Source organism: Oncorhynchus clarkii, chromosome 14 (assembly GCF_045791955.1).
Source record: "Oncorhynchus clarkii lewisi isolate Uvic-CL-2024 chromosome 14, UVic_Ocla_1.0, whole genome shotgun sequence".
In the NCBI taxonomy this organism is placed as follows: Eukaryota; Metazoa; Chordata; class Actinopteri; order Salmoniformes; family Salmonidae; genus Oncorhynchus; species Oncorhynchus clarkii.
Window position 1 is genome coordinate 344,461 of NC_092160.1, and position 139,487 is coordinate 483,947.

The 139,487-nt window shown below is 42.7% G+C and overlaps 4 protein-coding genes and 1 pseudogene across 9 annotated transcripts; 3 read left to right on the plus strand and 2 right to left on the minus strand.

Annotated features, from left to right (window-relative positions):
- Nucleotides 1-19,557: 19,557 nt before the first annotated feature.
- Nucleotides 19,558-22,372, plus strand: LOC139365777 (spondin-2-like; annotated as a pseudogene).
- Nucleotides 22,373-23,969: 1,597 nt separating this feature from the next.
- Nucleotides 23,970-26,693, plus strand: LOC139365900 (transmembrane emp24 domain-containing protein 11). The gene is made up of 5 exons (XM_071102959.1): nt 23,970-24,141; nt 24,440-24,531; nt 24,670-24,795; nt 26,042-26,188; nt 26,432-26,693. Exons 1-5 carry the CDS (start codon nt 24,012-24,014, stop codon nt 26,579-26,581), a joined length of 645 nt encoding a protein of 214 aa, XP_070959060.1. The 5' UTR covers nt 23,970-24,011; the 3' UTR covers nt 26,582-26,693.
- Nucleotides 26,694-29,354: 2,661 nt separating this feature from the next.
- LOC139365778 (probable E3 SUMO-protein ligase RNF212) lies at nt 29,355-42,761 on the plus strand. Its single transcript, XM_071102858.1, has 7 exons — nt 29,355-29,463; nt 29,787-29,848; nt 29,988-30,062; nt 30,184-30,240; nt 30,369-30,418; nt 34,393-34,452; nt 42,563-42,761. The coding sequence occupies exons 1-7, from the start codon at nt 29,355-29,357 to the stop codon at nt 42,759-42,761; spliced, it is 612 nt and encodes a 203-aa protein (XP_070958959.1).
- Nucleotides 42,762-49,057: 6,296 nt separating this feature from the next.
- Nucleotides 49,058-112,676, minus strand: LOC139366114 (fibroblast growth factor receptor like 1a). Of its 3 annotated transcripts, XM_071103221.1 has the most exons (8): nt 112,583-112,632; nt 112,109-112,152; nt 109,905-110,001; nt 91,513-91,785; nt 55,297-55,374; nt 54,147-54,431; nt 53,257-53,610; nt 49,058-52,785 (listed from the first exon to the last, which is right to left on the minus strand). In XM_071103221.1, exons 3-8 carry the CDS (start codon nt 109,966-109,968, stop codon nt 52,373-52,375), a joined length of 1,467 nt encoding a protein of 488 aa, XP_070959322.1. In that variant the 5' UTR covers nt 109,969-110,001; nt 112,109-112,152; nt 112,583-112,632; the 3' UTR covers nt 49,058-52,372. The 3 variants fall into 3 exon arrangements, with proteins under 3 accessions (XP_070959322.1, XP_070959321.1, XP_070959320.1); XM_071103220.1 differs by lacking the exon at nt 112,109-112,152 and having other exon boundaries at nt 112,583-112,676; XM_071103219.1 differs by lacking the exon at nt 112,583-112,632 and having other exon boundaries at nt 49,061-52,785; nt 112,109-112,303.
- Nucleotides 112,677-112,785: 109 nt separating this feature from the next.
- On the minus strand, nt 112,786-116,330 carry LOC139366115 (E3 ubiquitin-protein ligase RNF4-like). 4 transcript variants are annotated; one of them, XM_071103223.1, is made up of 8 exons: nt 116,306-116,330; nt 115,394-115,528; nt 115,127-115,274; nt 114,970-115,049; nt 114,802-114,814; nt 114,550-114,673; nt 114,288-114,339; nt 112,786-114,162 (listed from the first exon to the last, which is right to left on the minus strand). In XM_071103223.1, the coding sequence occupies exons 2-8, from the start codon at nt 115,403-115,405 to the stop codon at nt 114,013-114,015; spliced, it is 579 nt and encodes a 192-aa protein (XP_070959324.1). In that variant the 5' UTR covers nt 115,406-115,528; nt 116,306-116,330; the 3' UTR covers nt 112,786-114,012. The 4 variants fall into 4 exon arrangements, with proteins under 4 accessions (XP_070959324.1, XP_070959323.1, XP_070959326.1 ...); XM_071103222.1 differs by having other exon boundaries at nt 116,302-116,330; XM_071103225.1 differs by lacking the exon at nt 116,306-116,330 and adding an exon at nt 115,613-116,257.
- Between the last annotated feature and the right edge of the window lie 23,157 nt (nt 116,331-139,487).

The window sequence follows — 139,487 nt, forward strand, 5'->3', positions numbered from 1 at the left end:
AGGACAATAGTTTTCAGCTGAGCTAATATAATTTCAAAAGGGTTTTCTGATGATCAATTAGCATGTTAAAATGATCAACTTTGATTAGCTAAAACAACGTGCCATTGGAACACAGGAGTGATGGCTGCTGATAATGGGCCTCTGTACGCCTATGTAGATTTTCCATAAAAATATCAGCCGTTTCCAGCTACAATAGTAATTTACAGCATGAACAATGTCTACACTGTATTTCTGATCAATTTTATGTTATTTTAGGAGACAAAAAAATGTACTTTTCTTTCAAATACAAGGCCATTTCTAAGTGACCCCAAACTTTTGAACAGTGTATGTTTAAAAAAATCCTGTTTATCTTATTTTCCATAATTAGCTAGTAATATTTGTAGTAATGTAGGCAATTTAGGCGAAGGATTTTTAACCTCTCGTCGGTCTCGCCATTACCAAAATTACATTATGGCAAGCAATTATTATATTAGCAAACAGTTATTGTGAATCATCCTATATTGTCCCTAACATCTTTTACTCCCTTGCAACAGTTGTGAGATACACACACACACACCCACACACTCATACACACTCAACCCCTTTCCTCCACAGCAACCATAGACTCAGATTCTCAACCGTTGCACCATCCCAGAGCCCAACTCAAGAAAGGTCTTGATTTACGAATGCATATACAGTTGCAGCTGTATGAGAAGGCCTGCAAAACTACGCAAAAAAATGGGCAGAAATGCAGAGATTTGATTAATTAACTGTCACATCCTAATTGATGGAGGTCAAGTATAACCCCTTTCCCCTGAAACACCCTCAACACGGTCCCCCGTAGTGACCATATTCCCAAGCATCTCCATGCAGTCAGACTGCATGTGTGTGAGTCTGACTGCATGGAGTGTGACCCCTTCCCCATGGGTTACTGCAGCTAGTGTTGCAAGCCCTGCCACTGCCTGGGTGGGGGCACCCCACCGGAATCCCCACCGGATAGGTACAAGGTCGTCAGGGTTGTCATTCGCAGCTTTGAGAATTTCCTTGTATATTATTCATTCCTAATCAGGGGGCTTTGGCTTTGCAGTACCAACCCTGCCAAGCAGGCTCAGAATCTTGATGGGGCGGTGCTGCTCTAGAAGGTCTCTGACTGTATTTTGGCTGCATACAGGCCGCTTACAGCAGGCTCATAAAACAGATAGGGACTTCTCCTTAGTATCTGGGTCGTTCAGGTGGGTATCTAGGGTATAGGGTTGTGGATCACTCCATCAATATAGGACCATAAATAAATAAAATAGATGTACAATTTATTTCAAAAATGTAGTTCCCCATGATAGGACAATAAATAAATAAGATGTATAATTGATTATAAAATGTATATTATTTTATTCTTCACAACTGAGCCAATCAGTTGTGTTGTGACAAGGAGGGGTGGAGTGGGGGGGGGGGGGGGGGTATACAGAAGTCCATATCATGGAAAGAACAGCTCAAATAACCAAAGAGAAACGACAGTCCATCATTACTTTAAGACATGAATGTCAGTCAATACGGAACATTTCAAGAACTTTGAAAGTTTCTTCGGGTACAGTCGCAAAAACCATCAAACACCATAATGAAACTGGCACTCATGAGGACCGCCACAGGTATTGAAGACCCAGAGTTACCTCTGCTGCAGAAGAAAAGTTAATTAGAGTTACCAGCCTCAGAAATTGCAGCCCAAATAAATGCTTCACAGAGTTCAAGTAACAGACACATCTCAACATCAACTATTTAGAGGAGACTGTGTGAATCAGGCCTTCATAGTGTAATTGCTGCAAAGGGCTAAGAAACACGAGCAATGGACATTAGAGCTGGCCGCCCGGCCGCCCGGCCGCCCGGCCCAACTGAGCAATCGGGGAAGAAGGGCCATAGTCAGGGAGGTGCCAAGAACCCGATGGTCACTCTGAAGGAGCTCCAGAGTTTCTCTGTGGAGATGGAAGAATCTTCCAGAAGGACAACCAGCTCTGCAGCACTCCACCAATCAGGCCTTTATGGTAGAGTGGCCTGACAGAAGTCATTCTTCAGTAAAATGCACATGACAGCCCGTTTGGAGTTTGCCAAAAGGCATCTAAAGAATCTCACACCATGAGAAACTATATTCTCTGGTCTGATGAAACCAAGATTGAACTCTTTGGCCTGAATGCCAAGTGTCTCATCTGGAGGAAACCTGGCAACATCTCTACGGTGAAGCATGGTGGTGGCACCATCATGCTGTGGGGATGTTTTTCAGCAGCAGGGACTGGGAGACTAGTGAGGATCGAGGATCCAGAGCGCTCAGGACCTCAGACTGCTGCGAAGGTTCACCTTTCAACAGGACAAGGATCCTGCAAAGACAATGCAGGAGTGACTTCGGAACAAGGATCCTGCAAAGACAATACAGGAGTGACTTCGGGACAAGTCTCTAAATGTTCTTGAGTGGCCAAACCAGAACCCGGACTTGAACCCAAATTGAACATCTCTGGCGAAACCTGAAAATAGCTGTGCAGCGACGCTCCCCATCCAACCTGACAGAGTTTGAGAGGATCTACAGAGAAGAATGGGAGAAACTCCCCAAATACACGGAACGTTGAGTCAAATATAACTTATTTTTATAATCTCTTATGAAGATGGTTTTGTAGAATAAAATGGAAATTTTCTATTTTTGACTGATATGATTGTCTGTTTGATTCACATCTGCAAATTAGTTAAAACGCTGTCAGTTCCACTTTAATCTTTAGGTCACCGGTTACTTTGTGTGCTAAACGTGACATATTTTTGCAATGGGAAGCAATAGTTGTACATTCGATTGGGAAATGCTTAATGGTTGTGTTTTTGTATTCTTATGATTGTGACCTACTGGCTTATTATGTCCGAGTTCATGGACTGCTTATGCTTTAACATCATGCTATGTGTGACTGCTGTCTTTCCAACAGCCCTATGCAGTGGTGCAGTGGTGCAGTGGTGCCTTGAGAAGTGGGTACACTCAAATTTTTCCTAAAATGTTTCCAAACGGCCTGCCCAGTGAAGAAAGGGAACCTTGTGTGAAATATCCTGTTTTTCAAGTTGTTATAATTTTTTTTGATTTTCACTCTCAACTCGCACTTTTTGTTTTTGAAAAAATACAAACATTTGATAGTGTCCACAATGCTTAAACCACATCAATCTGATTGGCTGGGCCTGTCAGGGCCTGGCTCCCCAGTGGGTGGGCCTCTCTCCACCCATGCCCATCCATGTCTACGCCCTGACAAATAGCCTACTAACCAACACTTCGGACGAAACCTTTTCAATACCTGGTTTGCATACCCATTGTTGCCTTAGTTATCATTTATTTGCAGATATTATAAATTGAAACGTCTTTCTTACCCTACCCGCTACTGATGAGCTGCTTCATGCTAATACCAGTTGAGAGCTGCACACTCTTGCTGCCTGCAGTTGATATTCCACTAAACGAGTACTTCAACACTTGAATAAGGTCTAACGAACCTACTGGTTCAAAGGGGAAAAAGCATCTGCTTTATTTCTAACCGATATAAATAACACCATGCACTGCAATTTACAACTTGATAAGAGCTATTGATAAGAGTTAAGTAAATGAGTAATTAATGTGGATACGTGAATTGTAAATATAAACCTATTTTTACCTTATAATCACTGGAGGCAAATGTGAACCAGTCATATGGCAGCAAAGGATGCATATTAACATATCAACATTCCAATAGTAAAGTTTATGAAATGCTGTGCCATTACACAGAATTTAAATAGTACTGCCTTTTAACTTGCAGGGATGGGCCCTATTGAATGTCCTAATTATAGGCTAGCCCGACTTCCTCTGTTTCCTGTTTCTATCATGTTAAATATTATCCACTATCAGTATCAACCATCCGTAAGCCTTATAACCACACATATTCAACTGCCAATTTACTGTTAGTTCCCTTCAGTTGGTATAGCCTACATTATCATTCCATTTAATTACATTGTTTTGTTACCTTTATTTGCTTCCTCTGTAAATGCCGTCACGGCCGTGTGGTTGTTGCTGAGGATCTTTAGTAACAGTTGATAATACACTACATGGCCAAAAGTATGTGGACTATCTCATTCCAAAATAATGCCCATTAAAATAGAGTTGCCCCCCCCTTTGCCACTATAACAGCCTCCACTCTTCTGGGAAGGCTTTCCAATAGATGTGTCACACCCTGACCATAGTTTGCTTTGTATGTTCTATGTTTTGTTTGGTCAGGTTGTGATCTGAGTGGGCATTCTATGTTGGATGTCTTGTTTGTCTGTTTCTGTGTTTGGGCCTGATATGGTTCTCAATCAGAGGCAGGTGTTAGTCATTGTCTCTGATTGGGAGCCATATTTAGGTAGCCTGTTTTGTGTTGGGTTTTGTGGGTGATTGTTCCTGTCTTTGTGTTTGTTACACCAGTTAGGGCTGTTTTTGGTTTTTCACGGTTCTTGTTTTTGTATATTGTTCTAGTTTCGTCTTTATTAAAGATGTATAAAAAATAACCACGCTGCATTTTGGTCCGCCTCTCCTTCATCAGAAGAAAGCCGTGACAAGATGTTGGAACATTGCTGTGGGGACTTGCTTCCATTCAGCCACGAGCATAAGTGAGATCGGGCACTGTGTTCCAATTCATCCAAAAGGTGTTCAATGGGGTTTAGGTCAGTCAAGTCCACAGGGCTCTGTGCAGGCCAGTCAAGTTCTTCCACACTGATCTCGACAAACCATTTCTGTATGGACCGTGCACAGGGGCATTGTCATGCTGAAACAGGAAAGGGCCTTCCCCAAACTGTTGCCACAAAGTTGGAAGCAAAGAATCGTCTAGAATGTCATTCCTGTAGCGTTAAGATTTCCCTTCACTGAAATTAAGGGGCCTAGCCCGAACCATTAAAAACAGCCCCAGACCATTATTCCTCCTCCACCAAACTTTACCGTTGGCACTGTGCATTGGGGCATGTAGGGTTCTCCTGGCATCCGCCAAGCCCAGATTCGTCCGACAGACTGCCAGACGTTGAAGCGTGATTCATCACTCCTGAGATCGCATTTCCACTGCTCCAAAGTCCAATGGCGGTGACCTTTACACCACTCATGGTGATCTTAGGCTTGTGTGCGGCTGCTCAGCCATGGAAACCCATTTCATGAAGCTCCCGACGAACAGTTCTTGTGCTGACGTTGCTTCCAGAGGCAGTTTGGAACTCAGTAGTGAGTGTTGCAACCGAGGAAAGACGATTTTTACACACTACGTGCTTCAGCACTTGGCGGTCAAATCAAATTGAATGTACAGTGGGGCAAGAAAGTATTTAGTCAGCCACCAATTGTGCAAGTTCTCCCACATAAAAATATGAGAGAGGCCTGTAATTTTCATCATAGGTACACTTCAAATATGACAGACAAAATGAGAAAACATTGTAGGATTTTTAATGAATGTATTTGCAAATTATGGTGGAAAATAAGTATAAGGAAAGGCACTGGAAAGTCTGAATCGGTCCCCTTGTGGCTGAGTATGAAATCTGTCTCTGCTATAACTCAAACACAGTTCAAGTCATGATCGCTAAGCTGTTATTTGCACCATAACACAATGGATAATTGTTTGTTTGATTGTGAGGAAGGGAATTTATTATCATGGCATTATTTTACACACAGACAGCTCGTAGAGAACAGTTTAAAATTAAGGTTGTAAATCCTTTGCAATACTTTTAATAACGTCTTATATATTATGTATTTTGTGGACTAACAGTTGATTGGCCCCAATGGGGGAAGGCATGGAAACTTTCTCTTTGGTAACCTTTCCATCTGCTCTTAAACATTCAGACCGTTCTCGGAGAGTGCCAGCGACTGCACTGACAGAAGACACCAAGAGATCATCCTCAACCATCTCAGGCCCTTCGACTGTCAAGAAATGTGAGAAACTGTTACTATTGTAATACATTTGTATTAAATATGAACCTGTGAGAAAAGAAGGCATTGTAGTCCATTGAGTGTCTTGTTGTAAAATGCGTGCACCTATCAAAACAAAGTGAACTGAGTTACACCTTTTAGAGTTACCCTCTAAAAACAGAGTGTTTTAAAGATCAATGGTGAGAGCCAGGTTTGCATTTTGAGCCATAGTAAAATGGTGCAATGAACTTTAATCCTCGGCAGACATAAAATCTCAAACAGGGCTGATGGAATTGCACACATAAATAGGAAAAGCAGTAGGGCACTTCAAACCAGCAATGGCAAGAGGTGAAGAGAGAGAAGTGAATGCAAAGCAATAGATGTATAAAGCACTTCAAGACTCGACAGAATTGTGTTTCAGTGAGTGCACCACTCTGAAAGCTGGATGTGTTTAACTAGTGTACTGTATGCTTGTGAACCAGGCCAACTGGGTGACCTTTCTCTTAATGACAGCATAATTTGCGAGACATAATATTGGGAAAATATACATCTCTGTAATTCTTAAAAAGGTCAGTTAGGGTCTCAGTTAGAGTCTTCTTCCTGTCATACACCCCACCAAACTCCACCACCACAATGTCTTTTGGCACCCTTTTGAACACTGGAATATAGATACCACTGATTCCATCATCTCCAAATCCTGTTATCTAATAGATTTGGAAGGAAGGACAGGTGGAAACGCAGCCTATCACAATTCCAACTTGGCACCCTGCTGAAAACAATGATATAGACTCCATAATCTGCTATAGGAAAATCCTGTTATCTTATCATTCTTAAAAGGAAGAAGTTTGGAACGACCAAGAATTTTCTTAGAGCTGGCCGCCCGGCCAAATCGGGGGAGAAGGGCCTTGGTCAGGGAGTTGACTAGAACCCAATGGTCACTCTGACAGAGCTCTAGAGTTCCTCTGTGGAGATGAGTAAAAGGCACATGACAGTCCGCTTGGAGTTTGCCAAAAGGCACATAAAGACACTCAAACCATGAGAAAGAATATTCTCTGGTCTGATGAAACTGAATTCGAAGTGTCACGTCTGGAAGAAAACTGTCACCATCCCTACGGTGAAGCACGGTGGTCACAGCATCATGCTGTGCGGATGTTTTTCAGCAGCAGGGACTGGGAGACTCGTCTGGATCAAGGCAAAGATCAACAGAGAAAAGTACAGAGAGATCCTTGATGAAAACCTTCTCCATAGCTCTGGACCTCAGAGCCGGACAACGACCCTAAGCACACAGCCAAGACAACACTGGAGTGGCTTCAGGACAAGTCTCTGAATGTCCTTGAGTGGCCCAGCCAGAACCCAACAGTTTGGGGAAGGCTCTTTCCTGTTTCAGCATGACAATGCCCCTGTGCACAAAGCGAGGTCCATACAGAAATGGTTTGTCGAGATCGGTGTGGAAGAACATGACTGGCCTGCAGAGCCCTGACCTCAACCCCATTGAAAACCTTTGGGATGAATTGGAATTCCAACTGCAAGCCAGGCCTAATTGTCCAACCTCTTGTGGCTGAATGGAAGCAAGTCCCCGCAGCAATGTTCCATCATCAGGTGGAAAGCCTTCCCAGAAGAGTGGATGCTGTTATAGCAGCAAAGGGGGGACCAACTCCATATTAATGCCCTTGATTTTGGAATGAGATGTTCAACAAGCAGGTGTCCACATACTTTGGTCATGTAGTGTAGCTAGGTCAGTACCAAAACAACAGGTTAATACAATCTTTCACATTGGCTCAATCAATGCAAAAAGGTTGAAGGAACTTAACCACATAAACTCTCATTTCTCTGTCTCATAACTGCTATTCTGAATACATAGAACATCACTTCAACAGAGACTTATTCAAACATAGATTGAAAAGAACATGAGTAGGCAGAGAAAAAGAGCTTACAGAGAAGTTGAGATTCTTATTAAGCAAGTTGTATAGGATTTTACAACTTTGGCAGACGATTAAAAATAAAAAAGGGCCAACATGTATATCCCACCTGCTGCCTGTCTGTAGCTTCCATTACCGTCAAGATGGCTGAGGCTTGATATTTTGATGGAAGTAACATAACAAGGAAATTACACTCGGAAATTGGAGGTGATTATTGCCTAACGAGTTCTAAGGGAGAGGTTTGGTACTGTAGGGAGAAAGAGAAACGTGTCAAAGGGATGTCAATGTTATTTTGTCAAGGTGTTGGTGGTGTGTGGTTGTGGGGAGACCCCTCTTAAGGTCTCTCAACCACTTTCACAGCCAGAGGGCCAGGGCGCTGTGACCTCATATGACACTTTGTCACAACTTGCAGACTTGTTTACGTGCTGCTGTGCGTTTTGTTGCTAACCTTACTTTGCTACCTGACAACTTTACGGTTTTTACTTTTTAATTACCGTTTATATTTTTAGTTTTTCCCTGACTCAACTTTTTTCATTCAACTTTTTTTACTCCAGATGCCTTCTAATTGCAGTCGCTGTACTCATAATATACAGGTTAGCTGTGCTGCAGGCCCAGCTTTAGACACAATCGTTAGGCAAGGGTAATTTCAGTGTAGGAAAGGATGAAACAGCGTCTGTGCCACCAGTAAGTACAGATAGTAGTATAAATCCCCTCGCACGGTCCCCGCAGCCGGACAACTTTCTCATGGCTTCTGGAGGGAAATGCTGTAGGAATGCTCAACCAGTGTCGCACATTCAGCCAACAGAAACTTTCAACCGGTTTTCCCCATTAAGCTGCTAGTTGGAGTCAGAAGCCAAGCCTTCTCTGGTCTCTACACCTCCCGTTATGGGGTCTGAGATGCCGAAGCCTCCCACCATTAGCTCTGACAAATTGAAAACCCTAGTCATTGGCAACTCTATTACCAACAGTATTAGACTTAAAACGAATCATCCAGCGATCATACACTGTTCACCAGGGAGCAGGGCAACAGACGTTAAGGCTAATCTGAAGAGGGTGCTGGATAAAGCTAAAACTAGCGAGTATAGGGATATTGTTATCCACGTCGGCACCAACCACGTTAGGATGAAACAGTCAGAGGTCACCAAGCGCAACATAGCTTCAGCGTGTAAATCAGCTAGAAAGATGTGTCGGCATCGAGTAATTGTCTCTGGCTCCCTCCCAGTTAGGGGGAGTGATGAGCTCTACAGCAGAGTCTCATAACTCAATTGCTGGTTGAAAACTGTTTTCTGCCCCTCCCAAAAGATAGAAATTGTAGATAATTGGCCCTTTTTCTGGGACTCACCCACAAACAGGACTAAGTCTGGCCTGTTGAGGAGTGACGGACTCCATCCTAATTGGAGGCGTGCTCTCATCTTATCTACGAACATAGACAGGGCTCTAACTCCCCCTAGCTCCACAATAAAATAGGGTGCAGGCCAGTCAGCAGGCTGTAAGCCAGCCTGCCAGCTTAGTGGAGTCTGCCACTAGCACAGTCAGCTCAGCTATCCCCATTGAGACCGTGTCTGTGTCTCAACCTAGTGTCATGACGTTGCCCTCTTTGGGTACAGCAAGCCCATCCCCCTCTCCCTGCCTCTCCCTGCCTCCCCCTGCCTCCTTCAACTAGGTGGTCAGAGAGAGGTCGTAAATTCCTGAGAAGACCCTGCCTCATGGCCAAACAGTATAAGAGAGAACAAAGGAATTTCTTCCACCTCACAGAACTTGAGGTCCGAACAAATTTCAGGTTCAGGAGGAAGTATAAAAGAAGGGTGAAGAATCCAGCTACGAAGTGGTCCATTTGTTACAACTTGGGGAAGCTCATGGGAGACGGTGTAGCCACATTAGCATAACGCTGTTTATATAATAGCCTCAGATATGAAGTTTACATACATCTAATTGTTGTATAAGATGAATGAGTGAGTATGATACTTTTTGTAAAATTGTGTGATGTTATTTTGGACTGTTTAATGAAGGAAACTCCAATTCCCTTTTGAGTTTAACTAAATCAGAGGACCACCCCTGAGCCCAGTTAGGGTCAGGCATCCTAGGACAGCCTTTTTCTGCAATTGCGAATAAAACCCAACTTTGAGAAATTATCACCAGACCATATTTTCCTCCATTACGAAGGTACAAAGGTTGTAGACCATTGCTGAATTTTTTACCCATACGACGTGGTTAAACTCTTAGACTATCAATACCGACAGAATAAGAAGAAGTCTTTGATATTAATTACTAGTCTACAGCTAGGAATTCGGTATCATTGAACGCGAAGAACGACAACCGCTGAAAAATCCATTCTATAACAAATTAATACATGTCACTCTGAACAATCCACTCTAACCACAACAGAGAGAGAGAGAGAGAGAGAGGGAGAGAGACGGACAATTCTACAAAATAAACAACTTTTCACCAGCGATCAAGACGACACACTGAGCGTAAATATACTGATTGATTGCAATTGTTCCCGAATGAGTGAGCGTTCATGTGTAAAGGATTAGCATTTCGATTGTTATAATTATTAACTCTGTAGTGACTTCTTAGTCGACCCCCACTTCCCCTTTTGTCTAACAAGCCGCCATGTCGGTTTAGCCCACTAGGGCACATTCTCCTATCATTTCTTGTAAGCATATTTACTTTGTTTGTTTGTTTGTTTATGCATTTCTGTGAATTACTTAGTTAGTAATAAATAAATTATTTAAGACAATTGATGTATGGATGACTCATAATGAAGACTGGGTTTGTGCAGATAACCAACAATTTACACGTTTGGAATGAGACTGACGTGAGGTAAAGTGAACGATTCATTAATCAGAAGACTATTGATCAAATATGAAAATATCTGAAAGGTTATATTAGGAAATTATAACCTTGTAATCTGAATATTTTCCTTGGTGCCCCGACATCCTAGTTAATTACGGTTACATGATTAATCAGTCTAATCGCATAATACTAATTACAGAGAATCTTTGATAAAACTAAGTCTTCAATTTAATGATAGTAAAGACACAACACTAGGTTGGGCAAAACTAAACATGGCAGTGTTCGCCTTAGCAATCTCACTAGAATAAAGACCTCCTCCATTCCTGTCATTATTGAAAGATGTTGTGATACCTCACATCTCAAAATAGGGCTACTTAATGTTAGATCCCTCACTTCCAAGGCAGTTATAGTCAATGAACTAATCACTGATCATAATCTTGATATGATTGGCCTGACTGAAACATGGCTTAAGCCTGATGAATTTACTGTGTTAAATGAGGCCTCACCTCCTGGTTACACTGGTGACCATATCCCCCGTGCATCCCGCAAAGGCGGAGGTGTTGCTAACATTTACGATAGCAAATTTCAATTTACAAAAAAAAAATATGTTTTTGTCTTTTGAGCTTCTAGTCATGAAATCTATGCAGCCTTCTCAATCACTTTTTTTTATAGCTACAGGCCTGGGCCATATACAGCGTTCCTCACTGATTTCCCTGAATTCCTATCGGACCTTGTAGTCATAGCAGATAATATTCAAATTTTTGGTGACTTTAATATTGTTAGATTAATTTAGTTCTTATGTGTTCATTAACCAATTAAATTTAAAACACTGTCCGTTTCTAAGAATTTGTAAGATTCTTATTTGCATGAAATAGACAGAGACCAGTCAACCAAAATTAGCCAATAGTGTTTATCCTCGAGAGCGCTCTGAACATAATCACAATGTACATTAGTTTATATATCACACATAACGTCATAGCGTCTTAAAATGTCCCTCCTCCTCTCCGACAAGGACAAAGCTGCTTCAAAAGTCCATTCCAACCCACTAACGCACATACATTACACACTATATCTGGATTATCTCCTGAAGTCTCACCACAGTTTATTACCACTTAGCTGACAGTTCCAGTCCCCCCCAGATACGGAAAACCCGGAGGGGCACTCGCTGTCTTATTTTATATCCACAGAGTTATAGCCGGGTCGGTTCAAACATAGGTTAAGGATTCTCTTTGCTTACTTTAGGCACACACACATACATTCCTTCTTCCACAATGGTTATCATTTCCAATTACCCCTTGTCCATGCTAACATGATAACCTCTTTCTTATGAACTAACATTGTTAATCAGACATAATAAAACAGGGTAGAATTCAATTAGTTCTAGTTCTAGTTAAATGTATACATTGTTTAGTCATTATTCATAAAGTCCATAACAAATATTCACATGGAAAAGTCCACAGACCCACTCCAAAAGGCTTTTGGAGCCATCATCGACTCTGTGGGGTTTGTCCAACATGTCTCCGGACCTACTCACTGCCACAGTCATACTCTGGACCTAGTTTGGTCCCATGGAATAAATGCTGTGGATTTTAATGTTTTTCCTCATAATCCTGGCCTATCAGACCACCATTTTATTATGTTTGCAATTGCAACAAATAATCTGCTCAGACCCCAACCAAGGAGCATCAAAAGTCGTGCTATAAATTTGCAGACAACCCAAAGATTCCTTGATGCCCTTCGACTCCCTCTGCCTACCCAAGAATGTCAGAGGACAAAAATCAGTTAACCACCTAACTGAAAAACTCAATTTAACCTTGCGCAATACCCTAGATGCAGTTGCACCCCTAAAAACAAAAAACATTTGTCAAAAGAAACTAGCTCGCTGGTATACAGAAAATACCCGAGCTCTGAAGCAAGCTTACAGAAAATTGGAACGGAAATGGCACCACACCAAACTGGAAGTCTTCCGACTAGCTTGGAAAGACAGTACCGTGCAGTATCGAAGAGCCCTCACTGCTGCTCAATCATCCTATTTTTCCAACTTAATTGAGGAAACTAAGAACAACCCCACATTTATTTTTGATACTGTCGCAAAGCTAAATAAAAGGCAGCATTCCCCAAGAGAGGATTGCTTTCACTCACTTTAGCAGTAATAAATTCATGAACTTCTTTGAGGAAAAGATCCTGAACATTAGAAAGCAAATTATGGACTCCTCTTTAAATCTGCGCATTCCTCCAAAGCTCAGTTGTCCTGAGTCTGCACAACTCTGCCAGGCCCTAGGATTAAGGGAGACACTCAAGTGTTTTAGTACTATATCTCTTGACAAAATGAAGAAAATAATCATGGCCTCTAAACCTTCAAGCTGCATACTGGACCCTATTCCAACTAAACTACTGAAAGAGCTGCTTCCTGTGCTTGGCCCTCCGATGTTGGACATAATAAACGTCTCTCTATCCACCGGATGTGTACCAAACTCATTAAAAGGACAGTAATAAAGCCTCTCTTGAAAAAGCCAAACCTTGACCCAGAAAATATAAAAAACTAATCGGCCTATATCGAATCTCCCATTACTCTCAAATTTTTGGGAAAAAGCTGTTGCGCACCAACTCACTGCCTTCCTGAAGACAAACAATGTATACAAAATGCTTCAGTCTGGTTTTAGACCCCATCAGACTGCACTTGTGAAGGTGGTAAATTACCTTTTAATGGCGTCAGACCGAGGCTCTGCATCTGACCTCGCGCCCCTAGACCGTAGTGCTGCTTTTGACACCATCGATCAACACGTTCTTTTGGAGAGATTGGAAACCCAAATTGGTCTACACGGACAAGTTCTGGCCTGGTTTAGATCTTATCTGTCAGAAAGATATCAGTTTGTCTCTGTGAATGGTTTGTCATCTGACAAATCAACTGTACATTTCGGTGTCCCTCAAGGTTCCGTTTTAGGACCACTTTTGTTTTCACTATATATTTGACCTCTTCGGGATGTCATTCGAAAACATAATGTTAACTTTCACTGCTATGTGGATGACACACAGCTGTACATTTCAATGAAACATGGTGAAGTCCCAAATTTGCCCTCGCTGGAAGTCTGTGTTTCAGACATAAGGATGTGGATGGCTGCAAATGTTCTACTTTTAAACAGAGATGCTTGTTCTAGGTCCCAAGAAACAAAGAAATCTTCTGTTGAATCTGAAAATTAATCTTGATGGCTGTACAGTCGTCTCAAATAAAACTGTGAAGGGCCTCGGCGTTACTCTGGACCCTGATCTCTCTTTTGACGAACATATCAATACTATTTCAAGGACAGCTTTTTTCCAGTTACGTAACATTGCAAAAATCAGACATTTTCAGTCCAAAAATGATGCAGAAAAATTAATCCATGCTTTTGTTACTTCTAGGTTAGACTACTGCAATGCTCTACTTTCCGGCTACCCGGCTAACGTGCTAAATAAAATTCAGTTATTGCTAAATATGGCTGCTAGAATCCTGACTAGAACCCCAAAATTTGATCATATTACTCCAGTGCTAGCCTCCCTACACTGGCTTCCTGTTAAGGCTAGGGCTGATTTCAAGGTTTTACTGCTAACCTACAAAGCATTACATGGTATTGCTCCTACCTATCTTTCCGATTTGGTCCTGCCGTACATACCTACACGTACGTTACGGTCACAAGAGGCAGGCCTCCTAATTATCCCTAGAATTTCTAAGCAAACAGCTATAGGCAGGGATTTCTCCTATAGAGCTACATTTTTATGGAATGGCCTGCCTACCCATGTGAGAGACGCAGAATCGGTCTCAACCTTTAAGTCTTTATTAAAGACTCATCTCTTCAGTAGGTGCTATGATTGAGTGCAGTCTGGCGCAGGAGTGTGAAGGTGAACGGAAAGACACTGGAGCAACGAACCGCCCTTGCTATCTCTGCCTGGCCGGTTCCCCTCTTTCCACTGGAATTCTCTGCCTCTAACCCTATTACAGGGGCTGAGTCACTGGCTTCCTGGTGCTCTTCCATGCTGTCCCTAGGAGGGGTGCGTCACTTGAGTGGGTTGAGTCACTGACGTTGTTTTCCTGTCTGGGTTGACGCCCCCCTTGGGTTGTGCCGTGGCGGAGATCTTTGTTATGGGCTATACTCAGCCTTTTCTCAGGATGGTAAGTTGGTGGTTGAAGATATCCCTCTAGTGGTGTGGGGGCTGTGCTTTGGCAAAGTGGGTGCGGTTATATCCTGACTGTTTGGCCCTGTCCGGGGGTATCATCGGATGGGGCCACAATGTCTCCTGACCCCTCCTGTCTCAGCCTCCAGTATTTATGCGGCAGTAGTTTGTCTGGGGGCTAGGGTCAACCTGTTATATCTGGAGTATTTCTCCTGTCTTATCCGGTGTCCTGTGTGAATTTAAGTATGCTCTCTCTAATTCTCTCTTTCTTTATCTCTCGGAGGACCTGAGCCCTAGGACCATGCCTCAGAACTACCTGGCATGATGACTCCTTGTTGTCCCCAGTCCACCTGGCAGTGCTGCTGCTCTAGTTTCAACTGTTCTACCTGAGGCTATGGAACCCTGACATGTTCACTCTGATGATTACTATCATTTGACCATGCTTGTCATTTATGAACATTTGAACATCTTGACCATGTTCTGTTATCATCTCCACCCGGCACAGCCAAAAGAGGACTGGCCACCCCTCATAGCCTGGTTCCTCTCTAGGTTTCTTCCGAGGTTTTGGCCTTTCTTCTACACCTGCATTGCTTGCTGTTTGGTGTTTTAGGCTGGGTTTATGTATAGCACTTTGATATATCAGCTGATGTAAGAACAGCTATATAAATAATTTGGATTTGATTTGTATGCTCTCCTTTCTTTCGGTAGACATTTTGGCAAACTGGCCTCTGCCACTTCTGACCTACATCTGCAGTCTCACCATGTTTGACTTCGGTATTTACTAGTTCCTGTAAAACTTAAAGCTACATATGTTTCACCATGTTTCACCACTCTGTGTTACAGAGTCTTAGCAGACAATGCACACTACTTTAGACCTTGGCATAATTAAAATACAGTATGGATATGGTACAATTGGATATATTGATAATCAGTTAACTTACCTCACTCACAATGATGTGACATAAATTGGTTGCTTGCAAAATTTCATAACAGAATATATACTGAACTTCTGGAACTTAATCAACAGAATCTCACAAACAACCCTTGTATCAGAGTTATAGAGCAGACGAGTGGGAGTGGGAGGAGAACGGCGGCAGCAGTAGGAGCTGTGGAGGTGAAACATGAGCATGTGGAGCAATTACAGCAGCAGGCTGGAGCTCTTAGCTTGAATGTGGGCTAGAAGGGCTGCCGGCCCAGGCTGCCTCCCCTTCCCTATCCCTTTGCCAAGCTGTCTACTGGCCAACCCACTTCCCCCACCACTCTGCTTTCCTAAGAAACCAAGAGGTCCTTCACAGGCAGCCATGGTCCCTGCTCCAGCTCCTTGCACACTGTAGAGTAGACCCTTGTATAAAAAACGATCACCCCGTTTCTAACTATGATCTATTAACTCACACCCTGGGAGGAGGGCGGAAGGGAGAGCTAATATGGAGCATGCTGCATGCATCAGTGGTGCTGGGAGGGGTCAGGGGCTGTTTATATTGTTTGACTGAGGGAACCTCTGGAAGGCATAAATAGCTGAGGGAAGCATTCAGGTCTCGCAGTCCCTTCTCACGACAGCCCAGGCACAGTTGGTGTCCTCCAGTCCTCTGCAGCTCTCCTCTCCTCTACACTTCACTCCTCAACTTCAAAGGGAAACTCATCTGTGTCTGCAAACTCAGTAAGTACTCCTCTCTCTCTCTTCTCAATCACTGCCTTACTGAATGTGAAATTGATGTTTGTGTAGTGAGGATCTGAGAAGCATGCATCTACAGTTGAAGTCGGAAGTTTACATACACTTAGGTTGGAGTCATTAAAACTTGTTTTTCAACCACTCCACAAAATGTATTGTTAGAAAACTATAGTTTTGGCAAGACATCTACTTTTCTACTTTTTTTACCAACAATTGTTTACAGATAGATTATTTCACTTATAATTCACTTTTTCACAATTCCAGTGGGTCAGAAGTTTACAAACACTAAGTTGACAGTGCCTTTAAACAGCTTGGAAAATTCCCGAAAATGATGTCATGGCTTTAGAAGCTTCTAATAGGCTAATTGACATAATTTGAGTCAATTGTGTAACTGTAGATGTATTTCAAGGCCTACCTTCAAACTCAGTGCCTCTTTACTTGACATGAGAAAATCAAAAGAAGTCAGACAAGACCTCAGAAAAAAAATTGTAGACCTCCACAAGTCTGGTTCATCCTTGGGAGCAATTTCCAAACGCCTGAAGGTACCACGTTCATCTGTACTAACAATAGTACGCAAGTATAAACACCATGGGACCACGCAGCCGTCATACCGCTCAGGAAGGAGGTGTGTTTTGTCTCCTAGAGATGAACGTACTTTGGTGCGAAAAGTGCAAATCAATCCCAGAACAACAGCAAAGGACCTTGTGAAGATGCTGGAGGAAACGGGTACAAAAGTATCTGTATCCACAGTAAAAGGAGTCCTATATCAAGGAAGAAGCCACTGCTCCAAAACCGCCATAAAAAAAGACAGACTATGGTTTGCAACTGCACATGGGGACAAATATCGTACTTTTTGGAGAAATGTCCTCTGGTCTGATGAAACAAAAATAGAACTGTTTGGCCATAATGACCATCATTATGTTTGGAGGAAAAAGGGGGAGGCTTGCAAACCAAAGAACACCATCCCAACCGTGAAGCACGGGGGTGGCAGCATCATATTGTGTTGGGTGTGCTTTGCTTCAGGAGGGACTGGTGCACTTCACAAAATAGATGGTATCATGAGGAAGTAAAATTATATGGATATATTAAAGCAACATCTCAAGACATCAGTCAGGAAGTTAAAAGCTTGGTCGCAAATGGGTCTTCCAAATGGCTAATGAACCCAAGCATACTTCCAAACGTGTGGCAAAATGGCTTAGGGACAACAAAGTCAAGGTATTGGAATGGGCATGACCTCAATGCTATAGCAATTTGTGGGCAGAACTGAAAAAGCATGTGCGAGCAAGGAGGCCTACAAACCTGACTCAGTTCTGCCAGCTCTGTCAGGAGGAATGGGCCAAAATTCACCCAGCTTATTGTGGGAAGCTTGTGGAAGGCTACCCGAAACATTTGACCCAAGTTAAACAATTTAAAGGCAATGCTACCAAATACTAATTGAGTGTATGTAAACTTCTGACCCACTGGGAATGTGATGAAATAAATAAAAGCTGAAATACATCATTCTCTTTACTATTATTCTGACATTTCACATTCTTAAAATAAAGTGGTGATCCTAACTGACCTAAGTCAGGGAATTACTAATAGGATTAAATGTTAAGAATTGTGAAAAACTGAGTTTAAATGTATTTGGCTAAGGTGTATGTAAACTTCTGACTTCAACTTTATATAATATGCCTTTCTCAATGTCTATCTTAATGCAGTGAAGTGTTCTATGATCTTCCTAATCGCATTAGCTTATTTATATTAATGAATGTAAAAACATGTGAATTGTCACAGACTTGATAATGCCTACTGTATATATTACTAGACTTTGATTGATCAAAAGTATATGGACACCTGCTGGTCCAACATCTCATTCCAAAATCATGGGCATTAATATGGAGTTGGTCCACCCTTTGGTGCTATAACAGCCTCCACTCTTCTGGGAAGGCTTTCCACTTGACAATTTAAAGTACAATAATAATGAATGAAGACAAATGACCGTAAAAAGAATGCAGATCATAGATAGACTGCAAACACCTTAGGATTCTAAGTTGATTTCAAGTCTGAATCGGACCTACTTCCCATTTAACTCTGTCTGTCATTGTTGCACTGGGTTTAGGCTACATGTGAGTTTCAGTCCGGTGCTGTGTAAAAGTTTAGGCAAAAATGATTTCCTGCTTAATCATATGGCCCACTTACTTTAAACCAACACAGAGAGAGTGTGGTTGGTTGCCCATTCAAGTGGTGCAGATCAGAACCTGAAATTCCCCCTCTCTTTTCCAGCCTCAGTAACAAGCATGGAAAGAGTGAAAAATATGTGCAGTACTAGCAGTGTTGTATTGTACACTGGCTAGCCAGCCTGACCCTGACCTTGACCCTGGTAGGCAGTGTCCACCCCATGCCTGTGACCGTAGACCCGGTGTGCACGGCGGACGCCACTGCCAAGTACAGCCAGACATTTTCAGGAAAGTGGAGCCAGAACGCCTTCCCCAAGCCGTACCCCATCTATCGCCCCCCTGCCCAGTGGTCCCCACTCATTGGTAAGTCAAATACTCTTATTAGCTTGTGCTCCTCCAGAGGTGATGTGACTCTCCTTACATTCCTATACTGTAATAGATTCCTATATTCATGAGTAAAACATGGTATGACAAAAAAAATGACACTCGTAGAAAAAAGGGTTCCCATAGAAGAACCCTTTTTGCTTCCAGTTAGAACCCAGAAGGGTTCCATGTAGAAGGGTTCTACATGGAACCCAAAAGGGTTCTGCCTGCAACCAAAAAGTGTTCTTCAAAGGGTTCTCCTATGGGGACAGCTGAAGAACCCTTTAATTAAGGTTCTAGATAGCACCTTTTTTTCTGAATGTGTAGACATCTGGTAATCCAAGAGGTAGGCATATCTGTGTCAAAGTCAATAGTCAAGAGAAGAATTCACCAGAGTAAATACAGAGGGTTTACCACAAGATGTAAAACATTGGTAAGCCTCAAAACCAGGAAGACCAGAATAGAGTTTGTCAAAAAAACATGTAAAAAAGCCTGTACAGTTCTGGAACAGCATCCTATGGACAGATGAGACAAAGATCAACTTGTACCAGAATGATGGGAAGAGAAGAGTATGGAGAAGGGAAGGAACTGCTCATGATCTGAAGCATACAACCTCATCTGTGAAGCATGGTGGAGGTAGTGTTATGATGTGGGCATGTATGGCTGTCAATGGAACTGGTTCCCTTTTATTTATTGATGATGTGACTGACTGTTGACAAAAGTAGCAGGATTAATTCTGAAGTGTTTAGGGATATATTATCTGCTCAGATTCAACCAAATGCTTCAAAACTCATTGGATGGTGCTTCACAGTGCAGATGGACAATGACCCAAAGCATACTGTGAAACTAACCCAATACTTTTTCAAGGCAAAGAAGTGGAATGAATGTTCTGCATTGGCCAAAGTCAATCACCTGACTTGAATCCAATTGAGCATGCATTTCACTTGCTGAAGGCAAAACACCCCAAGAACAAGCAGGAACTGAAGACGGCTCACAATTCAATTTATGATTATGTTAATTTGTTGAATTACTTTTGAGCCCCGAAAATTGGGCGGTTATGTATACAAATGGTTGTAATTCCTACACGGTTCATACAATAATTTTCACAAAACCCTTAAATTAAAGATGACAGTCTACATTTAAAGCACTTCTTGACTGTTTCCTTTCAAATCCAATGTGGTGGAGTACAGAGCCAACATGATGCAAATTGTGTCACTGTCCAAATACTTATGGACCTGACTGTATCTAAAGTACATCTCATAATATCTATCTATCTAATATAATTTCTCAATGCGCACCTGTTTACTTGGAAGAACCTTTCTCAAGGTTAGTCTTTTTTAGATTATGCCAGAAATGAAGTTTACTGATGACTCTTACATCTCTTATATAGAGAGATGTTAAGCCTACACAAAATATTCTAAATGTTGTGTCAACTTTTAATTTAAAAGGTTTTTAAGAGTGTCCAAGTAGTTATAATACCTAAGATTCGCTGTTTATTTGCAATATGTCCCAAAGCTAACAACCATAAAAAACAGCATTCAGTCTGCATTTGGGACCAGTTAAAGTTGTCAGGAAAGAAAACTCTTACTGTTGGAACCCTCTGTTAGAACTTTAGTTGAGGAAAGCTCTGGAAAGACATGAGAGAAAGGATTGCTGATCTTTCAACTTTCTCACCAAATTTGAGTTTACTGTTAGGTGGACTACTAGAAACGTCCACATAACCCACACTACTCCTTTCTCTCTCCCCAGCTGTCCTTCGTAGTGCGGATAGTTCCCAGCCCCGACTGGTTTCTGGGAGTAGACGGCTTTAACCTTCGTGAAGGAGAGCATTACACTGGAGCTGTACCCCCTACGATGCAGGCACTCACAGCGGCTTCACCTTTTCCTCTCCCAACTTTGAGACCATTCCTCAGGACAAAGTCACACAGGTAAATCTAAAAGAGCCCATGGTTCATCATCATGTTGGTACTGTATGATAGTGATACTATCAGCTTCTGTAATCAATACCAGTACAACTTGATTTTGTCCTTTCCAGATAACGTCATGTTCTCCAAACCATCCTGCCAACTCCTGCTATTACCCCCGTCTGAAGAATCTGACCCCCATGGGCAAGGTCACCCTTACAAAGATCAACAGCAACCAGATCTTCAGCATACTCATGGAGCCCACCCAGTTCAACCAGACTGCAATGAGATTGAGGACTCTTTCATAAGTAATCAAGACACATGTAAGAAACAAATACAGTGAAAATGCGTAACTAATATCTATTGGATATCTTCCAATCCTACCCCTCTGATCGAAAAAAAACCCATAAATATTATGATCCAAATTTCTCAAATTTAGCACTGTTAAAATGAAAGGAGAGAGCAAAGAATTGGTGCTGGCCATCTGGCAAAACGAAAATAAGAAATCTGTAGTAAATCGGATCCATTGTGCAACAGCATTGAGATGGAGTCAGCAAGTGCTGGTCCTCTGAACCCATGGCAACCAGGCAACAAACAGGAGAAAGGAGGCCAAAGGCATTGGAAGTTTCCTGCCACTCAGCACGTTCGGAGTGTTTGTAATGGAACCAAAATAAGATGTCAGCTCGAGCTTTGCTTTTATTTCCATGTTCCATCCTTCTGCTTTTCTAATTATTCAAAAAGCCTCAATCTATGAAAAATATCAACATCTTACAAGGTCATAACTTTGTAGGGGAGCTTGGCAAATCACATGATTTAAAAAACAAAGTAAAGTTATTCTAATTGAATTATTCAATAAAAGTCCATCTAGACTTAAACTGCAGAATAGCCACATTAGCCAGGAATGTACAGCCACATAAGAGCTTTCAATACACAAAAGCATACACTGAGTATACCAAACAGGAGTTCCTAATGTATATCAAACATGTCATGTTTTAGCCAGTATTACAGCTATATTTTACATAGCACTTGGAAATATGATGTAAATATTTGATCTGTTTTTCAGAAAATGTACTTCAAGTTTAGTACCAGCCAATAAATCAAGTCTTCCCCTTTTATATGAAATGGTGTTGGGTGGTTTAGCTGAATCAGTGCTTTTAACCTATGCCTGAGGGCATATCCATGTGTGGCATGCTATAACTCTAACAGACCCCCCCCCCCCCCCCCCCACACACACACACACACACACACACAGAGGGGCCCTAGAGCTTGTCTGGAAGAAGGCTCACTGAATTCATATCACCCCTTACTGCTTGCTGCATGTTCAAGTGTTCCAGTTCTCTTGTATCTGGGCTCTTGCAATTCAAGTGTTTGCTAAAATAATGTCTTTGTGGATATTGCTAACAGTGTCTCTGGTGTCCTTCCCACTAGATTCCACCCCTCTGGAATGCGAGGTGGTCACCCTGGGGCCTGTGCAAAGGCAAAAGCGGAGACTCAAGTGTGCGCAACAGAACACGCTACATCCACCTACAACCAGCTAACAATTGGGTAGTCTGCCCCCCACTGGAAGAGGAGATGAAATACATCTCTAACAACTGCTTATGTCTGGCCGGCAGAGTCAGAAACAGAAAAGAAGAGGCCATGCAAGACGACAAAGACGATGAAAGATACATCCGTCATCTCCACTGGAGAAGCCCAAGCTGTAAAGATAGACCCTTTTCTCTCTCTAGTGTATTCGCTGGGAACAGCGGAGGGTGGTGAAGGGAGGAATGCTCATAGTAATGGCTGGAATGGAATAAATGGAACGGTATCAAGCACTTGGACACCATGTGTTTGATGCCGTTCCATTAACTCCATTCCAGGCATTACTATGAGCATGTCCTTCAATTTCAAGTGGCACCAGCCACTTTAAATTGGGAAAGATGGGAAAGCCACTGGGAAAGATTTATAAATGGGTCACAGACAGGCAATTATTGGGAAGCCAGAGAAATGAAGAGGTTGTCTTGAAACTTTCCCCATAGGGCCTAGTTTCTCCTTGTGATTGATGTTCCCCTACGTCATTGGCCTAATAGTTGCCAAAACCTCAGAGAACAGGGAAATCATGGTGCTTCAATGGATCCAGTACTTGCAATAGACCAGATTGGAGTTCAGAATTGCATTGTAAGATGCAGTTCAATTACAACTATTGTCTTAAACATTGTGCAGTGTGCATTGAAGTGTTTACAAATAAAGCATTGTTTTCCATGATGATCTCTACTACAGAGAGTATATTTATTTACAGAATTTTGACCTGTACAGTATCAAGCAGTAGAAATAACATACTCGATCGTGCCATTGAGGTAATCGGAGAGAAATTGCTAAATTAATTTGTGTCTGTATGTAAGTCCAAAAAAAACTGTAAATACATGTAAGCCGATTGTAATTTTATTTTTGATTGAAGTAAAGCCAAAATATAACATACAATTAACAAACTACATCATACACCACAGCATAAAATAGGGCTATGAAACACACCGATCTCAAAGGAGTGTCCCTTTCATCAAAAGCTTTGTCACTCATTGACGTCATTTGCTATATATGCCAAAGCTTTCATAAGTCATACCTGACATAGTGTATGTCAAGACATGTCCCATGATAAGATAATGACAAAGTGTCAATCACAATGTAGCACAAATGAGCTATTTCCTAGAAAACCCCTAAGCTACAGAAAACCAGAGAAATAAACAGACTCCAGAAATTGTAAGCAATAGCAATCATAACCTACATCTTGGCCATTGGTGGCTTTCGCTTCATATATATTCCTGGTTGTTTCTCAGGTTGGTCTTAATTCAAACCATTGACAACTGATGGAAAATTACTGGGAAAAGTAACAGGAAAAAGAGAAAGACAGGTTCTTGGCTTTTGATGAATGACAGTCTTTGCGAGTAGGTTTCACGATGGTACAGTGAACATGAGTTAATAAGTGAACTATTTCATGTTTCTTTATCAATACATGTAGGCTTCTACTACTGGCCAGGCCTATCAGTTTCTCTGTTGTCCTTGGGTACACCCTCAAACTCACAGTTTGGGTGGTCAGTCACAGCAACAGCAGGTGTAAGTTTTCACACCAGAGTCACCTGCACACGAGCAACCATAAGGCTCATTATATTCATTTAAGTTAGTCACATCTTGTAAATCCAAATGAATGTGAGGGGCATTGGGCTGTGGATGCTGTGTTACCTAGTGCTGACGGCTGCTATGTACTTTGATCTGGGTGAGCAGGAGGAGAAATGCCTCATCGAGGAGATTCCAGGCGACATGCTGGTCACAGGTGAGTTCTGTGGGCAGTTGGAAAAGAGGACACTGTTCTGCATGGTTGAATTTCACTGTGCTGTATCTCACACAAAAAAAGTTAAATGGATTAGCAGAGATCATGATGACATCATCCAGGAGGCATATGAAATTTTATATTCTAATAGTATTTACATCTGGAGAGGGACAGGCTTACTTTGCAACATCCTCTACTGTTTATGTAATAATGGTTCAACCCCAAGCAATCTAAAGCACACTGAGTTGTAATAAAACACTTAGAATATTGCCTCATACTGTCTGTGTTGTGTTTTTCGCAGGTTATTTTCTTTTGGAGAATTGGGATGCAAAAAATAACCTTAACTCCCCTCATCTTGGCCTCACTATCACTGTGCGAGATCCAAACCATGACGTACGTAGGTTTACAGAGCAGTTTACGACCCAGCCCACTCCCTAAACAAAAACATATGTTTGCTTGTACTGATTACATAAAACCATTCCTTAAACAAAGAGAACATACTCTTCATCTTTTTCTCCTCTTTGGTTCCAGATACTGATGAAAAAAAGATATGGCAGATTTGGAAAATTCACATTCACATCCCACGCTTCTGGCCCACATTGGTTGTGCATGCAGTCCAACTCAACAAGGTTTTCAGTTTTTGCCGGTGAAAGGCTGGTGAGTTCATCCACACTTATACTTTGAATGCACTGAGTCTGCTGGACTGTGTTTGTATTTATTATAGAACCCATTAACTGCTGTCAAGGCAGAATTAAGGCAGTTCCTACCATTTTAAAAACATTACAATACATTCACAGATTTTAGAACACACAGTGTGCCTTCAGGCCCCTACTCCACCACATATCTACAGTTCTAAATCCATGTGTGTGTGTGTATAGTGCGTATGTTATCGTGTGTGTGTGTATGCATGTGTCTGTGCCTATATATTTTTTTGCTTCACAGTCCCAGCTGTTCCATAAGGTGGTTTTTATCTGTTTTTTTAAATCAAATTTTACTGCTTGCATCAGTTACTTGATGTGGAATAGAGTTCCATGTAGTCATAGCTCTATGTAGTACAGTGTGCCTCCCATAGTCTGTTCTGGACTTGGGGACTGTGAAGAGACCTCTTGTGGATTGTCTTGTAGGGTATGCATGGGTGTCCGAGCTGTGTGCCAGTAGTTCAAACAGACAGCTCGGTGCATTCAACATGTCAATACCTCTCATAAATACAAGTAGTGATGAAGTCAATCTCTCCTCCACTTTGAGCCAGGAGAGATTGATATGTATATTATTAATATAAGCTCCCTGTGTACATCCAAGGGCCAGACGTGCTGCCCTGTTCTGAGCCAATTGCAATTTTCCTAAATCATTTTTGTGGCACCTGACCACATGACTGAACAGTAGTCAAGGTGCGACAAAACTAGGGCCTATAGGACCTGCCTTGTTGATCGTGTTGTTAAGAAGGCAGAGCAGCACTTTATTATGGACAGACTTTTCACCATCTTAGCTATTGTTATATAAATATGCTTTGACCATGACAGTTTACAATCCAGGGTTACTCCAAGCAGTGTTGTCATCTCAACTTGCTCAATAGACACTGGTTTTACTCAAAGTCAGTGGCATATCGTTAGTAAAGATTTTTAAAAAGCAAGGGGCCTATACAGCTACCCTGGGGAATTCCTGATTCTACCTGGATTATGTTTGAGAGGCTTCCATTAAAGAACACCCTCCTGTGTTCTGTTAGACAAGTAACTCTTTATCCACATTATAGCAGGGGGTGTAAAGCCATAACATACGTTTTTCCAGCAGCAGACTATGATCGATAATGTCAAAAGCTGCACTGAAGTCTAACAAGACTTTTATTTTATCATCAATTTCTCTCAGCCAACCATTACTGAACAATGTTCTGATATCTCCATCGCAGAGGATTCATTTTGATGTTCAGATGGGAGAGCACTCCATTGACCCCAGTGTTGAGAGACGCAAAGACACAGTCCAGACCATGGAGTACAGCCTGGAGCACCTGAGGGACCAGATCCTATACATCACCAGGCAGCAAGACTTCCAGAGGGTAAACCCTACAGACTTGTCAAAAATGCAAAGTATCACACACATAGGAAATAATCACAAACAAACAAACACATGAAAGAGTCATTTTCAAAAATTCTGAACAAAGCAGACTAGTATTTTGATCAGAACTACAGATGTATTGTTTGATGAAGACAACACATATTGCATTAAGCTACTATGCCTGCCCTATTCAACTAAGAACGGTCCAAAATGAACTATGCACCACTACTTTTTTAATTCACAGGAAAGAGAGGAGACTTTCCGTCAGATCAGTGAAGAAACCAATGGGAAGGTTTTGTGGTGGGCTGTTGTGCAGACTTCCGTTCTACTATCAGTTGGATTTTGGCAAATCAAAAGACTGAAAGACTTCTTGATTGCAAAGAAGTTGGTTTGATATGCTTGGCTTTAGAGCTGGATTTATATCTTGCAGTACAATGCAAAGGGGCTACTAGAGTGAACAGCTATTCCAAAACTAGACTTACATCAGGGCTGATGCATCTGTGTTACTGTACATTCTTGAGACAATGTATGGATTAATAAAAATGTGCTTTGTTTAATGTTACACACCTATGCTATTTTGTATTATTATTACTTGACTGTAATTTCTATGAATTATAACACACATTATTTTTTATGAACTCTATCAACATTTTGTGAATATATAAATTGTGAGTCACAAACAAAAAAGATGTTGTGCAAATACAGAATTAAACTTTCAAATACAAATCAGTTTGTAATTACGCCCATATAATTTCACAAACTTACACTACCGTTCAAAAGTTTGCAGTCATTTATAAATGTCCTTCTTTTAAAAAAAGAAAACATTTTTTTTGTCCATTAAAATATCATCAAATTGATCAGAAATACAGTGTAGACATTGTTAATGTTGTAAATGACTATTGTAGCTGATTTTTTAAATGGAATATCTACATAGGCGTACAGAGGCCCATTATCAGCAACCATCACTCCTGTGTTCCAATGGCATGTTGTGTTAGCTAATCCAAGTTTATCATTTTAAAAGTCTAATTTATCATTAGAAAACCCATTTGCAACTGTGCAAACAGTCTCCACGTCAACAGTGAAGAGGCGACTCTGGGATGCTGGCCTTCTAGGCAATGTTCCTCTGTCCAGTGTCTGTGCTATTTTGCCCATTGCCTATTTTTATTGGACAGTCTGAGAAATTGAATTTTCTTTGCAACTGCCTAGAAGGCCAGCATCCCGGAGTCACCTCTTCACTGTTGACGTTGAGACGGATGTTTTGCGGGTACTATTTAATGAAGCTGCCAGTTGAGGACTTGTGAGGCGTCTGTTTCTCAAACTAGACATTAAACTAGACAAAAACTAGACACTAAAGTACTTGTCCTCTTGCTCAGTTGTGTACCGGGGCCTCCCACTCCTCTTTCTATTTTGGTTAGAGCCAGTTTGCACTGTTCTGAGAAGGGAGTAGTACACAGCATTGTACAAGATCTTCAGTTTCTTGGCAATTTCTCACATGGAATAACCTTCATTTCTCAGAACAAGAATAGACTGATGACTTTCAGAAGAAAGTTCTTTGTTTCTAGCCATTTTGAGCCTGTAATTGAACCCACAAATGCTGATGCTCCAGATACTCAACTAGTCTAAAGAAGGCCAGTTTTATTGCATCTTTAATCAGAACAACAGTTTCCAGCTGTGGTAACATAATTGCAAAAGGCTTTTCTAATGATCAATTAGCCTTTTAAAATAATAAACTTGGCTTAGCAAACACAATGTGCCATTGGAACACAGGAGTGATGATTGCTGATAATGGGCCTCTGTACGCCTATGTAGATTTTCCATTGAAAATCAGCCATTTCCAGCTGCATTAGTCATTCACAACATGAACAATGTCTACACTGTTTTTGTGATCAATTTGATGTGATTTTAATGGACCAAAAAATTGCTTTTCTTTCAAAAACAAGGACATTTCTAAGTGACCCCAAACTTTTGAATGGTAGTGTATGTAATGATCCAAAAGCAAATTAGTCATCATTAACAAAAACAAATTATGATTAGCAAGTAAATGCAAATACATTTTTTTCTGGTTAACACAACATAATTTAGAAACGTATTTCTTAATTTGCAAACACAACAGGGATCAAAAATATGTTTTCATGAATGTCAACATTTGTGACTCCACAGATTTAATTTGTGACCCGCATCTTACTTATTTGTAACTTACTTGCATTACATTTGTGAGGTGTGAGAAAGCAAAGGAGGAAAGGAAAGGGAACTAGGAAATGAGGAGAATATGCCAGGGAAGGAAAGAGAGCAAGGAAAGGAGGAGAGAAATGGAAGTTAGGGAAGGAAAGGGAGAAAGAAATGGAGGAAAGGAAGCTAAGGTCAGAGGAAAGAAAAAAGTTAGAAAGGATAGGAGGAAAGAAAGCTAGGAAAGCAAAGGATTGGAGGAACGGAAGGAAAGGGATCAATGTAAGCAAGCTAGGAAAGGAGGAAATTAATATAGGAAAGGAGGAAAGGGTAATTGTGATATATGTATTTTTATTTGAACTGAGGATGTCCTACTCTGGATTCCTTATCTTTATCTGCATAAACTGATCTGTAAAATTTCACAAATGGGTGAAGCAACTCACAAATGGGAGTCAACTCACAAATGTAATGCAAGTCACAAATATGTAAAATGTAGGTCACAAATGTTATCTGTGGAGTCACACATCTTGTCATATTCACAAAAACATATTTGACCACTGTTGTGTTGAATTTGCTTTTGTTAATGATGCCTAATTTGCTTTTGGATATTGACATATGTTTGTTGAACTATATGGCATATTTACTGACTGAATTGTATTTAAAAGTTGCATTCTATATTTGCACAACATTTTTTGTTTGTGACTCACTACTTATATATTTTAAACATTTTGATAGAAATCTATCTCCATATTTTTATCCAAAACGTCAATAATGACGTGGCCGGCCAATCAGAAAGCGATCCAAAATCAAAACAAACCGAAAATCTGAAACTAGCTAATAAGCTAGCTAAAAGCCAGTAAAACGACACGGAAAGTCTTTTGAAAGCTTGCTAATTCAACAGAGAAACAAAGAAACCGTTATGTAAGTCAGATGTTGATCCGTCTTCAATAAAATATCCGTTACTTTGAACATTTTGCTAATAGCTTAGCTAGCTGTAGAAAATGCCTTACTGGATCTGCTGTAACTCCTGCTTCAACCTCCCTGGTCCTGACTGCCAACTAGCTGTTGCCAGCTGTGGTCATGTCATCTGCAGCGTGTGTTTTCAGAAAGGTAGCAAGTTCAGTCTCTATTTGATTGTGCTAATGCACCCTGTTATGTCTCTTGTGAAATTAAGTTCAACATATCATTGCCTAACTACTGATGATATAACGTCATATGAACCAAAAAATGTATTACTTTGTCAGTTTGCTGCAGTTCTGTCTTTTTCAAAACAGTTACAGGCTAAACTTGAAAACACTGTCCTCTGCTGGTCTTTGTCTGATGTTACAGAAAAAATGCTCCATGCAGTTTGAGGGCCTCCTAGTAGTGTAATACTCTGCTATTCTATTGTATATGGTATTGTTCCAATAAACACATTTTCATTTTTCTTTCAGGCAAACAAGGGGAATACATGATATGTAAAGCAAAATGTCAAGTTACTCCTCTCTCAGACAAAGTAAGCAGCGATATCTTATATATCTGTCTATTTTTATTGAACCTTTATTTAACTGGCAAGGCTCATAAACAAATCAATTTGATGGCATACATAAGTCTATTTGATGGTAGCCATAACTTCACAATCTTGACTTTCACAGAGTAGTGCAGAAGTGAAGGCCCTCTTCTCTGACATCAATTCTGTTGCAACCAAACACTTCACAGAGATAAGCAAGGTATTGCTCATGATGCTCATAGGCAAATAAGTAATTATTGATAGCAATCATTTTCAAACACATTTTCAAACACTGTACTGCATGTTTAAAAACAACATATATATCTACCCTATTACTGTAGGTGTTACTATTCCAGGCAAGGCACCAAAAGAGGCTCATGGTGCATTACCAGAAGAGGGTAAGAGGAACATTTAGTCGTACCTCTTATTATTATTATTATTAAACCACTAATAGTTTAATGGTAGCCTATATCTTGTGGTGTTACAATCTCAAACATCTGTGCAAATTTTTTCACAACCCATTTATAATGAAAAGTTAGAACTCAAGATGAAGCAAGAAATTCAGCAAATGTCCAAGTTAGAATGCAAATCATTGACATAATTCAGTACCACATACAGTGCCTTTGTCCCACATTTTGTTGTGTTACAGCCTGAATTTAAAATGTATTCAATTGAGCTTTTTTTGTAGTGATGCACTGATACTACATGTTTGGCCGATATCGATATCCAATATTTTCCTTGCCATAAAAAAACAATACCGATAACCAATGTTTATAATTTTAGAGGCCTTTTAAGCATTCTAGTATAGTTAAATAGTTAACACACACACATGGACACAGCAGTCTAAGGCACTGCATCTCAGTGCAAGAGGCGTCACTACAGTACCTGGTTTGAATCCAGGCTGTATCACATCCGTTTGTAATTGGGAGTCTCATAGGGCAGCTCACAATTGGCCCAGCGTAGTCCGGGTTTGGCTGGGGTAGGCCGTCATTGTAAATAATAATTTGTTCTTAACTGACTTGCCTAGTTAAATAAAGATTACACACACACACATTTTGTTGGCATTTACGTATGTCCCCATTACCAGTAAAACATTTCTTTCACTTACTTGCTGTGCTGTTTCGTTGTTCATTTGTTAAGTCGTTTCATTCTCAACCAAGATTGCATCATACATGTCAAGAAGTGAAGTTTCAGCTCTGTCTGTCTGTGGCTTCTTCCTCGGTGCGCACTGTCATCGCAACGTTTCCATCTTGTCCAGCTGTGTATGTAACATTTCACGTAAACCCTGTTTCTTTTCTGCATCAAAGTAATGGTCCTTGTACATTGAGCATGGTGGCGACACAGTAAAGAGAGAATGTCACCAAATCGCTTGTTCACAGCCTGTGTGGGCAGTTTTGTTGCCGGGCAAACTGTTGTCAAGGGCAACTGTTTCATTTGCCAATGTGGGCCAGTAAAAACATCCATCTCGTCGGGAAAAGGGGCCGTCTTCACTCCATAGAAACTAGTCAGCACTAACATTGCACACTAGCTGCTTAGCATTGACAAAGTCAGAATGGGCATGTTCACTCCACTGTTATGTGACAGAATCGGTGGCGTTTTTTATTTATTTTTTTATTTTACCTTTATTTAACCAGGCAAGTCAGTTAAGAACAAATTCTTATTTTCAATGACGGCCTGGGAACAGTGGGTTAACTGCCTGTTCAGGGGCAGAACGACAGATTTGTACCTTGTCAGCTCGGGGGTTTGAACTCGCAACCTTCCGGTTACTAGTCCAAAGCTCTAACCACTAGGCTACCCTGCCGCCCCGTTAGAATTAGGAATTAGAATACGAATACTACACTGAACAATAATAGAAAGGCAACATGTAAAGTGTTTGTCCCATGTTTCAAGAGCTGAAAAAAAAGTTCCCGAAACTTTCCATACGCACATAAAGCATATCTCAAATTTTGTGCACATTTGTTTACATCCCTGCCAGTTTTGTTGAGTAGGCGTTTCAATGCCAATGACAGAGGGTATCACGTCTGATGCAGGCGCAGTTGATTAGCTTATTTCTCGAGTCAGTTGTTCGAATGGAGCTAGCTAGTGTGTTCATGTTTCAAACATGTTCTCAAATGCCATTGAAATGGCAGCAGTGGTATGACAACCAGCATATTCATGAGCATGCAATACGACTTTCCTCAGTACGAAATCCTCGATGACCCACTGTGCTGTCAGACTCAACATGCTCATGGAGCTGATATCACTGGTCCAAATGTCAGTTGTGAAGCTAAAAGCAGTGACGTTATTGCTGTGTAACTCAGGTAGGGCAGCATCTGAAAAATAGTACAACAAAAAAATATGTGTACCGGTGCTCGACCAGTCGGCGAAAGCCAACATCACCCACGACAGAGAACGGTTGATTGTCATGTGCAATGAATTCCATAATCTTGGCGTTAATGTATTTCGCCTTTGAGTTGTCTCGCTTAAATGTCCTTACTCTTTGAAATGACTACTCGACTTGTTGACTGATCGATCCACACAACAGACATCGTGGGCTAGATTAAGAATGCTGTGTTGCACGTGTAGCGCAAAATTTTACGTGGTGTCATTACATCATGAACCTACGTTATATACGAACAAGTTCTCATGTTATATCGGTTTTGCACATCGGCGCTAAACTAGACATTGGGCCGATACCGATGTTGGCATTTTTAGCTAATGTCGTCCGATTCCGATATGTTCACCAATATATCATGCATCCCTAATTTTTGGTCAATAGCATACACACAATACCCCATAATGTCAAAGTGAAATTATGTTTTTCGAAATGTTAAAACATTTATTAAAGCTGAAATGTCTTTAGTCAATAAGTATTCAACCCCTTTGTTATGGCAAGCCTAAATAAGTTCAGGAGTAGAAATGTGCTTAACAAGTCCCATAATAAGTTGCATGGACTCACTCTGTGTGCAATAATAGTGTTTAACATTATTTATGAATGACTACCTCATCTCTTTACCCCACACATACAATTATCTGTAAGGTTCCTTAATCAAGCAGTGCATTTAAAAGATTCAACCACAAAGCAGACATTGAGCATGGTGATGTTATTAATTACGCTATGGGTGGTGCCTCTATACGCCCAGTTACTACAAAGATACAGGTGTCCTTCCTAACTCAGTTGCTGGAGAGGAAGGAAACCACTCAGGGATTTCACCATGAGCAACAGTTAGAGTTTAATGGCTGTGACAAGAGAATTATAAGGATGGATCAACAACATTGTAGTTACGACAATACTAACCTAATTGACAGAGTGAAATTAAGGAAACCTGTACAGAATAAAAATATTCCAAAACATGCATCCTGTTTCCAACAGGCTAACTAATACTGCAAAAAAATGTGTCAAAGCAATTCACTTTTATTCCTGAATACAAAGTGATGTGTTGTATTTGAATTGACCCAAACATATTACTGAGTATCAATCTCTATTTTTTCAAGCATAGTGGTGGCTGCATCATGTTATGGGTATGCTTGTAATCGTTGAGGACTGGGGAGTTTCAGGAATACAAAGAAACTGTCACGGCTTTCTTCCTGGGAAGGAGAGGCGGACCAAAACGCAGCATGGTTATAGTTCATGGTTCTTTAATCAGAAAACTCAAACATGAACAAACTACAAAACAATAAACGTGAAAACCGTAACAGTCCTAACTGGTGCATAAAACACAAAGACAGGAAACAATCACCCACCAAATACCCAAAGAATATGGCTGCCTAAATACGGTTCCCAATCAGAGACAACGATAAACACCTGCCTCTGATTGAGAACCACTCTAGGCAACCATAGACTTACCTAGACAACTAAACTGAACGCAACCCCATTAATTTAATAAACCCCTAGACAAGACGAACACAATAAATCACCCATGTCACACCCTGGCCTAAACCAAAATAATAAAGAAAACAAAGATAACTAAGGCCAGGGCGTGACAGAAACGGAATGGAGCTAAGCACAGGCACAATCCTAGAAGAAAACCTGGTTCAGTCTGCTTTACACCAGACACTGGGAGATAAATTCACCTTTCAGAAGGACAATAACCTAAATCACAAAGCCAAATCTACATGAGATTCCCAAAAAGACAGTGAATGTTCGTGAGTGGCCGGAAATCTATGGCAAGACCTGAAAATGGTTGCCCAGCAATGATCAACAACCAATTTTACAGAGCTTGAATAATTTTTAAGGAATAATGTGCAGATGTTCCACAATCCACATGTGGAAAGATCTTAGAGACTTACCCAGAAAGACTCACAGCTGTAATCGCTGCCAAAGGTGCTTCTACAAAGTATTAACTCAGGGGTGGGAATACTGAAGTAAATTTGATATTTAATTTTCAATAAATTTACAAACACATTGTCACTTTGTCATTATGGGGTATTGCGTGTATGCTATTGAAAGGATGGGTAAATTCAGGCTGTAACACAACAAAATGTGGAATATGTTGAGGGGTATTAATACTTTCTGAAACTGTACTGTATAAATGACTGCTTAGTACAATTTAAAAACTTTTATTTTCCAGAAAAATTACAGCGCAGAATGCATATATTGCCAAGCTGGAGAGCACTCTTCAGCATCAAAGGTGTTACTGCTTTCTACTCACAAGGTGTCACTATTGTCAGCTTTGTTTCTCAAACATGAGACCATGGAGGGGACTAATTTGTTATCAACATATTGTTTATTCAGATTAACCCGTTAGTATTAATGGCACCTTGTGACTCTCTGCTGCTCTCTCCCTCCCTCTGCTGACACCAATGTCGTGTTCAAAACAACTGGGAAATCGGAAATCTCTGACTTCCGACGTCAGTGCGTTCAAGACAACTGGGAAATTAGAAAAAAACTAGATCCGACTCGGAAAGTCAATAAAATAACTTTGATACCTTGAATTCTTTCCTCCCAGCCATCTGGCAGAGATGCAAATTACCCCTAACCTGCCTTATCGTAGGGACACAGGGTAGGAGACGCCCATGTTCAAGCCCCCCTCGGCCTACGGACACCCCTTCATGTCCTCTCTGGGGGCCACCTGCCCTCCACCATAACACCGCCAAGCGCCAGCCATCATGATGGCACATGGAGACATCTCTGATCCACTTCAATGCTCTGCACGAGTGACTTAGCTGTAGATGAGCTGTGGAATAGGAAGTATTGGTCTGAAATTGAATCCACTACACAGGGTTAAGAAGAGGTTTGAAGCTGTTGGGTGTGTTTGTACTGTTGTGTGTACATTGTCATTTTAATGGCTACATACAGTATTATTTAATTGGTTCAATGAAGTTTGTCACAATAACAAGTACTTTTTTTTAAACAAAACAATCAAATGGATCTCTCAATAATGAATTGGCCAGTAAGACACTGAAATCACAAAATCTGTACTGTAACTACTGTACCCGAGTCATCAATCATTAACAAACTACTCATCTGATTGGCATGTTTAGAGGTTGTGATTTGCAGTATAATTAGCTGACAAAAAGTTATGCTCCCTATACTTTCAATGCATTTGTCCACAAAAGGTAGGTAAACTGGCAAGCAAAAAAAATTACGGGGTAAAATGTGTTTACCCTACACTACTGTTCAGGCTCACAGTTGCCTTACTGACGCCAGCTACCTGTGATGTGAACCAGTGGCCAGTGGGTGACACTATAATCCACTATGCTACCATGGACTCAGCCTCTGATTTCAACACTTTTCTTCAGGGGAGAATTTGAATACAACTTTTGGGGATACGGATCTACATTGTGGATTTGTTGTATTTGGAAGAATATATATTGCCTCTAGGGTGGTCTATGAGTAAAAAGAGGAGCAGGTAAAGGGCAGGGTGGTTGTGGCGGGCCCACTCATGTTCTGTTAGTCACACACTCACACAGATGTCCCGCATGTGAAGGGCCTTTGAAGGCCCTGACTCCATCCCATGCTTGAGTGATGTCAGCGGGGCTGTGGAAAGATTCCTTTCCTGTCAGACAGCTTGGCAGGATGTGTGAAGAAAGGCCGAAAGACAACACCGAGATTAGGCCGCTTTTGTCACGGCTCCGTGGCAGACTTTAAAGGCCTTGGCTACTTTCCCATCACACAGATTTCTTTTCTCACTCTGCATCCCTCTCTTTTCACCAGCAAGGTAAACAATTGGGTAAACCACGACCTCTTTAGCTTTTTTGTGTGTTTTTATTTTCCCGGTTTTAAATGATAGCTTTGTTGATGTGTAGGCCATTCTGAATGTCATTGTGAAAAGAGGGAGGTATGCAAACAGAGGGGTTTATTCTGTGCCAGGTATTCACAGGTGTGTCCTTCATGGACGCCGACTTCATTCACCTGATGCTTCCTTTCAGTGAGGACCAGTAAAGACCTCTGGACACTTTTTCATCACCACAATACAATTGGTAAGTGCACAGGAATCTGGTACATGGGTTCACACGCTTTCTTCAGCACATTTGTTTGTTAAACATTTGAATCAAAGCATGTCCACCATCAGTATCAAAATATATTAGTGATTTGGTTTTAAAAAGACATAATGTCACTGATTGTTCTAGAATGAGACAATTCTCATTGATGCCTCCTCTTCACTCTGTCGTCCTCATTGACCAGCTGTGAACTCGACACCAATGTCTTTCAACAGCACAGGTCTGCCTGAATCATCCTGCTTCTCAAATCTGAGTCCGCACGTAAGACTTGTTCATCTATCATCTAGAACAAAAATACTGACAGACAGCTAGATTACCAGTTGCTCTGACTACCCCATCTTTTAACAGCAAAAATGCATTTTAAATAGTACATTCAAGTTTTCAATGATCTCTGTTTCCATGTTTAAATTTTGTTTAGAACATTTTGGAAATACTTATTTATTTTCAGAAGTTTGAAGTAACGAATTAGAACTGCTCTTGTTCCTGTAATTGAGTAGCTTTTAAGAGTATTTTTCAAAGTCAGTAATTGTACTTCTACTTGAGGAAAAAATATTTAAAATGACAGTATTTAAAGGTCCCCCAAGAGGAAGTTGCCGGCACTATTACAACGTAATTTCATGTACTAGAGAGGAAATACACGTTTAGGTTCCACCTCCGAAGAGTGACGAAGGCTACTTATACATATTCACAAATTGGGTGTGGGGATTTCCGCATGGAGTTGATAAACATAAACAAATAGGGCACTGACAGCTGCCAGTATAGCGAGCATAACCTTACCTAGCTAGCTAGCTATCTTGCTAACCTTATCTAGTTAGCTAATGTTATGTTGTTGCTGCTTTTTTTTCTTATTCAAAAGATTAGCCAGCTGGCTCTATGGCTGTTTCTGAAGCTGCTTCAAGGCAAAGGGTGGCTACTTTGAAGAATCTCAAATATAAAATATATTTGGATTTTTTTGAACACTTTTTTGGTTACTACATGATTCCATGTGTGTTATTTCATAGTTTTGATGTCTACACTATTATTCTACAACGTTGAAAATAGTAAAAATAAAGAAAAACAATGGAATGAGTAGGTGTGTCCAAATTTTTGATTGGTACTGTATATACACTACCATTCAAAAGTTTGGGGTCACTTAGAAATGTCCTTGTTTTTGTAAGAAAAACAAAAAAACTGTCCATTAAAATAACATCAAATTGATCAGAAATACAGTGTAGACATTGTTACTGTCGTAAATTACTATTGTAACTATTGTATTTTATGGAATACCTACGTAGGCGTACAGAGGCCCATTATCAGCAACCCTCACTCCTATGTTGCAATGTCAAGTTGTGTTAGCTAATCCAAGTTCATAATTTTAAAAGGCTAATTGACCATTAGAAAACCCTTTGGCAATTATATTAGCACAGCTGAAAACTGTTGTCCTGATAAAAGTAGCAATAAAACTGGCCTTCTTTAGACTAGTTGAGTATCTGAAGCATCAGCATTTGTGGGTTCAATTACAGGCTCAAAATGGACAGAAACAAAGCACTTTCTTCTGAAAGTTGTCAGTCTATTCTTGTTCTGAAAAATGAAGGCTTTTGCATGCGAGAAATTACCAAGAAACTGAAGATCTCGTACAAGACTGTGTACTACTCCCTTCACAGAACAGCGCAAACTGTCTCTAACCAGAATAGAAAGAGGAGTGGGAGGCCCCGGAGCACAACTGAGCAAGAGGACAAGTACATTAGTGTCTAGTTTGAGAAGCAGACGCCTCACAAGTCCTCAACTGGCAGCTTCATTAAATAGTACCCGCAAAACACCAGTCTCAACGTCAATAGTGAAGAGGCGACTCCAGTATGCTGGCCTTCTAGGCAAATTTCCTCTGTCCAGTGTCTGTTATTTTGCTTATCTTAATATTTAATTTTTATTGGCCAGTCTGGGATATGGTTTTTTCTTTGCACCTCTGCTTAGAAGGCCAGCATCCTGGAGTCGCCTCTTCACTGTTGACGTTGAGACTGGTATTTTGCGGGTCCTTTTAAGGAAGCAACATCATGGGTAAGCTTTGGCCATCGTCTTTCAGCTTGAAAAAAGTGGATTTCTACTAGTGTGGGCGTACTTGAGTAGTACTCAGTAATCTTTCCACCACTGATTTTAATTGCTTTGAATGTTTAATTTAATATATGTATTTATAGCACATTCTTATATATATCCTTAATGTTTTCTACATACAGATGTGCCTTGTTGCAACTCATAAAATAAATGAACTTAGTTCCTACTGTACATTCATTTCCTCTCTTCCTTTTTCGATGTAATGCATGGAGAAGATCATGTCTAACAACGTTCAAGTAACCTTAGCGACATTAGCTAATTATCAAGGTCAATGTTTTTATTTTAAAAGAAAATCAATTTACTTTTCAATTTACTTTTAACCCAAGTACTTTTTAAATTATCTATTGTTTTTTTTACACCAGTCATTTTACTTCTACTTGAGTGAAATGTAATTGAAGTAACAGTCCTTCTACTTTAGTAGGATATGTCAGAACTCTTTCCACCGGTTTGTTTCTAATCTCTTAATGTGTTTTGTCCCCTAATTTCTATGGCTCTGTGACATTTCCCTCATGGAAGAGGTGAAAAAAGTGTTGTAAAATAAGGACTTACCACCTGGTACTGACAACCTGGATGGTAATTGCTGAGGTTGGTAACAGAATACATTGTGACTCCTGTTTGCCACATCTTCAATTCAAAGCCTAGAAGATGGTGTATGCCCTCAGACACGGAAGGAGGCAAAGGTCATTCTGCTACCCAGGAATAGCAGAGCACCCTTTAATGGTTCAAACAGCCGACCAATCAGCCTGTTACAAGTGCTCAGCAAACGTTTGGAAAAAATTGTGTTTGAATAGGTCTTAGGAAACGTTGCAGTATTTCGTTTTTTAAGTACTATTTTTTACATTATTAGCTCAGGAAATGTTTTGTGTCATTACAGACACCCGGGAAGAACTATTGGATATTAGAGCGACGGTAACTCACCAGAACTACCAGCATTACAACCAGGAATACGACTTCCCTGGAGCAGATCCTTTGTTCACTCTCCCCAGAGCAATTTAACTTATTCCAGAGGCCAATCCAAAACATCACCGGCAGAGTAGAGGCACTCGAGGCGGGCTGCTGGTTCGACTTAAGAGGCACGTACACCACCCACCACTTCCAAGTATATTGCTTGCTAATGTTCAGTCTTTGGGAAACAACGTTGATGAGCTTAGAGCAAGGATTTCTTTCCAGAGAGACATCGAGGCCTATAATGTACTTTGTTTCACGGAAACATGGCTCTCTCTGGATATTCTGTCAGAGACGGTAAAGCCAGCAGGATTCTCAGTACATTGCGCAGACAGGAATAAATATCTCTCCGGGAAGCAGAAGGGCGGAGGGGTGTGTTTCATGATTAACGACTGATGGTGTAATTATAGGAATATACAGGAACTCAAGTCCTTTTGTTCACGCAACCTAGAATACCTCACAATTAAATGCCGACCATATTATCTCCCAAGAGAATTCTCCTCCGTCATCGCCACGGCCGTTTACATCTCACCTCAAGTCAAAACCTTGATGGCCCTCAAACAACTTCAATGGACTTTATGCAAACTGGAAACCACATATCCTGAGGCTGCATTTATTGTAGCTGGGGTTTTAACAAAGCTGAGGACTAGGCTGCCGAAGTTCTATCAACATAACATACTGTCCTACTCGCGCTACAAAGACTCTCGACATTTGCTCTTCAAACTTCCGGAATGCTTACCAGGCCCTCCCCCACCCTCCTTTCGGCAAATCTGACTGCTCCCGTCCTATAGGCAGAAACTCAAACAGGAAGTACCCGTGCTTCGTACTATTCAACGCTGGTCTGACCAATCGGAATCCACACTTCAGGATTGTTTTGATCATGTGGGCTGGGATATGTTCCGGGTAGCTTGCGAAAATAATCTAGACGCATACGCGGATACCGGGACTGAGTTTATAAAGAAGTGTATAGGAGATGTAGTACCCACTGTGACTATTAAAACCTACCCTAACCAGAAACCGTGGATAGATGGTAGCATTCGCGCGAAACTGAAAGAGCGAACCACCGCATTTAACCATGGCAAGGTGACAGGTAATATGGCGAAACATAAACAGTGTAGTTATTCACTCCGCAAGGCAATTAACTTCTTGCGTCGAGCAATCCCGTATCCAGGAGCGTAATCATAGCCTCAAGCTCATTACCATAACGCAACGTTAACTATTTATGAAAATCGCAAATTAAACGAAATAAATATATTCACTCACAAGCTTAGCCTTTTGTTAACAACACTGTCATCTCAGATTTTCTAAATATGCTTTTCAACCACAGATACACAAGCATTTGTGTAAGAGTATTGATAGCTAGCATAGCATTAAGCCTAGCATTCAGCAGGCAACATTTTCACAAAAACAAGAAAAGCATTCAAATAAAATCATTTACCTTTGAAGAACTTTGGATGTTTTCAATGAGGAGACTCTCAGTTAGATAGCAAATGTTCATTTTTTCCAAAAATATTATTTGTGTAGGAGAAATAGCTCCGTTTTGTTCATCACATTTGGCTAAGAAAAAACGAAAATTCAGTCATTACAACGCCAAACTTTTTCCCAAATTAACTCCATAATATCGACAGAAACATGGCAAACGTTGTTTAGAATCAATCCTCAAGGTGTTTTTCACATATCTATTTGATGATAAATCATTCGTGGCAGTTGGGTTTCTCCTTGGAAGCAAACTGAAAAATACACGCAGCTGGAGATTACGCAATAATTGCGACGGAGGACACCAAGCGAGCACCTGGTAGATGTAGTGTAAAATGGTCAATCTTCCAATGATATGCCTACAAATACGTCACAATGCTGCAGACACCTTGGGGATATGACAGAAAGTGTAAGCTCATTCCTGTTCCTGCGCCTTCAAAATCTGGGGCACTTCCTGTTTGAAATGTCATATTGGTTTCGCCTGTAGCATCAGTTCTGTGGCACTCGCAGACAATATATTTGCAGTTTTGGAAACGTCAGAGTGTTTTCTTTCCAAAGCTGTCAATTATATGCATAGTCGAGTATCTTTTCATGACAAAATATCTTATTTAAAACGGGAACGTTTTTCATCCAAAAATTAAAAGAGCGCCCCCTATATCGAAGAAGTTAAACTAGCTAAACATTAGTATAGAGATAAAGTGGAGTCGCAATTCACCGGCTCAGACATGAGACAGGCACGCTTGAAGATAACACAGTGCCACCGACGAGGCCTGCTACTAAGGACTGTGGGCTCTCCTTCTCCGTGGCCGACATGAGTAAAACATTTAAGCGTGTGAACCCTCGCAAGGCTGCCGGCCCAGACGGCAATCCTAGCCACGTCCTCAGAGCATGCGCAGACCAGCTGGCTGACTGGTGTTTATGGGCATATTCAATCTCTTCCTTTCTCAGTCTGCTGTCCCCACATGCTTCGAGATGGCCACCATTGATCCTGTAGCCGAGAAGGTAAAGGTAACTGAACTTAATGACTATAACCCCGTAGCAATCACTTCTGTCATCAGGACGTGCTTTGAGAGACTAGATCCACAGACAATGCAATCGCCATCGCACTGCACACTGTCCTATCCCATCTGGACAAGAGGAATATCTATTTAAGAATGCTGTTTATTGACTATAGCTCAGCATTAAACACCATACTATCCTCCAAACTCATCATTAAGCTCGAGGCCCTGGGTCTGAACCCCGCCCTGAGCAACTGGGTCCTAGACTTCCTGACGGGCCGCCCCCAGGTGGTGAAGGTAGAAAACATCACCTCCACTACACTGATCCTCAACACTAGGGCCCCACAAGGGTGCGTGCTCAGCCCCCTCCTGTTCTCCCTGTTCACCCATGACTGCGTGGCCAAGCACACCTCCAACTCAATCATCAAGTTTGCACATGACACAACAGTAGTAGGCTTGATTACCAACGATGACGAGACAGCCTACAGGGAGGAGGTGAGGGCTCTGAGAGTGTGGTGCCTGGATAACAACCTCTCACTCAACGTCAACAAAACAAAGGAGATGATTGTGGACTTCAGGAAACAGCAGAGGGTGCACCCCCTATCTACATCGACGGGGCCGCAGTGGAGAAGGTGGAAAGTTTCAAGTTCCTTGGCGTACACATCACCGACAAACTGAAATGTACCACCCACACAGACAGTGTGGTGAAGAAGGCTCAACAGAGCCTCTTCAACCTCAGGAGGCTAAAGAAATTAGGCTTGTCACCTAAAACCTTCACAAACCTTTACAGATGCACAATTGAAAGCATCCTGTCAGACTATATAACCACCTGGTACGGCAACTGCACCGCCCACAACCGCAAGGCTCTCCAGAGGGTGGTGCGGTCTGCCCAACGTATTACTGGGGGCAATCTACCCACCCTCCAGGACACCTACAGCACTGGATGTCACAGGAAGGCCAAAATATCATCAAGGACAACAACCACCTGAGCCACTGCCTGTTCACCCAGCTATCATCCAGAAGGTGAGGTCAGTACAGGTGCATCAAAACTGGGCCCAAGAGACGGAAAAACAGCTTCTATCTCAAGGCCATCAGACTGTTAAACAGCCATCACGAGCACATTAGAGGCTGCTTCCTATAGGCATAGACTAGAAATCACTGGCCACTTTAAGGAATGGAACACTAGTCACTTTAATAATGTTTACATATCTGGCATTACTCATCTCATATGTATATACAGTTTTCTATACTATTCTACAGTATCTCATTCACCTAATGTTTACATGTCTTGCATTACTCATCTCATATGTATATATTGTTTTCTACACTGTTCTACTGTATCTTTGTCCGTTCCGTTCTGACATCGCTCGTTCATATGTATATAGTTTTAATTCATCCCTACTTAGATTTGTGTGTATTGGGTATATGTTGTGTAATTTGTTAGATATTACTTGTTAGATATTACTGCACTGACGGAGCTAGAAGCACAAGCATTTCGCTACACCCGCACTAACATCTGCTCATCACATGTACGGTGGGGAGAACAAGTATTTGATACACTGCAGATTTTGCAGTTTTTCCTACTTACAAAGCATGTAGAGGTCTGTAATTTTTTATCATAGGTACACTTCAACTGTGAGAGACGGAATCTAAAACAAAAATCCAGAAAATCACATTGTATGAGTTTAAGTAATTCATTAGCATTTTATTGGATTTTATAACAAAATAAATAAACAAACTAAGCCGTTGACCAAAAGGTTGTGGCCAAAAAGGGAAAGCAAAACAACAAACGCCTACTCCTGTCTTAGACTATCGTCTACACATAACTGTTACAGGAGGAACGCTTCTCTCTACCTAAAGCCTGCCTAGGTTAACAGAGAGACAAGGTGCCCAGTCACAGAAGCTTTCTCTGAGGTAGGAAAAACCAACGTCTTCACAGGTCCCCATCTCTACTCCCAAACCTCCCCCAGCTCCTCTCCTGGCACACCTACAGTGGCAAGAAAAAGTATGTGAACCCTTTGGAAATACCTGCATTTCTGCATAAATTGGTCATAACATTTGATCTGATCTTCATCTAGGTCACAACAATAGACAAACAGTCTGCTTAAACGAATAACACACAAGCAATTATACGGTTTCATGTCTTTATTGAACACACCGTGTAAACATTCACAGTGCAGGGTGGGAAAAGTATGTGAACCCTTGGATTTAATAACTGGTTGACCCTGCTTTGGCAGCAACAACCTCAACCAAACGTTTTCTGAAGGTGCGGATCAGGAGGAATTGTGGACCATACCTCTTTACTAAACTGTTTCAGTTCAGCAATATTCTTGGGATTTCTGGTGTGAACTGCTCTCTTGAGGTCATGACACAGCATCTCAATCGGGTTGAGGTCTGGACTCTGACTGGGCCACTCCAGAAGACGTATTTTCTTCTGTTGAAGCCATTCTGTTGTTGATGAATTATGTGTTTTGGGTCATTGTCCTGTTGCATCACCCAACCTCTGTTGAGCTTCAATTGGCGGACAGATAGCCTAACATTTTCCTGTAAAATGTCTTGATGAACTTGGGAATTCATTTTCCCGTCAATGATTGCAAGCGGTCCAGGCCCTGAGATAGCAAAGCAGCCCCAAACCATGATGCTCCCTTCACCATACTTCACAGTTGAGATGAGATTTTGATGTTGGTGTGCTGTATCTTTTTTCTATATAGACAAGAAAAATACAATAATTTGTGTGTTATTAGTTTAAGCACACTATGTTTGTCTATTGTTTTGACTTAGATGAAGTTCATATCAAATTTGATGAATTTATGCAGAAATCCAGGTAATTCCAAAGGGTTCAAATACTTTTTCTTGCCATAGAGGAAGACACAAAGCAATTAATGGGCCCAGCTGTGGACTAATTGGCTTTACACTGAGTATCTATCCCCTGAGGAGGGTGCTGTCGTGTCGTTTTTCTCCAGACGAGACTTCCGGGTCTCGATGGGATAGCGCATCTGCATTGCTGTGGGCTCTCCCCGATCGGTGAACCACCTGGAAATTAAAGGGTTGAAGCGACAGGAACCATCTTGTTATTCGGCTGTTCGTGTCTTGCTTGACCACCATCCACGGGATGTTCCTCCACCCGTCCTCTTGGGACAGAACAGCCCCTAAGCTGGTGCATCGGTGTGGACAGTGAAGGGCTGCTGGAAATCTGTGGCTCTCATCACCAGCTCCGAGCACAGCATGTCTTTGAGGTGGAGGAACGCCCCCTCGGCTTCTGATGTCCATACCACCCTCACCGGGTTCCTCTTCTTAGTCATGTTGGTCAGTGGGGTGGCGATGGTGGCATAACTTGGGATGAACCGCCTGTAGTAACCTGTTGCACTGAGGTTTGATCAGACCGCTTCTGATGGTGTAGCCAAGGTATTCAGCCTCGTTCAGTCCCATGTATAACTTTTTTGAGTTGGCTGTCAGGCTGGACACCTCCAAGCTGGCCAGCACAGAGTGCAGCTTGCGGAGGTGGTCCTCCCAGTCCTGACTGTGTATTACCACGTCGTCAATGTAGGCGGTGGCAAAGGCCTGGTGAGGACGTAACCGCGTGTCCATAAGCCTCTGGAAGGTGGCAGTCGCTCTGTGCAAGCCGAAGGGGAGGCGAACGTACTGAAATAGTCCATCCGGGCTGGCAAAGGCGGTTTTGTGGTGGTCTTCGGGGCCCAGAGGCACCTGCCAGTACCCCTTTTTGAGGTCGAGGGTCGACAAGCCGTCGAGGCTTCCCAAGCCGCTCGATCAGCTCATTGACCTTCAGGTTGGGGTAGGCGTCGAACCTGAAGATGGTGTTGAGGGCTCTGAAATCATTGCAGAAGCGAATAGACCCATCGGGTTTTGGCACCAGCTCGATATGGCTGGACCATTTGCTGGTGGACGGCTCGATGACACTCATCTTCAACATCTCCCTCCTCTCTTTCCGTACCATCTACCGGCATGCCTCTGGTACCCTGTAGGGTTGGAAATGGACCTTCCTTGGCTCAGTGACTATGCGATGGCAGAGCAAGGTGGTTAACCAAGACCCTTTGGTTATGGTGGACAACCTTTTCAAGATCTCACGTCTGCTGAGCCGTAAGAGTGGTGCCAAAAGGCACCTTTTCTGGAGGACGTTCCTCTCCGTCTGACTTCAGTCCCATAAGCACCTGTGCCTCTCATCCACATAGGCTTTCAACAGGTTGATGTGGTATATCTGCGCCATTGTCCGGGCTGACTCACCCTGTAGTTGACCAGGGACACTTGCTCTGTCACCACATATGGGCCCTGCCACTGAGCCAGGAGCCTGTGTTCCGGCGTGGGGATGAGGAGGAGTTTATCTCCTGGGCAGAACTGTCGTGGCTGGGCCGTTCTATTGTACGCTGGGGCTTGAGTTTCCTCTGCTTTGGCCATGTGTTCCCTCACCACCAACAATTTCGCTGCCTTTCGGTCCTTCACGAAGGTGACGTGTTCGATGAGGCAATGGTACAGGCAGGGTTGATTCTCTCAGGCCTCCTTGGATAAGTCAAGGATGCCGCGACAGGGCCGCCCATAGAGCAGCTAAAAAGGCAAGAAGCCTGTGGAAGCCTGGGGAACTCCTGGAGCGTGAAAATGAGGTGGGGCAACAACATATCCGAATTCTTCGTGTCCCTCAGGGCCGCCCAAAGAGCAGCTCAAAAGGCGAGAGGCCCATGGATGCCTGGGAGACCACCGGGAGCGCAAACATGAGGTGGGGCAACAACATATCCCATGTCTTCCTGTCCATGTTCACCACCCGGCATAGCACGCTTGTTATGGTTTTATTCAGCCGTTCACAAAGCCTGTCCTTCTCAGGGTGGTACACACCGGTCCTTATTTGTTTGACACAGATCCTTCATCAGTCTGGATATGAATGGCGTGCCCTGATTGGTCAGAATGGTGGCCGGGAGGCTCACTCGGGAGAACATTAGATACAGTTCCTTTGCTATGGCTTTCGTTGACATCAACCTCAGGGGAATAGCTTCTGGGAACTTCATGGCATAGTCCACCACCACCAAGATATACTCATGTCCGCAAGCAGAATGCGTAAGGGGTCGCCCCAGGTTTATGGCTATGTGCTCAAACGGGGTCTTAATAATTGGGAGAGGGATAAGAGGGTTACGGTATGTTCGCTTGGCAGCAGTGCGTTGGCAAGTGTCACAAGGTTTGCAATACGTAGCGACATCTTAGATAATCCTCGGCCAATAGAAACACCCCAGCAACCGTTTGGTGGTTTTCTCCCTGAGGTGTCCCCTCTATGTTCCTGTTCTACCCCTCTTCATTTGGCCACCCAGTACAAGAGACCCCGCTTGATGGCGTAATAAGGAGTGGTTACCTCACCTTCCGAGCCAATACTCCTCCCATCTATCCTCTTCACCTACCGCATCACCATGTGAAGGTCGGGGTCACGGTGTTGGCCCATTAGCTCTTCCGACAGGGTGAAGTTCTGTTTTTGGGGCGAGGGAGGGGGCGCTCCTGGTTGGATGACTTATGCCAAACCCCCTCTAGGTGCTCTCCCTCTGACTCCTGAAACACCTGGCATAACTGTTCCCTCTGGAGCTCGTCGACTTGACCTCGGACGGTAGTCTGGTTAGAACCGGCTCCGCCGGGTCGCTCTCGATCCCCTCCAGGTGTCTTCCTTCCTCCCTTCCCCTGCGGTGGGCGCCATCGAGGGCATCTCTGGGTGAGCTCTGAGTGAGCCAGTGCTTGGCGATTAGAGTTGTGTCTATCTGCGTGATCTATCGGGGCCACTCCCTCGCCCCTCCTTCCTCCACAGAATCTTGAACAGTCCCTCCCCAGTAGCACCGGTACCGTCATACGATCAGGGTAGTCTTCCCGGCAGGCTATGGCAGTTTCCGCCTCGAGACGGGGCGTGTTGGCCAGGACCTCCCGTACCAGAGACACCATGCTTCCCGAATCCAGGAAGGCCTCCCAGTCCTCCCTCTTACGCACACTGGCACACACCGAGCCGGGGCCAGCTCCACATGCCAACATACCTGTGGTGCGGGACATTCCACCTGGTCATGGGGGGTGGCTGATGATTCAGTGGGCATAGGGATGTCTACACTGGGGCAGTGTCTAGCCATATGACCATATGTGGTGCACTTGAAACACTGTATAGGGCCCTGAGGCATGACCTTACCAAAAGTCTTGACTATGGGGCTCGATGCTGGCCTGGCCTTGTCGACTATCCTGCTAACCTCTGGGCCCGGTCTCTGGGGTTCAGCTGATAGCGGGACTGAATCTCCGCCTTCAGACATGAATAATCCACGGCAGCCCCTTCCTCACAATGTCATAGTACGCCTGGGGCGTTGCCTGTGAGCAGGGGAGCCAGGCGGCCCGCCCATTCGTCCTGAGGCCATCTATCTCTGCGCCATTCGTTCGAAGGCCAGAAGGTAGGCCTCCACATCGTCGTCCTCCATCAGACATGGAATCAGCACATTGACATTGGGCATCCCACAGTCCCTGGGAGACGGGCGGTCTACTATTTCGGCCTGGAGAAGGTCTAGGATCTCCTGTTGGGCGAAAGTGCAGGCCGTTAGCTGATGCAGAAATTCTTCGCTCATGCCTATCAGCGGGTGTAGTGGGCTTCCGATAATAAATACAAAAATTATAAACCACAGCCACCGGGAAAGGGGAAAGGTTGTGGTCTTGCCTCAAAGTATCTGCATTCTCCACCAGTTGTGAATGGCTCAGCTTGTCCAAAGCATCCTAACACAGGTGGGAGGCATGAAATGAACAGACCAGAGGCAGTGGTTGTGACTCCTTTTACTAAACGGGTCTTCTTTTTCCGGCCAAAATAACTCAGGGAACGTCCAACACTGAAACACCAGAGTAACAAAACAAATAAACATAAACTAAGCCGTTGACCAAAAGGCTGTGGCCAAAAAGGGAAAGAAAAACAACAAACAGCTACTCCTGTCTTACACATAACAGGAGGCACGCTTCTCTCTACCTAAAGCCTGCCTAGGTTAACCGAGAGACAAGGTGCCCAGTCACAGAAGCTGTCTCTGAGGTAGGAAAAACCGATGTTCTCACAGGTCCCCGTCTCTACTCCCAATCCTCCCCCAGCTCCTCTCCTGGCACACCTATTTAGAGGAAGACACAAAGCAATTAGTGGGCCCAGCTGTGTACTAATTGGCTTTACACTGATTACCAATCCCCTGAGGAGGGTACTGTTGTGTCGTCTTCCTCCGGCTGGTCACTGAACTCTCACAATACATTGTACACAGCACTATTTACTGAACAACTTAATATCAAACACAAATTGTGAAGATTTACTATCATTTTAATGGTGATAATAAAATTATTAAAATGTTTCCATGTGACAAAAATCTTTTTCAACCTAAAAGACAATAGACTGTACAAGATTGTCAATACAAAGATTACCATATATCTGAACGGCACATATAAATATTTTTTACACTTACGTATTTGCTATATAGCTTACACTGTAACTATAAGACAAAATGTAATCCACTGCCGAGTTGGTATTTTTTTGGGATACAAAAATGACATAATGCTCAATTGTAGGAGAAAAAAAAATCTTGCTTATGAAAATAAATTAAATACACTGTCTTAGTCTAGACAATTACTTAGGATTTACATGTTTAAGTCAATTTGACATGGGATATTCCATGGTCCTAGATTCCTCAAAAGAAAGCTGAGGGCAATAGCTTAACTTTAACACTATCAACATACTTGGAATAAGTGCATGGATTAATAATCTGGCAGTCCATTAGCTTTGACACATAAACACTGGGATAAAACAAATGAACAATTCGGGTGAGGACACTTTTCACAGACAATGCAGCAATCTTGACATACTGTTATTTGGTTTTTGGCAAGCTTTCCGTCTCCCTTCCCAAAGTTTAAAAAGGGTGCCATTACATGAGCAGTCAAAGACATATTACACACTTTCATATAGTGGTCAGAGTTATGCACACATTATACACACACATACAAAGGACAAGAGACAAAAATAAAGATTGTCACCTGAGAATTAAAAAGGGTTTGTTACCACAGCCACAAAGTCAACCTTGTCTATAGTAAAAATTCATTTAAACGAACATTTGCTTTTGGCCTTAATTTAAGGTTAGGCATAAAGTTAACAGTGTGTTTATGGTTAAATTTAGGATTAGGTTTAATATCACATTTTAATTTGAGAAATTGTAAGAATAGGCGGCCTGTATGACTTTGTGGCTGTGGTAAGTAGGGACGAGCATTCAAGAATTGAATGACTCTTTTGTGATTGGGTGCCCAGGAGGTCCGGGTCAGACCAATTTAATTCACTCTCCATAATCCCATAGTGCCAGTGCTAGCCCATAGCCAAATGTTTAGCTAGCTAGCTAAAGTCAGCATATTCGCAAGCTAGCACAACATAGGACACTGCACTAACTCGACAGCTAACACAGGCAGCTGTTTCATGTAAATGAATCCATTGTGATTTAATTATAATGTCAATACTAGCTACAGTAGTTAGTAAATTGGAAGAAGTATTCAGTGTTGTGTGCAATGCGTCTGTGCTAGAGGTCTTCAATGATCCACCTGTACCTGAATACCCAAGACCCGAGCGGGTCCGGATCCAGAATTCTAAATAATGTCACGGGTCTGGGTCGGATCTGATATGATTGTCAAAGGCCGCCGGTATGTGTAATTTTAACTGACTTGTCCGGATGAGCCTGTACATATCCGAATGCGACTCTGTAGAGAGAGAGAGAAAATGTTGATCATTTATGCTGTTTTTCACGAGAGTGGAGCGTGGCGCATGTAGCTTGTTGTTGTTGGCCAATCATAAGTCATCAAAGCGGCAATAGGCTATTCAGTCCTAGAACCAAAAGTGTGTGGCACATTTAGGAGATATCTAATGGAAGATGGAATAAAAATGCCGGAATTAAAAGTTAAAGAAGAAGGATAGGCTACAACAACCAAGAGCCAATGGGAAGGCTGCTACTTAATATTCTGAGTGGAGTTGTTGTTATTTGTAACTGTAGGATGAGAAAGCACACGCCCGCAGCCTCAATTAGCCTAGCTAGGTAAAGTTATCTAACTTTTCCCGGCTTGATGCAGTCAAGACAAGTATCATATTTGATGATAAATAATCTAGCTATGGAAGCAATTAGTCTACTATCTCGTGAGTTGGCTTGGTTGGTTGCCGTCTCTCCCTCCATGCTCCACCACCTGCTAGAGCGGCACCTCTCTCTCCCCTCACACTTGATTAGCTCCGGTTAATAAAGTAGCTTAAAAAAATGACTTTTCTGCTGCTTCCCTTACTCGGATCTAACCAGGTTTGGCTCCGACCAGGTCTGTTCGGAACGGATCTCGTCGCGTCTGTTCGGGTCTCTAAATAAAAATGTATTTATATCGGGTCAGGTGGTGAAAGCCCCAGGTCCATTTCAGAACATTTTGGACATGTGAAGACCTCTAGTCTGTGCACTTAGCTAGCTACCAGTCCATAGCCTACGTTGCATATGAAGTGTGACTGGCTCATGACCGTGGATGTACAGAGAAAATGCCCTCTTTTTTCCTTTATGTTGTCACTCGTTGGGTTCCCCACGTGAGGGTTCATGCTCTCTGATTGGCTCAAAGTCAAGTCGTTGGCCACTGAACAGTATTGCAATTCTACAAGTAGAAACAACGCTACCGGGTCGGCACGAAACATGTACCTATCGGCAGTCTATTGGTAGTAAGATTCTCTGTGTGTTTCACGCTTTAGGGACCTTTACCTCCAGTAAAGAAACCTTCTTTAAAGGATTTCATACCATTTCCTACTACAGATAAATAATTTTCCATTCACGTACACATACAATAGACAAATATATATTGTAATGCCTTGCAGGTCCTTTTCCTTGACGATAACCATTTTGAGAAACAGAATACATTCGACCTTTGTTTACTCAATCACGCTTTGTCTCTGCTGGTTGACCTGCTTCTGAGGTACTCAGGATGGCACATGAGGATTCTTACTCGCACCTTACTCCTTTCGTTACTCGCTGAGGTTGTGCATCTGACAAAAATCCAGAGCTAATGTACATGATCCTCTTAGCCCCTTCCAAAGTCACTGCACATGAAAGCAGGCCGGAGAGGAGATGGGGTGTTGCAGGAAATGCTGCCATTTTCATACAGAGTAAAGACTCTCAAATGAGACATAGCTAAATGCATACATTCACTCATTTCAGCCACTGTGAGTTTGCTCATATTGTTCTAGACTAGAGAAACAAATGTTTCTATTTCTCTGCAGAGTGGAGTTTAATGTGAAATGTCTGTATGAAATGTTACTCCATTTGGACTCACATTATTACATGTGGGATTAGGCATTGCCATGTCCCTTGTTCTGTACCTCATGGAGGGTTCTATCCTGACTGGATCCATGTTCCCCTAGTCTTTGTTCAGTACAGAACAGTATGTAGCAGTCAGGGGGTTTGTGTGAAGCACCCGGGCTTAGACTGTTTGTCTGGGTCTGTAGGATCAAGGCAGGACTGGGCACTTGGAGGAGGCGAAGGTGTAGGTGGTGGGAGCCGACCCAACACTGCATTAATTAGTGCTTTTGTACATATGAGCATCCCTGTTGAGACAGTGGCAACTAACACTGGTAGTGAATGTGCTGGTGTTGGTGCACTTTGCCATCCACATGTGAGTGGGTGTGTGTGTGAATGTCCGTGTAGATCTTTGGGTAGACTTTGGGGACCTCCAGGCCGTTGCCTCCCTGGGCCAGAAGGAGCTGCTGCTGCTGGGTAATGTACTCTTCGTAGGTGAGAGAGCCCAGGCAGTCTTTGTCCCCGCTAGATGGTGGGCAGGCTGACACCCGGGGGGGCGGGCGCTGTGAGGCGTGGGTGGTAACTACCCTTCCAGAGGAGCAATGGTGTTTGGACTGGCAGAACCACAGCAGAACAGTACCCAGGATGAACACCACACCGGCTGGGATGCCAATGATCACAGGCCAGGGCAGGCTAGGAGAGATGGCTGTGGGGACAGGGATGTGGTGAGGCTTTGGATCTGGAGGGGAGAGAAGATGAGATTTGAGGAGTTATGAGAAGCTTGGTCAAATGTCACTATTAAAACTTGATGGAGAATACATACAGTAGAAAATAAAACCATTACAACAAAAAAACACTTCAGTTGTGCATGAGGCCATGTTTTGTTTGGTTGTGGATGTAACAGGATATGACATGGTTGTAACAGAGTAATAATCTAACAGGATAATGGTGTAGCAGGGTCTTATGGTTAAACTGGGTGTACCCAGAGTAATAACGTAACAGGGTAAGAGTGTAGCTATGGTAAAACAGGGTGTAACAATGTAAGAATGTAACAGGGTAAGTGTGTAGCAGGGTGTTATGGTTAAACAGGATGTAACAGACTAAGAATGTAACAGAGTAAGGGTGTAGTAGGGTGCTATATGGTTGTAACAGAGTGTTGTGATTAAACAGGGTGTAACAAGGTAAGGGTGTAGCAGGGTGTTCCATTCACCTGGCAGCACAGTGAGGAAGGCACTGCGGAAGCTGTAGCCCATGGTGTTGGCGCCCAGGCAGATGTACATGCCAGCATCCTCATCCTTGGCGCGGGTGATGAGCAGCTTGTTGAGGTAGGAGCCATCTGGCCTGGACCATACATCTCCCGTGGGCAGCACCACGAAGCGATGGTCGCCCACCTCGATGGTGGAGTTGTACTTGTTCTCGTTCCCCGGCTCCACCCGCTTCAGCCACTGAATCACTGGCTTGACGTCACTGCGCACCTTGCACTGGAACGAGGTTGTGCCACCATAGTCTACTGTGGTGTTCACCGGATGAGTGCCGGTCAGGATGGGCTTGGAGTTTGTCCGCTCTATGATGGAAAGACAAAGGAGATAGTTTTCATATTAACAGCAACGTTATTGCCATGTTCAGCGCTTTCCTTTCCTCTCTTTCTCCGTGCTGCGGCTAGAATAGGATGAGGTTGATGGAGAAAATGCCACAATTGACACGAGAAAGCACAATCTGCATTCACTTCATCCTCACCGCTTCTGTGTTTGGTAGAAACATGTGTTTTTGAAGTCAGCACACAGCTGGGAGGAGGAGCAGATGTCGATAGAGAGAGGGAGCCTGAGACTCGCCACGCCAAGCCAGCCCACCTCTAACCCAACCTCACAGCTCAACACTCAAATCAACCACTACCAACCTAAACCCAAACCCCATCCTCAACTATAAACCAATTTGGCCAGTGAACACTAGTTCATGCCCAACCTCCAAACTCAACTGCATCAATACTCTACTTCAACCCTAGCTCAATGCTAATCCAACCTTACCCTTCAACATTGACCCAAGTCTATGAATCAACCAACAACGAATAAATCTATACTGAAAGTAAGTGACCAAACTTACGGATGACTTCCACTTTGTATGTGGCGTTGATCTCTCCAACCCGGTTGGAAACGTGGCAGGTATACTTCCCACTGTTCTCAGGGGTCAGGTTCTTCAGGCTCAGAGTCCACTTCTTCTTACGGCCCTCACCCACCTCCCCAGGGGTCAGCGGCTTGCTGTCCTTCACCCACACGATATCTGGACGAGGGTTCCCGCTAGCCATGCACTTCAGCCGTACTGAGCTGCCCACTGGCCTGGCTATCACGCGCTTCCTCATCTTGGCTGGCTGTGTGAAGCGTGGTCGGACTGCGATCAGAGAAAGGGTTGTTTGCAATAAAGTGCATTTACAATCAAAGAAATGGTGTTGTTGGGGAGAACATCACAGGAATGTTTTTACAAGTTTTATAATGGTATGCACATCAGACAGCTATTAAATACTGCAATGAATCACGCTGCATGACTTAGAAAATAATTAAGGTCTGTTTATTTGACAACTTTTCTAACACCCAACAGTATTTCTGGTGTGGTAGCACTACTCAGCATAATGTAACCTGCCAAGGGGCACCTTCACAAAATAATTTTCACTCAGCAGTTCAACGCTTGTTGTATATAAACTGTGCTGAGATTGAGTCAATAGGAGAAAATATATACAGTAGTGGACTTCAGTTTGATAAGACTGGTCTGGCCTTCTAGAGAACTGAGAGCAGAGAGTGCCACAGCTCAGTGGGAGCACTTCACCACCACACTTCACAGTGCAAAAATACTAATGGCAGCCCGCTTGTGATCAGGGTAGAACATGGCTACATTCTGCAGCCACTGAGTCCAAGGGGCAGCCAACGGAGAGAGAGAGGGGGGGGGGGGGGATGGAATGTTTCCCCAATCACACTTCACTTAAATAGCCTGCTCTCTGGCCTGTCAGAGGCAATTACCAAAGCAAACAGTACCCTGCTGTTGAGGTGAGTGGGGGGTTATTTGTGTGTGTGTGTCAGAGAAGCACACACAGGGCAGAGTGGGTCCAGGTGTGTCCAGATGCAAAACTAGACCTACCTACCCCCTAACTAGAGTACGGACCACTACATACCCAGCAGTAAGAGAATGCCCTGTTTCTAAATGAACTAGGGTCAGATGAAACAAGAGATAAAGGTCAGAGAGAGAGTGCTCAGTGTCTTACCAAATTTCCCTGACTGGTCAGTGCTGTATTCTGCGTCTCCCGCTGTTCCAGCTCCATCCCTCCCAGTGCTGGCGTCATCTACAGACAGAGAGAGAGACAAGACAGACAAAGGTAGCAGGGCATTACGGTCAGTGGGAGAAAAAAAAAACTCAGTTTTATAACTTACTGTAACCTCCTTTACAGCTCTAGCTGTAACCCAATACGCTCTAATGGCTGTAGGAGTGGGATTAGGACAGAACCAGAATCCAGTGTCCAGTAACATGGGACACGATGCTGAAGACCCCAGATCATATCTCCTATCTCCTCTCTGTGACTCGTCCTGCTCAAAGCTTTGTACTGCCACCCCCAGTATCTCACTCCAGGAGATGGATTAACAATGATGAGTCAATGCCAAACAGATCTGCCATACTTCACACCACAAAACCACTTCAAGATGTGGCCATACTCTCACAGAGCAGTTCATCAGAGAAGCAAGAATCAGACGTTACAACAGGTGGGACTGGATAAACCAGTGGAAACTTGTTTAAACAGATACATTACTTATCTATTGTCAGTGGCCATCTGTGCTAATATTGGACTGGCTGGCCTGCGCTGAAGATCTCAATCAAAAACCGATGCTTGTGAAAAGAGCGAGCTGAGAACTGTCTTGGACCACCTGCGAGCTCCACGTGCATTGATTTGAAGACAATGTCTTTGGATTCAGCTATTTGGACTGAGAATATATTTGAAATGCCAATAGAAAAAAAAGAATAAAGTATTTTTATAGTGCTGGATGGTAATATCTGACTAAGTGGTAAAATGAGTTGCTGTATGGTACTCTGGTTACACCACCCTCTCCCCAGCTCCTCCCTCCACCACATGACCGGCATGTTCAGAAGAGAGGAGAGCACCACTGATGATAGGGCATCTGACAGCTTCATTATCACTCAGTAATGCTCCTTACACTCTAGGCCCCTACAGTGGGTCCCTACACTCCCTCCCTCCACAGTACCCTTTCTTCAAGTCTGTCTAATGCACATTCAAACACTAAAGGCACTATGAGAGGTTATTTTGATTACACTGTGCACTTAAATCTGAGCACACACACATGTTGAAAATCATTCATTCAAGTTCAGCTGTACTCAATAACAATACGCACCCTCGTTTGATCAGATCCCTACCCTTTAATCAAAAGCCAAATGTCTTGCCTAGAAAAACATACAATAATATAGCCTCCATGAAATAGCAATAGATTTCTTGATATACATCCAAACATCACTCCATGCCTGCAGAAAATCAACCCCCCCTCACCCGCGGCAGCCCGCCCATCAAAAACTCTCCCTGATTTATGGAAAGTCAAACAAAGACATGCAGTATGAGGGATGTCAGGTTTCTCAATAAAATAAAATAATTTTCCCCTTTCTTCAGGCACAACAGTGTGCGGCATTTCACACATTTACTGTTTGGGTGCCCTGTGACAGGACTGTTTGTGTAACCCCACAGTTTATTTGCTTTCATGTCTGCCAAGTAACGAGGCTGGTAGCTCGAGAGGGCCAGGTGTTTGGTCAACAGAAATTTAAATCCCTGAGTCCGGTGTTGGTGTAGGGCTGTGTTTTCCAACAGGGTCATGTCCTTCTAGGATTTTAATTTAGAGACACTGGTTCTCAGTATGGACAGTCTAGTCTAGTAGCAAGAGGGTGGGTGGGTCAGTGTCTACATTTATTCACTGGCAGCCAATTGATACCAGGCCAAGCCAACTCTTCACAGTTCAATTGTGGCTTAAGTGGTGAAGGGTTAAAAACTCTCAGAACCAGAGCGTTACCACAACATGTTTTAGATTGATGTACCCAATATCAGATAATAACCAATGGATGCAAAGATGGTCGGACAAGAGCATTACACCCAACTAAACACAGACATTTAACCAAACTATCAAAATAGCACGTAGTCCCTGCAGGACCAAGGTTACCCCCCCAGCTTCAAACTAATTAAGATTTATCTCAAAGCCACACTAATTACTGTAATCTTTTCTGCCTTTTGAGCAGAAACTAGAGAGTGAAATCCGAGAGGGACTGTTATTCCAACTCAACACATTCAAAGCTCCTGAGGATTGACAGTGTGCAGCACTAGCTACAGTCTTCACCCCCAGCACTCTGATTTATACAACTCCAGAGCCTAGCTTATGGAAAAAATTACAGTTCGGTGCTGCTACACAGGTCTGTATTAACGGCTGGTTCTTAACGGAGGGGGAAATTTACGAGCCTTGGTCACAGCACAGACCTTACTGCATTACCCACTACACGCATACAAAAGAATGAACAACACTTCTGACGGATTAACAACCTGTTGAGGATAAAAACAGTCAAAATTGCACCAGATGCATCTTTGAAGTGTTAACATTTTCAAAGTTCATTAAACATGACTGATTCAGCGCTATTAAATGTTGACATTTCACAACATTTCCTAGGTATGTGAGTTTTAATCGCTTTTAATGGCCAAACTATGTATGCTTGGATTGCATTGAAAGACTCAATTCGCAGAGGCCCTCCACAACAGTGGAGGCTGCTGAGGGGAGGACGGCTCATAATAATGGCTGGAATGAAGACAATGGAATGGTATCAAACACGTTCCTTTTCACTAAGCTGTCCACCTGATACTTGCTTCTTTTAAAGTTATTTTAGACTGAGCCAAGGCAACAAAGTTTAGGACTAATACTATTTACTAAATGTGATTACGCATTGTGATTACGCATCCATCTCGGTCCGAAATATGAACGTTTAAACATTCTGTGAACTGTTTCCAGTATTCAGCCCATTTCATAAGGTAATCCATGTGCATTACCCAGGGTGCCTTGCTCTCTGACATGGGTCCATAGGAAGGAAGCGCAAGTCAGATTTAGGGATGCCTTATTCTGTCGAGCGGAGGATTGACCCGGCATTAAGCATTTCCTCTACTCTTTTAGGGATTACTGGCACAGAGGGGGGATCGACTTGGACCACTCAACATCCTACTTCAGGGCAGGGTCCTCTGGGACCTCAGCACCAGGAGAGACAGAGGGCCAAAACTGGGCTGACTCTTGGCCCCTGGGCTATCTTTTCTGTGCCCTGTACCACTGCCCTATATGAGCCTGGACCCAGCTGCTCTGAAGCTCCCCTGTAGCAGCTAGGAAGGGCAAACTAACAAATGAACAGCTAAAGTAGCCTGGGTACCTTTTCAGCTAACATTTGCTAACATTCTTTGGCAAATGACAGGAGTGGAATGTTAGCTAAAAAGACTGGTATCCAGACTACAACTAAAGCACTAGTAAGAAATAGTGTAACATTGTGATGATCATAAGTGCATTGTCCCCATCTGTTGAACAGATAGGGGATGGGTTCCATTTAATCAAAACAGCATGATACCAATGTACCTACATCTGTATTTGGAGCTGACATCCTGAGAGCCAGCATAGTGCAACATGGCAGTGGCTCAGTCAGGGATGGTAACTTAAGCTATAGCTACAACTTTTCCTTACTCAGACTGTTAGGGACCCCACGATAAACACCTGCTATTTTAACAACTCAGTCGGACCCCTTACAAATGCCAACTGTATAAGTACCTTCTAAATCCAGAAGCAAACAGAGAGCAATCCAGGAGCCCATTCAAGGACTGAGAGGTTCAGCTCTCTATGTTTAAAGTCAACACAAACAGACTAGTATTTCACGTCCCAGGTGGGTGTGCTGAACCCGGAGACCATTCACGTGTGGGGTTGCTTCTCAGCCAAGGTAGTGGGCTCACTCACAATTTTGCCTAAGAATCGAGAGCAACTTCTCCCAACCATCCAGGAACAGTTTGGTGATGAACAATGCCTTTTCCAGCATGATGGAGCACCTTGCTGTAAGGCAAAAGTGATAACTAAGTGGCTCGGGGAACAAAACATCGATATGTTGGGTCCATGGCCAGGAAACTCCCCAGACCTTAATCCCATTGAGAACTTGTGGTCAATCCTCAAGAGGCGGGTGGACAAACAAAAAGCCACAAATTCTGACAAACTCCAAGCATTGATTATGCAAGAATGGCTGCCATCAGTCAGGATGTGGCCCAGAGGTTAACTGACAGCATGCCAGGGCAGATTGCAGAGGTCTTGAAAAAGAAGGGTCAACACTGCAAATACTTCATGTAATTGTCAATAAAAGCCTTTGACACTTATGAAACGCTTGTAATTATACTTCAGTATTCCATAGTAACATCTGACAAAAATATCTAAAGACACTGAAGCAGCAAACTTTGTGAAAATTAATATTTGTGTCATTCTGAAAACCTTTGGCCATGACTGTACAACGCTGTAAACCTGAAAGAAAACCTACATCCAGAGGCTGCTGTTCTGCTTGCCAGAAATTCTGGGTCACTAAGACACATGATGACCAACTTCCATCAACACGTCTCCAATGCCACTAGGGACAATATACAGTGCCTTGCGAAAGTATTCGGCCCCCTTGAACTTTGCGACCTTTTGCCACATTTCAGGCTTCAAACATAAAGATATAAAACTGTATTTTTTTGTGAAGAATCAACAACAAGTGGGACACAATCATGAAGTGGAACGACATTTATTGGATATTTCAAACTTTTTTAACAAATCAAAAACTGAAAAATTGGGCGTGCAAAATTATTCAGCCCCCTTAAGTTAATACTTTGTAGCGCCACCTTTTGCTGCGATTACAGCTGTAAGTCGCTTGGGGTATGTCTCTATCAGTTTTGCACATCGAGAGACTGACATTTTTTCCCATTCCTCCTTGCAAAACAGCTCGAGCTCAGTGAGGTTGGATGGAGAGCATTTGTGAACAGCAGTTTTCAGTTCTTTCCACAGATTCTCGATTGGATTCAGGTCTGGACTTTGACTTGGCCATTCTGACTTGGCCCACACTGTTATTCTACCCACAAGCATGTATACAGGGCTCTCCCTCGTCCGTCATTCTGCAAATCAGATCATCACTCCATACTCCTGCTTCCTGTTTACAAGCAGAAATTCAAACAGGAATTACCCATGACTTGCTCTGTTTGAGAAATGGTCACCAGAATCAGAGATTATACTACAGGACTGCTTTGCTAGAGCTGATTGGAATATGTTTTGAGACTCCGCCGATAACACTGACGAGCTAACCACCTCCGTCACTGGCTTCATTAGAAAATTTGAGGGTAGACAACATCACCTCCACCACTCTGACCCTCAACACAGGGGCCCCACAGGGATGTGTGCTTAGTCCCCTCCTATACGAAAGCGAAAGCGCCTCTTCCCCCTCAGGAGGTTAAAAAGGTTTGGCATGGGCCCTCACATCCTCAAAGAAGTTCTACAGCTGTAGCATTGAGAGCATTTTGACTGGCTGCATCACTGCCTGGTATGGCAATAGCACCGCCCTCGATCACATGGCACTACAGAGGGTGGTGCGGACCGCCCAGTACATCACTGGGGCCGAGCTCCCTGCCATCCAGGACAGCTATAAAATTGTTAAAGATTCCAACCACCCAAGCCATAGATTATTCTATTTTTTTCCACATGGCAAGCAGTACCGGTGCCTCAAGTCAAACTACTCTACTACTCTCATCCAGAGGGTGGATACATTACGGGCACATTGTTGTTCAGCTGTTCATATGGGAAGTACATATTTGTTGCATGAGAAATATGTGACTCGTTTCAGGAAACTAGGCATATGTCGCGCATCACTACTTCACAGGACAGCCATTTGAACGTAAACTTTTTTTGTATATCAAAATGCATTTTTTTGTCTTAAATACCTTCTGGAACATGTGAACTTCATATGCCTTAAAATTGTATGTCATATGTAAATATGCATACAATTGTTAAATTACGTGCCTAGTTGGTTTAGCCACAGTAAAAGACAGCAACATTCCCGCTAGCCATGATTGGCTGACATAATGAGTGGGCTGGACATGCCGAGAGTTGAGCTCAGATTGGTCTGCTGTGTAGCACGCTTCTGTCTATTTGTGTAGGTAATCGTGTCTAATGTTTCTTAAAAAAATATATATCCCGTAGTAGAACTGCATAAGATGTGCTCTCCACCCACTGGAGGACCGAGTTTTGAAATCAGTGGAATTGAAGTATGATAGCTAAGGAGATGGTGAAAACAACTGTCTCCGGATTACATCTTCAAACTAAGCTAGGGCAACGATGGCATCCGTAACAGGCAGAAGCATCCATTCCAGTCCATGTATACAGGCAAGATAGTCTAGCTAGCAAAATTAGATATTACACGTTTGAAATTGTATTTTTAAATTATTTTTGATATATATTTTTTTACCCCTTTTTCTCCCCAATTGGTAGTTACAGTCTTGTCTCATCGCTGCAACTCCCGTACGGACTAGGGAGCGGCAAAGGTCGAGCGTCATGCGTCCTCCGAAACATAACTCAACCAAGCCGCACCGCTTCTTGACACAATGCCCACTTTTTTAATTTCACCTTTATTTAACCAGGTAGGCTAGTTGAGAACAAGTTCTCATTTGCAACTGCGACCTGGCCAAGATAAAGCAAAGCAGTGTGACACAGACAACACCACAGAGTTACACATGGAGTAACCCGGAAGCCAGCCGCACCAATGTGTTGGAAGAAACACCGTACACCTGGCAACCGTGTTAGTGTGCACTGCGCACGGCCAACCGCAGGAGTCGCTAGTGCGCGATGGAACAAGGACATCCCTGCCGGTCAAACCCTCCCCTAACCCGGACGATGCTGGACCAATTGTGTGCCGCCCCATGGTCGCGGCCGGCTACGACAGAGCCTGGACTCGAACCCAGAATCTCTAGTGGCACAGCTAGCACTGTGATGCAGTGCCTTAGAACACTGCGCCACTCGGAAGACGTTTCTAATTTTGTCAGAAAGTCGTTTTCATTTCAAGTTAAAGTGTACTCTTAGCTAGCTAACTAACGTTAGCTGGCTGGCTCGCTAGCTAACATCACGTGTATGATCTGTGTAGTAATATTATTTGTATCTCAGAGCCATTTGCTTTGCTAGTTATAGCCTAATGTTAGCTAGCTAACATTGAACGTGGTTGGTTAACTACCTGCAGATTCATGCAGTGTAGTAACGTCATGAGTTGGGATTATGGTTCAGTGTTTAGCTAGCTAGCTACAGGTCTTAACAAAAGACACCACTATGCAAGTAACCATTTCAATAGAATGTCACTGTGACAACTGTTGATAGACGGAGCTGGTAAATTCATTCTGGCTATCAACTCAGATTTCAGAGCACCAGTGTCAGTAAACATTGGCAAAAAAGTGTAAATTGTTGCCAGCAGCACAGTTGCAGTCACCAACGCTCTGGATGACATAAAAACAGCCAATATACCATTTTCTAGCTCTGAGTCTCTACTTTTATCCAATGTAAAAAACACAATTTCAAATTTTGCTACATAAAACCGAATTGAGCCGGTCAGTCACATGTAAGGAAAGCTATTACTGCCACATTGTGAAAAACACAACGCTCGTAATAAATGAATTGAGTGGTATCCGTGGGCGGTTTTTGATGTGAGAGTGATGTCCCATTCCCTAGTCCTAAATTAGCTCTCTCTACCACTTGTTGCTCCATTTTCAAGTGCCACTCCCCCACGGAGGGACACTGGAAAACGAGGGGGGTGTTGGGATTAAGCCAAAAGCCTGTTTTAGTTCACTGTTCAAACCTTGGTTTCTGTTCAAGCCTGGTTTCTGCCTCACTTGGAAAGCACATTTTCCTCATGCCTGCGTGCAGGGGCTGCTTCATATCACACTCACACTTCTTTTACTCAGGGTCACGTAGGAAAGCCAAAGATTTGCCTAAAATGGGTATATGGATGGGCTGGAGAAGATACAGTGGATCCCTGAGCCCTCTGACCCTCTACCATATTAGGATGATGGACTGATACAACCCTCACACGAGGTTGATAGACTCAACCACCCAGGTCCCACATGGATTCACTTCAAGAAGGGAACCGACTGAATACCTCCTTACAGGCCTCTGTTTGTCTCACGGAAGCCTCTCAAGGCGTCGGCATGCTTCCCATCTGAAACAGTTTGGGGCAGTTTATGCATACAGTCCCAGTCAAAGTTTGGACACACCTACTCATTCAAGGGTTTTTCTTTATTTGTACTATTTTCTACATTGTACATAATAGTGAAGACATCAAAACTATTAAATAACACATGGAATCATGTAGCAACCAAAAAAGTGTTAAACAAATCAAAATGTATTTTATATTTGAGATTCTTCAAAGTAGCCATGGCTGCCTTGATGACAGCTTTTCACACTTTTGGCATTCTCTCAACCAGCTTCACTTTGGAATGCTTTTCCAACAGTCTTGAAGGACTTCCCACATATGTGACCCGATATTTGGAAACTAGGCGTATGTCGCAAGAGAGCCTTCACAGGAGAGCCTTTAGAATGTAAAAATATGTTTTTAATCAAAATGCATTGTTTGACAGAAATGCCTTCTCGAACAGGTGAACTTTCATGTGCCTTAATATCAAACTTGTATGTCAACTGTAAATATGAATACATTGATAAATTACGAGCTTAGTTCATTTAGCCACAGAGAAAGTGAGCAACCTTCCCGCTAGCCATGATTAGCTGAGATAATGAGTGGGCTGGACATGCCAAGAGATGAGTTTGGATTGGTCTGCGGTGTTGCATCTTGTGTCTATAAAATGAGCTGCTCGTAATGCGTAGATAATCCTTTATACTGCATTGTTTTCCAAAAGATATAACGTTAACCATGGAGAACAAATAACATTTCTGCCCTGAATTTATCAAGCGCTATCACCTAATGTCTGTGGGAAAAAGTTGTGATGGACTACTTTCTGAACGACAATCGTGCCATGCAATGCTGACTCTCTCACTCTGAAAATAACTCGGTTTGAAATCAGTGGAACACAATAGGCCAAACAAGCTGTGCAAACTAAACAGAAACAAAGGATGTCTTGCAAAATGGGTTGCAGTCTGCCGTGAAGCTTTCATCAACGTACAACGTAAACTCACCCCATTCCGTACAAATGTGCGCAACCTCAACATTCAAACGAGGCTACAAAGAAAACTAATGGGACTGTAGCGACTGTGTTGACGTCAAAATCGGGGGTGTGAACTACGTTTCTATTCAAGCGTTGATCGACATGGTAATGGCTCTATAGTATTGGAGAAAAGTTGAAAAAGTGGACGCTCTGTTACATCTTGACGTGTCATGTCGTAACGTACAGCACGCATAAAGCAACTATTTCTGTCTTACAATCTCTCTCCACCAGGTGTAGCACTTCTATAATCCTTTAAAAACAAGAAATGGACAGTGATGGGGTAAGGGGGGATACCTAGTCATTTTTTTCATCATAATTGCATGTGATCATCATTCTCAAAGCCGCTGTTTACTTCTAAGACCACTTTAGCACCGCCCTAAAAACCAGATTCAAATTCGACACAAACCTTCAAATAGGTACATTTTAGAGGCGATAAGGTGATAAGTTGGACAGATCGAGTGAAAAAAAGCAATTTTCCAACACAACATCTCTCCTTCTCACTATCACGCATTAGTTTCGCTTCCCCACCCGCCATCTTTAAAAAGAACAGACGGGGCTCATTGCCTGCTTGAATTATGCAGAAACGGGCAGCGTTTAGGTCATGTAATTGATTCTGTTGGAAAGGGGAGAAATTGTGCTTTACAATGGTATTGACATACAGTTGATCTGGAAGTATCACGTTTTTGGGGCGCGTTTTTTTTAGAGACGCAAACTCGGTCTCAACCTTTAAGTCCTTACTGAAGACTCATCTCTTTAGTGGGTCATATGATTGAGTGTAGTCTGGCCCAGGAGTGGGAAGGTGAACGGAAAGGCTCTGGAGCAACGAAGCGCCCTTGCTGTTTCTGCCTGGCCGGTTCCCCTCTTTCCACTGGGATTCTCTGCCTCTAACCCTATTACAGGGGCTGAGTCACTGGCTTACTGGGGCTCTTTCATACCGTCCCTGGGAGGGGTGTGTCACTTGAGTGGGTTGAGTCACTGATGTGATCTTCCTGTCTGGGTTGGCGCCCCCCCTTGGGTTGTGCCGTGGCGGAGATCTTTGTGGGCTATACTCGGCCTTGTCTCAGGATGGTAAGTTGGTGGTTGAAGATATCCCTCTAGTGGTGTGGGGGCTGTGCTTTGGCAAAGTGGGTGGGGTTATATCCTTCCTGTTTGGCCCTGTCCGGGGGTGTCCTCGGATGGGGCCACAGTGTCTCCTGACCCCTCCTGTCTCAGCCTCCAGTATTTATGCTGCAGTAATTTATGTGTCGGGGGGCTAGGGTCAGTTTGTTATATCTGGAGTACTTCTCCTGTCCTATTCGGTGTCCTGTGTGAATTTAAGTGTGCTCTCTCTAATTCTCTCTTTCTTTCTTTCTCTCTCTCTCTCTCGGAGGACCTGAGCCCTAGGACCATGCCTCAGGACTACCTGACATGATGACTCCTTGCTGTCCCCAGTCCACCTGGCCGTGCTGCTGCTCCAGTTTCAACTGTTCTGTCTTATTATTATTGGACCATGCTGGTCATTTATGAACATTTGAACATCTTGGCCATGTTCTGTTATAATCTCCACCCGGCACAGCCAGAAGAGGACTGGCCACCCCACATAGCCTGGTTCCTCTCTAGGTTTCTTCCTAGGTTTTGGCCTTTCTAGGGAGTTTTTCCTAGCCACCGTGCTTCTACATCTGCATTGCATGCTGTTTGGGGTTTTAGGCTGGGTTTCTGTACAGCACTTTGAGATATCAGCTGATGTACGAAGGGCTATATGAATACATTTAATTGGATTTATATCCAATGTAAAAAAAACAAAATTTCAAATTTGGCTACATAAGACCAATTTGAGCTGGTGAGTCACATACGCTGAGCACTTGTTGCCTGCTTTTCCTTCACTCTGCGGTCCAACTCATCCCAAACCATCTCAATTGGGTTTGAGGTTGAGTGAATGTGGGGGCCAGGTCATCTGATGCAGCACATCATCACTATTTTTCTTGGTCAAATAGCCATAAACCTGGAGGAGTGTTTTGGGTCATTGTCCTGTTGAAAAACATATGATACTGCAGAATGCTGTGTGGCCACGCTGGTTAAGTGTGCCTTGAATTCTAAATCAATCACAGACTGTCACCAGCAAAACACCCCCCCCCCCCCCCACCATTATACCTCCTCCTCCATGCTTCACAGTGGGAATCACACATGCGGAGATCATCCGTTCACCTACTCTGCATCTCACAAAGATACGGCGGTTGGAACCAAAAATAGACCATAATTGAAAATAAGAATTTGTACTTAACTGACTTTGATGGACTGTTGTTTCTCTTTGCTTATTTGAGCTGTTCTTGGCATAATATGGACTTGGTATTTTACCAAATAGGGCTATCTTCTGTAAATCCCCCTTATACAACTGATTGGCTCAAACGCATCAAGGAAAGAAATTCCACATATTAACTTTTAACAAGGTATACCTGTTAATTGAAATGCATTCCTACCTCATTAAGCTGGTTGAGAGAATGTCAAGAGTGTGCAAAGCTGTCATCAGTGCAAAGGGTGGCTACTTTAAAGAATCTCAAATATAAAATATTTTTATCTGTTTAACTTTTTCGGTTACTACATGAGTGTTATTTCACTATTATTCTATAATGTAGAAAATAGTAAAAATAAAGAAAAGCCCTGGAATGAGTAGGTGTGTCCAAACTTTTGACTGGTACTGTATATTATGACCACATTTTGTGATGTTTTTGTTTGTTTTGGTTTACGGCAATGTTTTTTTTGGCTGTTCGTGCACACAACATTTTTCTCGAGGTAAGCAGAAGTCGATAGCCGAAGGCTATGTCCCTTCGTCGGTGATTGGTCAACAGTAGGGATTCTTCAATTAAGTGTTTGTTGTCATTCAAAGAGAGACTAATCGTTTTCATGCAAATTTTTCCACTGGAGAAACACTGCACCAGACATCTTAATTAGATGTAAAATTGCACAACTAAGATTTCTCAGCAAAAACGTTAAAATTAATTACAGATTTCTTGACTTATCGGAGTTTGGCTAGACGGCAGCTGAACCGAAGCATGCTGATGCTTTAAGACATATCTGCGGGGAAGTGACATGAGGAAATGCCCAGTTGTCTTCGGTGGTCGCTGCCTGTGACGTGTGTCCCTGTCTCTTCTCTTTGACACTCCCGCTCATCATTCCAGCTGCTTCAGTGTAATTGTAGCAAACATCAAGGTCAGGACGGGACTTTACCAAATTAACATATGTCACATATCGATCGCCCCACACCTACTTTGAAACCGACATTCAGCCCCTGCACTTTAAACTCCCTCTCCAGTTCCATCCAAATAATTGTAACATATTAAGGCTCCATAAAACAAACAGGGTTCGAGGATTGGGGTTCCTGTTACTGCAAAATGAAAGACAATTCAGAGAAGCTGGGTACATATTGACATCCCTTCTAAATCGAACAAAGTTAAGAAAATGGGTAATATGCAGGACATGGATATTATTACAAATCATATTGATACAAACTGATAGATGCAGACTGCCAAACAACAAACAAACACAAAGACAAACACATATTTTATATGAACATATATTGTTAACACATACTTTAGGTGCATGGACAAGAGATAGATAAACAGTCTGTACTACACTGTACTATAAAATCAGTTCTGGAATGTGAGACTGGCTTATGCAACCCACACTTCAAAGTCAACAGGCAGCCAAAGACTAAAGCCCTCGGTTAAAAGATCTGGCATCCTTCACTGTGTCGAGGTTACTGTCCCTTTGATGAATGTGATTACAGCAAAACACTAAATCAGAATTTGCACTATTCTACATTAAACTATTCAATGCATTATTACTTGAGTGCTAGACACTAGTAGGAGGAGATGAGGGCTGAATGAACTCTACTTTGTGGTTTGTACTTGACTTGGTACAACATGTTTATTAAGCCTTGCTCTTTCACTTTCCACCATATGACAGCTTTCCTCCTTCTGCCAGACGTGTACAGTACATACTCAAGGAGTCACACTTAATTAGATCTAACAAATCAGAAAGTGGAAGCTACCAACCACATCGAAGCAGAGCTCTCACTCAAGTAGAATGTTTTTGCCACGCAGGCTGACATACCTTCATAAACTATTTTAAATCTCAGAATAAAACATTTGCAGTTGAAATGAATTAAGAATGATTACAGTGAATTGTACGTGGGTATACTGAATGAGCAGAACGTTTTGAAATGAGCTTAGGATAGAATGTGAAAAACAAGCCTTCATTCCCGTTGACTCCAGCTATTACTTAGAACACAATGTCCTGCTGATAGAACTGACGTCCGATAGCCGAGGCACCGGGGATTGATTTCTATGTTTGTGTAACAAACTAATTAAAGGAGTAATTGCATAGCTATACTCACACCCAGATATGGAATGGTAACTTTAAAAAGGAGACCTTTACATCAACATCGGAAAGAAAAAGTAGTTTGTGCTGTGTGTTTGGACTTCTAATGGAATGTTAAAGTTGCTTTACGTCTACCTTTCCTCATAAAGGAAACATAATGAATGTTGAGCCCAGATAATCTGCACATGAACAAAAGAAGAAAGTCAGATAAGTAACTGCTAGTTCTTGGGCATTGACGGACAAACATTTCAGGTACATAGAAGTACCAAAAAGGAACATTATGCAGAATTGCTGTGCTTTGATGGAAGAATGGAGGGTGCAGGACAAAAGTTTTTGAAACTTCAAAAGAAAACTTTTGTGTGCACCGTGCTCGCTCTTCAAACATGTCTTTACTAATTGCTATGCCTATTCCCCCCATCCACACTCCGCTTGTTTCTTTTCTATTCAGGTTGGACCACTGCAGAATTTGGGCTGATATTCACCCTGCAGAATCACAATGGACAACAAGCAGGACACACCCACAAAACACACAAAAAAAATTGAATGAGAAAAGATTCCTCCACCATACAACCTAGCCGCCATAGACAACCTATTATGGCCCTTTTCAAAAGGGGGAAACTCAGGGTAGGTGTATGGCTGCTCGCTCAAAGGAGGACAAGTCCCTCCCTCTGTGGGCCAAGCCCCTGGTACCTCCCCAGGGAACAATAGAGGACAATCTTAATCCTCAGCATCACATAATGAGCTAAGTTTTCCTTTCAGCACATAAATGTCTCCGTGCTTAGTGTTCTAATCACAGACAAACGCCCCTGTCCTATTCACAGGCATGAAAACCTTGTTCCTTCCTGCACCTCTCCGTTAACCCTGGTCCCTCGCTCTGTTTTTTAAGTGTTTTGGGGAGTTTATGAAGTTTGAGTGCTGGACGACCTGTTAGAATAGATGGATGGAATTTAATTCATTTTATAGGAAATATGCTTTGGATTGAGATGCTTTCTATCTTTTGATGGGTCGGCATTTGCTTGGATGTTGACGGGCTTTTGTTGATGTGAGATTTTCCCAGTGCATCACATTGGCGAGGAAGGCCCATACTCGCGATGGTTCGAGGGAGATGAGCTACAGATGGACAAATGTACACTCTCACTCCCTCCAGCAAGCCCCTATCTAAAACTAAACTACCCTTCTTCAACATTTGGTCAGACTTACTGAGAACAAAAAAAGACATATCATGCTAACTGTATGACAAATGTTGATGCTGTAATTTCAGTCAAAACTGTGGATAGGCTACTTAAGTTTCATTAGGGAGCATTTGTATGAGCGTGACTTACCCTGGCCCCCATACAAACAGAAGAAAACAAAGAACCCGAAACCAATTCAACTCCTGAGAGAAAGGAGCCTTCCAACTGCAGCTGAAGCATGTAGCGCTCTGCCAGGGAGGAATTCTCCCCTTTGAGCGGCGGGTCTGCGAGGGAGAGGGCTGGATGAGGAATCCATTAAAGCAGAATGACAGCAAATAGGCTTAGGGAGAGCTGTTCTGTGGCTGGCCCAAATGAAAGGTTTGGGCTCCAAGACTACATGTTCTATTTAAGCTCTCAATGGGGCTGCAGGAGCCCCGAGGGGCAGACAAACGACCTGCCACTTCAGGAATGATGGGACAATTAAGCATTACAAATTAATAAGCCCATTAACCACCAGGGAAGGCCCACTGCCTGGCTGGGACAACTAGTACAGATCAGCTTTGAAGATGCATCAACTCTCTTTATTCTAATGAACATTTATGTAAACAAATTCAGTAAGCATTTCAAAGGCCCGGGCTTTCTCGCACCTGGACTACTGTTCAGTCGCGTGGTCAAGTGCCACAAAGAGGGACTTGGGAAAATGGCAGTTGACTCAGAACAGGGCAGCACGACTGGCGCTTAAAAGTACATGGAGAGCTAACACTAATGGCATGCATGTAAATCTCTCATGGCTCAAAGTGGAAGAGAGTGACTTCCTCATTACTTGTTTTTGTAAGAGATGTTGACAAGCTGAAGGTACCAAGCTGTCTGTTAAAAATATTTGCACACAGCTCGGACACCCATAGTGTGTTCTGAATTCTATAATGAATGTATTGTAGTGTTTTTAAAATTGTATCTTAATACCTTAATTTTGCCGGACCCCAGGAAGCAGCTAATGGGGATCCATAATAAATAAAAAATAAAAATCATTCAGTGAACAGCATTGGCTTTGCGCTGAAGAGGTTGAGCTAGTATCTCCAGATTTCCAGAGCTGATGTCTGCCTGCATTGCAGCTCGAACAAACAAAAAGGAATGTGACGCTTTCTACTTTCCTCCATTTATCTAGCTTGTTTCCGTCTTTCTATGGTCGGTGAAATGATGCAGAACCGCAATGTGGAGCGCGTTGACCCATGACAGTGCAGCTCCCTCTCCGGGCCACAGGAACAGGCAGGCGTGAAATGGAAGGCAGGGCCCCCGTGCTGGGGTGCAGTGGGGCTCTGTCCCTGCCTCACTGGTCTGTTGCCGTTTTCTTTTCCGGCTTTTTGAGTAACTGCTTGCAAATACCTTTGAAACCTGAAGCCCAACTTCCACCTTTGGCATGGCAACCCCTGCGGACTGCCATGTTGACATTTGAGTTGTTTTCAAATGCCATCTTCATTTCCTCTGTGCTGTTTCCACGGGAGTCTGATCTACGGCTGTGACAGTCATGAAATGTTGTTTGCCGGTTATTGTCATAAAAAAAACTGCCGCTCTCACAGTAATTGACTGTTGATGAACATCTCCAGCATCTCCAGGCCTCCTCGCATACAAGCTGCTGATGTGTGCCTGTGGAACATCTACATTCAAAAAAGTCTAATAAATCAATTGAATATACTCCATCATAATAAATACATTATTTATTTTCGGCAGGTCTAAAGAAACATTTTGATATTAAGAAAATATATTTCAGAAGAATAGAATATGAGTTGGCCTACTGTATGTTATTTCACAATGTACCCTATAATTTGTTTTATTTAACCTTTATTTAACTAGGCAAGTCAGTTAAGAACAAATTCTTATTTACAATGATGGCCTACACCGGCCAAACCCTAACCTGGACAACGCTGGGCCAATTGTGTGCCGCCCTATGAGACTCCCAATCACGGGCGGTTCTGATACAGCCTGGATTCGAACCAGAATGTCTGTAGTGACGCCTCTAGCACTGAGATGCAGTGCTTTAGACCGCTGCTCCACTCGGAAGCCTGGGGTCTGGCAAAATTAAGGCAGTTATACAATTTTAAAAACATTACAATACATTCATTACAGAATTCACAACACACCAAGTGTGTGCCCTCAGACTCATACTCCACTACCACATTTCTACAATGAAAAGTCCATGTGTGTATAGTGTGTATGTTATCATGTTGTATAGGCTGTAGGCTTGTCAATTTAGCAGACAAGTCCCATGCCATTATTTTATATTATATGATTTTATAGCAAGAAGATTATAATTGAGCTTAGCTTAATAAAATATAAATTATATTTTTTACATTCTGGAGCTAGAGTGACCATTGAGCATAAAAGTGATCCTTTGAAAATGGAGGCCACTTTCCCGCTGGTTCATTCCATGTTGGGTAGGATACTCCGGTTATTTCACTGTGTAACAGGTGATATAAAGGGAACGCTATTCCCTGTATAGTGCACTACTTTTGACCAGTGCTCATAGGGCTCTGGTTAAAAGTAGTGGACTATATAGGGAATTAGGTGCCATTTGGGATGCATACTCTGTAACCCTGTTCACCTTCTTGATCCCTCCCTACTACAGGCTGTCAGTCAACCCCTGGTTCCTGACCACCCCTTTGCTCCAACCACCCCTCCAGCATGGCAGGTAGGCATGTGGAGTGCGGACACATGGCCAGTGTAGATCAGTGGAGCACAAGTGAAGCCTTCATTTCTCAGAACAAGAATATACAGACGAGTTCCAGAAGAAAGTTATTGGTTTCTGACCATTTTGAGCCTGTAATCGAACCCACAAATGCTAATGCTTCAGATACTCAACTAGTCTAAAGGCCAGTTTTATTGCTTCAATAGTTTTCAGCTGTGCTAACATAATTGCCAAAGGGTTTTCTAATGATCAATTAGCCTTTTTGAAATTATAAACTTGGATTAGCTAACATAATGTGCCATTGGAACACAGGAGTGATGGTTGCTAATAAATGGGCCTCTGTACACTTATGTAAATATTCCATTAAAAGAAATCTGCCGTTTCCAGCTACAATAGTCATTTACAACATTAATGTCTACACCGCATTTCTGATCAATTTTATGCTATTTTAATGGACAAAAATGTTGCTTTTCTTTCAAAAACAAGGACACTTCTAAGTGACCCCAAACTTTGGAACGGTAGCATGTATATATATATACACACACACAGTATAATTCTATGTATTTTTACTGCCTCTGGGCTTCAGATCCGGTCAGCCCCTGCATTATCCAGCCTGCCAACACTTTGGGCTCTTTCATCTCTCTGTCAAAGAGACACCAGATTTCTCAATTAAACTAAGAAACCTGAGTCGATGCCTCAGAGCTCTTTTCAATTTATTCAACATCTAATGGAATATCGTGGAGAGCACCCATGAAGGTTGTGATATTGGTCGTAATATGATCTCTTTTCTTAGGTTCTGCACCGAGACAGCTGTGGAATTTGATACTTGTGTCATGGTGCGGAGAGAGAGCGTGATTAAGGAGAACAGGCAGGCCCAGAGAGTTTGCTTACAGTTGATTTACCTTCCTGTTCAAACTAAAATGTATTGCTCTGTGTTTTTTCAGTACAGACTCAAGGTCTGTGTGCCGTGGAACATGGATACAGAGCGCCTGCCTATGCGGAGAAGAACATTCTGAGAATTACAATGGCGTGACAGGACACCCTTGTGATCATACACTAAATGTTTCAGAAAGTTGTCTACCATATGCAGTAATTGTTACAACTCAACATATGTAAAACATATCACCAATAGTGTGTGAATATCCTGTATTTAAGATGAGTGGCTCTAGTACCACAAATTCCAGTACCTTTAGCAATACTCTTAATTAACAATGAATAACAGACCGTTCCAGAGTCTATCACAGTTGTATACATGGAGGATGGACAATATAGAAGGCAGAGAGAGTGACATTGACCCCTCACTCTGACAATCACCAGTGTAAACAACCATTTCGCCAGGCAGTCAGGCACTCTGACCAGCAGCAGTCACATTCTGGTCAGATTAACCTGTCCTCATGAAAAAAAGTGTTTATTTTACTCTGAAAAATATCAGTCAGGCACATCCCTGTTTGGACACAAAATGTGACTTTAAGAATATGACATTTGGAGAATTCAGAGACTTGTTGTTCAGGAGTTGAACTTCTTGTTCAACTCCTGAAAAGTCTCCCGACCCCTCCTGTCTCAGCCTCCAGTATTTATGCTGCAGTAGTTTATGTGTCGGGGGGATAGGGTCAGTCTGTTATATTGGAGTATTTCTCCTGTCTTATCCGGTGTCCTGTGTGAATTTAAGTATTTTCTCTCTCTCTCTCTCTCTCTCTCTCTCTCTCTCTCTCTCTCTCTCTCTCTCTCTCTCTCTCTCTCTCTCTCTCTCCCTCTCTCTCTCCCTCTCTATCTCCCTCTCCCTCTCTATCTCCCTCTCCCTCTCAGGACTACCTGGCCTGATGACTCCTTGCTGTCCCCAGTCCACCTGGCCGTGCTGCTGCTCCAGTTTCAAATGTTCTGCCTGCGGATATGGAACCCTGACCTGTTTACTGGACGTGCTACCTGTCCTAGACCTGCTGTTTTCAACTCTCTAGAGACAGCAGGAGCGGTAGAGATACTCTGAATGATCGGCTATGAAAAGTCAACTGACATTTACTCCTGAGGTGCTGACCTGTTGCACCCTCGACAACCACTGTTATTATTTGACCCAGCTGGTCATCTATGAACATTTGAACATCTTGGCCATGTTCTGTTATAATCTCCACCTGGCACAGCCAGAAGAGGACTGGCCACCCCTCATAGCCTCGTTCCTCTCTAGGTTTCTTCCTAGGTTCTGGCCTTTCTAGGGAGATTTTCCTAGCCACCGTGGTTCTACACCTGCATTGCTTGCTGTTTGGGGTTTTAGGCTGGGTTTCTGTAAAGCACTTTGTGACATCGTCTGATGTAAGAAGGGCTTTATAAATTCATTTGTTTTGAAAAGGGAAACAAATATTGCTACTGGTAACGGTTATCACTTTCATCGTAGTCATATGTCTACACTCCATCACACTAGCGGCATGTGCAAAAAACAACCTGTATTATGGGATCAACAGAGCGCCATAATCATAAACAGTAAAGTTTGGTTACTGAACCATACTGTAGACAGGCTGGTACAGGTACACATCTTTTCCCGTTATCTTTAGACTACAGTAAAAACCCTGGTTTAATCCTAAGAGAACCAGGTACGTACATTTTTTACTGCCTATATTTTCTTCCTGGTCCAGGATCAGTCCCAGATGTTTGCTCAGTATGGGCTTCTAGCGCCTGAGCAAGCTGCAAAAATCACCATAAATCACATTGTCACTTCCAACCAGCTCCCTTACACACGTGTCTATCCAACACTCAGTTCTAGTCACGCTTGTATTGTTATCACATCACACCAATAAATCCAATAGTGCCATTCACGATGTTGCAGTATACAACTTCATAAATGTGAGAAGTAGCATTGAGTACAGTACAAGTTGTGGGTCCCATCATTAAGCCATTCTCCATCTCTCTTTGACACTGTAGATTAGAGAAACAAGTTTGTTCTTTAACCAGGCCTGTTTGATGGTAGAACTCCAAATGCCCATGTCCTCCTTTTATGTAAGCCTCATCCTTCAACTGAACAATCCCCAGTCAAAACAAATGGATGCCGAAGGATGGCATTAGTAACGTGATGGATCAAAATTGACAGAATGGGTAATTTCAGTCAAGGGGAGGGTTTAGTATATATTTGTTTATCTAGTCCATGGGAGGGTCATGTAATTTATAATTTATGACAATTTAATGTGTCTTATTGTTTTAGAATGTTTCTATATAGGCTATATATCGATGTGTGCACACTGATATCAAGTGTGCCTATAGGCTATTCACTATTGTCTCAATCAACGGATCTATAGCTATAGGCTACGAAGTGCATGCTCGGATAAGCACAGAGCAAAGTTATATTTCTAAGAAAATGTACTTTCTTCCTGACTATTTTGCACTGCTGGGATGGTGCAAATTCATTTTTTAGCAATTTGGCAATTTGTATTTATTATGCGTCCCCATTAGCCAAGGCAGCAGCTACTCTTCCTGGGGTCAGCAATGGATAATCCAACCCTGAGCCCCAGCCTGCTCTTGCTGATTTTTTTTGTGCTGCCTAACCAATGATGTGCTGTGTAGGCCTACAGTGGCAGTTCAGGAGGATTGTGAAGAACCCAGCAGCGTTGCAGTTCTTGACACACTCAAACTGGTGCTCGTGGCACCTGATACCATACCCCGTTCAAAAGAGCTTAAATATGTTGTCTTGCCCATTTACCCTCTGAATGGTACACATACACAATCCATGTCTCATTTGTCTCGAGGCTTAAAAATCTTTCATAAACCTGTCTCCAACCCTTCAACTACAATGAATGAAGTGAAACAATAAGGGGTGACATCAGTAAGGGATCATAGCTTTCACCTGGTCAGTCTGTCATAGAAAGAGCAGATGTTACTAATGTTTTGTTTGCCATGTGTTATGTATTCTCAATGTTTTCTCGTGCTATTTTGAATGCAATGTTTGATTATGTCAATTCTGCATTTCTTCAGTTTGTGTAAACTGCGAGTAACAATAAATAAAGCCAAAGTCGCTCATTGCCTTGTTCGCTATATAAAATACACTACAAGACTAAAAGTATGTGGACAACTGCTGATCAAACATCTCATTCCAAAATCATGGACATTATTATAGAGTTGGCCCCCCCTTTGCTGCTATAACAGCCTTCACTCTTCTGGGAAGGATTTCCATTAGATGTTGGAACATGCTGTGGGGACTTGCTTCCAAGAGCAAGAGCATTAGTGATGTCGGGCGATTAGGCCTGGCTCACAGTCGGCATTCCAATTCATCCCAAAGGTGTTCGATGGGGTTGAGGTCAGGGCTCTGTGCAGGCCAGTCACGTTCTTCCACACCGATCTCGACAAAACATTTCTGTATGGACCTCGCTTTGTGGACGAGGGCATTATCATGCTGAAACAGGAAAGGACCTTCTCCAAACTGTTGCCACAAAGCTGGATGCACAGAATTGTCCGGAATGTCATTGTATGCTGTAGCGTTAAGATTTCCCTACACTGGAACTAAGGGGCCTAGCCCGAACCATGAAAAACAGCCCCAGACCATTATTCCTCCTCCACCAAACTTTACAGTTGCCACTATGAATTGGGGCAGGTAGCATTCTCCTGGCATTCGCCAAACCCAGATTCGTCCGTTGGACTTCCAGATGGTGAAGCGTGATTCATTACTCCAGAGATTGCATTTCCACTGCTCCAGAGTCCAATGGAGTCGAGCTTTACACCACTCCAGCCTAATAATCACTTGGCATTGTGCATGGTGATCTTAGGCTTCTGTGCGGCTGTTCAGCCATGGAAGCCCATTTCATGAAGCTCCCGACGAACAGCTCTTGTGCTGACGTTGTCTCCAGAAGCAGTTTAGAACTCGGTAGTGCGTGTTGCAACCGAGGACAGACACTTTTTACGAGATACGCGCTTCAGCACTCGGCGGTCTCGTTCTGTGAGATTGTGTGCCCTTTCCACTTCATCACAACAGCACTTAGAGTTGACTGGAGCAGCTCTAGCAGGGCAGAAGTTTGACAAACTGACTTTTTGGAAAGGTGGCATCCTATAACGGTGCCACGTTGAAAGTCAATGAGCTCTTCAGTAAGGCCATTCGACTGCCAATGTTTGTCTATGGAGATTGCATGGATAATTTTATACACCAGTCAGTGGTGTGGCTGAAATAGCCAAAGCCACTAATTTGAAGGGATGTCCACATACTTTTGTATATATAGTGTATCAATGTGACCTAGAAATAGGATGACGGTCATTTTTGTAATTTCTCAATAAATCATTGTAGCCTGATGGCAGGCAGGAATTGAGCTTCAAGTAGGCCTACAGATATTCTACAATTAAACAGAATAATTAATATTAAGTAGCAAGTTAAGCGACGTTGCCATAGACCTTTATGTTGACCTTTAGATTATTGGTTAGATACTGTAAAATGTGTGAGCTTTAAGATAATAGTAGCCTATAGGCCTAATAGCTCAGATGTAGCCTAATGGCTTAATACTAGGTAGGTCTATCGACTGCACATACCGGAAAGTGGTGTCAATATTTATCCTAATAATCTAGCTATTATATAATTTTGTCATCTCGGTTTTCAGATTTTATATTTTATTTATCCTTGCTTCGCTTGTTTATAACATTGCAAACTTTTCAGGATATTTATATTCAACTATGAAGTATTCGGAGGTCACAATGAGACAGATAAACATCTTCATTCTATGTTTAGCTGAGATTTTCTGTGCGTTAAGTGAGGCAGGAGGGCAAACAACGCTCTTACCTGTTCTACGAGTGGTCTGAGACAGGCATTAGATTACGAGCGACTTCAAGTGCAACACTACAAAAGACGGTTCTGGGAAACGGCTCGGAAATGTAAAGGTGCTCTTACGAAGTTTCTAACGATGAACTTAGTCTTAAGATGCTTTTGGAAAACCAGGCCCTGGACTCGAATTGATGAGGTTTGAGAGGGTATGCCATAGGCCTAACTTTCATTAAAGAAAATGGCAAAAATCACAGGCCTATCCATTGTTATCCATTGTTACAGATCCGTTGAATTTTGGTCTGCGATGCTAAATGCTAGAAACAAGCTGTAAAATACCCGGGAAAAACGTGACTCCGACACATATGGGGATATCATTGTTTAGTTTCTTTGACATTCAGAGGCTGAGCTCCAACCTTCTACAGCCAAGGATACATTTTTTTTATTTTGCTTTGGAAGTAATCTAATTAATTCACTTTCAACTTATTTAGATATTCACTTTCTGTACAATAGAAGCTGATTAAACCCAGACAGCGTTTAGGGAAACACTTGTGACCTTCCCTCATCGGGTTAAGGTAAGCCATGGAAGAAGAGAAGCAAGCAGTTAAAGCTTACATTTTTATGCGTCAGTAGGCCTACTCTGTCTGGGATGGAAAGGTAGCCCTACTCTGTCTGGGGTGGAAAGGTAGCCCTACTCTGTCTGGGGTGGAAAGGTAGCCTTACTCTGTCTGGGATGGAAAGGTAGCCCTACTCTGTCTGGGATGGAAAGGTAGCCCTACTCTGTCTGGGATGGAAAGGTAGCCCTACTCTGTCTGGGATGGAAAGGTAGCCCTACTCTGTCTGGGATGGAAAGGTAGCCCTACTCTGTCTGGGATGGAAAGGTAGCCCTACTCTGTCTGGGATGGAAAGGTAGCCCTACTCTGTCTGGGGTGGAAAGGTAGGCCTACTCTGTCTGGGGTGGAAAGGTAGCCCTACTCTGTATGGGGTGGAAAGGTAGCCCTACTCTGTATGGGGTGGAAAGGTAGCCCTACTCTGTCTGGGGTGGAAAGGAAGCCCTACTCTGTCTGGGGTGGAAAGGTAGCCCTACTCTGTATGGGATGGAAAGGTAGCCCTACTCTGTCTGGGATGGAAAGGTAGCCCTACTCTGTCTGGGATGGAAAGGTAGGCCTACTCTGTCTGGGACGGAAAGGAAGGCCTACTCTGTCTGGGACGGAAAGGTAGCCCTACTCTGTCTGGGATGGAAAGGTAGGCCTACTCTGTCTGGAATGGAAAGGTAGGCCTACTCTGTCTGGGATGGAAAGGTAGCCCTACTCTGTCTGGCATGGAAAGGTAGCCCTACTCTGTCTGGGGTGGAAAGGTAGCCCTACTCTGTCTGGGGTGGAAAGGTATTCCTGCGTTGCCATGTAATGCTTACAGTACAAAGATGATCGTTGTTGGAAGGATTGGACCAAGGTGCAGCGTGGAAGGCATTCATCATATTTATTCATGTGAACCAGCAACAAAACAATAAAGAGGAACTAAACGAGCGTGCAGCTTTGTAGTGCAAAAGGCTACAATACAAAAACAAGATCCCACAAACAACAGGTGGGAAAAAAAGGCTGCCTAAATATGATCCCCAATCAGAGACAACAATAGACAGCTGCCCCTGATTGGGAACCATACCAGGCCAACATAGAAAAGAAAAAACAAGACTACCCACCCTAGTCACACCCTGACCTAAACAAAATAGAGAAATAAAAGGTTCTCTAAGGTCAGGGCGTGACAAAATAACAGTTTCTATAAAGGCATATATAAGGCTCTGGTCTATCTAAGAAGCGAGGGTAAATGGTAGGCATGTTCTCTCCACTATTTTTGTATTATTCATTTGGGTATAGGGGTCACCGGCATATTATTTTTTCAAGTGTTCAGGGAGGGTTTAGGTCAAATATATTTTGCTGAAGGGAGGGCCACCCATTTTCATTTCAAAGAGGTCTGAATTTCTCCATGCAACTGTTATTGTAAATAACATTCATTCCCTAAACAAACCGGGATACTCGGGTGGCAAGAGGAAAAATAAATCTGTTATCATGGCAGCCTGCAGAGTGTAGTAGTAGGACATTCATTCACACACATACTGTTGAAGGGGATGGAGCGGGAGGGAGGGAGGGAGGGAGGGAAGAGAAATACTAGCGAGTGACCCAACAATGGAGGGGAAGGGGAGGGAGGCCAGGGAAGGGCCTGCCACTGACGGATGGACAGAGATGCCTTTACCAGCTGGATGGAGGAAGGGCAGGGCTCCAACAGACTCCTCTCATCAACCAGTCAGTCTTCAACATAACATTGAAATAATGCTGCTGGGGTGACTCACTCTATAGAGGCAGACATATGTACAACCTCCCACTCATTTGGTTGAAAGACTGGGCCAAATGAAATGGTCAGAAATCAAACTTATTAAAGACAGGGTTTGAGAAATACACGTGTCTCTGGCGCCAGTGCATAGTGGGGTGACCATGCAAAATGTATTTGTAATACCCGCTATCTCCTCAATCGCCTGCTTCCAACTGGCTCATACACCCCCTGTAACTATTCCCCAGGCCGTTGTTGTAAATGAGAATGTGTTCTCAGTCAACTTACCTGGTAAAATAAGGGTTAGAGCTGTGCCTGCTCCTGTGGTCCATCAACCAGCTCACTGTCTATAATACATCCATACATGCACATTACTCACTGTACTTACTAAATGGTCTTGTTACTGAGTTATTACACTTCTTATAAACGCCTTATGATAATTTTTGAATATACATGTAAATGAAAGCTGGGCCATAATAGGGAGCAAACGTTACTTGAGCCCTATAGTCATAACAGACTATCATCAGCCTTGCTGGTCCCGTGGCTGACGCCTGCATATAATCAGAGAGGCTTTGACTCCCCGCGGTCCCATTTGCCAGCACGCTGATATCCTGCACTCAGTAAAAACAGATATGCAAGGAGAAAGAAATTATGAACAAGTGTTGTCACATAACTCTCCCAACTGGCTTCTGTAACCGGGTCGAACAGTAGATGATTTGTGTGATAAAATACAAAAAAAGTAGAAAAGGAGAACTGTGAAAATACTTATACAATTAAATGTGGTCCGTGAAGCAGGAGTTGGAAGGGCAGCCAGAGACTTGAGCCATAATGGGAAAAAGGTGGGGGAAAAAACTGTAGAGGCTCAACCAGGCTCTTTTAGTCCAGGTTTGGGTTAGACTTTGCCTTTCCAACAACCAAACATGCACGATCATTATTGGGAGTACACAAGAGAAGCATAGATTCATCTATATTCTCATGTTTGATTCAGAGTTCACCAAGCAGATTGGTTGGGCTAATGAAAATACACTTGTCTATTTCCATACTAAGTGGACCTCTGTAGGGATCTTAGTTAACGTGTACGTTCTCTGACTGCAATATACTGTATATGGACCTCAAATTGAACACCTCTCATTCCTGCCACATGAACAACATGCCGGCTGGGCTTGGGTTACATGAGAGGAAGCGAGCCAACAATGAGATTAGAAAACAAGGAGTTCAAGAGGCCTGACTAAACGACATCTCCAGGCCCGTGTCGGCACTTCAAAGGTGGGCTGGCACCCAGAGCACCCAGGCTCAGGCAGGGGGAGGGGGCGGGGACAAGGCAGGAGGAGCAGCTGCTGATGAGGTCATCTGGGCAGCTGCCTCTCTCCACACCTCACAGGCCCAGGCAGCCATCACTGGGGCCCGGCCTCCTAGCATCACAGAACTACTGCAGGCCTCCATTCAGACTCTCTCTCTCGCTCTCCCTTTTTCTCTCCTACTCAGCCATTCACAGCCCTCTTTTCACTTTGCTTAACTTCCCCAAACATTTCCCGCTCATCCTTAAATCTTAGATCCTTAAATCTAAATCTTCTTCCTTTCTCTCTCTTGCATTTCCTTACCATGATTCATGCCAACATTTTACGAGTACAATACCCATTTTGCTGATTAAATATAACATTTATTGGACATGTTCTTCATTCAGGCACCATAATAGGCATGTGCATCCACACACTGCGGCCAATGCCAAATGACCACAGCACAGGCCCAACACAAACAGCCCATTCATAGCCTTTGGAAGCGCTCGCCCCTCACTTCTGCTCCTTTCGTCTAGAATTACAGCTAGTGGATTAGGGCGACAAATAAAAGGCCAATCAATCTAGCCACGCTAATCTGGGCCTGGCAGTGAACAGGACCAATGTCTGTGTCCCGAATGGCACCCTTTTTTCTATGGGCCCTGGTGAAAAGTAGTGCACTATGCACTGTACAAAACATTAGGAACACCTGCTCTTTCCATGACATAGATTGTCCAGGTGAATCCAAGTGAAAGCTATGATCCTTACTGATAACACTTGTTAAATCCACTTCAATCAGTGTAGATGAAGGAGTTAAATAACTATTTTTAAGCCTTGAGACAATTGAGACATTGATTGTGTGTGTGCCATTCAGAGGTTGAATGGAAAAGAAAGGATTTATGTGCCTTTGAACGGGGTATGGTAGTAGGTGCTAGGCGCACCGGTTTGAGTGTGTCAAGAACTGCAAAGCTGCTGGGTTTTTCATGGTCAACAGTTTCCCGTGTGTATCAAGAATGGTCCACCACCCAAAGGACATGCAACCAACTTGACACAACTGTGGCAAGCATTTGAGTCAACATGGGCCAGCATCCCTGTGGAACGCTTTCGACACCTTGTAGAGTCCATGCCCTGACACATTGAGGCTGTTATAAGGGCATAAGGGGGTGCAACTCAACATTAGAAAGGTATGCCATTTGGGAAGTGGCCAATGTGAGACTGAGGGTGGGTCAGTGGATTACCCTACTTCCTTTGTCACAGTGGCAGCCATTCTGGCCCAGCAGCCAGGGGCTACGTACGCTAAAGCCCAGTTCCTGATGTTGTAACATCGGTACTGTTTAGACTAATCGAGGATTTGTGTTTTCAAACACAGCAATAATTGTTGCCAGTTTGGCTTTTTATGATATTAGTTATTTGTCTACAGACATCTGTCAGAGCATGTTCATTACAACATTTCCCTGAGTTGTTAGGACACTAGTCAAACTAGTGAATGAGGACTGGCTAAAGTAAACAACCCTGCAAGATCAAACCCTGACAGTAGGAATGAGTACGCTCCATACTGGCCTCGAACACACACAGTTAAATAAAATCACACTCACTCATATGCAAGCACACACATTGAACCAATGCGTCTCCCGAAATAGGAAAAGATCTCGCTCTCACAAACACACATGAACATGCACATTCTCATCCATGGGATGAGGGTTCATGTCATTAAATAGTTTGGGTTTGGAGGGAGGGAGAGAGAGAGGAAAGGTAATCACAAGACCAGGCCATGGATGAATGACCCTCCCTCCATCCCAGTGTCCGTCTCTCCCCAGGACACCCTGCCAAATTAGGCACTGATTCATTAGGCAGACACTCAGACCACTCAGGCTCAGGCCCCACTCTCCTATACTTTCACTCTCCTTTCCTCAGACAAGACATGGCTTATAACTAGGGCTGTTGCAGTTACCATATTACCTTCAAACTGGCGGTCACGAGTCATGAAGGCAGTCACATTCCAAGCGACCATTAAGATCACGGAAATTAGGTTTCTCCAAACTCTGATGCTGCTGATGGTCATTAGTAGCCTACCAAACTTGCTAACTGACTTGTACTCAGCACTCTACATCCATTCAAATGTAATTGAAAATCTAATCAAACACTTCATGAGAGCCCATGAGCTCATGTTGCACAGCAATTCTATAGGCTATGCAATTGAGCGAGAAAACAGAGTGATGACTTCTATTAAAAAGAGGAGGGTCCCATCAAGGCTCCCGAGTAGGACAGCGGTCTAAGGCACTGCATCTCGGTGCTAGAGGCATCACTACAGACCCTGGTTAGAATCCAGGCTGTATCACAACTGGCTGTGATTGGGAGTCCCATAGGGCGGCGCACAATTGGCACAGCATCGTCCGGGTTAGGGTTTGGCCGGGGTAGGCCGTCATTGTAAATAAGAATTTGTTCTGAACTGACTTGCCTAGTTAAATAAAGGTTAAATTAAAAATAATTCTATAGGCTAGGCCTACTATATTTATTTCTCAACTTTCCTAATATTAAGCACATTGCTTATCTTTACAACAGGAGTATAGCCTACCTGGCTGGCATGAAAATGAACCACGGGAAAAGCGTCCTCCATACGTTATTTAAGTGCATAGACGACATGTATTTTTTTCCCCTACCCCTGCCTTGAGACAGGTGCATGATAATGGTTCATTCTAAATCAAAACAAATGTCACACATATATTATTTAGCATATGTAAAGACCAGATTAAATAAATAATAGTCTGATGGGTGACAATATTAGCCTATCACTTATGAATTAAATATTATACTTATGAAAGATGCCAAGCGTAACGCAATGAAACAATGTAATTTTTTTGCAACTTTCAAATCATAGTCGCACACCTCATGTAGCCTAGCCCATAGGCCTATATGTTTTGATAACATATAGACCTTTGGGCTAGGCTATGTTTTGATAAGCCTAAATTCATACATAAGCAGCGCGTGAGTTTCAAGTTTGGGGAAGATCATTTTCACCAAAAAAACACACCTTTATAATAAAAGCATTACATGCATAATTGCATTTGCGGTCACTTTTGATAAATGGTGTTTTCCCGCTAATGGAACATTCGCGTAAATAGCCTACTGCTGTGTGCACATTGCTGCTCTTATAATGTAAAGAAAAAACCCAATAGCTTTCTCAACATTTTAAGCTAAACATTCTGATCTGTTGCGTCAGCCACATTGCATAAAACATTTTTTTTTTTTGCTAGTGGTTGTATTAATTTGGGATCTATCGCATGACTTGCCTAGTTAAATAAAGGTTTAAAAAAATAATTCCCAGACTATTTTTGGAATATTGATTTCTCGCCATATGTATTATGGGGGATAGTACAATTGTGGCCAAAATATTGATAATTACACCAATCTTAATTTCCACAAAGTTTGCTGCTTCAGTGTCTTTAGATATTTTTTGTCAGATTTTACTATGGAATACTGAAGTATAATTACAAGCATTTCATAAGTGTTAAATGATTTTATTGACAATTAAATGAAGTTTGATGCAAAGAGTCAATATTTGCAGTGTTGACCCTTCTTTTTCAAGACCTCCGCAATCCGCCCTGGCATGCTGTCAATTAACTTCTGGGCCACATCCTGACTGATGGCAGCCCATTCCTGCATAATCAATGCTTGGAGTTTGTCAGAATTTGTGGCTTTTTGTTTGTCCACCCACCTCTTGAGGATTGACCACAAATTCTCAATGGGATTAAGGTCTGGGGAGTTTCCTGGCCATGCACCCAAAATATCTATGTTTTGTTCCCCGAGCCACTTAGTTATCGCTTTTACCTTATGGCAAAGTGCTCCATCATGCTGAAAAAGGCATTGTTCGTCACCAAACTGTTCCTGGATGGTTGGGAGAACTTACTCTCGGAGGATGTGTTGGTACCATTCTTTATTCATGGCTGTGTTCTTAGGCAAAATTGTGAGTGAGCCCTCTCCCTTGGCTGAGAAGCAACCCCACACATGAATGGTCTCAGTATGCTTTATTGTTGGCATGACACAGGACTGATGGTAGCACTCACCTTGTCTTCTCCGGACAAGCTTTTTACCGGATGCCCCAAACAATCGGAAAGGGGATTCATCAGAGAAAATGACTTTACCCCAGTCCTCAGCAGTCCAATCCCTGTACTTTTTGCAGAATATCAGTCTGGCCCTGATGTTTTTCCTGGAGAGAAGTGGCTTCTTTGCTGCCCTTCTTGATACCAGACCATCCTCCAAAAGTCTTCGCCTCACTGTGCATGCAGATGCACTCATACCTGCCTGCTGCCATTCCTCAGCAAGCTCTGTACTGGTGGTGCCCCAATCCCGCAGCTGAATCAACTATAGGAGACAGTCCTGGTGCTTGCTGGACATTCTTGGGCGCCCTGAAGCCTTCTTCACAACAATTGAACCGCTCTCCTTGAAGTTCTTGATGATCCGATAAATGGTTGATTTAGGTGCAATCTTACTGGCAGCAATATCCTTGCATGTGCAGCCCTTTTTGTGCAAAGCAATGATGACAGCACGTGCTTCCTTGCAGGTAACCATGGTCGACAGAGGAAGAACAATGATTCCAAGCACCACCCTCCTTTTGAAGCGTCCAGTCTGTTATCTGAACTCAATCAGCATTACAGAGTGATCTCCAGCCTTGTCCAACAGAGAATCACTGACATGATGTCAGCGGGTCCTTTTGTGGCAGGGCTGAAATGCAGTGGAAATGTTTTGGGGGGGATTCAGTTCATTTGCATGGCAAAGAGGGACTTTGCAATTATTTGCAATTCATCTGATCACTCTTTATAACATTCTGGAGTATATGCAAATTGCCATCATACAAACTGAGGCAGCAGACTCTGTGAAAATTTATAATTGTGTCATTCTCAAAACTTTTGGCCACAACTGTTGATTGACATAGGTTAGTGCTTTTGCTGTTCATTAGGCATACTGATCTTGTTGGCTGACGAAAAGTAAATGTGGACAGTTATGTATATATGTACCTTGGAATTAGATAAGGACGCACATAGTTGCGTCCCTGATGTGTCTGTCTTCACTTGTAGCCTGTGAGAAAGATCCATGTGAGAGCCATGTGAGTGAGGTTCTTCGGAGCAGGCAGCACTCAGGGAGAAGGGCACAACGCAGCACTCCAGGCCAGGGGCACATAGGCCACTGGCCGCATAAGGCATGTATTTCTTTTAGGGTGCATTACGGCCACACAAAGGGGATGCCAAAAGGCATGACTCACATCAACACCATTATCCCAGAAATCCTAGACCCACTCCAATTTGCATACCACCCCAACAGAAGTACAGATGATGCAATCTCAGGAGGCTTTGGGCTTGCAACAGCTGAGTTGGCACAAGTTGATATCAAGGATTGAAACACCGGACTCATTGCTCTCTCTCTCTCTTTTGTTCATTAACACAGGCGGTCCAAGGTGCCGCCACGCCGGACACAGAGTGACCCACCCGTTACCTTTTAATTGCATTTCTCCCCTCCCTATTCCCCCCAACCTTTATTAAAGAGCAACTCTGGTTTGAGCACCGCAAAACCGTCTTATTTTATTGTGAATTTCACCTCTGATTCCCCTGGGCTGCCACAGTTGGTGGAGAATGTGGGCACAACCCTTCCATGCTCTGAACTCCCAATAAAATAAGAAGCAGATGGTCATCATGGAAGATGCTGTAACTCAGCTGGTGCAAGCCCAAATGTAGCAAGCCCTTCAGGAGGCAGTTACACAGCTTAGCCAAGGCGTGGTACAGCCGGACCAAATGATGGAACCAGGCAATATCCTCACCAAGCTAACTGCTGAAGATGACATTGGTATTTGAGTGCAATGCACAACCTACCAACCTGGGTCCATCTCTTCTACTCCTGGGCCTATGATGTCCACGCCCCGGTAAGACCTTAACCTGTTAAGCCTATAGGGGCGCTATTTCATTATTGGATAAAAAAACGTGCCCGTTTTAAGCGCAATATTTTGTCACGAAAAGATGCTCGACTATGCATAGAATTGACAGCTTTGGAAAGAACACAGTCTAACGTTTCCAAAACTGCAAAGATTTTATCTGTGAGTGCCACATAACTCATTCTACAGGCGAAACCAAGATGAAACGTCTAACAGGAAATGAGCAGAATCTCTGTTTTCAAATGTCTCCTTATATGGCTGTGAATGCAGCAGGAACGACCATGTGCTTTCTGTGGTTTCTTCAAGATGTCTGCAGAATTGTGACGTATTTGTAGGCATATCATTGGAAGATTGGCCATAAGAGACTACATTTTCCAGGGGTCCGCCCGGTGGCCTTTATCTAAATTCGTGCGTAATCTCCAGTTGCGGTCATTTTGTCCTGGGATTCAGAACGGAAAGCACACTTCCACGAAGGATATATCATCGAAGAGATATGTGAAAAACACCTTGAGGATTGGTTCTAAACAACGTTTGCCATGTTTCAGTCGATATTATGGAATTAATTTTGAAAAAAGTTCGGCGTAATTGATGACTGGATTTTCGGGTTTTTTTGGTAGCCAAACGTGACGCACCAAACGGAGCGATTTCTCCTAAACAAATAATCTTTCAGGAAAAACTGAACATTTGCTATCTAACAGAGTCTCCTCATTGAAAACATCTGAAGTTCTTCAAAGGTAAATTATTTTATTTGAATGCTTTTCTGGTTTTTGTGAAAGTGTTGCCTGCTAAATGCTAACGATAATGCAAACGCTAAATGCTACGCTAGCTAGCTACTGTTACACAAATGATTGTTTTCCTATGGTTGAGAAGCATATTTTGAAAATCTGAGATGACAGTGTTGTTAACAAAAGGCTAAGCTTGAGAGCTAGCATATTTATTTCATTTCATTTGCGATTTTCATGAATAGTTAACGTTGCGTAATGGTAATGAGCTTGAGTCTGTATTCACGATACCGGATCCGGGATGGGTAGATCAGAGAGGTTAAATAACCAAGCTGGTTAGACTAACTAAAAGTTGGCTTACCACAGGGGATGGGCCATCAGCAATAGATTGACTGGTAATGGACTAACGTATCTGGGGCCTCCTCACTGACGCAAAGCGCCATGCTGCCCAGAGCAACCCCCCGTCAGTTGACGCCCTGGTCGCTTTATTCGAAAATCACCAAGTTACTTTAGAGATGTTGTAGGGCTGTAAGCAGTAGGCCTGAAGTCTAGGCTGAACCAACTAGGGAGACGCCTATTTGAACCCCACTTCAAGACTGACTCCTATTACTGAACCCAGATCACCCCGAGGCAGCGACCGCTAGTTAGCAGGGACCAGAAAAGGTGTCACACCTGTGGCCAGGAGGGACACCTGGCCTGGAGCTGCCCGGGAAACGATGAGTCCCTGCCATGGCCAGTCCCGTAGAGAAGACCACCAGAAGGTGTGACTACCTCACAATCTACTGGGCCCACAAAGCCACTGCAGCCCCCCAGATCCCTGTCAAAATAGGCATTCAGGATAAGGCCACCTTGTTGGACACAGGTAGTATGGTCACTCTCATCAAACCTCAATTTGCTGCTGACCCCTTAGGGCTGCCCATAACAGTGGCTTGTATGCATGGAAAAGTATGAAAAGTTACCCCACCTGCCACGAGGAAGGTGCAAACCCCTCAAGGTAGCTTTGTGATTGTAGCTGGGGTAGTAAAGAAAATCCAAGTAGATGTCCTACTGGGCTAGGCCCAATTTTCCAGAGATTCTGGAGCAGAGGGGTTACAGCCCCTAGGAGAACAGCTTGGGGAAAAGGAGAATGGTTCCCCGATGTAGAAGCGTCATACCAGCCCGTGCTGCTGCTTCCCCACCCATCTCCTCAGACTCTGTGGAGGCCTCAGCCAATCCCCCCTCGGCTCTCCCCAGCACCGACCGAGATAAAGAGAAACCCGGGGAGGAGAATTACCCTGGCGAAATGTTTTCAGAGTTGCCCTTTGCGCAGGAGGGAAAGGGAACCTCCCCGGGATAGTTTGGCACTACCCAACTCACCAATCCCAACCTGGAGCAGGCGAGGATGAGAGCTGTTGGTGGAAAACCAGTAGATGGAGTGAGTGAATGTGCCTTTCCAAATTTTGCAGTCAAAAATAATTTATTTGATCAGGTTGTGAAAGTGGGAGACGAAATGGTAGTGCCCAAATTTTACATCTCCAAAGTCCTATACCTAGCACACTCACATTTGCTTGGAGCACACCTAGGAGTGGAGAAAACCTATGATTGGTTCCTGGCTTGGTTCTACTGGCCCGGAGTGAAGAGGGCTGTCCAGGATTACTGCAGACAGTGTGCCAAATGCCAGAAAACAGCCCCAAAATGTAACCTACCAAAATCCCTTTACCAATGATCGAGATCCCTTTTCAGAGGATAGCCATGGACATAGTGGGACCTCTGCCCAAGTCCAATCGAGGACATAGGTACATCTTGGTAATCATGGACTACGCCACCCGCCATCCTGAGGCCATCCCACTACGTGCCACCAGCGCCCGTGCCGTGGCACGGGAACTGTTCCTTCTCTTCAGTCGGTGGGGATTGCAGAAGAAGTCCTGACCGATAAAGGATCGCGCTTCATGTCCCGGGTATTGAAATTAAATGCGTAGGATGTTAAAGGTGAGCCAAATCCGTACTTCTGCGGAGCATCATCAAACCGATGGGCTTGTGTTAAGGAAAGCAATTGACACAGAAGGAAACAATTGGGACCAGCTAATACTCTTTGTTCTGTTTTCCATCAGAGAGGTCCCACAGGCATCCATAGGATTCTCATCCTTCGAACTCCTGTACGGCAGACGGGCCCGGGCATGCTGGACCTGGCAAAAGAGGCCTGGGAGCAACAACTTTGCCCTCACCAGTCAGTTACTGAATAAGCAGAGGAGATGCGCCACTACATGGCGAGAGTCTAGCCTCTGATGCGGGAACACATGCTCCAGGCTCAGCAGGCCCAAGCCCGGGTCTACAACAGGGGGGCCTGTCTCCGCGAATTCACTCCAGGAGAACTGGTCTTAGTACTCATCCCCAAAGTGGAGGCTCTTTCAACCTGGCCTTAGCCCACCACAAAGAAGCAGGTAAAAACCATTCTTGTGTTGGTGGGGTATTATCAACGGTTTAGTTTGCCAGTTTGCCACGATTGCTGCCCCTCCCCGCAACTTTGGTTTAAGCACCGCAAAGCGGTCTCCGCATGTCTTATTTTATTGTGAATTTCACCTCTGACTCCCCTAGGCTGCCACAGTATGCTATTCTCTTCTAAAATAGACTACATTTTCTTCCTATCATGTTTCTTTAGACCTGTCTGTTCACAGAGAACAATACAGGAGGAGAGATGTAGGGGTATTTCTGTGTCTTATTGTTCAAGTCAAGTTCACTCGTTTCTTAGCCTGGTGTCACGGTGGTGGTGGTGATTCTCCAACAGCATGAATGTGGAAGAGGAGCCATTCCACTGATGAGCATGATATGACTATAACCACTAACCAATGGCAGAGCAGACATGTGTAATCATACACATATTAGAGCCACTTTGCTCCCATCCAGGGAGAGGAGGAGATACTGGACTGTGTGGTAGTGGATGGAAGCCTGGTCTTAGATCTGTTCACTCTGTCTTGCCAACTCCTATGGTCATTGTTACACCCCAAGACAGCAGATCTGAGATCAGGCTAGGTGGATGGGGAGGGGACTCACCGATGACGATGAGGGTGTAGTTGATGTTGACGCTGCCGAAGCCATTGGTGGCCTTGCAGATGAAGGTGCCTGAGTCCTCGGCCTCCACATCTTTTATGCGCAGTGCCTGCTGCAGCACCCGGAAGCGCATCCAGCCGCTGTGGATGTTGCGGCCGTCCTTGGTCCACATGATGAGGGGTGGCGGGTCACCCTCCACTGGGCACTGCAGCTTCATGGTGCGCCCGATCCGCACCGTCTGCCGGTGGGCGATCTTCTCTGCCACGCGGGGAGGCCCTGGGACAGGAGAGGGAGACGTAAGAGTGTTACAATGGGACATACAGTATTTTACAGAAAACTGAATCAATCAGTAATATGTAGCTACAGTGTCATACTTCAGGCAGAGATTGGCTGCCATGCAGAACATAACAAAGCAGAGCCTGGTAACGACTATAATCTGAACTGAGATCAAGTTCCAGCCATGAAAACATCAACCTTAAACAGAAGCTGGTGTGTCCTGATTTGAGGATTAGAAAAACAGTGTGTCTGTGAGGAGATGTTAAGATTAAATGAAAGGTGGAGCGGAGAGGGGGAATTTGAGGGGGTGATTTAAAAAAGGGAGAGTATGCATAGGAGAGTGGGAGAAAGGCAGACAGACAGAAAGAAAAGACATAAAGGATTTGTCTTCTTTCATCTCCATTCTCTCCTCTTAAATAAATGTGATACTGGTTATGGATCCCAGCAGTCTAAAACAGATCCATGTGAGCAGCATGTCTGAATCCTGGCTCATCTTTCTGCATAAATCACATCATGCTCATACACAGAAACATTTACACAGAGTTCAGTCCCTGGGCACCAGAGGTTAACAAGCGTTTACTGCCTCGTAACTCACACATCTTGAGCCCTCGTACCATCCAAAGTCAACCTTTTTAATAGCCAAAGTGAAATAAATCTAAGAAAAATGCTAACACTAAGTATTTGACTACAGGACAACTCGTGTTTAATGTGGTTAGTGTTAGCCGTCCATAGAGCTAGCTGTGCCGATGTGTGGAGAGAGGCTTTAGTGATGGCTTCTCCAGTCTAAACACTGCATGGCTCACCAGTCAGAGTCTGGAGGCAGGAAATTGATATAGTCACTGTTTATGTCTGTGGGGAAATGGTAACCACCGTACCTTGTCAGCTGGCCACTTCGCCCTCCTCACCTACCGTGCTGTGTCTGGGTGGATCTCATTGGGTTGTTTGTGTGCTGGTCTTACTACTCTGTTTGTATTTGTGTGTGTGTGTGCGCGTGTGCCAGTATCACTACAATGTGCTCCGTGGTTATTTGATTCTTCCTGGGTTAACCCCCCAGAGTAACACTTTCCAGAGCTCCCTCTCTCTACCATGCTGTGAGTCATGCTAATGCCCATTAGCGTAAAGCTAATTCCAGATTTGATTCATATGACTGGCATGAAATGCAGTCCACTGAGGCCTTTGATGAGAAACATATGCAAAAATAAAAAAAATCTCAAGCAATACAATGTTTGTTCAGCTTTGACTGTCACCTTCCATTCATGTCCATTCATCCTCAAATCTGTTTCAGACAATCATGTCACAGAAATGGGTATCATGAGTGAATAATCCTAGAGAGAATTCTGGAAAATGTTTAGAGGGGGCACTACCAGTCTTGCCAAGATGATAGCGCTCCACTGTTTTCACAGGAGAGCACGAGAACCGCCATTTTGATGCATGGAGTTTGAAAGTGTGAAAATAAATTAGTCACAGTCAGGAATTCATTGCAGCCATTGAGTTGCTCATACTGAGAGGCTCTGGGGCCCAACAAAACCATACCACATAACCGCACATCCCAGAGATCACAGAAGCACAACCCTGCTTTTCACTCCTCTTTTGCCAAGAGTGACGAATTGAACATACATTAGACACATTTTTGAGGAGCTTTCCTTTACGTTGGAGGGACTGGCTCTAGAATAATAATAAAAAACTTTTACCCCTTTTTCGTGATATCCAAATTGGTAGTTACAGTCTTGTCCCATCATTGCAACTCCCCTACGGACTCAGGAGAGAAGAAGGTCGAGAGCCATGTGTCCGCCGAAACACGACCCTGCTAAGCAGCACTGCTTCTTGACACACTGCTCGCTTAACACGGAAGCCAGATGCACAAATGTGTCAGAGGAAACACCGTCCAGCTGGCGAACGAGGTCAGCTTGCAGGCGCCCGGCCCACCACAAGGAGTCGCTAGAGCGGAATGGGACAAGGAAATCCAGGGCCTCCCCTAACCGCTGGGTAAATTGTGCGCCGCCTCATGGGTCTCCCGGTCACGGCCGGCTGTGACACAGCCTGGGATCGAACCTGGGGCTGTAGTAGTGAAGCCTCACTGCGATGCAGTGCCTTAGACCGCTGGGCCACTCGGGAGGCCCTGGAATATATTTGTTTTACCTCTCTCTGTTGGAATGACACAGAAATGACCAAAAAAACAATTTAATGAGATTGTCTGTGAGTTTAGGATCTGCGTGGATGTGTTTATGTGTGTGTGTGTGTGTGTGTGTGTGTGTGTGTGTGTGTGTGTATGAGAGAGAGATAGAGAGTGAGTGAGTAAGTGAGAGAAAGTTGTAAGAGGGGGAGCAGAGGGAATTGTGTGGAGAGGAAATTGCAGGCTGGACCTTTTAAAACACAATCTGTTTTGTCCATTTCAACCTAAATGCATTACCCTATGCTTCTGCTGCTGCTGGCTCCACTTGGGGATCTAAAGTACCTTAAAGAGGCAGCAGCCTCCTGTTTTCCTCTGTCTCTCAATAGATCTCTCTTTAAGCTGCATACTACCATTTCTCTTTATTCCCTTTCATGGCATACTGGCTTAAGGTATGCAGGGAGGGGGCACGCATGTCTGGAATGTCTACTAATGACAGGAAAGACAACAAAAAGTATAATTCCTTTCGGCTATGTCCGCTGACCAACGTCAACATTGTCAATGAGGTCTGACTGTCCTTGTATCCTTGTAAGTCTGAGCTCTGATCATAGTCTGGAAAAGGAAGAAGAATTACCCAGCAGATACACTGTCTATTGGCCAGTGAGTCAAAAAGGACCCTTTGGTCTGAGTCCAATGCACAATATTGTTGCTGGCATGCGTCAGGGCTTGGAGAAGGGGAGCTGGGATCTGTGGAATGCTTTTGATTATTAAGCAGGACTTAGAGCTAATGTGTTCTCTGAGCCAGTCTTCACTTTGAGGAGGTCAGGGTGAGCCTGGTGATAACCGATAGGCCTACCACACCATCCTAGACCATAGATTAACCCTACCACTTCACCCTAGACTGTAGGTTAAACCCTACCACATCATCCTAGACCAGGGGTTACCAACGAGGGGTTCTAGGAACCCTGGGGGTACTTGACCTATCCATGGGAGTACTTGAGAAGACTCATGAGTCCATAGCGTTACTGGTAAGACGCACATGAGGGGGTACATCAGAGGTACTCCGGGTAAAGCAAAATTCAGTTGGTGGTACAGTAGCCGAAAAAGGTTGGGAACCACTGTCCTAGACCATAGGTTATCCCTACCACACCCTCCTAGACCATAGTTACCCCTACCATAGGTTACAATATGTTATCACTAATAAAACACAACACTGGAATGAATTGCATGATTGAAATATAATGTTGAAAACAGCAATACATTTGTGAGATTAACACACTTTTCAAAGATCAGTGAGCGGTAGGGGAAATTTTAAATTTTACAATAGCCAATTTGACAACCTGGATTTTGTTGGATGACTATAGACATGGGATTCAAAATAGCACTGGTTCCCTAGGCAATGACACTCCGCTCCCTCTCAAGCAGGGTTCCCCAACTGGCCCCCTGGTGATTTTATTTGGCCCCCCAATTGTTCAGAGCAAAAAACAATGTTTCAAAATTGGACATAAAACATTGCAAAAATACCAGCAAATCAGCTCCAAGTAATATTTATTTTGGAAATCTGTTCCAAAGTATATAAGCAGTGTAAAAAAACATTAGGAACACCTGCTCTTTCCATGACCTAGACTGACCAGTTGAATCTACAGTTGAAGTCGGAAGTTTACATACACCTTAGCCAAATACATTTAAACTCAGTTTTGAACAATTCTTGACATTTAATCCTAGAAAAAATTCCCTGTCTTAGGTCAGTTAGGATCACCACTTTATTTTAAGAATGTGAAATGTCAGAATAATAGTAAAGAGAATGATGTATTTCAGGTTTTATGTCTATCATCACATTCCCAGTGGGTCAGAAGTTTACATACACTCAAGTAGTATTTGATAGCATTGCCTTTAAATTGTTTAACTTAGGTCAAACTAACTAACTTAGGCAGCAAAGCACCCCCACAACATGATGCTGCCACCCCCATGCTTCACGGTTGGGATTGTGTTCTTCGGTTTGCAAGCCGCCCCCTTTTTCCTCCAAACATAACGATGGTCATTATGGCCAAACAGTTCTATTTTTGTTTCATCAGACCAGAGGACATTTCTCCAAAAAGTACGATCTTTGTCCCCATGTGCAGTTGCAAACTGTAGTCCGGCTTTTTTTATGGCGGTTTTGGAGCGGTGGCTTCTTCTTGCTGAGCGGCCTTTCAGGGTATGTCGATATAGGACTCGTTTTACTGTGGATACAGATACTTTTGTACCTGTTTCCTCCAGCATCTTCACAAGGTCATTTGCTGTTGTTCTGGGATTGATTTGCACTTTTCGCACCAAAGTACGTTCATCTCTTGGAGACAGAACGCATCTCCTTCCTGAGCGGTATGATGGCTGCGTGGTCCCATGGCATTTACCAGTTTGAGTGTGCCAAGAACTAAAACGCTGCTGGGTTTTTCATGCTCAACAGTTTCCTATGTGTATAACAAATGATCCACCACCCAAAGGACATCCAGCCAACTTGACAACTGTGGCAAGCATTCGAGTCAACATGGGCCATCATCCATGTGGAACGCTTTCTACACCTTGTAGTCCATGCCCCGATGAATCGAGGCTGTTTTGAGGGCAAAAGGAGGTGCAACTCAATGATAATGTTTTAGTCAAATGTTCTCTGTTTGGGCTTCTTGCAGTCAACTTGCAGTCTACAATTATTTGTAATTATGTTTTGTAATTACTCCTTAGCCCTTAAGGCCCAGTCCTTGATCTACAAAAGCTAAAGAACATGTACACATCCAGGTACTTTTTGCAGGTTTATAAAAAAATACAATTCCGCACACTGCTGTTCATGACCCCAGGTGATTGTATTGATACAACATTTCAACCCTTAGGTATTAATAAGGCATCAATATCCCAGGTGGGTGTAAAGGCCCTATATAGGGGAAGTGCTCACTGACATCACTTCCTTGAGCTCCAAGATCATTGTGACTGTCTGCTGAAGTGGTCCAAGTGAGCAGAGAAAAGATGACACAGGGGCGAAAGGAAAAGATGATGATTGGGTCTCTAACCTTTACCTTCCCCTAGGGGGGGGGAGGAATGAGGGACTGGTGGGATTTCTCATGTTGCCACCATGGGCTTTGCAGAGCCAACAGCAACATACTGTATCTCAGACATACCAGAACATCGCGCCCAGCCAGCGAGCACTCTTTTTAGTCTCGCTCTCCCTCCCATCAGAGCAGGCTCCATCCCAAATAGCACCTTATTTAGTGTACTACTTTTGGCCAGGGCCCATGGCTCTGGTCAAATGCAAAGATAAAGGCTAGGGAACGATGGTGGGACAATACATTTCAGCACATTTAGTTTCCCAACAGAAAGGCCCATCACAATTGTCACCTGGTTGGAAAACCAAGACACACATTCTCTCTTTTTTCCACCCATAGCTTTCTAAACACCCCCTGAGAGCCTCAGTCTCTCGCTCTTCTTACTCCTTCCTTCCCCATAGCCTAGGGTTACCCGGCAGAGTGATGACTACACATTTAGAGAGACCGCACTGCCTCTCCTTTAGACAGGTAATTTCAACCGCTGTCAATAGGTCAATTGCTCCCAATTGGTAAAGCATAACAGTTAACACTAGCCCGGGGCTGGGAGGTGGATACGTTTACACTAAGCACTGGGAAGTTAAATCACAGCCACACTTTCCTCATAATATCACCATTACTGAAGTGACTTATCTGAAAATAATTTTTCAGAGGTCCTCCTGAATTATAGATTAATAATAATCAGTTGCAATCAACCCACATGGTGTAGTTACTACAGTGCCTCTCTGACCTCTTGACATTTGTTACATGGCAGAAATAAGAGAGAGAGGAGAGGAAGAGAGGATGGGTGAGAGAGAGGGAGAGAGAGGAATAGAGGTAGAGGGAGAGGGAGAGAAAAAGACATATGAATCCAGCCTGCGTCTCCTTCCCCCTTTAGCAGCCCTGCGGCTCTAGGCTGGTGGAGGGACTCCGTGTTAGCACAGGGTTCTGGGAAAGCCGAGTGGTGTTGGGCACTGAGCGGATCATGTTGCCACACTTACCAGTCAGCAAATTCCATCCTTAAAGTTCCACTCGCTGTTTTGAGAAAAGGGGCGAGGTCTGAGGTCCATGTTTCAGGCAGACAAAATTAAACATCAGTGCTCCTGTGAAGCTCCACTCCACCATTTTCTTTCTGTCATGATGTGCGCCGTTTGACTGATGCATTATTGATTTGTCTGAGTAAGAATGTTCCGACTGCCTGGTTGTGAAAACAAGACGCCATGTGTCCATGGGATTCATTGGACAAAAAGCCTGGCCATGTCAAAAGAACCACAAGGAGGCCTTTCTCAAAACCAATTCCATTGTCCTAGCTCTGAGTAATGGCAGTGAGTTAACTGAGAACTAGAAGAAATTCAGCCCCCACAATTACCACTTGTTTTGTCCAAAATCTATTAATCTCTATTCATCTTCAAACACACCTGTCTTTTTTAGAGTTAACAAAACAGATTGCAAAATAAAGAAATGTTGCAATCAGACCTGGAACATGCACTGAAAAATCAGTGAAAAAAAGATTAACAGTTTCAGAAGCATTTTAAAAGAGCAATCAAAAAGCCAATATCCTGAGGTAGAGTTTAATGGAAAGCATTCTTCCAAAAGGTTATTAAGTATTTTACTGGAACCCAGTCGAAGAAAACTTGGGCCTGAATGACAATTATCCAGACGTATTCGAAGGGAAAGGAGTGATTAAAAAAACTAGGTAAAATGTGCAGATAATTCCAAGGCCTGTGACCTGGGTATAGGCGGGAGAGGAGCTGGAAAGCTGTGGCAGGAAGAGTGTGTTAAAGGCCACAACTAAGATTACACTGCCACTATAGGGGCTTTATACAGTATTTCACAGGGGGTAGCTAAAAATGACCCTCCATGAGTATCGGCCCATCCCCCTCTCAATTTTACTGAGCTGGGAAGCAACTGAACAAACTAATTCCACCCCAACCAACCTTGACCATCGGACTCTACCTATTAATTAATAGGGCAACAGGACTTCACAGGACCAGGGCCACAAAGAGTAACTGTGCTGTGAGTAGGCTACAAATAACCCAAGTATTCTGTCTCCCTAGCCTAGGCCTAGCATGCAAAAGCATATGGAAGAGCAGTAGTAGTGTGCCTATATTCTGAGCAGAGCTCCCCACACACCAACACAGTCCCCCCCTCCCCCCATATGATGATCGATGTAAAACAGGAAGCTATAAATGATCAGTGGCTGTACTGCTTTCAACAAAATGACATGGCTCCACATATATAGTATTATTTCTGGTATTTCAGGTGTTTGTGCAGATTAAGTTTACATACAGTGTATTCGGAAAGAATACAACTATTCAGACCCCTTGACTTTTTCCACATTTTGTTATGTCACAGCCTTTTTCTAAAATTGATTAAATAGTTTTTTTCCTCATCAATCTACACACAATACCCCATAAAGACAAAGCAAAAACAGAATCAGAAATTTTAGCAAATGTATAAAAAAATTAAATAATGAAATATCACATTTACATAAGTATTCAGATCCTTTACTCAGTACTTATTTGAAGCACCTTTGGCAGCGATTACAGCCTCGAGTCTAATTCGGTAGGACGCTACAAGCTTGGCACATCTTTATTTGGGGAGTTTCTCCTATTCCTCTCTGCAGATCCTCTCAAGCTCTGTCAGGTTGGAGGGGAGCATCACTGCACAGCTATTTTCAAGTCTCTCCAGTTCCAGTCCGGACTCTGGCTGGGCCACTCAAGGACATTCAGAGACAAGTCCTGAAGCCATTCCGTGTTGTCTTGGCTGTGTGCTTAGGGTTGTTGTCCTGTTGGAAGGTGAACCTTCGACCCAGTCTGAGGTCCTGAGCGCTCTAGAGCAGGTTTTCAAGATTCTCTGTACTTTGCTCCGTTCATTTTCCCTCAATCCTGACTAGTCTCCCAGTCCCTGCCGCTGAAAAACATCCCAACGGCATGACTCTGCCAGTACCATGCTTCATAGTAGTGATGGTGCCAGCATTCCTCCATTCCACCAAGAGTTCAATCTTGGTTTCATCAGACCAGAGAATCTTGTTTCTCATGTTCTTAGTTCTTAACCGAAAGGTTGCTGGATCGAATCCCCGAGCTGACAAGGTAAAGATCTGTAGTTCTGCCTTTGGACAAGGCAGTTAACCCACTGCTCCCCGGTAGGCTGTCATTGTAATTAAGAATTTGTTCTTAACTGACTTGACTAGCTAAATAAAAGGTTAAAGAAAATATATATATACATAAACGTCCCTTTTTCAGGACCCTGTCTTTCAAAGATAATTCATAAAAATCCATATAACTTTAAACACTTTACAATGAAGATCTGTAAACACTGTTTCCCATGCTTGTTCAATGAACCATAACAATTAATGAACATGTGGAACGGTCATTAAGATACTAACAGCTTACAGATGGTAGGCAATTAAGATCACAGTTATGACAACTTACGACACTAAAGAGGCCTTTCTACTGACTCTGAAAAACACCAAAAGAAAGATGCCCAGGGTCCCTGCTCATCTGCATGAACGTGCCTTGGGCATGCTGCAAGGAGGCATGAGGACTGCACAAACCCCCGTCGCTGGACTAGACAGGAACCGGCAAAAAGTGCTCTTCACTGACGAGTCGCGGTTTTGTCTCACCAGGGATGATGGTAGGATTCATGTTTATCGTCGAAGGAATGAGCGTTACACCGAGGCCTGTACTCTGGAGCTGGATCGATTTGGAGGTGGAGGGTCCGTCATGGTCTGGGGAGGTGTGTCACAGCATCATTGGACTGAGCTTGTTGTCATTGCAGGCAATCTCAACGCTGTGCGTTACAGGGAAGACATCCTCCTCCCTCATGTGGTACCCTTCCTGCAGGCTCATCCTGACATGACCCTCTAGCATGACAATGCCACCAGCCATACTGCTTGTTCTGTTTCCTGCAAGACAGGAATGTCAGTGTTCTGCCATGGCCAGCGAAGAGCCCGGATCTCAATCCCATTGATTACATCTGGGACCTGTTTGATCGGAGGGTGAGGGCTAGGGCGATTCCCCCAAGAAATGTTGGGGAACTTGCAGGTGCCTTGGTAGAAGAGTGGGGTAACATCTCACAGCAAGAACTGGCAAATCTGGTGCAGTCCATGAGGAGGAGATGCACTGCAGCATTTAATGCAGCTGGTGGCCACACCAGATACTGACAGTTACTTTTGAACCCACCTTTGTTCAGGGACACATTATTCAATTTCTGTTAGTCATGTCTGTGGAACTTGTTCAGTTTATGTCTCAGTTGTTGAAACTTATTATGGTCATACAAATATTTACTCACTCCAAGTGGGATGTCATGTGTCTTTTACTGAGGAGTGGCTTCCGTCTGGCCACTACCATAAAGGCTTGATTGGTGGAGTGCTGCAGAGATAGTTGTCGTTCTGGAAGGTTCTCCGATCTCCACAGAGGAACTCTAGAGCTCTGTCATATTGACCATCGGGTTCTTGGTCACCTTCCTGACCAAAGCCCTTCTCCCCCGATTGCTCAGTTTGGCTGTGCTGCCAGCTCTAGGAAGAGTCTTTCCAAACTTCTTCCATTTAAGAATGATGGAGGCCACTGTGTTCTTGGGGACCTTCAATGCTGCAGAAATGTTTTGGTACCCTTCCCCAGATCTGTGCCTCGACACAATCCTGTCTTGGAGCTCTACAGACAATTTGTTCGACCTCATGTCTTGGTTTTTGCTCGGACATACACTGTCAAACTGTGGGACTTTACATAGACAGATGTGCGCCTTTCCAAATCCTGTCCAATCAATTAAATTTACCACAGGTGGACTCCAATCAAATTGTAGAAACATCTCAAGGATGATCAATGGAAACAGGATGCACCTGAGCTCAATTTCTATCTCATAGCAAAGGCTCTGAATACTTATGTAAATAAGGTATCTGTTTTTTTATTTTTAATACATTTGCAAAAATGACTAAAACCCTGTTTTCACTTTGTTTTTATGAGATATTGTGTGTAGACTGATGAGGAACAAATATAATATAATACATTTTAGAATAAGGCAGTAACGTAACAAAATGTGGAAAAAGGGAACAGAGTGTGAATACTTTCTGAATGCACTGTACATGCTACTGAATCACTGCAACAGTGAAAAAAACAAAGATACCTGCCATAATGAAAGTGTTATTGAGTGTCTGAACGTGGGTGGTGGGGGGCGGGGGGGTGTCGTATGACATGATGTTAACGTATAACAGCAGCTGCCTCCAGAGGCCTGATAGTGGCTTGGGTTGAGAGCCCGCTGGATCCCACTTCCCCTGGGGCTTATCTGAGAGGCACATGGCTCTCCCGGCTCTGCCCCCACTCCTGATAGACCAGTAGACTACACCAGCACCTGCCATGGACCTCTCCAGCAATCAAAGGCCAATATTGATTTAGGCATAGACTATTAGACTAGAGCAGCCATACTTTTCCCACCATAAAAACAGAGCAAACAACAGAGTTATTCATAAATTCATAAATCTTACCAGGTATCTTCATCCAAATAGATTTGAGCGATATGGATTTTACATTAGAGGTAGAATATTGCAAATGGTTGTGTTTTCATATGTATGCCATTAATGTTCAGTTGTCTATTGTTTTATCTATGGATGTTTTTGTATTGTCAAAAAAGTAAATTAAATATTTTTTTAAAAGCAAAACACACCAAAAAATGACTTCAATTAAAATGCACAGGTCGTAATTGGTACATTGGAGATGTGCTTCCTCTTCTCTCTCTCCCACGTGTCCTCCTCCTCCACTGGTTGGAGGAGTCAAGCATTCCTTCCCCCTGCAACTCCACCCTCTGATCTCCCCACCTCACACCCATATGTACCCCTGCCTCCCTCCCACATTCCACACCGAGTCTCAGCCATGACTAACTCAATTTGTTCTGCGCAGGTCTCTGTTCGAAAAGGTATCATCCAAAACCACAGTCAATTGAGTGCAGGGTCAACCTGGCCCTGACACACTGAGGCTAACTGTTCCTCAGGGAAACACAAAAATTATGTGTGTCTACAGACGGAGAAAAGCACTGAGGCGCATCTCCCTTTCTCATATCGCGCTCACTGACATCTTAATGAGGTGTACATACAAACAATGAAGTGCAGCAGTCAGCTCAAATCTACATAGAAAGAATTGACAACATGTCATTTAAAAGAAAATGTGTTAAGACAGAGAAGTGATGTACACAATATAATCTCATTAACATTTTGAATGGTCAAGCTCCAGATATGAGATGACGGCAGTACTTGGCGCACACTGCACCAACGATGCTGTCCTTGGAGTGTATAACTGTGTGTTGCGGGCCAGTGTGGATTGGCACCGCTATACATGAATGCTGGAGCCCACAAGGTGTCAATTAGCAGCCCCAGACACTCACAGTGCAGATGGCAAAATATGAGGATTTTATTTTGTTGATAGAGGACTTCAACTGAATACTACAATGCTAAAAAGAGAGAAAATTTGAGAAAGGAAGATGGAGGAAATGGGGAGGACATCAAATGTGCAGAGTTTGAATACCCTGTGGAGGATTTGCTTACGTCTTTCATTTCATGCTCAAGAGAAACACACGTTTCTCAGGCCCATTCAAATCCTATTGAGGAAGACTGGGGGAGGCAATAGATTGTGCTGTTCTAAACTTAAAGACAAACCAACTGTGAGAACAACACTGTGAGACGGTGACACCTCCAGTAGACAAAGGATTCCAAAACTGGAGGGGGAAAGACAGCCACACCTTTTCATAGTGAGCCATGGTCATATCACATGGTCATTTAATCAGGCCTGATCCACCATAGGGCTGGGGGTGAGATTTAAGAGGCAGCAACAGATGAAGAATCCCACAGGTGTAGGCCTAGACACTCCAGACAGACACCCAGACGCCGTAAAGTTCCTCCACTAAATGCTGTGCCTGGACCAGTCAGGTGGTTCCGAATTCCTGTCTGGAGCCAATGGGTTTGGCTGGGTCTGTGTCCCAACTACCTGATTGAAAAGGCCACAACACTGCAGCTAGTAGCAAAGGTTCCTTGGTTGCTAAAGCCTTCAAATTCCAAACTTTTAAACCACCCCCACAACTCTCACAATCCTTACACATTCCGACTGCAGTGTGGATTCCACCCCAACAGCTGGCGTAATGAACAAGCCGTGTGTGTGTGTGTGCTATGCCTCCATTTCTCTGCCTGAGGGCAACTGCAATCCGTGTGGCTACGGGCAAAAACACCGCAGAACTATTGTCAGTCCACTCTTCTAGTGCTGCCCAACAGCTTACCATCACAAAGCCAAACAGAACTCCACAAAATAATAATGAAAGACAATCTCTGACGAGAGTGACGTACATCCTGATTTAAGGACTTCACCGGAGAAAACAACCTGGGCTTATGGGGGGGCTCTGTGAAGTCATTCAGACATACATAAGACATGGCCTCAGTCATTTAGTGTCTTTATCACCTCTGTTATGTTTTTATTTTTTAGGATACACAGCTAACCTTTCACCTTAGCACCAAAATAAATGCCTGTGAAGGCTGATGGTTCAGGATGTTCAGGAAGAGAGCACAGGGGGCACTGGGTCGGTCCCACACTTCAAACAAACCAGCGGCAGGCAGCGAAGAGTGAGAGCAACTGACTCAATCTATGGGTGTGTCACAAATAGAACCCTATTCTAGGGAATGGACACATGCATCAATGGACACTTTTTCAAATCTCTCATCAGGGAACGCCAGCCGTTCCATGTAAATTAACTATTCCAGAGCAAGCACACCTGATTCAAATAATTATCAAGCCCTTGATAAAGTGAATTAGGTTAGCTAGTTTAGGGCTACAACAAAATTGTGAAACATCTGGGGGTCCAAGAGCAGAGGTTTGAAAACCACTGGTGTAGAGGACACACAATATGTCTGCCATCCATCAATCACATTAATGCTCTGTTTGTTTAGGTCCCAGAATGGCATCTCTCTCTCTCAGCTGGGGGAGCCCTCTCCTCTCTGTCTCTCTGACATGGGACACACACACACAGCTGCTCAGGGACACAGGCCCCAACACAAACTGACACGCAAAATACAAAAGAAAACAAGGAGAGCTGTCTCCAGTCCAGGGACTGCTTTTCAACATCTCATTTGTAATGTGACCAAGAGAACAGCTGGGAAGGAAGGAAGTACATGCTTACATCTATACATACATATCTGAAAAATAGGGGGATGAATGAACGCAGAGAGAAAAAAAGCAGAACCTGCAGTACTGATGTGTTATTGTAAGCCCCTCTGGTAAGAGGTCAGGTATGCGCACTCCCTGATCCGATCTGGGGCCTTTCCCTGGTCCTCTCCGTTGCCCTCTGACCCCTCCAGCACTAACCAAACAAAGGCTCCAGGCCCCCCAACAATAAGCCATTATGTCACCAGCACAACACAATACATTGTTCGGTCCGTGAAAGTATGTGTGTCTGTCTATGCTGTGGCTATTTCAGGCTGGAAAGACACACAGTCAGTCAGTGAGTCAGTCAGTCAGTCAGTCAGTCAGTCAGTCAGTCAGTCAGTGAGAATGAGTGGCACAAGTGAGTGAGTGAGAATGAGTGGCACAAGTGAGTGAGTGAGTGAGTGAGTGAGTGAGTGAGTGAGTGAGTGAGTGAGTGAGAATGAGTGGCACAAGTGAGTGAGTGAGTGAGTGAGTGAGTGAGTGAGTGAGTGAGTGGCACAATTCCAATATATTCACAAATGAACAGCCACAATAAAAATGTAGATGTAACACTGCATTAGTTTCAGTGGTTGATGTTTTTGCAACATTGATTGGCCCAGAGGTTGGCTAGCCAAGTGGAACTCATGTCAGACAAGACTGGAGGATTACATGGACTTGTTGGTAGGCCAGTTGGACTTGTTGGCTGGAGAACTCTCCCTCTTTTCCTCTATTCAACTGTACTGCAAAGGCTATGTGTGTGTGCACTAAAGCTGGGATGATACATCGAAAATTATTGACACCGGCCAAACCGACCACTTATTGTGGACATTTTGCTGATATTGTTCTTTACGATATATAACCTATAGGGCCCTACTAGAGAAATGTGAAGTTTTAAATAAAATAAATTCGCTAATATGGGTGATTGTTAATGGGACAATTGAAAGCTACAATTGAAAGCTAACATTCAAATTAGTAGTAGTAGTTTTAAGGGTAATATATAACATTTTAAAAAGTGGTACACATTGTTATAAACTTATCGTTCAATTTAGCATTATCGTGATAAATTGTAATATGAATTTTTGTCCATCTCGCTCTTATTTTTATCGTACTCTCGGCACAGTTAATATTTGTGGCCTCAGTCCTGTGAAGTCATGTTGCCTTAGCAATTACCAGGTGGAGGCTGATGGTAAAGGTTGGATGGGGTGAAATGATGAGATCAGTTACTTCAGACTTTGTTCAGTTGCTTTCAGGCTCAGTAAAATGCCTCCCCTCTCTCTGCTGTCCTGCTCATTAAAATGCCTCTTATTTCTCTTGCTCTGTGCTTGTGTGTTGGGAGCTCTCCTCAGAATATAGGCACACTACTCCACATTCCATGCGCCTCTGCATGCTCACACACACACACAACACCTATCCCATCAACCTACCCCGTGAGGTGTCTTGATGGACACATTAAAACCAAACACCAGGGGTGCTAAGCTAACTTTATCCGAGCTCCCATTTAATGGGACAAATCAGTTATTTTTGAAGCCAGCCTGTATTTACTAATAACCACATCATCAACATGCTGTTCCCAGTCTTAAATCAATGTACGACCTCCTGTCTAATACAGCTTCATTACTAAGGAATATGATTAGCAGCCCAATGCTAATGAGAAGGGGTGAGAGAAAGATGGTGGCTGTGTAAACACCATTTGGCAATCTAATAACCACTTGATGGCCTGTAGTCTGACAGCAGCCTTTCTCTATGGATCCATCCTCCTCATTGAGATGAATTTGGAGCCGATCTCTCATTCCTTACTCACACTCAGCTATGTTTGTCACGTCTGGAAAACGGTTTGTGTGTGAGATTTGCCTGATGGTTTTGTGCCTTACATTTTGTTTGCACCATTACATGTAAATTACTATAGGAATTTATTATAACATTGCAATATTTACATTTTATGACATGTCTCAATATACACACTTTATGATCATTGTTAATAGCATTGCCTTTTACCTAGACATATGCATTGATCCCTATTCAAACTTTAACTACTGTTTGTTTAAACCCACACCCCAGGCTCTGTCGATATTCTCTAGTTTACTACAGAGCTATGAAGGGTTGTGAAGTGACAAAAGGCTACCCAATGGGTCAGCTATGTTTCTCCAACACTCTAAATTAACTTCACACATTTCCTCTGGCTTAGACCTAGCCATAAACTGCTGCAGTGTGATGAGGAGAGGGAGAGATTTTCTGTGTATTTTTGAACCTTTAACTAGGCAAGTTAGTTAAGAACAAATTCTTATTTACAATGACGGCCTACCCCGGCCAAACCCAGATGATGCTGGGCCAATTTTGCGCCGCTCTATGGGACTCCCAATCACAGCCGGATGTGACACAGCATGGAATCGAACCAGGGACTGTAGTGACGCCTCTTGCACTGGGATGCAGTGCCTTTAGACTGCTGTGCCACTCGGGAGCCCAAGGATGGAGAGATTGAGGGAGAGAAAGAGCAGATTCTAGAAATGTGCTGCTACTCCTCATCTCAGTTTCTATTGACTTTTAAAAGGCTCAGACGAATACAAGAAAGTTAGATAAGCAGACAGTACTTCTTCTCATTGTATGTGTTTTGTGCATCAGCCCATTTTGTTGTCTGCTCTTGAAGACGTGTCCAGATGTTCAATCATGAATCCTGGAAGGCTGCCTCTCACTGACACACCAGCATGTAGCTGCAGGGTGGTCCTAGTTTGTACAGTGCACAGCAGGCCCCTACAAACCCACCAGTTCCACCTCCAAAAGCCCCCACACGTCCATACGGCTGCCTGTCGCCTTTGTTTAAATGCAATGCTGTAGTATTTAGTCTACCATTGCTGCACCAAGATCCTGTGCTTATAGCTGGGTCCCACCACATCTTGCCTCCAGTGTGGATGGAGTTTTAAATGTACTTAGTTTAATCATGTGCGTCATAAGGAGTCAAAAGAGTGATACCTAAATGAATGCAGTTGTATTTCATTTGTGATCATAATTTTAAGAAATTGCGTTATGGCAACCATCCCATGACTTCGTTGTTTTCCCCATTTAGTCGGGTTCCCGAGTGGAGCAGCGGTCTAAGGCACTGCATCTCAGTGCTAGAGGCGACCACTACAGACCCTGGTTCGATTAATGGCTGTATCACAACCGGCCGTGATTGGGAGTCGCATAAGGCAGTGCACAATTGGCCCAGCGTGGTCCGGGTTAGGGTTTGGCCGGGGTAGGCAGTCATTGTAAATAAGAATTTGTTCTTAACTGACTTGCCTAGTTAAATATAAAGGTTAAATAAAAATAAATAAATAAAAGTTAGCACAGACATTAATGCCCACATTTATGCATGAACACTCTCTCTCAGGCATGCACCAAACAGAGTAAAATCCTCACCTTTCAGCTGCTCAGACTCAGACCCAGAATCATTGCATAAGCGTATACGGTTCACATGTCTCTCTGGCAGCCGAGCCCAAACTGTGCTTCCGCTTGCAGCGGAAAATATTTGTCATCTGACGTGATGTTCTGCATTCCCCGTGCAACAAGGACACACCAGGAACAGCAAACTTGGTCAGTAGGGGAGCGCTCAAATGAGGTTGGGGGATCATTTTTTGCCAAGTTCCATATCATAGCAAATCAACCTGGACTCTTCCTCTAGAAAAAAAATCCTTAAAAAAAAAGTCTTAATTGTCCTGTAGTTTTGAATGTCCATTCCTTTTCTTCTCCTAAAGTTCACATATGAAGGCATTAAACTCAGGTCACAAAATATTGATTTTTATGCAGGAAATGTTTTCCATGAGGAGAAGTGTGTTGATGTGGACTTAACCTTTTCTGCTGTATGTTGAGTAGCCGTTGTTGACCCACCACATTTCGTCAAAATCACAGTGTTTGGAAAAATAGAGCGCAAAGAATCTGACATTCAATTGGAAAATAATCTCTGATTCTGTCTCAGTACCTCTGAGGTATTTTGTTTTCAACACAACCCTTCAACACAAGTCTTATCAAACGTGTCATATCAGACTTTATAAAAAAGGTAAAAAGTTCCTTGCTCAAATATCCGCATGCCATCATGATAGAGAAACGTTTAGTCTCTCTCCCCCTCTATGTACACAATAAGGCGCTAGCTAGGCTAAGCTAGTGAGTAAAACCCCTCTGATACCATCACCAGGAAGACAAGTTGTCTCTTCTACTTTTTAAGCCCACAGCACTTCTTGCCGTGTTGCTCCGGTCATGGTCGGAAACGCGGTGGCATTGCACAGCAAACAAACATAATTGCCTAATCTAATCACATTGCTCTTTATGGGTCTCTGTTTACTTTTGCCTAAGCGTCTCCATGACGGCTCGACTGTGTGATTGTGAATGCTGCATTGTTAAGGCTAGGGCTCCCACCGATCCAATCTGCCTGGGCGTCGTGTGTTTGGGTCCCCCCCATGCCCCTTTGCTTTCCCCAGACAGGCAGGCCAGAGCAGACGACCAGCGGCATGTTGAGTCTAGGTTTGACAGCTCAGATTGTGCAGCAGGAGGGTCAGGACTACACTCTATCAGCATGCCTCACTTGACACTTGCACACCAGGTATCCCAAAGGTTACTGTCCCAAAGTCTGTGTGATCTAGGCAAGGTCCGTTAGAAAACGGAAGATAGGCCCTTGGCCTGAATGGACAATACCACCAACTTGGAGTTACACAACCACAATTGTGTACAGCTTGTAGTAGATATGATTCATTGCGGTGAGGCACTTTTTGAAGATGGTTGCCTACAGATCCACTAAAACACATTGTTCATTACTACTACGTTACTACTCACCCCGTGCACAGTCCGACAACAGGATCATCTCACAAATGAGCAGGCAAATGCATAAAAGTCCCATTCTTTCAGGATGGAAGGCTTCAACACTTGAAATCTTAGAGAAAGAAAAAAAGTAAATTCACAGTGAGGAGAGGTGCAAGAACACATTGTTATTATCCATATCACATCTTAAGCTACTGTATATTATGCTTTACAACCAAATGATATTTCTCACAGAAGTTTCTTTTGGAAGTGGCATCGTCAAGGCATTGAGGAAATATAACAGAATTACAGTCGAAACTAATAACAATAAAATAAGTTGTTAATCATTTAACAGACTGAAAAACACAAGACGTCTGTCCGCAGCACTATAAAATGTGTTTCCGGAAAAGCAACATAGGCTTTTTATTCATGAACTTCAATCAAATGAGGAGCTCTTATTTTTGTCCATATGTCCCTATGTTTCTGGTTAGAGGAGTTATTCTTTCTGCCAGTTTACACAACAAACAAGTAACTTGAAATCCAAAATGAAAATCCTTTAGAGTTTTCCATTTAATCTTTGATCAAATACATCTACATAACAAGCGTTTAATTGACTGTTAAATCATCAGCTATTGGGGAACTACACACATCCTCCTCTCATTGTCTTAGAATGGGTTACATACTACATTATCAAAAGTATGTGGAGATCTTCTCGTCAAACATCTCATTCCAAAATCATGGTCCCCCCTTTGCTGCTATAACAGCATCCACTCTTCTGGGGAGGCTTTCCACTAGATGTTGGAATGTTGCTGAGGGGACTTGCTTCCATTCAGCCACATGAGCATTAGTGAGGTCAGGCACTGATGTTGGGTGATTAGGCCTGCCTTGCAGTCGGCGTTCCAATTCATCCCAAAGGTTTCCAATGGGGTTGAGGTCAGGGCTCTGTGCAGGCCAGTCAAGTTCTTCCACACCGATCTCAACAAACCATTTCTGTAGGGACCTTGCTCTGTGCACAGAGGCATGGTCATGCAGAAAAAGGAAAGGGCCTCCCCAAACTGTTGGAAGCACAAAATCGTCTAGAATGTAATTGTGGGCTGAAGCGTTAATATTTCCCTTCACTGCAACTAAGGAGCCTGAATCAGGAAAAACAGCCCAAAAACATGATTTATTCTCCACCAAATTTTACAGTTGGCACTATGCATTTGGGCAGGTAGCGTTCTCCAAACCCAGATTTGTCCGTCGAACTGCCAGATGGTAAAGCGTGATTCATCACTCCAGAGAACGTGTTTCCACTGTAGGCGAGCTTTACACCCCTCCAGCCGACACATGGCATTGCGCATGGTGATCTTAGGCTTGTGTGCGGCTGCTCGGCCATGGAAACTAATTTCATGAAGCTCCCAACGAACAGTTCCTGTGCTGACGTTGCTTCCAGAAGCATTTTGGAACTCGGTAGTGAGTGTACGTGTACGCGCTACGCACTTCAGCCCTCAGAGGTTCCATTTTGTTGACTTGTGTGGCCTACCACTTCACGGCTGAGCTGTTGTTGCCCCTAGACGATTCCACTTCACAATAACAGCACAACACAGTTGACTGGGGCAGCTCTAGCAGGGCCGAAATTTGACTTGTTGGAAAGGTGGCATCCTATGACAGTGCCACGTTGAAAGTCAATCAGCTCTTTAGTAAGGCCATTCTACTGCCAAAGTTTGTCTATGGAGATCGCATGGATGTGTCCTCGTGTTTTATACACGTGTCAGCAACACGTGTGGCTGAAATAGCCAAATCCACTAATATATACTTTTGTATATATAGTGTAGATGCTGTTGTATAGGCTACAGCTAATCCACCTGCGTATTAAACATGTTAGAAAGCAAAGACCTAAACCCCATCCACTCTCATAGTCTACATAGATCCATGAATGGTGAATCAGTGGAATTAAAACATTCTACACTCAAGATGTGGACTACAAATAATAGTTTTGTAAGGTAATATAGCAGAACTATAATAATGATTAACACAATATTGATTTATGCAATACAGTTGTGTATTATTCTATTAGTAATACATAAGTAATAATCTGGAGTATAAATTGAAAGTTAAAAAGTATTCGAATTGGCTACGTATGCATTTTTTATTACAGGTCTACAACAAACCTGCATCCTTCTAAAATCAGCGGCTTATAAATAATCACACTGTGATCAGGGCCAATAACACTTTCATATTAATACAAGTTAGGGACTTACCTGAAAAGTCCAGCAGCAATGATTTGTCTTGAATCGGTTTCCCACTAATGACAAGTTTATCATGATTACATTGTCTTTACAATAAAGGTGATTTAATCCAAATAATTAACATATCAATGTCCACTTAAAGTTTAACACTAAAAGTTGAACTGCACGCACTCTTCGCTCAAAGTATCCGTGGCTCAGTTACTAGATACATTGTTACCTTCTATGAAAAATAACACTAGAAAACGTGAAAGTCAAACATGCAGCTAAAATATGCCTAGTTTTATTTAAATTGACGGTCATCACATTACGCTCGTGCGAGACCCAACACACTGGACCGAGCGTGCGTCAAAACTAAATAAAAGCCCTGTGCTCGCGTTACAGTTAACTCCTACCATTAACCATTTTGGAAGAGAAGCAGTTCTCTTTTTTAAATCCCAAATACCATTTACATCTAATGAATGTACTGCAATAATTGATCTAACATACCTTGCCATCAAGGAATCGACCGCATTAGTGGGAACTGCGGTCCGTCCGACCTCGGAATTTTTGCCCAATCACAGAGTAGCCCAAGTAGCTACTCAACACATTTCAAGAATTTAACTCTTTCGTTTAGGGCAGTTCTGCTATTAACATCATGGAATACGTCATAACAATTAAACCAAAATATAATAATAAAACACTAATTAAAATGTGCTGAATGCATTATGTAATTCCAAAGTAATAACACTGAATTGGTAAATTGAACTTCTATTTTCATTATGTAATATGACACTGATCATTTATTAAAATGGTATGGGTGTTATAAATACACACTGCGCCAACATTAGGAAATAAGGTCAACAACATAAGAGAAAATTGTCATTTGAAGAAAATTAGATATGAGAAAGGGACAGTTGTTCAAACTCAGATTAAAGCCAAATCCTGGACTAAAACACACTCCATGTAAAATCTCCATAGATAATTTAGTCCTGGACTAGGTTTATTCTGGGTCCAAGAAATAAACTCTGTGTTTGGTAATATGTTAATCAAGTAACACACCCCTTGTACTGAGAATGGAGAGGAAACTGCATTATCATTGATCATTATTATTATTGGACAACAGACCATGCATGCGCAAGAATATACTGCCCCTTAGTGGACATTTGAGCGGATGTGTGTCACAACGGAGTCAGCCAAGTTACATGTAGTACAGAATAAAAAAATAATTAAAAGTTTACAAATTCAATGTAAAAGTCAGTGAAAACATGTAATAAAAAAAAAAAAGCTTTTTAGCAAGTCAGCATGAGGGCTCAACAATGCAATGTCCTACGTTTGGGCTCGTCTCTTCTCACAGTCTCGGTCACAGACACGCTGGCTGTGAGAATAAACTATCTGGGTCAGGTAAGCAAAACATGTAACAAAGCTTTACAATCATAAATTTATTGAACCTTACAGATTAGGCGCACCTTAACTTGTCATTCAACCATATATACAAAACATACAACAACATTTACAATGGTGATGACCAGATTCAAGTAACACCCACCGTTCAGACATCCACCTACTCAGCAGCAATAAAAATCGACAGACATTTCTACTTTCGAGTTGAGTTCTCATTGCACTTGAGTGCCAGTCACGTGTGATTGCTACCAATACGACATCACATGTGGCTTCTTAAGAGCTAAAAACATTGTTTTTCGCTTAATCAGTGGAAGAAAATTACAAAAATCTAAGTGAATGTGCGCTGGCATAAGAGTGCGTCCCTATGCTCCTGCTTCTTTCATTGCAGAAGAAAGACAAAATCGGTCCGATGTGTATGTAAATGTATAAATTATTCTTAAATCCAGTAGGGGGCAGTGATATGAGAAGGTATAATTAAAGGTTTTGCAGGTTTGGTGAGGGTGAAACCAATGGGTGAGTCTTATGGGTGTTTGATGTCAAATATATACGGGGTGGCATTGCTTGTGGGTCAGTTTCTTTCTACAGGTTGGGCAAGTGTGGGATCTCAACAGTGAGTCGCGGAGGCAGTGACTGCAGAACAGGTGACCACATTTTGTGGAGACTACTAGCCTCCCACTTTCAATGATCTAGAGGAAGAAGAGAAAGAGCTCCATCTTAGTTGAAGGGACAACTTCACATTCTTGGTAGCTACACAGCAATTACAGCTTGACATAGTCACCTTCACACACATGTTGAATTATGCTTCGCTTACCTCAGCATAGGCGTCCATACACACTGGGCAGCTGACTGTCCCTGGAGTAGACCTATGGAGGACAAGAGACCATCAGGGTGTACCCTAACTCAAGGTCTTGATTTCAGTGGTCACGTGGTCAATATTATGAGTGGATAAATGGATGGATGAGGATGACATTGCATTTGTGTGCTTCAATTTTCTAATAAAATTGATTTAAAAAAAAGTTTGATATGCCATCTGAAGAGATCATCATAGTCAGAGGGGTTGTGGGGCTTAGTACCTGGCTCTACTGCTGGCCTGTAGAGAGGACAGGAGGTCGGCACTGAGGCCTCCATTAGTATCCTCCTCCTCATCACTGCTCAGTACATAACTCTCACTGTCAGCTTCACGTCTGCCATGAGGCCCTGAGATAGACACAAGCAGATAGACAAACTCATGCTTGACATAGTAATAAATGCTTGCTTTATTAGAGGACCAAAACATATTTGAATCTAAATATAATTGTTGCGATTGAGGAAAAGCAATGACTTACCTTCATCGACAACCTGGTTTCCCAATTTGCAATCACGCAGTGGTGGAAAAGAAACAAATATGTCAACATTTCAGTCTTTACAACAGTGATAAAAGCATAATCTTATAAATACATTAAAAACAGTTTTTTGTATACATCATTATTTGCATAAAGAAAGCTCAAACTCACCACCACAGAATCATTGTTGGTCAAGTCAACCACAGTCAACTCAGAACCTTCACATGTCAAGTCCACCACCTCCTCCTCACCTGCACAGCCAATAGATGGGTTAGAATTTCCATAATCAACCAAAATGACAGAAAAGCATAAAGCCATTGCTACCCACTCTCAGTCCTGCTGCTTTCCAGCACATCAATGGTCTCTGGGACTGCTGCTGATGCAGCAAGAGGTCGCACACTGGTTGTGGTGACTCTGCTACTCTTGGCCGTGCGTCTGGAACTTGAAGGGACTCCAGTCCTTCTTTTCCTCTGTGTCTGTGACAACAAAGCACTGCTTCTTAGAAACCAGACACCTTTGCTAAATGTCTGTGAAAATTAAACTGAAGGTGTTGGAGGGTTATCACGTGGCCCTGGGTGCACATGTGAGGACTTACTGTACTGCTCATGTTGCAATAGGGAAGGTGTGGGTGAAATCAAAAATGGTCAAATGTTACGTAGTAGTACACACTGAAAAATCTACATCTGTTCCAACTCTGATTGCGAAGTTCTTGGACCAATTTAACAATAATCTGGTGAGAGAAAAATAAACCAATTAAGTTACATAAAAAGCCTTCACACATCTGATAAACAACAAACCATTGGCCATAACTAACCTTTATGAACACAACACAGCAGCTGAAGAACACAAACCATAGTCTATCGTTAACAGTATTCTGAGATGCACTCCCTAACCACAGTCAAAGCATAATGTTGTTGACAACTTGTAACATATTAGCTTGTAAAATCGATCAAATCTGCAACCCCTCTCTTTCTGTGTTCATCTGCTTAACGTAACGGGGGGGAAATGTATTTAGCTAACGTTTAGCTGCTGACGTTTAGCTGCTGTAATCACAAAACTGCTTGTCAGCTACAATATCGTAAGTTAGCTAATATTAGCTGGGTCTGAGCTGGGAAGCTCACCAGGCGTTGGTTTATCACGACAAAATTGAAATTAACACGGTGTATTAAGCATGACATGTACCTAACCAAGTAGCTAATGTATCTGGCAATACAATTAATAAACGCAATGGCGAATCAAAACTAGCTAGAATTAGCATTTGAGCTAGTTAGCTAACAAAGCAAAGACAACTAGCTAGCTAGCAACCAACAAAGGTAGCTAATTTAGCTAGCAATGCTAACACGCTCTACGCAAGCTCTAGCTCCTGGTTTTACAAACGGGATCAGCTTTACTTTTACATAACATCAACACCACAATTTAACATTTGTATAAGGGACTGGTGATAGATGAATAAACTGATAAATAATCTAGTTTTAAAACTAAGGGTGGTTAAAAGCAGCCTACCTACTCAATCACTTCGTCTATGGTCCTTCTTGATGAGATTTAAAGGACGTTGGCATCCAATAAATGTTGCATTACTGCCACCTACTAGACTGGAGTATTATACTTATACTTATACTTTTCATTTTTTTTTTCTACAAAAAAAGAAAATACAACAAATACCCTACCATCTAACATTACACTCACAAAAAATAAATACCATACTCCACTATTAAAATGTATTTAGTCCTACTTCAGGCCAACAGCCTGGAAGGATGGGACACCACCACATTAACACTGTCACGCCCTGGTCTTAGTATTCTGTGTTATCTTTATTATTTTGGTTAGGCCAGGGTGTGACATGGGTTTATTATGTGGTGTGTTTTGTCTTGGGGTTTTTCGTAGGTTTTGGGATTGTGGCTTAGTGGGGTTTTCTAGCATAGTCTATGGCTGTCTGGAGTGGTTCTCAATCAGAGGCAGGTGTTTATCGTTGTCTCTGATTGGGAACCATATTTAGGCAGCCATATTCTTTGATTGTTTCGTGGGGGATTGTTCCGGTCTCTGTGTTGGTTTTGCACCAGATAGGCTGTATAGGTTTTCGCGTTACGTTTGTTGTTTTTGTATTGTTCGTTTTTTCATCATCATTAAACATGTATCAAGAATACCACGCTGCATTTTGGTCCGACTCTCCTTCACCGCAAGAAAACCGTAACAAACACACCCTGTAACTCTTCTGATTTCAAGTCTCGCACACCCAAATACCTCTCTACAGCTGCCACCACAACCTCTATTTTCTGCAATTTACATTCCATCCCTGCTGTACAGTTGATAACCATTAATATAAATGTCAAAAATGAAATCTTACTGAAGCATATATACCTTGTTGGTGGATCCCTATGTACTGTTACAGATAAACTACTCTCACCACTCCTCTCAGGATCCCTCCCCTTGGCCCATCTTCCTCTACTTTCTTCACTGCCTCAGCATATGACAACTTCTGCACTACTCTAACCCTGGAAACCTCAACCTGCCTCTCATACAGGACATTTCTGATCCCCAGCCCCCTACAATTAACACAAACCACTACTTTCCCCAATGCTACACATTCCTTTGTCTCATGCTCTTCTGCACACCTAGGAGGCTCCCTCCTACACACTGCTGCCCCATGCCCATAAGCTTGACACCTGTAACAACGTAATGTAGTTGGCATTAAAGCTTGTACAGGATAACTTATATATCCTAACTTCACTTTGTCAGGCAAAGACAACATCAAAACTTTAAAAAAACAGACAACAACCATGTTTCTCCAATCACGCCACCCTATTTGCGTCACACCAAACGACGAGCATCACAAACACCGGGAATCTTCCCCTTCAGTTGGTCAGCTTTCACATTTACCGTTACCCCAGTATTCACTCCTTTCAATGGCACCCTTTTCTTGAGAACAAAACAATTCACATCTCTTGCCCCCATTCATTTAACATGGAGTGCTTGCTCCCTCTGACCAGCAGAAACATATAATTATCACAATACCACATCTGGATACCCTCACTGATTCAACAGCACCCAACTCTGTTTTCACCCAGCCTGAAACCTCAAATGGTTCAGCAAAAAGGCAAGGGTCCACTTTTTCCATAAACTTCACTCCTCACCTTTATCCTGACCCTTGGTGCAAGCCTCGGGCTCTGAGAACTTCAACACGTCTATCACCTCCAATACTTCGCCCTCATTCACTTCCATTTCTCCTTCAACTCTTTCTGCATCCCACTTGTATAGCACCTGTTTCGTCTTGATGTTCTTCTTTATCTGACCTCTTCGATGGTACATTGGAGATCGCACAATTTAATTAATGTGCATCCCGTCACCTACTGTGCGGGAATGGAAACAGGATTCCCCAAAATGGAACAAAATAGATTAATAAAACTAAATCAAACAACTTTCTGTTAAAACAGATCTGATCCCTACACAGGCTCAAGGGGAACCTGGGAGGGAGGGTCTTCCGGCGCTTGTACAACTTTGCAAGTCTTCAGATGTAAAATCCTTAAGTCCAAAAACGTTTCTGCCGCAGCCACAAACATGTCCAGTTTCTTAAACTTCGAGACTTATGCCGTACAGTTTATAATGGTGGCAATCCACCTTTTTAACACACAGGGTGTCTTTTGACTGTCAGCAAACATTTACTACAGGCTGTGGTGCGTCTACTACAATCTCTTCAATAGAATCATTTGCTTTCTCAATCATTTTCATTTCCTCCGCATAGGAGATTTGATTGACCAACAGACTTTCTTACCTTTCTCCATTCACCCAGTGGGTCAGATGCCAGGCACCAGCCACACCAGGAATTTTCACCAGGTATTCAACCTGAACATCCATTGTCACCCCCGAGATGACTCCTTTGACGGGTGCTCTACTACGAAGTCAAAACACAAAACTTCTGTTGTCCGGATTCTTTTGAGGCTCACTGCAATCTTCCTCTGTTCTTCAGATGTACAATTAAATCAAAATAAAATATTCGCTCTGAACATTTGTCGTCACCAACTTTGCTTGATGCGCTGCTTGATTCGAACTCAGCATCCACTTCTGCCATCCATTCAACATTTTGTTTGAGGGACTGGTCATAGATGTATCAACTGATAAATAATATAGTTTTAAAACTAAGGGAAGTTAGCAGCATACCTTCTCAATCACTTGTTGAAGCACAGCTTCTTCTGTCCTTTGGGATTGGGTTGGCAGATCACAGCCAACTTTTAAGGTGCGTACACCTCCACCTACTGTACTGGGGTGTGAGGCCAGTCACGGCCTACCTAAATTAAATTATCTTCACTAGTCCTGTTCCTCCAAGAAAGTGAAATAGAGCCCTAGACACCACTTCCCACTACACCACCCAAACCCCAACCCCTACACACAATCTCTCCCTATCTACGTCATACAGTTCACAAAATATCAACACATGCTCCACCATTTTCTCCCCACTAAACACTCATCACACAGACCTGTTTCATGTCTCCCTATCATCCACAATGTGGCATTCAAACCCTGTGTGCCCAAAGTGTAGTCTACTCCACACAACTTCCTCTCTCCTACATCCCATACTCCCCACCTCTTCCTTTACTGACCAGTACATGCGAAAAAATGTCTCCCCTTATTACTAGCATCCCATTTCATTTGCCAAAGACCTAGCCCTTTTGCCCGGATCAAGGACTTGACTTCCCTACGGCCCAGCGGGACCTCAGCAAAATAGCCCCTCTCTCCTCACAGCACTCTTAGCCACCACATCGGCCTTCTCATTACCCACAACCCGATGGGAACCCAGTAAAAGCTTACTACCACTCCCATCCTCTCCAATCCCATCATCTCCTCAAACAAGTCTCCCTTATCTGACCTGCCCATCTTCACACTACCCAACATTGCAGGCAAATCAGAGCAGTTCACCACTCTGAGTGGTTTCACCTCCTCCACCCATCTCAAACCTATCATGGCGAACAACTCAGCCGCATAAACTGATGCAGAATTAGTTAACCGCTTACATATTCTAACATTGAAATATGGGATATACACCCCTGCCCCCACCCTACTACTGACTGGGTCCTTTGAACCATCTGTATATATCCTTAAAAACAAATAAAACCAATTATCTATATATCTCTCCAAATACCATCTCACGTCCTCACCCCATTCTCTCCTGCCCTCAATCATGTCCACATTTACAAAACAGCCACAGAGGAAAGTTCCCCAATGCAATTGCCGGCCCCATCTCTCTCTCCCCCAGTCCATATTCTACCACCTTCTGCCCAATTGTCCACCCATAGGCCCTCTGCTTTCCCACTCCTCGCTCCCTGCATTTCCCAATTGCCGTGACCACAGGATATCCTTCTGATCACCCTTTCAACCTCGCCCATTATGCTAATGCAGGTTTGTCCCGCCTTATCCTCAGTGACAGTTTCCCACTATCCACCTGCAATACCTCAACAGGTGTCGTTCTGAACACAGGAGGTTGGTGGCACATTAACTGTGGAGGACTACACAGAAGCTGATTCAAATAACCAAATGTTGATAAGGAGTATATAAATTTAATCAGCTGTGTAGTGCTAGGGCAAAACCCCAAACGTGCACTCCTTGGGGTCCCTAGGACAGAGTTTGGGAAACGCTGGTCTAAGCACAACCCTTAACAACCAAAACCCCATTCCTCATCTCAAAGTATTGTCTGTAAATCACCCCCAGCCCATTGACTTTGACAGATCATTCTTGTCAATAGCAGCCTTTTGCAGGGGCTTTTTGTAGACATGGATTTGTATTGTGTTTTGAGAATCTGCAGAGAGAATAATGAGGTGTCATTACTGTAGTCTTACTGTAGTCTTGATGTTATAACTTTCAGTGTCCCTTGCTGGTTTCTGTCCCACAGTCTTGTTGTGCTCCATAACCGCAAGGTGTGTCTGCTCCCTCATAGTTGTGTACCCAAAATGCTACCCCTTGGGCTATTTTTCAGCAGTGCACTGTGAAATGACTCTAGATACGAGTTTTACTAAGATAAATAAGAGGGGTAGACTAAATTGATTACATGGTCTGGAAGAGACTCTGTGGTCCTCAGGCTACATGTAACCACCTGTAACCCCATAACACAAACACTACCCAATTCATGTTAATACCATGCTTACTGTAAATTGAGCTATCTTAGCCGTCATCTTGTAAATATTTTTGCCAACTAACCTTCAACTTGGAATCACACTCTGTACCACCTACAACCGAGTACACAACAATACACAATTTAACCACCTCACCCACTAATTGTATTGATCTATATTAGACTGACTAGCTTACCATACCCAACATGGACATTTCAATATTGTCTGCTTGCTGTTAGCTAACTAGCGTCACTAAATTTGGCGTCATGATTGCTATTCAGCTGAGACTGGCTAAGAACCAACTAACCAACCATAGAAGATTTATACATATTCATCATTGCTAACGTTACCAACACACAAACAAATAGTGAATTAGCTATATTGCCAATTCTATAATAACAGTGTTTTCCAGACAAGGGTGGAATAGAAGGCTACCAGATTGAGCTACTCTTATTTGCTAACATTAGCTAGCTTACTTTAGCTAAAGTCAGTCAAAGATACAACGAACAAACAAACATGTTTGCTCTGCTATAAGTAGTTACCAGTCTAGCAGTGACTACCATGGCATAACCGAAATACAAATTAATTGACAGTGTATACAGTGCATTTAGAAAGTATTCAGACCCCTTTACTTTTTCCACATTTGTCACGTTACAGCCTTATTCTAAAATGGATGAAATAGTTCCCCCTACCATCAATCTACACACAATACCCAATAATGACAAAGCAAAAACAGGTCTATAGAATTTTTTGAAAATGTATTAAAAATGTAAAAAAACATAAATATGACATTTGTTGAAGCACCTTTGGCAGCGATTACAGCCTCAAGCATTACTGAATGTGACGTTACAAGCTTGGCACACCTGTATTTGTGGAGTTTCTCTCATTCTTCTCTGCAGATCCTCACAAGCTCTGTCAGGTTGGATGGGGAGCATCGCTGCACAGCTATTTTCAGGTCTCTCCAGAGATGCTCGATTGGGTTCAAGTTGTCCCGAAGCCACTCCTGAGTTGTCTTGGCTGTGGGCTTAGGGTCGTTGTTCAGTTGGAAGGTGAACCTTTGCCCCAGTCTAAGGTCCTGAGTGCTCGGGAGCTGGTTTTCATCAAGGATCTCTCTGTACTTTGCTCTGTTCATCTTTCCCTCATTCCTGACTAGTCTCCCAGTCCCTACCACTGAAAACATCCCCACAGCATGATGCTGCAACCACAATGCTTCACCGTAGCGATGGTGCCAGGCTTCCCCCAGACGTGGCACTTGGCATTCAGTCCAAAGAGTTCCATCTTAAATTCATCAGACCAGAGAATCGTGTTTCTCATGGTCTGAGAGGCCTTTAGGTGGCTTTTGGCAAACTCCAAGCGGGCTGTCATGTGCCTTTTACTGAGGAGTGGCTTCCATCTGGCCACTCTACCATAAAGGCCTGATTGGTGGAATGCTGCAGAGATGGTTGTACTTCTGGAAGGTTCTCCCATTCCACAGAGGAACTCTGTAGCTCTGTCAGAGTGACCATTGGTTTCTTGGTCACCTCCCTGACCAAGGCCATTCTCCCCCGATTGCTCAGTTTGGCCGGGAGGCAAGCTCTAGGAAGAGTCTTGGTGGTTCCAAACTTCTTCCATATAAGAATGATGGAGGAGACTGTGTTCTTGGGGACCTTCAATGCTGTAGAATTTTTTTATTACCGTTCCCCAGATCTGTGCCTCAACACAATTCTGTCTCGGAGCTCTACGGATAATTACTACAACCTCATGGATTGGTCTTTGCACTGACATGCACTGTGAAATCCTGTCCAATCAATTGAATTTACCACAGGTGGACTCCAATCAAGTTGTAGAAACATCTCAAGGATGATAAATGTAAACAAGTCTCAGAGCAAAGGGTTTGAATACATATCAAATCAAATGTATTTATTTAGCCCTTCTTACATCAGCTGATATATCAAAGTGCTGTACAGAAACCCAGCCTAAAACCCTAAACAGCAAGCAATGCAGGTGTAGAAGCACGATGGCTAGGAAAAACTCCCTAGAAAGGCCAAAACCTAGGAAGAAACCTAGAGAGGAACCAGGCTGTGAGGGGTGGCCAGTCCTCTTCTGGCTGTGCTGGGTGGAGATTATAACAGAACATGGCCAAGATGTTCAAATGTTCATAAATGACAAGCATGGTCAAATAATAGTAATCACAGTGAAAAAGTTTGGGTTCCATAGCCGCAGGCAGAACAGTTGAAACTGGAGCAGCAACATGGCCAGGTGGACTGGGGACAGCAAGGAGTCATCATGCTAGGTAGTCCTGAGGCATGGTCCTAGGGCTCAGGTCCTCCGAGAGAGAGAGAAAGAAAGAGAGAATTAGAGAGAGCATACTTAAATTCACACAGGACACCGGATAAGACAGGAGAAATACTCCAGATATAACAGACTGACCATAGCCCCCAGACACATAAACTACTGCCACATAAATACTGGAGGCTGAGACAGGAGTCAGGAGACACTGTGGCCCCATCCGATGATACCCCCGGACAGGGCCAAACAGGCAGGATATAACCGCACCCATTTTGCCAAAGCACAGCCCCCACACCACTAGAGGGATATCTTCAACCACCAACAAAGATCTCTGCCATGGCACAACCCAAGGGGGGGCGCCAACCCAGACAGGAAAACAACGTCAGTGACTCAACCCACTCAAGTGACGCACCCCTCCTAGGGATGGCATGGAAGAGCACCAGGAAGCCAGTGACTCAGTCTCTGTAATAGGGTTAGAGGCAGAGAATCCCAGTGGAGAGAGGGGAACCGGCCAGCAGAGACAGCAAGGGCTGTTCGTTGCTCCAGTGTCTTACCGTTCACCTTCACACTCCTGGGCCAGACTACACTCAATCATAGGACCTACTGAAGAGATGAGTCTTCAATAAAGACTTAAAGTTTGAGACCGAGTCTGCGTCTCTCACATGGGTAGGCAGACCATTCCATAAAAATGGAGCTCTCGGAGAAAGCCCTGCCTTCAGCTGTTTGCTTAGAAATTCTAGGGACAATTAGGAGGCCTGCGTCTTGTGACCGTAGCGTACATGTAGGTATGTACGGCAGGACCAAATCGGAAAGATAGGTAGGAGAAAGCCTACGTAATGCTTTGTAGGTTAGCAGTAAAACCTTGAAATCAGCCCTTGCCTTGACAGGAAGCCAGTGTAGTGAGGCTAGCACTGGAGTAATATGATCACACTTTTGGGTTCTAGTCAGGATTCTAGCAGCCGTATTTAGCACTAACTGAAGTTTATTTAGCGCTTTATCCGGGTAGCCGGAAAGTAGAGCATTGCAGTAGTCTAACCTAGAAGTAACAAAAGCATGGATACATTTTTCTGCATCATTTTTGGATTTCTGACTTTGCAATGTTACGTAACTGGTGTCTTGATATGTTCGTCAAAAGAGAGATCAGGGTCCAGAGTAACGTCGAGGTCCTTCACAGTTTTATTTGAGACGACTGTACAGCCATCAAGATTAATGGTCAGATTCAACAGAAGATCTCTTTGTTTCTTGGGACCTAAAACAATCATCTCTGTTTTGTCCGAGTTTAAAAGTAGAACGTTTGCCGCCATCCACTTCCTTATGTCTGAAACACAAGCTTCCAGCAGGGCAATTTTGGGGCTTCACCATGTTTCATTGAAATGTAGAGATGTGTGTCATCCACTGTCATAGCAGTGAAGGTTAACTTCTTGCTCCTACTTGAGATGCAGATGTCTCAAGTAGACACCTGGAAATGCAAATGCGCTACGCTAAATGCTAAATGTACTCGTTAAAACTCAAACGTTCATCAAAATTCACATGCAGGGTATTGAATTAAAGCTACACTCGTTGTGAACCTAGCCAACAAGTCAGATTTTTTAAATGCTTTTCGGCGAAAGCATGAGAAGCTATTATCTGATAGCATGCAACACCCCAAAATGCCTGAATGCGACGTAAACAAAGATTTTGCTTAGCCGGCGCTACACAACACGCAGAAATAAAATATAAAACATTCATTACCTTTGACGAGCTTCTTTCTTGGCACTCCTATATGCCCCATAAACATCACTATTGGGTCTTTTTTTTCGTTTAAATCGGTCCATATATACCAAAAATAGCTTTCTATGGAAGCTGTGTGATTCAGGAAAAAACATCGTTTTAAAACACTGCGTCATTTTTTAAAATTAAAAAAGTTGACGATAAACTTCCACAAAACACTTCGAAATACTTTTGTAATCCAACTTTAGGTATTAGTAAACGTTTATAATCTATCAAAATGATTACAGGGCGATGTATATTCAATAGCTCCTCGTCTTCAAATCAATGGCTGCCAATGTGCACATTCAAAACATCCTGGTGGAGACCGGAAGAAATTGAATCCAGTTAGTTGGATTTACCAAGAAAAAAGTCCCTGGAAAATGACGACAATGGCGACATCGTGTGGAATCTGTAGGAATTGCATGCAGGTCCATAATTAATTTTGTGCCCTTTTAACAACTCATTAAAGTGACGCATGGAAATAATTTTTAGCTTTCAGAGAGCAGTTTTTCTTGCGCTTTTCGATGAAACACACGATCTGTTATAGTCACAGCCGTGATTTAACCAGTTTTAGAAACTTCAGAGTGTTTTCTATCCACACATACTAATCATATGCATATACTATATTCCTGGCATGAGTAGCAGGACGCTGAAAAGTTGCGCGATTTTTAACAGAATGTTCGAAAAAGGAAGGGGTAGACTTAAGAGGTCATGTTTTTGAATGACATCCCCAAGAGGTAAAATATATAGTGAAAACAATAGTGGTCCTAAAACAGAACCTTGAGGAACACTGAAATTTACAGTTGATTTGTCAGAGGACAAACCATTCACAGAGACAAACTGATATCTTTCCGACAGATAAGATCTAAACCAGGCCAGAACTTGTCCGTGTAGACCAACTTGGGTTCCCAATGTAAATAAGGTATTTCATTTTTTTTGTTGTAATAAATGTGCAAAAAAAATTAAAAACCTGTTTTTGCTTTGTCATTGTAGGGTTGTGTGTAGATTGATGAGGATTTTAAAAAATGTATTAATGCATTTTAGAATAAGGCTTTAACGTAACAAAATGTGATAAAAGGGAAGGTTTCTGAAGACTTTCCAAATGCACTGTATACTATAAAATATAGCTATATAATTTAGCAGATGGCTTTCAGATTTCAATACAGGACTCAAACGTTAGCTGGGTCCAACTAGGCTAGCACGCTAGCTAACGTTAGGTTACCTACAGTTGAAGTCAGAAGTTAACCTACACTTAGGTTGGAGTCATTAAAACTCCACAAATTTCTTGTTAACAAACAATAGTTTTTGCAAGTCGGTTAGGACATCTACTTTGTGCATGACAAGTAATTTTTCCAACAATTGTTTGACAGATAATTACACTTATAATTCACTGTATCACAATTATAGTGGGTCAGAAGTTTAGATACGCTAAGTTGACTGTGCCTTTAAACAGCTTGGAAAATTCCAGAAAATGATTTCATGGCTTTAGAAGCTTCTGATAGGCTAATTGTCATAATTTGAATAAGGTACAGGTACAAAAGTATCTATATCTGAAACGTCTCTCGTCAGAATGAGGATCGGACCAAAGCGCAGCGTTGTAAGTGTTCATGATTTTTATTTATCAAAACACTCGAACAAAATAACAATGTGAAAAAACGAACAGTTCTGTAAGGCAAATAAACTATACAGAAAACAAGATCCCACAAACACCAAAAGGAGAATGACAACTTATATGTGATCCCCAATCAGAGACAACGATAAACAGCTGCCTCTGATTGGGAACCACACTTGGCAAAAACCAAAGAAATAGAAAACATAGAAATAAAGAAACTAGAATGGCCACCCTAGTCACACCCTGGCCTAACCAAAATAGAGAATAAAAGCCTCTCTATGGCCAGGACATGACAATATCCACGGTAAAATGACTTCTTTATCGACATAACCTGAAAGGCCGCTCAGCAAGGAAGAAGCCACTGCTCCAAAACCGCCATTAAAAAAAGCCAGACTACGGTTTGCAACTGCCCATGGGGACAAAGATCATCATTTTTGGAGAAATGTCCTCTGGTCTGATTAAACAAAAATAGAACTGTTTGGCCATAATGACCATCGTTATATTTGTAGGGAAAAAGGGGGAGGCTTGCAAGTCGAAGAGCACCATCCCAACCGTGAATCACGGGGGTGGAAGCATCATGTTTTGGGGGTGCTTTGCTGCAGAAGGGACTTGTGCAATTCACAAAAAAGATGTCATCACGAGGGAGGAAAATTATGTGGATATATTGAAGCAACAACTCAAGACATCAGTCAGGAAGTTAAAGTTTGGTCGCAAATGGGTCTTCCAAATGGACAATGACCCCCACGCATACTTCCAAAGTTGTGGCAAAATGGCTTAAGGACAACAAAGTCAAGGTTTTGGTGTGGCCATCACAAAACCAGGACCTCAATCCTATAGAAATGTGTGGACAGAACTGAAAAAAGCATGTGCGAGCAAGCAGGCCTCCAAACCTGACTCTGTTACACCAGCTCTATCAGGAGGAATGGGCCAAAATTCACCCAACTTATTGTGGGAAGCTTGTGGAAGGCACCCCGAAACGTTTGACCCAAGGTAAACAATTTAAAGGCAATGCTACCAAATACTAATTGAGTGTATGTAAACTTCTGATCCACATGGAATGTGATGAAAGAAATTAAAGCTGAAATAAATTATTCTTTCGACTATCATTCTGATATTTCACATTCTTAAAATAAAGTGGTGGGTCCTAACTGACCTAAGACAGGGAATTTCTACTAGGATTAAATGTCAGGAATTGTGAGAAACTGAGTTTAAATGTATTTGGCTAAGGTGTATGTAAACTTCCAACTTCAACTGTATATTATCCCTTATTGATGTCACTTGTTAAATCCACTTCAATCAGTGTAGATGAAGGGGAGGAGACAGGTTAAAGAAGGATTTTTAAGCCTTGGGAAGATTGAGACATTGATTTTGTATGTGTGCCATTCAGAGCGTGAATGTGCAAGACAAAAAATGTAAATGCCTTTGAACGAGGTATGGTAGTAGGTGCCAGGCGGACCGGTTTGTGTCAAGATCTGCAACGCTGCTTTTCATGCTCAACAGTTTCCCGTGTGTATCAAGAATTGTCCAGCACCCAAAGGACATCCAGCCAACTTGACACAACTGTGGGAAGCATTGGAATCAAGCATCCCTGTGGAACGCTTTCGACACCTTGTAGAGTCCATGCCCCGACGAATTGAGGCTGTTCTGAGGGGGTGGGGTGCGCAAATCAATATTAGGAAGGTGTTCCTAATGTTTGTTTTACTCAGTGATTTTTTAAAATCTTATTTTTTATTTTTATTTAACCTTTATTTAACTAGGCAAGTCAGTTTTAAGAAAAATTATTATTTACAATGACTGCCTACCCCGGCCAAACCCGGACATCCCTGAGCCAATTGTGCTCCGCCCTATGGGACTCCGAATCTAGGCCTGAATGTGATACAGCCTGGATTCAAACCAGGTACTGTAGTGATGCCTCTTGCACTGAGATGCAGTGCCTTTGACTGCTGCGCCACTCGGGAATACCCCTTGATTATGGCTTGTGCCTTCATTGTAGTAGCGTAACTGTTATGATATCATAAATAGAGCAATCAGAAACTATTTCTGGATATAGCCAACGGGATGGTTCTTGATGTCATGGGAGACTTGTAACTGGCTGGCCACCCCTTTCCAACTCGGAAGGCATGGTTTTGCCGATATTAAAAGTGACCAAGACAGTTTCGGTAAGTGATTTCCCTTAAATCATTGAAGGAGAACTCAAAACCGAGGTTTTAGGTTACAACAGCTGACAATCTGCAGCGGATGTTGTTTATTTAAAGCAGATTGCACCAATCAACTCAGTGGGGTTGGGGTTATTGTCGTTCCTGAGATTGGAAGGTTGGGTGCGATCCTCAGTTCAGTCATACGAAAGTGTGACTTGATGCTCTGCTTAGCACTCCACATTAAGCAGATGGATTTGGGGTAAGGAATTGCGATAGACTAGCATCCTGTCCAAGGGGTAGTATACTTGTATATCAAGTTGCCTCACACCACTGAAACAGGAGATAGGCTTCTGCCCTATCGGCTGTCATGGCTGGGACAAGGCTAATTATTAAGCACCCAGATGCAACGTTATTGCCCATACATTTTTCAGCAAACCTTAACTTCTTGCTCTTATTGGTTATGTATACTATGTGAAATACAAAGTTTTCTACGTTGTTGACCCTGAATGATGGTGAAACTGAATTCCTGACTGTGTATTGTGCATCACAGATATGTCAAAGAAAACAAGTTATATTTGCATTGCAAAAAAATATATATATATATATTTTTAATGGAACTTTTCATGACTAACTAGTTTTCTTCATTCAGGCCGCGTGCATGATGTGCGAGTAGCGCTCTTCCAATGTGAGCCGGAAGCAGTGTCAGGTACATGCTCTGACCTTGCACAACCCGCCAGCCTCAGACCGCAGTGGTCTGCTCACTACTCAAGCGGATAACCAGCCTGCAGCTTGAGAGTGGTGTTTCACTGAGGGCCATATTCCTGTCATAACATTTTTCTCATAGGACAGTAAGTAATCACTTGTATAATCTGATGCTACACTATGTCTACTTTGTCTGCAAAAGTTCATAACCAAATTCCTGTTTTGATAAACAGATCTGTCACAGAAACCATGTGCTACTTGTATGTGAAGATGCATTTGCTGTATGTGTTGATGGCCTACTCTGATGGAATGCAGTAATGAATCAGAGGTCCTTTAAGTGATTCTGTTCATTCATGTCAGGGAAGAGACTTGTATACTGCCCTGACAAATGAGGCCTAGGAGGAGTTCCGACATGCTATGTCGAAACGATATGTTGCGCCGCCTGGCCCCAGAAACTGTATTTTTTTGGCCTATTAAATGTTTTATCACCCCCACAAAACACATCAAAGCATAAGATAGGATTTGTGATGTCTCCCTCTTTTATAAACACAAATGATCTGTTAGTAACATCAGTTCCATTTTTGTCAAACAATTGTGCAGACTAATAGACTTATAGTCTTTCATTTTATTTGTTTATTGGGATCCCCATGATCTGTTACAACTGAGTAGCTACAATTCCTGGGGTCCAAAAACTATAAAGTTGTATCCAATTATATTTGACATCTCTTTACAGGACAATGGAATAGTGGAGGTAGCAGCGGATAGGCTTTTTGGTTTGCCTAGGAAAAAGTCATCTGTATCAAGTTATGAGCCACCAAAACATGGGGAAAAGTACTTTGCAAACCAAGCTGATGTGAATCGATTAGTTTGTTAGCCCATATCACCAACTTGGGTAATGCTTGAATGTAATATGCACTGCATTTTAAAACCTTTTGTGACTAGGGGGCAGTATTTTCATTTTTGGAAAAATAACGTTCCCTTAGTAAACAGGATATTTTGTCAGGACAAGATGCTAGAATATGCATATAATTGACAGCTTAGGATAGAAAACACTCTATCGTTTCCAAAACTGTAAAAATATTGTCTGTGAGTATAACAGAACTGATATTGCAGGCGAAAGCCTGAGAAAAATCCAATCCGGAAGTGCCTCCTGTTTTGAAAGCGCTGCGTTCCAATGCGTCCCTATTGAGCAGTGAATGGGCTATCAACCAGATTACTTTTTCTCCGTATCCCCCAACGTGTCTACAGCAATGTGACGTAGTTTTACGCATTTATGTTGAAGAATACCCGTAAGCGGCTACATTGCGCAACTGGTCACCTGATGGCTCCGAGAGAGATTCTCGCATAAAATACAGAGGTAGCCATTATTCCAATCAGTCCTACTGAAAAACCAATTGTCCCGGTAGATATATTATCGAATAGATATTTGAAAAACACCTTGAGGATTGATTATAATCAACGTTTGCCATGTTTCTGTTGATATTATGGAGCTAATTTGGAATATTTTTTTTGCGTTTTCGTGATTGCAATTTCTGGGCGATTTCTCAGCCAAACTTGAAGAACTAATGGAGCTATTTCGCCTACAAAAATAATATTTTTGGAAAAAAGGAACATTGGCTATCTAACTGGGAGTCTCGTGAGTGAAAACATCCGAAGCTGATCAAAGGTAAACGATTTAAGTTGATTGCTTTTCTGATTTCCATGACAAAGTTACCTGCTGCTAGCTGGACAAAATGCTATGCTAGTCTATGATAAACTTACACAAATGCTTGTCTAGCTTTGGCTGTAAAGCATATTTTGAAAATCTGAGATGACAGGGTGATTAACAAAAGGCTAAACTGTGTCTCAATATATTTCACTTGTGATTTTCATGAATAGGAATATTTTCTAGGAATATCTATGTCCGTTGCGTTATGCTAATTAGTGTCAGTCGATGATTACGCTCCCGCACGCGGGATGGGGAGTCACTAGAGGTTTAAGGATACCTTTCATTATTACCTTATGCACTACTGGAAGGGAATGTGAACAAGATCTTGAACTCATGACATCAAACTTTGCCACTAATTCATATTTAAATTATGCAGTTGTCCCTCCACTTCATCTGTTTGACTCAGTGGTCTTCTGGTTGGTGACGTATGTTGGTATTGTGTATGTTGAATGTAATATTACTGGTTGTCTCATGCAACATCTATTTAGGCACTGAACCTGCACCACTGTGTGTGATCAGCTTCAGGCAACAGCTCCATACATTATACCTGTACTGTACTTGATATTCTTTTTATTTATTTTTTGGGTTGCCATGGATTAGAAGCGGGCAACACCATCAGGTCCAAAGGTAAAACAACAAATTTGACTGAGACAGGCGTGTTTTGGTTTCCTGCAAGCATGAGCACTCACTTCACTTCTTGAACATGAAAAAGGGTGAAAGGTGGGATGCAGTAATAATTAATTTTCTTTCATTTTCTTTTTCAGTGTTTGATTAACCTAGTTTGCAAATAATTATGTATGAGATGAAATAATTATGTATCTCTTCTGTAGTTTATTAAATGCAGTGCACCTGCTGTGAGAGATGAGGCAAGAACATACATCTCATCTTCATGTATGACATTTGCATGCAAGATGCAGCCACATGTGCAAGTAATTAACCTTTTTTATTCAAGATCTTATTGACTTTAACATTTGAATAGCATTTTTCTACAAAAATTGTTTTAACAATAACATGTTGTCCATAACTTTTCAGAGAAACTTTCCTGAACTGAAGCATGGGACCAATTCGCTGTGCCAGTTTTCCATGCTTATGGACATGACTTGCCATGTCAGGTACTTGAACATGATTATTAATATTGTCAGTAGGTATTTATTCATATTTTATAAGGTTTAACCAAATAACCTTTTTTACCATGGTATGACATGATTTCATATTTCTAGATGAAATTCAACACCCGATATGTCGAAAGTGCTGGCCTGGCAGATGGGGAGCAGATGGAGAGCCTGTGGTCGTATCGGAGGCGCTTTGGGAAGGTCACCAAAAAAATGACGCCGTCCCATCGTATTGACTGATGCACTTCTCTACCATGGGAAAAAGATATGCCAGAGGCAACGTTAGTACAGTTTTAATTAATTTACTTGATGCTGGTTGACTCTAGTGATGTTCTTAACATTTCCTGTTTTTGTTTTGTTTTAGTGGATTCTCTGCCACAGAGGTTTTCCCGAGCAACAGAAGTTGCAACAGAGGCAGAAAGGGAAATGGCAGAAATTGCAGTCTCTTTCAGGTAAACCATTGTATCAATAATCTAAGCATAGCATTTCAGTATTGATTAGAAATGTTGTCACATCTGTCACTGTTTTAGGAACAACACTGGACACCATTAGGGATTGGGGCAGGAATGTAGGTGTTACCCTTGAGAGGCAAAAACCTGCTCTTTGCTGGGAGGAGCAATATGTTGCAATGCTCCAGCAACATACAATTGCAAAGTATGTAATTAATTTCAAATGACAAAACAAAGTTGTTACTTTTCGGCATGCATTATTGTTTTCAGGGCACTGCAGGAAAGTGGAGACGGAACAGCTGTTTTTCAGCTTGTGCAGATTGAGGGGTACTTCCTCAGTTTTTAACAGTGCAATTGTTAGGTCAATGAATATAATTGATCTCTCTGGTCAAAGTATTTAGAACCTTTCTGATTACATAACACTCAAGACGATGGAGAGGAAGAACCGCATCCTCCATCGATGGTCCCCCACCAGCAGTCTCTTCCAGACTCCACTCCACAGACTGCAGAGTAACAGATTGAGGACCAATCTGGAGGGAACCTCTGTGGCCTGATGAGAAAATATGCACACACAGTACTGTGAAAAAGTTTTCGGCAGGTATGAAAAAATGCTGTAAAGTAAGAATGCTTTCAAAAATAGACATGTTAATAGATTATATTTATCAATGAACTAAATGCAAAGTGAGTGAACAGAAGACAAACCTACATCAAATCCAAATTTGGTGTGACCACCCTCTGCCTTCAAAACAGCATCAATTCTTGTAGGTACATTTGCACAAAGTCAGGGATTTTGAGGGCATATAGTCAGGTGTATGGTTAAACAATTATACCAAACAGGTGCTAATGATCATCAATTTAATATGTAGGTTGAAAAACAATCATTAACTGAAACAGAAACAGCTGTGTAGGATTTATGATATAACACAATGGATGGCTGATTCATATTTGTCATACTACATTGATATTTGATATTATTTATAATGTGTTACGCTTTGTTTTGTTTTGATTTGATTTAATGTTTTGCCTGCCAACGGTGGTTTTATGCGCTGTGCCTAGTAATGAAGACAAAATAGTTCAACAGAGTAAAGAACACAAACTGGAAGTGCAGTCTTTGTTGTTGAAAATGTATGCTTATACCCCATCCACACTGAAGAGGCTCTGAAATATACATCAACCAGGGATATAGAGAAAGTTAACACTGTGAAATGTTCCATACTTAATTGAAGTTAAGTGTCTGTTGACATGTTGGAAAAGATTAAAGGTCTACAATTTCTGCTTAATTTGTCAATATTACATTTTTAGTCATTGATTTACTGGCCACCATTACTGTGGTTACATGTTCAGTATATGTATTTACCAGCTTTGGACAATTAATAGCATGATTCAAGAACTTTGCCCTTTTTGTTTATGTTTGATATTAACGATGAAAGGAGATATTATCTGTCTCTCTCCTGTTGTGTACCACTGTTAAGTACTTTGGAAAAATAAAAAACAGGGAAATAGGTACTTAGAACTACCAATTATTGTAGATAAATATTAAAGAAAAGGGTAAACACAACACTGGACTGAACCCCCTAATTGTCAAACTAATATTAATGTACAACAATATAGAAGATACATGACTAGAGGTTATGCAATATGGGTGTATATCCACTGCATGCTTCTTAGGTGTGTAATTGACATGCCCAAGGAGCTATTGCAAATTTGAAACAATGAAAAATGTACGTTACACCGTGTGATTTTACAGTACACAAACAAGAGTGTGCAATATAGAAGGGTAGTCAGCGGACATTAGGTCACATGACCAAGGAGCTATTGAAATTTTACATTTAGAAAAATTCATGTAAAATCGTGTGAGTTGAAAATGGACAGACGAAAGGGTGTGCAATAATAGAAGGGTAGTCAGTGGACATTCTGAACCTTGTTTGAAGTCATTAGATCACATGACCAAGGAGCTATTGAAATTCTACATTTTGAAAAATTTATGTAAAACCATGTGAGATGAAAATGGGAAAATGAGATGTGGGATGAAAATGGGCAAATTAAAGGGTGTGCAATGTGTAGGTCTACTGAGTGTATATCAGTATATACATTCTGAACCTTGTTTGAAGTCACTAGGTCACATGACCAAGGAGCCATTGAAATTCAAAATGTTGAAAAATTTATGTAAAACCATGTGAGATGAAAATGGACAAACTAAAGTGTGTGAAATATAGACGGGTAGTCAGTGGACATTCTGAACCTTGTTTGAAGTCATTAGATCACATGACCAAGGAGCTATTTAAATTCTACATTTTGAAAAATTATTTTAACATTTTGTGAGATGAAAACGGACAAACTAAAGGGTGTGCAATGTGTAGGCCCACTGAGTGGACATACTGAAACTTGTTTGAAGTCCCCAGGTCACATGACCAAGGAGCTATATTTCATGTAAAATCATGTGAGATGAAAATGGACAAACTAAAGGGTGTGCAATGTGTGTCTATGCCATCGGGTTAGCTGCAACCAGTTTTGAAAGTGTTTGGAGTAATGGTTAAAGAGCTATTGAAATTTGACAAATTTGATTTGTCATTATGTTGACAGTCCCTGACTGCTGTTGGTGGACGTAAGGATAACCACAGGCGAATATCCGTAGAATATCCATCCTGAAACTGTCTTTACCTCGGTTGTTCCCCGGTAGCCTATCATTGTAAATAAGTTTGGTTGTTCGTAACTGACTTGCCTAGTTAAATATATATAAAAAAAATGCTGCAGCGCCATATGATGGAAGCAGCCGAACACCATACATGTTAGAACATACATTTATTTTCATGGTTTTAATATAAGCAATGTTGACATATAGACTGTAGGTCAATGCCTATAGAGCCCAAGCAGATAGACGCACCTATCACATCATTGCGTCTATAATAAACACCCACTATAAATATGTGCTTATTATCGCATAGGCCAGTAGGCTATTTGAAGGAAAGTCGGCAATATAAGACTGTTGTTCCCTGTTACGAATCGATTAAACAAATTGGCTTTACGTAGATTACAGTTTCTCCAGTAGGCTAATGCAATGGAAAGTGGACTACCAGTGGTTCATACTGTAGTGCAGCTGCATGTTTTGAATGATAGGCCGATAATTAGTCTTTATCGTCCTTTTTTGACGTTGCTTATGTAACAGTGTAATTAAATTCCTGCATGAAATGGATATTATCTCACCTCCTGGTGGATTAGTGTGTTTACATTGTCTAATACACACAGTGATAAAGGTATGGGATTCTGGGTAATCCACAGCAAATTTATGGAGAATTGCTGTTGGTGAGTTGAAAATTGTGGTCCCGGGATAGAATTGTATAAAGTTGACATTACATCATAAAATCCACCTTTTACATCGTACATTAGCAATTTATGTTATTAATAACTACTGTTGTTGGTTTGGTGTCAAATAAACCACTTTATATGTTATTTGCAGAATCTCAGTTTGCCATGTGGATTTTATGCTAGCTAAAATTCCCTCTTTGAAGTTGGGAGCTAACTCGAAAATGCATCTTCTTTAGGAGTGCTATTTACATCCCGTCGACTACTCATCATTCATCCATACGGTGTATCATCCCTAATTTAATATTCCAACAGATTGGTGGTCTAGAATTCTTACTCAAATGCAACTTTGATATTGGTAAAATCCCTATTAAGCTTGCAAACAATCATAAACAAGTACTTCTAACTTGGAACCTCATGTACAAACACAATTTTTCCCCACATAGGTATACAATCTGGAATAATAAAGACATAAAATACAAAAACAAGTATTAATTTTTCCAGAACTGGTTTGACAACAACATTATTTGGGTTAAACAATTATTGAATAATGATGGACAACTATATAATTATCCAGAATTTATGAGAACACACAATGTTACATTCACTCCTGAGGAGTATCACATTGTTGTGAGAGCTGTCCCTACAGGTAATATTCTTTTATGAGAATATAACAATATTCCAAGTCCAACTATTGATGATTTGCCTACAGATTCAACAGTATTTGCACTTCAAAATGCAATATTCTCATACATTTTGATGATTTTTTTCTCATTAAGATACTAAGAGGATATAAGTTGTTCAGACAAATGTTCTACTCTAACATTTTAACATTGTGCTCTGTGACTGACTATAGAGTAGCCTACATCTATAGTCTACATAAGCTGCTTTAGGCTAAATACTATAGTTTTCTGTGTTTCAATAGGACAAATGGAAAGAGTACCTACTTTATGTCCTACCATTAGAAATTGTGGTGTAGTGTACTTATAATACACTGCTTAAATGTATATGTTGGGTAACATTCCACTCAATTGGAGTGAAACGGTTGGATAGACCTTACAAGTGTTGGATTAGGAAAGTCGCATCTTAAAAAGGTGTTGTTGTACAGTGTTGCAATTGGCAAAAATGTTTTTATACAGCAAAATAATTCACACACACTTGCTTATGTGGATGATGTTTCCGTAGTCTAGGACTGGTATGAAAGTTGACTGAATAATCTGCTTCTACTACTTGGTGAAAGACATTTTCCTGCTGCTGCTATGAGCCGTTCTGGATCACACAAGAGCGGATGGGGCCTGAGGGGGTGTGGTATATGGCAAATATACCACGGCTAAGGGTGGTATATTGCACGGTTCTTATGCATGATGCAACGCGAAGTGCCTGGATACAGTCCTTAGCCGTGGTGTATTGGCCTTATACCACAAACCCCTAAGGTACCTTATTGCTTTTATAAACTGGTTACCAACGTAATTAGAGCAGTAAAAATAAATGTTTTGTCATACCCGTGGTATACGGACTGATATACAGCTGTCAGCCAATCAATCAGTTTATAATTACAAATAATTTGTAGACTATTGACTACAAGAAACCCAAACATATATGTTTGACTGAAACATAATAATTTCAAGTGCAGTGCAGTTGCCGTACTGCCCGACAGGATGCTTTCGATTGTGCATCTGTAAAAGTTTGTCAGGTCCTCCTAAGGTTGAAGAGGCGCTGTTGCGCCTTCTTCAGAACTGTCTGTGTGAGTGTACCATTTCAGTTAGTCTGTGATGTGTGATGTGTACACAGGAACGCTGAGGAACTTCAAACTTTCTACCTTCTCCACTGCTGTCCCTTCGATGTGGATAGGGGGGTGCTCCCTATCCACATCGTTGTTTTCCTAACACCACACTCCGAGTGCCCTCACCTCCTCCCTGTAGGCTGTCTCGTCGTTGTTGGTAATCAAGCCCACTACTGTTGTGTCATCTGCAAACTTGATGATTGAGTTGGAGGCGTGCATGGCCGAGCAGTTGTGGGTGAACAGGGAGTACAGGAGGGGGCTGAGAACGCACCTTTGTGGGGCCCCAGTGTTGAGGGTCAGCGAAGTGGAGATGTTGTTTCCTACCTGGGGGCGGCCCGTCAGAAAGTCCAGGACCCAATTGCACAGGGCAGGGTTGAGACCCAGGGCCTCCAGCTTTATGATGAGCTTGGTGGGTACTATGGTGCTTAATGCTGAGCTGTTGTCAATGAACAGCATTCTTACAGAGGTATTCCTTTTGTCCAGATGGGCAGTTTGCAGTGTGATGGCAATTGCGTCGTCTTTGGACCTGTTGGGGCAGTATGCAAACTGACGTGGGTTTAGGGTGGCTGGTAAGGTGGAGGTGATATATGATCCTTGACTAGTCTCTCAAAGCACTTCATGATGACAGAAGTGAGTGCGGTAGTCATTTAGTTCAGTTATCTTTGCCTTCTTGAGTACAGGAACAATGGTAGCCATCTTGAAGCATGTGGGAACAACAGACTGGGATAGGGAGCGATTGAATATGTCCGTAAACACACTAGCCAGCTGGTCTGCGCATGCTCTGAGCTGTCCGGGCCAGCAGCCTTGCAAGGGTTAACATGTTTAAATGTTTTCCTCAGGACCCAAGGGGGGGGGGGGGGGGGGGGCAGTCCTTGTTAGCGGGCCGCGTCGGTGGCACTTTATCATCCTCAAAGCCATTTAAACACTACAATAGGTTAAATATTTTGTAGATTAGATAGCTACTTGTCATTAGGCCTTTAAAGGGGAAATCAGCAGTTTCTAGATTTTTAAATTAATGATATGTACCCATTGATTCTTGAAGATATAACTTATGAGCTTAGTTCAATTGTCATACCCCACCAGAACCTCAAATAAAAGCTTGTTTTACTTCAATGTTTGTAAACAAATTAAATGTAAACAAACACTGTATAGCCTCAAGCTACAGCATGGATGGTCAGTCCTTGCATCCATAGCTCTGGCTATGAATTTGAGAGTGGTAACATTTCTCCAGCTCTGTCTCATAGCTTTTTACCCAACCAGGAACATGGAAGATGCTTTATTGTTTCTACTGCTGATTGCTGCTTTAAGTGCTTTTCATTTGCTTCATATTGTAACCTCTATGTGCACTCACAGTATAATGAAAAGACTACCATGACCAAGGGCTTGGGTCTTGATGGCCTTTCAGTTAGACCAAAAAGCCTGAAGGCTCTTGTTCATAGACTAGGAAACACTTACATACACCCATGTTACAATTTAATATTTCATATCTTTGTTGTAGGAAGACACCTCATAACGATGAACAAATCAAATTGTATTAATCACATGCGCCAAATTTTTAACAAGTCAGTTAAGAACAAATTCTTATTTTCAATGATGGCCTAGTGGGTTAACTGCCTGTTCAGGGGCAGAGCGACAGATTTGTACCTTGTCAGCTTGGGGGTTTGAACTTGCAACCTACCAGCTAGTCCACCCCAGAATTCAGGCGTAGTAGACCTTGCTTACTTACAAGTCCATTAACCAACAATGCAGTTTAAAAAATATGAA

Coding starts and splice junctions, on each gene's coding strand:
- LOC139365900 (XM_071102959.1), top strand. CDS start 24,012: ATGAATGTGAGGGGCATTGGGCTGTGGATGCTGTGTTACCTAGTGCTG. Junction 24,796..26,041: donor TTTTTGCCGGTGAAAGGCTG/GTGAGTTCATCC, acceptor TCTCCATCGCAG/AGGATTCATTTTGATGTTCA. Junction 26,189..26,431: donor GGCAGCAAGACTTCCAGAGG/GTAAACCCTACA, acceptor TTTAATTCACAG/GAAAGAGAGGAGACTTTCCG.
- LOC139365778 (XM_071102858.1), top strand. CDS start 29,355: ATGCCTTACTGGATCTGCTGTAACTCCTGCTTCAACCTCCCTGGTCCT. Junction 29,464..29,786: donor CAGCGTGTGTTTTCAGAAAG/GTAGCAAGTTCA, acceptor TTTTTCTTTCAG/GCAAACAAGGGGAATACATG. Junction 29,849..29,987: donor TTACTCCTCTCTCAGACAAA/GTAAGCAGCGAT, acceptor TGACTTTCACAG/AGTAGTGCAGAAGTGAAGGC.
- LOC139366114 (XM_071103219.1), bottom strand. CDS start 112,171: ATGATAAACTTGTCATTAGTGGGAAACCGATTCAAGACAAATCATTGC. Junction 110,002..112,108: donor ATTGCTGCTGGACTTTTCAG/GTAAGTCCCTAA, acceptor TCTTTCTCTAAG/ATTTCAAGTGTTGAAGCCTT. Junction 54,432..55,296: donor TGACCAGTCAGGGAAATTTG/GTAAGACACTGA, acceptor CTCTGATCGCAG/TCCGACCACGCTTCACACAG.
- LOC139366115 (XM_071103223.1), bottom strand. Junction 115,050..115,126: donor GGAAAGCAGCAGGACTGAGA/GTGGGTAGCAAT, acceptor TTGGCTGTGCAG/GTGAGGAGGAGGTGGTGGAC. Junction 114,163..114,287: donor GTATGGACGCCTATGCTGAG/GTAAGCGAAGCA, acceptor TTCTTCCTCTAG/ATCATTGAAAGTGGGAGGCT.